This window comes from Balearica regulorum, chromosome 11 (genome assembly GCF_011004875.1).
Source record: "Balearica regulorum gibbericeps isolate bBalReg1 chromosome 11, bBalReg1.pri, whole genome shotgun sequence".
Taxonomy (NCBI): domain Eukaryota; kingdom Metazoa; phylum Chordata; class Aves; order Gruiformes; family Gruidae; genus Balearica; species Balearica regulorum.
The window spans coordinates 14,836,371-14,980,549 of record NC_046194.1 but is presented as its reverse complement, the minus strand read 5'-3'; the positions used below and the strand labels follow the sequence as shown (position 1 = coordinate 14,980,549).

The 144,179-nt window shown below is 38.8% G+C and overlaps 3 protein-coding genes and 2 long non-coding RNA genes across 9 annotated transcripts in view; 1 reads left to right on the top strand and 4 right to left on the bottom strand.

The window, feature by feature from the left end:
- Nucleotides 1–29,177: 29,177 nt before the first annotated feature.
- Nucleotides 29,178–38,881, bottom strand: FMR1NB (FMR1 neighbor). Its single transcript, XM_075763432.1, has 5 exons — nt 38,812–38,881; nt 36,605–36,718; nt 35,286–35,423; nt 32,154–32,250; nt 29,178–29,280 (listed from the first exon to the last, which is right to left on the bottom strand). Exons 1-5 carry the CDS (start codon nt 38,879–38,881, stop codon nt 29,178–29,180), a joined length of 522 nt encoding a protein of 173 aa, XP_075619547.1.
- A 4,485-nt stretch (nt 38,882–43,366) lies between these two features.
- Nucleotides 43,367–76,308, bottom strand: FMR1 (fragile X messenger ribonucleoprotein 1). 4 transcript variants are annotated; one of them, XM_075763439.1, is made up of 15 exons: nt 75,997–76,308; nt 67,255–67,307; nt 66,117–66,210; nt 64,976–65,047; nt 64,552–64,700; nt 63,355–63,448; nt 63,148–63,264; nt 58,434–58,604; nt 58,270–58,348; nt 55,294–55,403; nt 51,795–51,881; nt 49,211–49,406; nt 47,734–47,913; nt 46,435–46,517; nt 43,367–45,327 (listed from the first exon to the last, which is right to left on the bottom strand). In XM_075763439.1, the coding sequence occupies exons 1-15, from the start codon at nt 76,045–76,047 to the stop codon at nt 45,166–45,168; spliced, it is 1,698 nt and encodes a 565-aa protein (XP_075619554.1). In that variant the 5' UTR covers nt 76,048–76,308; the 3' UTR covers nt 43,367–45,165. The 4 variants fall into 4 exon arrangements, with proteins under 4 accessions (XP_075619554.1, XP_075619555.1, XP_075619557.1 ...); XM_075763440.1 differs by having other exon boundaries at nt 43,367–45,276; nt 75,997–76,219; XM_075763441.1 differs by having other exon boundaries at nt 45,220–45,322; nt 75,997–76,219.
- Nucleotides 76,309–76,768: 460 nt separating this feature from the next.
- On the top strand, nt 76,769–84,662 carry LOC142603371 (uncharacterized). 2 transcript variants are annotated; one of them, XR_012837290.1, is made up of 4 exons: nt 76,769–77,600; nt 78,941–79,007; nt 79,102–80,795; nt 82,911–84,662. It is a non-coding gene; the product is annotated as an uncharacterized LOC142603371 (long non-coding RNA). The 2 variants fall into 2 exon arrangements; XR_012837289.1 differs by having other exon boundaries at nt 76,854–77,600; nt 79,102–84,662.
- An 18,789-nt stretch (nt 84,663–103,451) lies between these two features.
- LOC104642711 (uncharacterized) lies at nt 103,452–105,501 on the bottom strand. The gene is made up of 2 exons (XM_075763437.1): nt 104,828–105,501; nt 103,452–104,158 (listed from the first exon to the last, which is right to left on the bottom strand). Exons 1-2 carry the CDS (start codon nt 105,377–105,379, stop codon nt 103,547–103,549), a joined length of 1,164 nt encoding a protein of 387 aa, XP_075619552.1. The 5' UTR covers nt 105,380–105,501; the 3' UTR covers nt 103,452–103,546.
- A 31,805-nt stretch (nt 105,502–137,306) lies between these two features.
- LOC142603291 (uncharacterized) overlaps nt 137,307–144,179 on the bottom strand; it is an 11,825-nt gene continuing 4,952 nt past the window's right edge. The window contains exons 2-3 of the long non-coding RNA XR_012837180.1: nt 143,612–143,690; nt 137,307–137,391 (exon numbers count right to left, since the gene is read on the bottom strand). This is a non-coding gene — a long non-coding RNA (uncharacterized LOC142603291). The remainder of the gene's footprint in view (nt 137,392–143,611; nt 143,691–144,179) is intronic.

Here is a 144,179-nt window from a genome sequence, read left to right as displayed (position 1 = left end):
CAGAGAAGCTGCCTCTGGCATAGGAAATACAACTATTGCCTCTGAACACAGGCCTTATTTATTTTTGATAAATCTTAATGAGATGGACAAAACAGGGGAACTTAATGGTATTTTCAAATGAGGATACCTACATCCATATCTACATTTCAGGAAAGTTAACAGACTACTATATAGAAAAGACTTGATTTAAGTACACTGCATCTGACAAGAAAACATTACCTCTACTAGAATAGTCACTTATAGACTAGAGAGCAAATGTCATTTATTTTATAGTCTAAGCATAGGGAAATTTTACTTCTTCACAACTGTTTGATTGCCAAAGAGGAATTGAACATTACATAACTAATTTCTAAATCCTGTATTTTAATTCAGTGAGGTCTTTAATTTGTTTGACAGACTTCTGTCTTTGCAAAGACGGCCCAGCGTATGTCATAGAAACCTGCCACTCTACATCAAGAATTTCCAGGAGGCCCCAGAAAAGGACAATCAAAAAAAGTTAAAAGCTAAGGACATTTGGAAGGTTAAAAAAAAAAGGGGGTCAATACAGAAGGAAGGCAATCCTGCCCAAATTTGATTAAAGCTTTCAACTAAGACTATTCAGTACATATTCCACCTTCAAGGCAAAAATAAAGTTCCTCACTTCAATCAGTGATACAGTATAAGTTGAAATAAATTTCATTAATTGGATGTATTTGAAAAGGTCATTTAAAAATCACCAGAAAGTAGACTGCATCACTTGGGCCTAATCCTGTCTTCATGTAAAGCAATGGTGTTACTAAGCTGCTTCAAGCCCTCAAAAAGAAAAAATGTTGTGTAAATAAGGAGGGTCACAATATGTACTAACAGGTCAGAACAGATTATAACCAGAGATAAGTTTCAACCCCACTTTCCTACTTTCCTTTTCTATATGGGGTACTAAATTGTATTCACCACAGTGGTAGCTGAGAACTAATAAAACATGAAGTCCCTTTCTGTGAAGAAAATACTTTCAAATCAATAAGAGTAAAAACATAGTCAGTGATGTCCGAATAAGAACTGGTCTGCTTCTCTGTATTACTACAAGAATCTTTTCTCATTTACCTGAACATCTACCTGGGACAAACCTGATGCGCTGGGAGGGAGAGACATCTCTTGTTTTCCAGTAGCTCAAAGGTATGCAAGTGCATACACAGCAAAATTTGGCCTTATCCTCAACATCAACAAAAAATATCATGGTGGAGGTGTTACACTTAACGTTTGGTCCAATGTATACAATACTGAACAAGGAACTAGTAAATCAGTAACTTCCATATAGGCAGGTACCCATACAGTCTGGGTACCTGACTTTTTGTCCATTATTATGGGTCAGCTTGGAAGATGAACTCATGAATTGGGTTTTTTTTTGCCCTATCTTCTCTCCCTGGACACTTGTAAATATAAAGACATCTGCTCTTGTGTTCAGTATTTGCTATTGCAAAATAAATTATCCATTTCTTCAGGAATGGATAGATAGTTTCTTATTTTCCTCTATAAGAAGCCACATGGACTATATTCCATGTTAAATAACAAACTTACTACTAAGAATAGAAACAGTAGTTTTTACTGGCAAGATGACTCCTGATGTGAAGACAGGACTGTGAGCTAAGTCAGAGCTTGTCACCTCTGTGCCACTACCTCCCTTGTAATCTTCACCAAATCCATTAATCTTTCTGGATTCCCAGTTTCCTTTTTTTTGCACAAAGCTTTCTTGCCTCTGGGTAAAATTGAGGAGATGAATTCATTAATCTCTGTAAAATGCTGAGAGATCTGCTCACCACTGGTTTCAGAAAAGTATCACCAGGAGAGTTGATCAGCTAGAATGGTAAGAGCAAAAATTGTTTTGTTTGGATCCCACATAAGGAATCTGAATTAACAGAACTGGTGAAGGACAAACACATCTGGTGGACCTGGGAAAGCTGCAGGAGGGAAATACCTGCTGGACTGACCCAGAAAGGGTTAAGAGTCTAATGGAAAAATCCCTATGGGTTTTAACTTAATGTGCAGCAACAATGAGGAAATCTATCTGGATATTAAGCTGCAAGAAATACAAGGCATCAGGAAAGGAGAATTCATGCTTTTTATGAGCTAGGAGTTATTGCATCCAGCATTTGTCATGATACCTTAGATAACATATAATTGTTCTCCAAAGACCACACAAAATGAAGCGGGTTTCAAAAACACAAGCTTTGGTGGGAAAAGAGTGCCTTGTGACAAACATGAACGTTCCTTCCATTTCACAAGGAGCCAGTTTCAGTAATTCAAATAAACTCTTCACACTGGGTAACAGGTATGTGAAGAGCCCAGATTATATTTAAGATCAGAAAGATTACCAGAGCTCTTGTCCTACATGCTTTTAAATCCATGGTGCTGGTCTGAGACTTGCAGACAGCCATCTCCAGCAAGAGCTTAGCAGGGTCAGCCATAGTTCCTTCACAGAAGAGCTAGGACTTACAACAGGTGAATCAAGAATCCAGAGTAAATGAATAAAACCAATATAGAGTCAGGTCAAGAACAGCAAAGGCAAGGAGAGGGAATTAAAAGTATTTCACTTTACTGGCAAACTTTGTGGGGCCGTTGGTTTTGTATCTCTCTGGTTTTGAGGGCAAAAAAAGACTGTTCCTTCCTTGCTTGCTTCCAGAATGCAGCTGTTTGCACAAAAGGAGATGGGAGCTATCACAGACCCAGCAAAGCACATTATTGTAGAACTGAAAAAAGATAAATGAGCCCAGATCCATGAAATCAGGAAAGTTCAAATGACATTGTAGGAAATGGAAAAGACTATAGTTAATTGGTATTCATGCCAGGGTGATGAACCGATTATGAGGCAAGCTCACAAGATAGTTCTGCCGGACACACCTGAGGACTTTGGCAAGTCATTTAGTCAGCATTGTCCTCACCTGTCTAAGGGAAATAATCTTTCAGTGTCTCAAAGACACAGTGAACTACCTGACTTACATGTTGATACTTGACACACTCTGAAACTGTATAATGTGCTCATTACCATAACCTTTAAACAGGTATTTTATTAAACAGGTTCTTAAATAGTGCTATTTAGAGGGTGGAATTAACAGGCAAATAAAGTAGAAAAGCAAAGTCAAAAATCACAATGAGAAACACACACTGGTTATTCCTTGATGTTGCTCATGTTTTAAACACCCCCTCTTAGAGCTGCTCAGTACTTTCCGCTGAGCACGACAGCGTCCGCTGGTGATTGACACTCAGCCATTACACAGTGCAGTTTTGTCAGCAGGAACTCAACAAAAAAGTGAAGCTGAACACCTTTGGATAAGTGTTCACTCCTGAAAATGGCCATAATTTACTCAAGCCTCTTCCATTGATACTGATAGTAGTAACATTTTAAGATAAGCCTGTAGAAAAAAACTGTAATTTTCTGTTTTTTTAAAAAAAACTTGTTTCTTTCCCTACTGCTTTTGTGGGAAGAGGGAGCCCCAGGCATCTGACTGCAAGCTCTCAGTCACCCAGTGACTCCAACCTACAGAGCACAATACAGAGCAATCACACCTCCATGGGGTAGCTATTCAGAGACATTTGAGCCTATACAGGTGAACTGGGTTCCTTGCTTTTTTTTTTCCCTTTTTTTTTTTCCTTTTTTTTTTTTTTCTTTTCATCTTTGAATTCCTCAGTCTGGACCAGATATTTTTTCTTCTCTTTCTCTTTATTTTACTGCATTTTTATTATTTCACCTTCTCTTTGCCTTTGCCCCCCCCCCCCCCCCAAAAAAAAAAAAAAAAAAGGTACATCAATGACCGCTACCAGTCTGAGCTGGGAAAGGAAGGCTCCTCCAAGGTCACTGTGTAAAAAGCCCTATTGCTTTTCAGTGAAAGGGAAGGGAAAAGAGGCTGTAAGTGGCTTCCTGTTTCTACTCATTGTTTAGGAAAACTCCTTAGGAAGGAAGGAGAAAGTATGCATGGGGGGGGGAAGGCTGTATGGCCAGAGGAAGGGGGAAGGGCCATACACAAAAGGGCAGTCCATAAAGATAATATCCCGCAAACAGAAAAAAAACCAACTTACTGGCATGCTAATAGATTGAGTTGGACAGAGATGAAGGAGACAGACACAATTCCCCAGAGACAAGTAGTTCCCTTGAGGCCAATCGACCATGAAAGGGGCTGGCCATCTTTGACAAGGACAGATGCCACAGAAGGGAAGTTGGGGAACTGCTACAGTAAATCCGGCATGTGTTTCTTCCTGGATTTTCTCCATGCTACCGGAGGAGCAGGCTGTATGTAGCAGCTGCTCTTCAGCTCAGCCCTGATGGGATCTCTTGAGCTAGCCAGTGCTTCTGCTTGCACTATTCAGGTGGGTACACAGGGGAAAGGAGCTTTTGCCACGGAAGCAATTTTGTAACCTGCTTCCCCATCCTCCTCTGCTTTCCTCCAAGCTTGTATGTTAGCCATCTGCAAGTGAGATGCTGACACTGGAGGAGCAAAGACAGTGGAGGAGTTGGTTGTGTTCAGCCACTAGGTGCAATATTCCTCTCCCAGCGTAGGTCTGAGAACTGAATCTGCTACCCCATCTCCAAAACTGTTTCTGTTACCCAGCCCTCTGAACAGCAATTCCTGCCATTAACCTTGGTTTTACTGCACTATTTATATGCCACATTTAAATAAAACTATGTTAAACATGTTTCAATATTGTTTTGCAAGTGAGGAAACATCAAATTGAGCCTTAACTGAAGGCTGGATTAAGATGCGCATACGCAAGGGTAAAGCTAAGTTACTACATACTATTTCTTGTTAACAGAGTGTTTTGTAACACTGGTTTCCCTAGGTTTAGGGGTTTATGTTTTCTTTGACTATGTGGGCATGGGAGAGGCAAGGGAAGTGTCATATTTTTTATTTTTATATTGTTTATGAACTACAGACTTGCAATAGAGCCTTTTATTTATCATCTTTCAAAACATATTTTGAGTATGGTTGCTGTTGAAATATTAGGTTTCAATATTTATTCACCTACAGTCACTTACAATGACACTATTGTTCTAGATACCCTACTAGCACAGAATAAAAGGCAATCTCTATCTCCAAGAATTTATAATCTACAGATTACACATTAAATTTAGGCAAATATTTTCAAACATATACTTATTTTATTACTGGAGAATTTAGATATAAATCTTTTTTTTTTTTTTTCTCAAGTGAGATTCTTTTAGGTGTCTAGAGCACAACAGTGCCATTAAGAGGAAACTGTTAAAATAATACATTGCTTTTTTTAAAAAAAAATGTAAATATTCATGCAGAGCCATAGAAAATACAGATTATTTTTGTCACAGAGAGAAACAATGTGAGTGATTAATAATGCGGACATTCTTGAACTTTCATTTCCTCTTGAGTACTGTAATGTTTGCTTTCTGATTCTAAAGTATTCCTACATTATGCTACAGCAACAAGCCTCTCATCTTTAATTATCAATTCCCCCACAAAACCAGAGAGGTGAAACGTATCCGAGCCAAGATATAGAGTCAAACAATGTCCCCCAACTGCCCTATTGCACTGTATTTCAGGGAGTCTATGGAGAGATTGCAACACAACAAGAGAGCTAAAAAAAGACAACCCTGGAACCTGAGATAAGGAAGCACTGAGAAAAACAGCAACCACGAGTTCTCATGGGATGAGGCTTGGCTGACGCTAGAGCAAGAACTACATGAAAGAAACAAGTGAACCGCACCCATGAAGTGACAGCTTCTGTTCAGTGATAAAGACCCAGATAGGCTCTTGCAAGCTGGGTCTCTGCCTTGGTTATTTATGTCATTCAAATAGGAAAACTGACTAATATATAAACAAGAAGTCTGGAATAAAAAATGGTTGGCGACTATCTATTTAATCCTCTGTATAGATTTAAAAAAATATCGTACCAAGCACATTCTGTAATGGCAAGTTTAAACTGTGATAACACCAGTTTTTGACTAAAGACTAATAAGCATATTAATGCAAGACTAAAACATGTAAAATTCTCAGTCTTGATATCTCTACCCCTTGAATACTTTTGGTGGTAAGGCGAAAAGATCTTGTCATCTCAAGCTTGCGTTTGCATCTGTATCAACTTAAAGCAGACAAAAAAAATCAAGCACAGTACTTCCTTGGTGCAAAAAAGTACAAAATAAAATGATGGTGGGACCAAATGATTAATTTTGATTCAGCCTGAAACCAATATCTTGTTAGTTCCCTTAATGTTCAGGTTTTCTTTTCATTATAACTGTGCTCCTTTAGAATTTCACTTCATTGCCCCTTAAAATTAAGCCACTTCTCAATCGTTTTTCCTCAAAAAAGTAAAATAAAATAATATAATTTAACACATCTCTAATATATGCTATTCCTCTAACTGATGCACTAGGGTTTTATGGACAACCACAGCATGAATCAAATTCTCTTTTTGGCTTGATTTCTCTTACCATTTCAACATCATCAAGTACATAAATTAAACACCCCGATCTCCACTGACTCCACTACAGTCCTGTAAAGACAACTGTGCACTAGTGCTTGGCAGGCCACGCACACCTTCCGTGGCTTTAAGGACTAAATGATTCCATTTAATGAAGTTATTGCTATAAGGTTTTTTAATGCTTAGAAAGATTCCTGTAGACCCACATCTGTCTGTTGATGCCTAGTGAAGTTGAAAGTAAGCTGAACTTTGTTGGAGAGGTCTTAAAAGGTTCTTCAGTGATGAAAGGAACTGACTTGGATTAGACATTTGGAGGGATGGGTCACAAGCTTATTTGCTCCTAGACTAATGAATATATACAGTACACACCTGCTGTTTCATCTCTCCAGAGACAGATGTTTACACTCTTGATTCAGCTCTGTTCCTACATGCTTTCTTCTGCCTGAACCACCTGACCATCCATATATAAGCCTCTCGGCCATGCACTTATTTCTGTTTTGATCCTGTGTTAGGTATATGGGGGTATGTCTTAACTGTGCTTTAGCTTCATTTGATATCTCTGGGTTAAGCAGAGCCCTGCAGTTCCTTGCCATTGTTTCATTGCAGACAGCAGGAGAGTTCTTGCCCAATTGGGAGAGGATGACAGAGCATCCTGGCATAGGGACCTGCATGAATGTCCAGCCATGCGACCACAAGAAAAGTGCACAAGAGGTGAGGTGCAGTCAAAAGAGAGCAAGAAAAAATAAAATTAAAATAGAATTAAATATAAAATTAAATTTAAAAGTCTGTTTAGATCCAGGTCCAGGCACTGAGGCTTACTGTACAGCACAACATATCTTTCTTTGGATATGGCTACGTAAGCTGCTGCTCTTACCTCCAGAAAAACTAAACTTTGGAGTTAAAGATTTTGGAGATTTACCCTTAACAGCCCCATCTCTCTGCTGGACCATGCAGTAAAATAAGAACATCGACTATGTTTGAGAAAAAACAAAACATCATTTGAAAACAAGCCCTTCAAGTACAAAAAGAGTAATGTAATTAGAAGACATGGTATGAAAAATTGTTAAAACTACAAGACGGGTAGAATTGTAATGATGACATGATTCAGCATATAGATTAATGCCTTCTAAACAGGACAGAATTGAAAGTCAATATTTCAGTTTATTGATTTTGGCAATGATTTGTATTTCTTACATCTTTCAAGAGCATGAATAAAACACTGTAGGAAGTTACTGATGAAAAACACGCTTTATATTTTTAATTTGAAAATTAATAAAAATAAGTTAAGCAAACTGAAATGAAGGCAACAACGTAATGGTCTACTCACCGTTCATCAAGGCAAGTCTCAAGCTCAGAAACTAAGGAAACCCATGTACCGTAAATACTATTTACAACAGATCTGGTTTTAAACAAAGTAAGGGAAAGATAGAAACGTGGCCTCTAACAGTCACACCTTTAAAATTTAAACTGTGAAGAACACTGCAATGTGTTCTTTCATTTTAGGCTAAAGTTTCAAAAGTTTCAAATGTTTGCTCTTTAAAGAGCCAACTAGCAAAAATAAGCTACTTTTACAAGTACACATGATGTATGCTTAAAAATTAATCAGTTTAATTCTGCACTGTGTATTGTATGTGCAGCTCAACCATGATATTTTCCTCATGCAATGCCTGATATTAATTCTAATCTCAGACTGCTCTCTACTGGTAATAAATTATGTTAAAACTCATTAAATATCTGCAATACCAGTGACATGTAAAGAACTGCAGCTGGCATATATCCTATCTTTGAATCAGTGCAGAAATGAGATCCTTAAGAAGATGACATGAATTTGAAATGAGTAAAATGCAAATGCTTAAGCCAAAAGATCATTTCACTTCATATTGACCCATCATGGCCCTATTCCTGTTCCCACTGAATTTAATACCAAAACATGCAGCTGTTCTAGTTTATTTGGTAGGGGCTTGGTCTTTTAAACATAAATAATTCTTTCTGCACTCAACCAGGATGGGATGTGCAAGAACTAAACACACTGGCTGCAAGTGGGGAACATGGACAATTTGGTCCTTGCACTACTTCAGCTTTTCTTGACATCCAGAGATGTCTTTGTGAAAAAAACTCTTAAATCTGAGGTGGCTTTTTTCTTTTTTTTTCTTTTTTTTTTTTTTTATTACAACTACAGGGTGCAAAATAATTCATTGATTTCTTCTCACAATTTCATACCTTAACAAATTGTTCCATAATACTGGAAAGCACCAGTCTAAGTCTGTAAATGAGGCCAAGTACCACATACTATAGCATTGGCATTTTTCTTTTTCCTATGGCACATATGTAGTACACTTGATAACAACTGTAAAATACACTCTTCACAGTCTGATCTTGCTTCCACTGAAGGTAGTAGTGAAACTCCTCTAAAGACTACTGGGAGGCGTACATGCTCTGAACCTCAGGGAAAAAAATTAGAAACTGGGTTTTGGTTTGTTTTCTTTCAGGTTACAGAGAGGTTGGACTTCAGGCCTTGCTGAGGTCCTAGCTTTGAACTTCACTAGTTCCTGAGACAAGAGCTCTTGACATAGACCAGGCACAAATGCCAGCCGATCTGGTTCTCATTTATCTCAAACCAGCCTTCAAGAAGGGAAAAAAAAAGCAAACCAAACCAAACCCCAACTACTTTTCTGAGACAAGTTGAAGTCCTTTCCGTTTGTTTCCCCTTCTAACTTCAATGTTTGACCATATCTTGCAGTCACTCTCTGAAATATCTCTTTCTGTCCTGGCACAGATTTGCACAAGGAGGGAAAGAAATTAATGGCAGCGATTATTCACCCTGTCCAAGTGCAGCATGTGAGAGTGTTGGCCTGGATACTTCTGTTCCACTTAATGTCCTATGCCACCTGTTGCTCATTTTGGTTTCCACATGTTCTTCAATAACTGCCCAGACTTCGCTCTCCTTCTTGATGGAGTCATAACTTACCTTCTGTATTGTTCCCCCCACAAAGTTTTTTTTGCTAAGATGTTTAATCAACCAATTTTTAATGCTGGTGCATATACTATATATAGGTTTTTTTCATTGTTAAAGTCTGAATCTATCAGAGTCATTAAACCGAAATCCAGCATTGAATAAAAGAAAAAGCTGAGAAAGCAGGTCACAGAATAGAGTCCCACAAAATCTGGGTTATAATAGAAGTACTGGCTGATTTGTTCCCTCCATCTCTGTCAAATTGTTTGCAAACATATGGATTATATGAAAAAAACTGAAAACTCTTGTAGGTCTGGAGAGTTCAAAAGCATCTCTCATCATGAGATCTTGTTTCCATTGAATTGAATTGGATTCAATTCATTTCATAGTCTAGTAAGAATTTTAATGAAGTAAATCTGAGTTGTTTCATGACTCTAGAATAATTTAGACAGTGTTTGGAACCTTCTTAAGCTGTGAGAGCCTACCCCCAAACACCATAGCATTGCGTGATACAACCCTTTCCAGCAATATCATGAGAAGGATGATCCCAAAGGTGCCCCCCTACAGCTGATGGTCTCAATAGCTGTGCTAGAGGACAACTTTTTGGGTGGACCCTTATGCCACAGTGGTACTCTTAGCCGTGTTCAGGGAATCCAAATCAAGGCAAGATCTTACGACAGAACTGAATTGCACTTCCTAAAAGGGAAATGGCCTTTGTCTTTCCGGCCACTGAATTTCAGAGGACTGATATACATATACACCAGCTATCACCCTGTTGAAGCAGCTTGTCCCAAAACACTTCATTCCTCTAGTGTCATTGTAACAAATTGATGATTATTTCAAATTTCATAGACAATGCAACAGTATACTATATACTGAGCTGTTTGGAAAACACGGCATTGTAGAACACGCAGCTCAGCATTGAGTTACACAGCAACCCATCACAGTACCAATGAAAAAAAGAATGCACTGATGGAAAATTTAATTTTTTCTTTTTTTTTTTTTTTAAAAAAAGCTATCCCCCCCAAACCAGGCATTGTTCCAACCATCAGCCAAACAACTCAGGCTGGAGAATTTAGTGCCCAGTTATTACATGACCAGTTATTGGATAGAGTTGACAAATATTTCCTCTGCTTTCCTTTGCTTCAGAATTGGCACTGCTCTTCTGCCTTTTGGAAGAACTGGAGCTCTTGCCAGACTGCTTGGCACTGCTCTAATTGACAATTTTAGGGCAGTAAATTAGCAGGGTTTTTCATGTTGTTTTACTTCTAATTTTAATCAGACATACAGCCACTTGGCACACCAAGCCACACACTCTTCCGTGCAAGTTCACAGTGCCTCCATAAAAATACCCTCATTGAAATGTAACTTAACTTTAAGAGAGTCACACAAAAGCAATGTGCTGACTAAATGCACTAGTACGGTGCATTGAGAGACTGTGAATTCCAATTTCAGCCATGCCAGTCATTTGGCATTAAAATATGCACCAGCTGTGAGTGTTTGGATCTCGATAAGTCAGAGTGTGCTGGAAAGCTGACAAGATACTGCTGTGAAAATGTTTCCAGCCCCTAATCTCTGCTCTGTCTCCTTTTTTTCATATTTTGCTACCCATGTTGGTGTATAATGCAAGGAGAAATAAATACAAAATCCAAGGAAGATGTGCATGGGGTTACACCAAGTATTTATAGAACTTGTAAGATAGTGCTGCCACTCACACAGATCTGGGCTCTTCTTTGATGAGTTGTCTCTGGTCAACCTTTCTAAATTGCTAATTTATTTTCCTTACACGAGAAAGAGCTCTGTATTAGTAAAACTGGGAGATGTAACATTGCTGGGAAAGGGAGGAATAGTGGGAGTGAAATCCACAGAGAGCCCTTCAAATTGGGACAGTAGCTGCCATCAAAGGAGCTGAAAAATGAGTCTCAACGAGGAAGTATTTTTGGACTGATTTATCAGTAGAGCACATCATTCTGTAAACTCTGTTTTGAGCAAATATTTCTTTCCTTTCTGTCTATTATTTATTCATATCCACATTAAATCTCATACGCGAGCCGCCAGATTCTAACCTGCTGAGGAGGGCAAAGCGGTATGCTTCCCATCTGTTCTGCTCAGCCAACAAGATGTTCTGGATCTTATCCTGCCTTTCTAGAAGGAAAATCTTCCTCCCTTGTCACAACCATCTTCCCAGACACACAACAAGGGTCAGCAAGGGTGGGGAAGACTGTAACTTCACTTCAGACCCTGAACCTTTTGTAGCAGAAAGCTGAAAAAGGGCTGCTTAAAAGCAATAAGCCACTAGTTTGGTTTGCAGCAGTTTCATTTGCTTTGAGGTTGAGCTCAGCGCTGTATAGCAGGTAACCACACCGTTACCCTCCTCACTTCTCTGCCAGTTTCAAGGGATACAAGAAAGGACAACACGCAGAACCCGAGCAGGTTGGCAGAAAGCAGAACCCTTCAGTCTGCACCCCGATTTCCCTGCCCTGCTGCTTTGCGGACATCAGGCATAGACAAAAGGCAAGGGCTGGTGAGCAGAAGGGCTGGAAGAGCAAGCCATGACCCAGGACAGCCCTGCTCTGGCTGCAGGAGAAGGACAACCTGCAGAAGGGCAGGAGGCTGATGAAGGAGCTACAGGACTGCTCCATGCCACACATTTAAATTCTTTACTAGCTAGACGAAATTCTTGAAAGCTGGCAGGATTTTAGCTTTAGCTTAAGGATGTTTTAGTAATGTAAAGACCTCATAAAGCCTCTAGCCTGGGGAGAATTTCATCCATCAAAGTGAGGCAGAGAAGTATCGGAATCATGCAGTTATCCAAAGGTGCAACTACATTCCCCTCTGGAGCCATCCCCTTTATTTCCATGAATGCAGTTTCAGATAGGGAACACCCTCCACACACGCTATTTAATATAAATTAATATTTTATCAAAATTGTGAGTAAGTAGAAGAAGGATACTAATTACAGAACCTGGCATTAAAGAACTGCTACACTAGATCCTTTTTCCCCAAATGAGGTCTGCAGAGGACTAATGTAAATTAAGGTGTATACACAAAATTCTGAGCTAGCCAAAGCAGCGTTTCATAATCAAAATACCATTTCACAAATGCAAAGGTCACCTTACATAAAACTGGGCAAAACTGAAAAGAAGTCATTTGATAAATCAAATACAGAAACAGATTTTTTCTCCTTCTCATAGAAATAAAAAAATAAAATAAATGCCTTACGGCCAATGTCTGAAAGTAAAAATGCAATCAGGTGCAGCAGTTAAATCCAGAGGAGTGTTTCCCATTTCAAGTCAAGTTCACTGCAGTGAAAACAGAGCAAACTAATTATGATGTAAATCCACAATGAATGATGCAGAAATAGTATGCAATGTAAACAATAATTTTGAAATTCCCAGTTTATATCAGCACTGATCTGTTTCATACACTCCAGAAGTAAAACTCAGAAAAGATATTTTCGTACTAATGAGAGACTTCTACTTTTTAATCAAAGAATAAATTAAAGCATTTTCAAAAGCATGCCAGCCTCATTAATTAGTTCCATTAAAATGTAAAAGATGAGTACATACATTTGCCTCACTTTGCGCTTGCATCTCTTTACCTTAAATATCCTATCATGTATTATTACAGGCATGGCTGGAAATAACATCTATTATTAATATTCCTTGACACCTCTCATTAGAAGATCCTGCGTTCAATTGTTTACAATTTATCTTAATTATAACTATTTGGGCTGAAGTTTTCACAGTGGGCATTTTAGAGAATTTCAGCCAAAGTATTTCTGCTTTTTCCAAGGATGACATAAGGGAAAATAAAGTATTTTATCAGTGTCAAGAAATTCTAGCAATTACTTCTTGAACATTAAAAATGCCAAATTAATCCATTCCCCAAGACAAATTTTGGAAAAGGTTTGAAATCTAAAAGAGGACGCTACCTCGCGCTGTCCCTATGAAAATCAATTGGCATTTAGGAAGCTATAATCCATTGTTTTTCACAAACCAATTTATTCATTAAAGGTGGATTAAGTCTTTCGGCTTCATTCCTTGATTGCACCAAGCTAAGAGTGAGAAAGAACCAGGATGGGGATATTGCTGACTGTCCACCCAGGTACAATGACTTCCATTATAGGCTTCCTCTTCCACCAGGTCAGAAGCTCCATTTGCTCGTGACAAAGATCATATTTCCCTACAACGTTTCCCCATGCAGAGGGTGACAGAATACCATCTGAGCAGCTTCTCTTAGCTGAAGTGAGGGAGATCTCTGTGGATTTGGGCATTTCAGCACTTTCAATCAACTGATACCTCCAACAGGTATGAGGACAATGCCTCAGGACAGAATTGTTACATTTTCGGTTCTTTTCAAAAGCTAGAAAATGACCCAAATCAAATGCACACACACACTATTTTCTGAAATGTCTTTGGATGGCCACAGTTAATACTCAAAAGTGAGGAAATGTTAAATTTAAGCTTGTCTCTGCAACCATAAGTCATTCCTCTTTTTGTAAGAATTATCCTAGTCTTTCTATTTTCCCCACAGGGCCAATTTCATCCAGTGCACAGTAGGAACCACATTCACTAAATGAGCAACGATTCAATAATTTCTCCTTCTGTCACCATTCATTACTGGTTTAGAATCTTATTTTTTGCATACTATTTAGACCACGTTCTAAACCAGCATTGTTTCTGTGTTTGCCAGTGCAGTATCAGACCATTTCCAATAGACTAATTGACTTATTTTCACAATTACACGGTGAGACAAGGAGGTTTATTACTCTCATTTAGAAGTGGCAAACTAAGGCATCGGGTCCTATTGCGTGTGTGGCGTAAGCTGAAAGAGGAGTTCTAAAGTAAAAGCCAAGTGAGTACAGGGAAGAAAAGAAAGAGCCCTGTATGTTTAACTACTGACCACACTACAAATTAGAGAATTGGATCCATGTCTAACACTACATTTCTACAACACAACTAACTGAACCTGCAAAGATGTGGGCCCCATTAGCTGCAAACACAAGATGCCAATGACACTTGTGCACCAAGGCTAACAGTCTGGTTTGCAAAGATCCACCAGCTCATGAGGACACATGCTCACTTGTAGCAAGGAAATGTATTGATGCTAGTAAGGGGCAGAATACAGAAAGTTACACAAGATCTACTACAGCTTGATAGACAGTGGTCTGACAGCAAACGTGTGCTGAGCAATTTACAAACCAAGCCCTCAGCTGAGCTTCCAACCAAATGGGCACCAGCATGGTTTGGTCAAAATGCTCAGTAGCTTACTCGAGTTCTAGATGCACATTCTAATGAAGGTCATTTTTGAAGGCAGCCCTGGCTGCTAAGGACAAGTCTTGCTGCAGGTCCAGATCCCCCTCCTGGGCCATGCAGACATGGATGCTGCAGGCAGGGCTGGAGCAGCTGCGCTTTTCATGAGAAAGGCAATTCCATTAAACTAACAGCTGCGAATAGAGCAAGAATTTACTTTACTGTGACTTTATTTTCTGTGATTTTATCTACTTATCTTTACTGAATAAAGCAATTGAATCTGATTTTATTGTCTCATCGGTCAGACTAACAGGTGTCCCAGTTGCAAGAGTTACCAGTAGATGCGCATTTCCTCTGAAACTGAAGGAACGACTTCAGACCTTTTTGGTTCTATATCAAAGGGGTTCTTTAGAGAGGAAGAATCAGCAAACAAATGCTTGTTTTTACCGTATTAGCACTAGACGTTAATTGAGAAGAGTGGCAAACACAAACCATTGTTACTGTAAATGTAGAAAGAATATAAAAATGGAATTTCTCAGAGCGAGCATACAAAACACTCTCCTTGTGATGCTAAGCCCTAGTCTGTGTGGGCTGACAGTACCAGCACATTTACTGCATGCTGACAGCTGAGTTAAGAAGTGTAACACTATGATACAGAGGTGTCAAGATTGCTGAAATTAATACTGGGACGTGTGGTGTTTAGATTGTTGACTCAGCTGACTTAGGTGTGTTAGAGAAGCAGCATCATATGACAGTAGAGGCACTGCAATTTAGCATAAAGTAAAGCTATTTCTTTTTGGAAAGATTTCTGATGCTTTCTTAGAAAATGTCTATTTTATACTAGACTTTTAGCTGAAGATATCAGTTTCCTGCACAGGCATATGTCTGTTATTACAGATGGGGAAAATGTAGCAGAGATGGAGCTACTCAGAAGGAGAGCGGCCAAGTGAATGATTTAGGATTCTGAATTACCATGCTCTATTCCCATTCCCCCACTCTAACCAAGAGACACTAAGCCTTGGAAGACAAAGGCTTTTTACTGTTGCTACGAGTGGTATCCTTTCAGAGCTCAGTCGTTGTCACTGAGCTGAACAAGATGACTCAGAACCAGGCTATAAGGCTGGGGAGGGATTCCAGAACCTCCTTTATCAAGAGAGCATGTGTGTACTGCTCGACCAGGGGAGAGGCTGCTCAGCACAAACAATCGAGGATATGGTTTCAAGTTGAGCAGTTCCAACACCATCCAGCAGAGATAAGAATTGCTGTCTGCCATACATCTTATCAAATCCCTTGCAATGGCTTGCATACTCTGTAAATATTAAGGGTCAAAGGGCTTTGATTCTTGAAGAGAGATTAACAGAATATTTTCTCTTTTTCCTTTTTATAAGTTAACTTAGTCTGATGAGGGAGATTACTAGGATATCTTGAAGTCAGTAAACACACTTGAGTAACAAATCTGGTGCTCTGAACCATGTAGTAAAGACAAAATTGTATTCTACTGAATTGTTCCACTATAGCTGAATCAAAATTTGGATCTAGAATTTCATATTCTTTTTGATGGGGAGGGAGAGTGGAATCTCCTGTTTTACCCAGAGAACTGCTAAATGCTTTGCCTCAGGGACCTCTTGAGACCAGACTAAATCTTGGGAGGTTAACAGAAAGCCTCAGACATCCATGACGATGAGCATACTGAGCTACTGACATGGATACCACGGCTTCCTGCGTAAACACTGTTTTCTTCACATCCAAGAACACTAAATTCTTACTGACTAAACCTTGCAGTAGGCTACATGTTAACAACACTAGCATGAATGCTGACCCTACTGCAATGAATTCCAGTGTTTCCTCATCAAATTGTGATCACAGCTGTGCAGATGATGGATTTCCCAACACCACCCATGTTTCGGAATAGACTGCTGGGGCCTGAATCATCTCAGGCTGAGCAAGAAACTGAATGCAAAACTCTCGTAGTCTAGGTATGTGCTCTGACCAGTGGCTGTTGTGTAAAGCCCTCTCCTCAGAACATCTCCTTCTGGATGTATTTTCAAACAGGGGAAGGGGGAAAACAACCTGATGTCAGACTTCATCACTATCCACTGGCCTCCAAACAGTTCACCCAAAATTTATGGAGTAAATGGCAGTCTTTCCCCGAGTCCCAGCAATATTAATGTAGCCATGTTATGGTTTTGTGTGTCCAGTAGGTGTTGTAAGCTCTGCAGATCATTACTGCTTCAAAACAAGGACCTTGCCACGTGTCTTGTCTGCACTGGAGCTAATGGCAGCACTCCCATTAGCCACTCAAAGACACACTAAGTCATTGTGCAAATTCTGTTTTTAGGGTCTCCATGGAATAGGATTCAACTGGAACAACCAAAAAAATGTTCCACAAGTGCAAGCCATAAGAGATGTGCCTTGCTACTGTCAATCAGGAGACTGTTGTACCACACTTACTAAACAGAAATCGTGAGAACATTTGAAGAACAGGAAGCACAGTTTTTGCAAAATTGCCACTCTTGTTTTTTACTACACAGCAAAAACACATTCCACTGAGAAACTCTTAGAATTGCCTCCAGAAAATGTACTTCTGTCATTCACATTTCTTAGGACAAGCTTGAATCAAGAATCATCTAAAGAAAAGATGAGTAGGGCTTGTTCCTACTAAAATTAGGAGGTTACTTAGCCTGATCAGGTACATCAGAAATGATAACACAGACTAGTTAAAGACAGAACAGTTTTCAATTTAATCTGACATGAATAAGGTAAGTGATTAATTTCTTGTTTTTGCTCTATACAGGTAAAGACATTATACCTTTATATCTATCTATGCCTATATCTACATATCCCTCTCTATCTATATTTAGGTTTAGCTTGATTTTTCTTCTTGATTTAAAAAATGTTTCACCAGGCTACCAGTTACAGCAAAATGAAAATTACCAAAACGTCTCAAACATCCTAGGCAGCCACATGTGTTAGCTCATCATAACATGCATACAGATATTTATGTTCCAGACTCTACAACAGTCACATTATGGTTTTAAGTGCATATCTCCTACTGAAAAAGAAATCTGAGGTTGTCAGTCATCACATTCATGTTACCTGAACATCTTGCTTTTTACTAAAGTTTCCATGCACAAGCAATATTAACATCTGTTTCAAGGATCTCTGCTGGAATTGTAGCTTCACACAGCCAAATTGCCTATGCTTCCTCCGAGGAAACGGCTATTTATTTTATGCAGCCATCTGGGCTCTAAATAGTATGTTTTGTCATTTGTGGTCTTATTTTCCAGGGTTTCTCGTACAAAATTTGATTCCTTCATAACTTATTTCTTCTGTAAATGACTTTTTTTAGTAATCAAACTTGTGAATGACTGTTTCATAAGAGACTTACAACATCAGTATCAATTCATAAATATTTTGGATCTAGAGCCAAACTCTAATTGCAACAGCTTCAATGGTCTACATTTTTTTTTTTTCCCAGTGGAATCATGTGTAAAAATAGTCTTTACAAAACCCTCTCCAAGTAAGATGAATGACATATGTTGTTGCAGAATTTAATATTTCAGGATGATACCGGTCAACTTGTTCGCATGCTCTGAACACAAACCCTTGCAGTCTCAGAGCCCAGGCCCCATCTTTTTAAACAAAGGGACCAATGGTAATGACTGACAGTAGAAATAGATATTCACAAACCTTTACCAACAGTCAACTATTTTTGCTTGGATTATGATAGAAATTGTAAATACTTCTTTTCCTCCTCATATCATACCATCTCAGATGTCCCCTTAATTGATTTTAGTCTCAGAGTTACACATCACAATCCAGAAAATATCAGGTATCTTGGAAGGCCACTTAGGGAAACGGTAACAAATCCTGAATCACAGATGAGAACAGCTGACTTTCCCAATCCCTGTTTGCTGTAGTCACAAACTGGTTTGTATTACACCATAGAGCTCAGTAACTGACAGAAGGGAACCAAGAGCAGGACTCCAAGCACCCTCAAATCTCCTCACTGTTCTCACACAACCAACTTTCCCCTGTTACCCATGACAAAGAGAGCTCTCCTAACACTCCACCTTTCCACACAAGAGAGCCAAGAGATCTACCCCACGCAGGAGCCAATGCCACAAGAGTCCATCCTCTGCATTTCCTGGTACGCCTCTTCCCTGGCCACATCCTCCAGCAAGGTGGGTTCTCTCACTCTTCCCACCAAGGGTTAATTTTTTTCCCACTATTACTTGCTCTGTCAAGGAGGCCAGCAACACAAACTAGCTAATACTAACCAAGCTGCCCTTTCCTCTTAGTGAAATGGTGAGGGGGATAAAGCAAGTAACAAGATACACCGGAAACAAAGAATAAAGAGACTATAAGGAAACACATGGCTAAACTGGGCAGTAAAAGCTCATTCAGCTTACTTTCCTCCTCACTGTCTAATCACCAACAGAAGAAACAGCCCCATCCTCTTCCCTCCTCACCAACTATGCTATATCCATTCCTATAGCTAGTAAACATAGGTTTCAAACTTACACAGAAGAACACATTGCTATCAACTGCCTAGAATAACACCTTTTGTTCCCCTTACCTTGACCATCACTTTATATTACTTGTCTTCCTTACCAGCTCTGGACAATCCATCCTGTTGCTGCTCTCCTGTCTTGTTCTTTACTTTCTTTTCATTCAGGTGCAGTGGCCTAATCATCAGGTCCATCATCTTCACTTGGATCAGCGACAAATGGGCACTGGCAAATGTTTTCCATGCAACAATCTCAATCTCTTTTTCTAAGCTATTTCTTAAAACCTCTTCTTTCAAGAATACTTTCAGATAATCAACATACCTTCAAAGAGAAGGTACCAAAGATTAATACAGAAAACCTAAAGCTTGTTACATTCAAGCAGAATACAAAAAGGAAGAATATTTTCAGTACCCTAAAACTATACATAGTATCCAGAAATTCCACAAAATTACATAAAGCTTTAATTCAATGCTGGCCTTTTCTGAAGCTGTCATGTGGTTTCTTTTCCTCCAAAGCATCACTCAGTTTCAAACTGTACCCTTCCAATCTATCAAACCATGACTGTGATAGGAGGAGATGGCTATCACAAATTCAGAGAAATGGATTAATACTAGGTTTGCCTACACTGCTGTCAACAGGTCCACAGCAGTAAGGAGACAATCAAATCTGAAAGGAGACAAAACCCTTTTCAGCTGGTTGTCTGAATGAATCAAGAAATAATTATTCTTTCCTCTGAGGCTAAACTTGGACAGATTGTCAGAATTCTTCCCTTGCTCAGCAGAAGTAAATATGAGTAAAACAGGTCTGAGCAGCTTTGCCAATTCAGGAGCCTTGGCTGTGGAGGAAGCTCTACCTCTCTTCACTTTAGCCTGTCACATAAACCACTGGTCTCTTAAGTGCCTGAGTACTTTTCTTTAACTGGAGTCATTAAGCTCAGGAAGGTGACAACCAGGAGTCAGCTAACATTTAATCTGTGTAGATGATCTCGTTCACACTAGAAGACAATTAACAGGCGGGTGTGGATGTGAAAGGCCCTCGTTGGAGGGATGTGTGATGCCTGACAGCATGCCACCTGGTTCAGGCAAGTGCTGTTCCCTTTCACTGGGAAGCATGAGAAAATTCTCCTTAAAATAAAGAAGTGAAGGAGCAAAATGATGAGACTCTGCAGCTGACTGCATACGTAACTTCAGGCCAGGACTAGGGAACACCTTCCTCTACCCTATAATGATGAGTAAAACCCCAAATTTTATTACAGATTATAGGGGCTTACTAAAGCAGTCTGACCACATGCTGTACTGAGAATAATTATGATCTACCCATCTCATTCATAGTAGTCATGAAGTTGCTATATCTGTAACAGGCTTAATAACAAGGTCAAGAGCGAATGGGAAAGAAAAAGTCATATACCTGTCTCATTGGTCATTCTTTCCTATATGACTAGGATGTCTGTGCAGGGAGAACTCAGTAACGGAGAGAAAATTAAAGCACAGAAGATTATACTTAAAGAAGGGGGCAGTGAGGTCTGTCCTTGCACTACACTAAAGCAGTGGTCTCTTAAATGGGGTGTGTGCACTCAAGGGGGTACACAAGACAATCCATTGGAAGAAAGAAAGTGTTTTTCATACCATTAATAAAATGAAAAAAAAAAATTAAAACAGGTTTTCTTCCATCTTTATCTCATCCTTGTTTAATTTTTATTTTTGTGTATGTTTTATAAGCTACATACATATTTGGTACACTAGTAGGGGTATGTTCTCAAAAATATTTTACTGATAGGGGCACGTGATCAAAAAGTTTGGAAACCCAAAGGACTGTTCTTGCAAGTAGCACCAGGTCAGCTCTAAAACTGGAAGTAGTGCTGAAACAGCAAAATGGCTGGAGCAGGTAAGTGTTAGAGCAGTTATTCTGCTCACAAAACTAGTGCTAGGACCTGAACGTCCTGCCTGGAACATCAGCCCATGTGGAGATCACAGCAAAGTAAACAATCCTCTGAATAGTAAAGATACACCCACAAAATGAGGAAAATTCAGTTACTTTGTTATGCCTCTTGCTGCTGTTCCAAATAATTGCATAAATATGAGATACATGCTGTAACAACTCTGACCTGTCAAGATGAGCTACAGATGATGTTTTAAAGTTGCCATAGTATTTTGTGCAGACTTTGCAAACTCCAAGCATGTCATGCAGTATTGGCTGTATGCTTCTTATTAATGGTATTAAGCAAATAGAAAAGCAATTGTTCTAAGAAAAAAAGTTTGTTGAAGTATAAAAATATGAAAATTGCTGCAGTAGACAACAATAATTCCTTTGGGTTTATCCATGCATTCTTAACAGTATATATTACTTAATTGATAGAACATAACAGCTCATTAAGAGCTATTAAGTCTATTGCATAAATATGTGGTCAAGAGCTCTTTCTTTAATGCATACCACTGTTACTGTAGACTATAACAGCTGCTTTGGAGCTGTCAGCCTAGTTTGTCACAATCCATTTTAATCTGAAAAAAATCTCAATTACTTTGTAGTTGCCAACGCACAATTTAAGCTGATTGTTTGATGCCATAGCTGAGCATTGTTTGAGCATGGGAGGTGAAGTACTAAAGCAGCTATGAAGAACAGGCATCACTATCATCAGACAAATCACAGGGGACTCAAATTTAAAGTTAATAATGGAGATGCTTGCCATGTGTTTACAGAGGACAAACAATAAGATAGAATGGGAGACAGATTATTTCTCTGTTTAACTCTGTACTCAGCTACTTTAAAAACCTATGAGGAACCATTAATGCTACGTTTATAGTTAAAAAGCAATATCTGCTTGCTACCCCCACTTCCCAGCTCAACTGTTTGCTGCCAGCCAGCTGAGGAAGCTCTCCTGGGAAAGGGGGTGCAGCTCATCATTGTAGCAACAAGTTTGGATCTAACCAGCATAGTGAGAGCTTCCAGTGCAGGAACTCAATGGAAAGAGTTATGCCGCCTTTTCCCGTCTTTCCGCCCTTTGGCACAATACATTCCCTCTCCTCTGCCCCGTAAATACAGACAAGTGGTTGAGAAGGTCAGATATAGGCACGTAACGTTGCGGGTAAGAAATGTATGGAGTTCAGGAAGTAGATTTCAGCTGTTCTTAAGTGCAGGCAAAAGCTAATACAAATGCTCAGAAAACCCAGCTGCCTGTCTCTACTGGTCTTTTTGCTCAGAATGTGATTCTCTATAATCATGTCATTCAAAGAGACTTTTGCTAAGTACTGAGGGAAAAGTGGCTTCCTTGGGTGAGGTGAGGAAAATGCCTGTTGCTGCAAGCTATCCATCATCTTTAAAAAGTCCAAGATGTACTAAAGCTCCCTAAATTTTTATTCCCAACAGAGCCAGATAAGACCAGTGTTTTCTTGACAGGCGCTCCTCCCATGTCAAAATCTACTTCCCAGTACGGTTTGTGCAGACATCCACCTGCCTGCTAGGTTGGATAATAAATACATACCCATCATGTCTTTATTTGAGAAAGATTTTCTTCTTGCTGCTTTTTCTTTTTCCCTGCACATTTGGGGAAAGATACCCTTTCCCCCAGCCAGGAAATAGCCATTTTGAGGTAAGACCTTAAAATTGATGATTTTGAAAGTTTTCCCTATTGCCATGCTGTTTTGCTCCTGCATTCCTGTGGTGCCAACAGATGAAGTTGTAAGCCTGCTCGCCTCCCTGCATCTAATCCTGATACTACTCAGCAGCAGGGAAGGTGGGCAAATGTTCACTAGCAGTTGTTGGCAAAGAAACACAGCAGGACTTAAACTGGATGACGCCACTGCATGTGTAAAACAACCATTTGAGCAAATGCTGCTACAGTAGCGTCTTTAACCAGTAAAACAGAATTTGCTGTTAACCTTTTGCTTCCTATCTAGCTGCACTGATGAGTTATGATTAATTGTAGTTATGCTTTTTTTTTAAAAAAAACCAAAACCAACCAAACAAAAAACAACTTTATTGATAAAAAAAGATAAATGCTTGTAGCAGTTGCTGTGACAGATTTTTATATGTGCCACACTAACACAAATAAATTTCAAAAGCCAAATGGGAATAAGATTCTGTTGCATTCTGGTAAAATGCTCCACATCATTTTTCACAAGGTGATTTTCCCCATGATCTTCCTTTTCTTCCCTTCCAGCCTGCACAGCCTAGTCTTTAGTTGATGTGCCCCAACCTCAGATGTTTCACGGTTTAACCATAGTAATTTTATAGCATTCTAGGACTGTCATGAATGAGGAGGCCCATAATAGTAATTTGCCATAGCTTATCTAGCTCTCGGTCACCTATTGTGTCATCAAAATAACTGGTCAACACCATCTCAATAACTGCTTTTCCCCAGGCTCTCAGGTTTCATTGCTGCTGATAATTGTTCACACAGAGTCACAGAACGGTAGGGGTTGGATGGGACCTCTAGAGGTCATCTAGTCCAACCCTCCCCACTAGAGCAGGATCACCTGCACAGGATTGTGTCCAGGTGGGTCTCCAAAGAAGGAGACTCCACAACTTCTCTGGGCAAACCATAAGAGGTCCTCCTCCTTCTAACTAAGCTCCATCATTCTTTAAAGTTACCAGTTTGGTATCTGAGAAATACAACTCGAAATATAAGCTAACAATGCATTTAATGTTAGGAATGAGAATGAATTTTTTCCTGGCCGTCCTTGAAGATGATGGGAAAAGATGTATCACATAGCCAACCACAATTCTTATATGTGTTGCTACTGCAATTTTATAAGGCCATGTTTAATTGAAGAAATTGCTTTTCATTAATGCTGCTACCTACCTGGTGCATTTAACTGAAGTGGGGCTTTCCTGTTAGGAAATACACGCAAGAGCATTTTATATCTGTGTATTATCTCTCCAGATCTCCTAGCTGTGCAGTAAGTCCTAAGCACAGGATGTTATCTGTCCTGTTAGTTGGCTTGGTTCCTCCATCCCACATTTAGATCATGCGTGTTAGTGCTGCATCAAGTACCTTGAATAAAAATGGTAAAAGCTTGGAGAGTCAGTAAAAACCTTAACAGGAGCCTGGGCAAGAGTGCAGTGCTAAACGGCAAGACAAGCAGATGCATCAGAAAATCCTTTTTCTAAAGGAAAGTTGTTTTAATCATTTCACTTCAACTAAGCTGATGATCTACAGTAGGTGGAATATTGAACAGCTCTAGCCTTACCGACTGAAAAATCACATACTTGAAAATCAGGGAGATAGGATGCAGCAGGTCTGTAACATCCGTAGCCATGCTCCCTTTCAGAAGGCAGCTCTTTGTAGAACTGCCATCGTCTTTCCCACGTTGTCTGAATGTCAGCTGACACCACCAAACCTGCAAAACTACCAGGATAGCGATGGTGGCTGATACTACAGAGAAACAGCTGTTGGAGAGTGAAGCTCTGTTCCACTTCCTTGTACACAGAATAGAACACACACACTCTCAAAGATTTATCCGCTTCGATGGGAAATACATGTAGGATAGTGGATTCTGCGAGGAAGCAGTGCAGTAAGAAACACGTCTTTTGTGAAGGGACTTGGAAGCAGCACAATGAAACTTAGAGGGATAGAATAGTACAGCTATGGGCAGTTTTTCACTTTCATCTGGCAGAAACCATTTTTTAATTTTTCCAATGTTACATGAGAACAGAGTTTTGGACCACAAAGATCAGAAGCAAAACTGAGTTGTACAGAGCCAGTCACTCCACTGGGACCATGCAGGAAAATGTGAAACGCTTTTTCCAGGGAGACCTTCCACTTCATTGTAGCTGTGCGTCCAAGCCTAGGTTGGCAAAGGATCAGAAGAACCATAACATTTCAAAATTGCATCCCTTACAGGGAGACAAACTGGGAAAATACTTGTTGAGCAATGAAGTACATTGTTCTGCTATATCTACACTACCTGACATTGCATGAATCTCAGCTGGGTAAAACAGGCCTCAGAACTGAACCTCAAGCCTTCAAAAATACAAGACGAGTTCTCCAATCACAGGGATTTTGCTTAAATACAAATTTGTATTTGGCTTTGGATTTTTGAACTTTGCAGTTCAAATCTGTTTCTCACTATCACTCTGAGAAGCTTGGGTTTCATTCATTTGTATTTATTTTTTAAGTTCAATTCTCATGACTTTGAAAGCTTTCTAAAGGTCAGATGGAGAGAAGTACCAGATATTGCCACAGTTGCCTGCAGTGTAATGCAGTCATTTCATATTGCTTTAAAGCTTTCCAAAAATCATCTCAACTCTTTCTCTTCATCTTACAGAATGTGGTTAAAGGTGCGGGTTCAATTTCAGAGGGAACAGAAAGTGAGACAAATCCTTTGCCATTAGACATGGTGCAGGCTCTGGGTGATGTCATGAAGAGCTGTACCAGTGTTGAAGCCCTATCATATAGCTCCTGTCTCTGGGGTAGCAGCATCCACTCTTGGACACAGCTATTGTGCATTGGGGCAGGTTGTTTAGCCTTGTATTTATTTAATCGTTGTGAAGATAAAGAGGGATGTTCCACTGAGAGCTCTTTTGTTTCATTCTGTATCAGTTCAATAGGAGAGAGACCAGATCTAAAGCCAGAAGCAATGGTTTGTATATCTTGTAAGTCTTCTAAAGCCTTGTCATCATATGCTGTATTATGTTGTCTTTTTTAGTGAGTGACCATTGCTCTATTGTACACTATCTGCCTTTTCGTGACTTGATGAACCACATTGTAAAAGGTAGAAATCTATAAAGTTCTCCAGAATCCAAAACCGCTGAGGGAAAAATGTTTTCCTGCAGCACCATCTTGTGGTCCCTGATTTTAGTACTGAAGATGTCTCTCCCTGAGCCTGGAAGGTGGCAGGTCTGCTCTGCAGATTTGGGAACCGCACCCAGCCCTGAGCAGCTGCTTTCGCTAGCCACAAAGGCACTGTGAGGAGCCTTGTAAGAATGCTTGTGCCTTCTTCTAGCTGACCTGGGTCACAATCCAGATCTTTGAAGGGATAGAAAGGACAAAGGAAAATTGAGTTTGGCTCAGCAGCGCGCAGCTTAGCATACAAGATACGCAGCAGTTTAGGCAGTGGGGAAAAAGACGCGTTCCAGGTAGGTCTGGGGTAACCCCATGTTGAACTTGTTCTGTAGTATGCTAAGGTCCAGGAGTACAAAAACAAACAAAAAATTATCATCAAAAAGATCCGAATATTTACTAGTGGAAGTAAGCAACTGATCAGCTGATTGAAACATCCACATTTGTGTGACTATGTCCGTTAGCATCACACACAGGCCTGTGAATGAATACCTGTGATCTGACCCTAAGGTGATAATCTTGACCTTCAATAATAACGAAATAGCTATTATGATGTTTTAGGCACAGATAGCAGTTATTTATGCAATATCCATGCTTGACAGCTATTGATTCAACAAACTATAGAAGTTAAAATTTAAAAGAAAAGATTTTGTCTTCTCCAACTGAAAAGCAAAACTTCCAGATTTTTAGAACATCTTTACAATGAAACTGCTATATGGAAAAGGGACAGAGCCCAAGTCCACGCACTATGCTCTTGACTACTGTCCCACTGGGGGGAATAGACCCCTTGCTGTGTCTTTTTCATCTCACCTCCTCCTCTTACAGGGCATATATTTTGCTTATGCTCATCTTGTTCTAGTGCTGCCAGACACGGTTACTGGAGATGCATTGATTACTTACTGTTAAATACAGTTGTTTTATCAGTATGTGTCCCTTTGTCAGAATGTTATGTGACATTGAAAGCAGTTGTGCTGTCAATGACATGGAAACAGAAGAAATTTATTACCCTTCAAATCAAAATCATGAAGCACCATATGAAAGCCTAATTTTCTCCAGAGCACAGCTCTCTCTCCATAATCACCATCAGCCATGAGGATCTATATGGTTTGTCACATGTACGTTTCAGCTGTGCAGTGCCCCCAAATTCATGTAGCAGGAAACTGGTTTTATCTTTGTCAAAATGTCTATATATGTACTTCACCATTCATAAAAATAACATCAAGAAACAGCAAATACACATCAGATTTGGAAGGCAAACAGAGCCCTATTCAGTCGCCGTCATTGCTGCTCCACATCAAAAACATCATAATATTTTGCTTACAAAATTATAACCAAATAATCTGTAATACAATGCTACTGGCAATGGTTGCAACATCAGGCTTTAAAGCTCCTGCATATAGTTACATCTGACCATCCCTTAGTATTCCGACAATTTCATGAGATTGCCCATATGCATATTCCACCCCTATCACACTTGGATTTTAAGTGATGCCTTTTTTAGGACTGATGAAACTAAGAAAAACATATTAAATGGGGAATCCTGAAAGTACACAGAGTTTCTAAGAATCACTCATAATATTTATTCTCTCTCCTGCTTCGGAGCAAAGTTCCATTCCTCTCAGTTGTAGCTCTTGGATATTCTGCTACCTGGGCTTCACAGACCCAGAGTAAAATGACCAGTGATTGCATTATTAGAGGTGATAATGATTTCTACTGACATTCTTTTAGGTGCTCAGTCTTATTTTGCACTCAGCTGCTGAAAACTGTTACATGTTCGTTTCTTTTATGTTTGTTACACCACAGGGAAATGGAAAGAAATTGCATTTTGAAATCACCTCCCTTGGGAGACAGGTCATCCAAAGAGCAAAGAAAGTTCTGTGGTGCAGTGATATACTGCGGAGAGAAACAGTGCCAGAGAAAACACTACCACAGTTTCCTCAAGTACTTTGTATTTTTGCCAAGCATATCTTTAAAGACACTGCATAACAACAGATTTCCCCAATCCTCTGCAGCCTGGTAAGGAATTAACCATTGTCCTCAGTAAGAATAGCGCTATCGTGCTATGGTGCCATCCAATACCGAAACAGAGTAAGCTTGCCACTTGCTACCAGTTTAATGAATGACAACAGTCTCTTCTTAATCCAGACAATATTCTAAGACTGACCTCTAAAGTGAGACAGGCACTTAACTGATATCTTTATATCCCTCGTCAGGGATGCTATATGAATAAGAGAAGACTGGCTTTATTATTCAGGAGTTGCCACAAACAGTTTTGCCTTTCAGTGTTACTAGCTTTTTTTGTACAGGAGATATGGAATGAGCATGAAGAACTAGAAATGAAGACCTTCTGTTGCAAAATCAATAGCATTATCAAGGGTTGACAACATTATATTACTTTGATACTAAAACAAAACATCTCATTTTCTAGGGCATACTCAAGTAATCCTTGTGTCCTTCTGCTTGAGGTCTTCAAGATCAGGTGGATATTCTTCTACACCAAAAGAAAAAAAAAAAAAACACCAAAAAACACAAAAAACAAACAACTGAACATCAGTACAACTAGATTTAGAGACATCTTTACATTTTTACTAAATCAATATTCTCCCTGAAATACTTCCTTATTGTCTCATGACCTTATTGACACTTTTTAATTTAATTTTCACCTTTAATAGGTTATAGTTTGGCTTCCTCATGTGGAGTAAATAGCATTTAACTCTCATATTATGTTTATTTCAGTAGCAACTACTCTTTACCATTGAGGAAGAATGCCAAGACATGGAGCTATGTGAACACGTCAGCTGTGAAACACCCCTATCCATACAAAAGGACAGATTTCTCAATGCCTGTAAATGGATCTACATTTCCCCAAAGCAGCAAAACCCTATTTTGCTTTTCCACTTTCCCATGCAACAATTCGCACGTGGAATAAGGAACATTGAAATGGCAGAGGACTTAAACCTGGGACTGTAATATTGTCCATGGCTTGGCTCTGCTGTTATTTAGCATCCCAGGACAGCAATCAAATTCTTGCAGACTCATTACTTCTCTCACAACAGAAATTGAAGGTGATCTCTGACAAATAGTGCCTTTTGACAAACTCTACTGGACTAGGAAGCAACAGGCATTTTAGTACTGCAAATGTTTAGTATTCTGTACAGAACTGATATAAGACAACAATTCTAAACTGAAAGAATAAAAGAATACTCCAAGGTTGGTTTACCTTTTTGTTTGTTCTTATGGTCCTTAGAGCCTTTCTTAAGTCAATTTGGTAAACGGCCATAAATGTCTTCGCTATGTGCTCTTTTCTTCCACACAATTTGCTTTACTTCGTTGTTTGCCCTTCGCAGAGGATTGACACATTGACTGCAATGTATTAAAACAACAGCTGAAATTGGTTGACTTCAGAAGAAGGAACTTAGAGAAGATGACCTAGACTTTAGCTGTGAAATCCTAGCTCCAGTGAAAAAACCCCACAAAGCTAAGTTGATTTCAGGGGCCATCACAAGATTTCATCACTAGAACGTAGACAGATTAAGGCTATAAAAAGCATTTCAATAAGCTTTCCCTATTTCTTACATTTTTTCATGAATTTCAGGTCACCTTCTGATTCATATAATGCAACCAGGACCAAAAATTTCCTCAGTAACTAGTCAACCAAATTCTACTGCCTGCTTTCCATACCTGTACTAGGAATTCAACAGAAAGAAATGAAGACTTTCCTAATTCTTGCTGTATTTTTAAAATTTACACAGTATTATTTAAATACAGCACTAGTTAAGTGCACCTGTGTTTTCCTAGATTTTAGTGTCTTCATCTACCCATCATTGCATGTGGTTGTTAGTGAAGACTAACAAAACCAAGAGAAATAAGATAGGATAGCACAGTTATGGACAGCAAAAGCATCAGAGCGCACAGCTCAAGAAGAGACATGTTATGTTGATAGCACACAAGAGAAACTATCAACTACCAGGGAACAGGCACATGTAGATTCTGCTTCCTGCATGAAAAATACCATTGGAAGGAGGCAAATACCCAGTTCATCAGTGGGGATGCGGAGTAACAAAGCCCCACTGACTCAGGAAATTACCAGTGCTGATCAAGTGTGACAAGGGGAGAAGTACTTGGCTCCCTCTATCAATTTTACAGGAATTCCATGCTCCTACATGTTCTTAGTCTGGGCACGTTATGGAATTACCCCTGTTGTTGTAGTCCTGGGCATCTCTTGACAAACTGTCACTGCCAGCTACGCAGCACAAGTGCCTGCAAAAGCTTTCCAGGGCCAGTCACCCAGGTTTGGTGTCTGTCTGTCTCTCTTTTTTTTTAATATAAATAGAGACTCCTGTGGGAAACCTTGGAATTTGCTCTAGAAGCAGCACAGTGAAACTAATCGATTATCCCAAATTACATCAGCAAAAGCCCTCTCACTTTTTGATAACTCTAGAGAACAGTTTTTACTTTTGTGCAGGTCCATTGCAGTAGAGTTTTGGCATTGTACGTAGGACCTTCTCAACAATGACCACACAATGTTGAAAACAAAAGAATTTCCATCCAGATAGAAGGTTTTAGGCTCATTAAAGGAATGCTTTTCAAAGCCATATCCTCTATCAAATGTCTCTAAAACTGGTAAAACTCAAAGTTGCAATGTTATAGGATTACTCCTTTCCTAGAACTCAAATATATGATGTTGGAAATTAAAACCATTTAGCATCTGGTTAATCACTGCATTAAAAACCAAAGCAAAACCCAAGTCAGAGCAGAACAGCAATATTCCTAGTTTCACTGGCTATGAAAAAACACAGAAATGATCATTTAAACATTAATGTGAATTCTCTCGAAATGAACACATATTAATTCGTTTTCCAGAAAATTTATGATAATTTCATGTTAATTCTTTGCCTCCTGTTTTCAGAGTCACTGATGACTCAGTGCAGCTATCTGTATGCTGAACATCAGCTGTTGAGCACAGTGTAAGATGTAATGTGGAGATTTTCACAGCAGGTTTTGTCTAAATGTGGAACTCCACAGCAAACGGCCATCTGCTAAGCAGCCGCATTAGTAAAGTCTATGTGTGTGTGTACGTGCATGTGTATGATCCCACACAGACTACTAATATCTTAGTAAAGCAAAAGTTTAACACTTGGGGGAAAAAAAATACCCTTCACAAAAAAGACAATTCTGTCATATTAACCTAGCCACAGCATCAGCCATTCAATATGAACTTCCACCTTAGAAAAATAAAGCACAGTTATGTTAATACATTCCATCTTAGTTTAGTAATTTTGATGTTGTGGCACTTATATTTTTCCATTATAAGAACATATACACATGCCGAAACTCTTCACAATATCAAACACTAAACTGCTTGCATAGCACTCACAGGTTGCAGTGTGCCCTATACATTAAAAAAAATGCACCGCACCCTACAAGCATCAGAGATAATTAATTTGCTTTTCTCCCAAGCATTCCCCAGCCCATCTCTCTTACTCTGTTCAGGTCTACTACTTTGTTCTTTCCTTCTGTGTCTTACTGCATAACTCTAGGTCTATCTACACACACACATTTCTACTTGTTGCTCTTTACAAACTGCTTTTTCTCATTAATTTCTTTTCTATTATCTTTCAGGTAACTCATTCCTCCTTGCACATGTCATTTCCCGCGCAGCAGTCAATTGTTTACCATAGGCAACATCACCCTTTCGTAGAAGCGCCTTTGAAGGCGGCGGTAAAAGAACCATTTTTGTCTCCCTTCTCCCTGTGACTTTTGAGAGCTAGGCAAGTGGCAAAAGTTTTCTCACTTGTTTCTGTTTAAACTTATGTTACAAAGCGAAATTAACTTTTCCTCAAAACTTCCCTTTCGTTTTTTACTGATGTTCTGGGTTTTCTTTGCGCTCAGGACACTGTGTCCTAAGAACCTGTTCTGGGTTGATCAGGATGGACTGTGTGCAGTGTTGAAGGCTGCCTGATAGCTTGGTTTGCTCTTAACTATCATTGGCCATCTCTTTTGCTCACAACTGCCAGTTATTGGCGTTGTCTTCCTGCCAAAGAGGAGAAGAATGGAAACCAAGTTCCTTTAACATATATGGATATACCAGCCTTTGGTGGGGAGCAGGGGCAGAAAGTTGGGGAAGATAACTGGGGAATCAAGGGAGCAAAAGCCTGGTCTTCCATACCTCAGCATCCACCTCCTGCAGAGCTGAACTCACGTTAAATTTGGCCTGGTCATGCTCTAATGCTTACCTTCTCTGCAAACAGGCGCAGCAACAGAACGGTAGACACCCCAAAGTCAAAAATCCTCCTGCCATGAGCACAAGCAGTCGAAATGTCAGTTGCATATCTGTAGAGTCAGCACAAGTTTGCATTAGTTATGAATCATTCTGAGATATATATTGAAGTATAGATGACAGATTAGCCTCTAAGACAGACTTGTATGTATCTCAGCCAGCAACACAATGGAAAAAAGTAGGTGTTAGAAATGAACTCAGATGAGAAAGATTAAGACTCAAATTTGCCTTGAGTTTGAATAGTCCAAGCGTTTGGTCAGTTTCAGAAGCAACTAGAGATTGAGTGAGCCCAGGGCATGGGGGAAATAAATAAAAATTACAAAAAAATTAATTAAAAAAATTCAAAGTCCTTTAGAAGCTTCTTTAAGAATGGAGACAAAATCATGCAAATGAATGCTATTTATCTATTTCAATTCATAACTTTTGCAGCATTTTCTTAAAGCCTCATTTTATTCTTAGTGAAATTCAAGAAAAAACTCCCAGATAAAAACCATTTGAGTATGCAGCCTGTGACCATCTTACAGAAACACAAGTGCCATGAGTCTAATATCTGCTAAGTGCTTCTATTTTGTCAACAGATTGCTACAAGGCAAACAGCATGTGCTCCCAGGGCAGTAACTGTTTGTATTTTCTTTGGACATATGTTGTACATCCAAGAGCATTCAAGTAGCTAATTAATCTAGGAACAAATAATTCTGTAAAATAGTCAGCCCTTGATATTTCTGTCCAAACGATAAAAACTTAACCGGAATGAGGAATCCAACAGTCACAGCTGAATAAGCATATTTAATTTTAACATTTGCTTGAGTATGTCCTAAAAATGAGCAAAAGAGCTATAATTTTCACTGTACAGCTTTCCCTCTTGCTATAGTGAAGTGTCTTTTATACATAACAAAGGCCCAAGTGGGAAATGGGTATTATTAAAACATTTCATTTCTGCAGTATGCCTCTAACTAACAAACAGATTCTGATGGTCTTGCACTGAACGGTACTTTCCTCTATTAAAAGTTATCTAGCTAGTAGTAGTTACAGCTGCCCTAGCACTGGAATGTGGAGCTGCTCAACTACAAGAAAAATTTCAAAGTTTGATCCTGACCTCTGCTTGCTTCTGAACAAGCACAAACAAGCAGGCAGTGAATTCATGTTAGCTTATAAGTATTCCCTTGGGGTTTCATATCTGTATTAAGTCAGCTCTTCCTGAAAATTGGATATAATTTCTGAAATCAATGGAGGTATGCTGAATTCTATCAGGAAGACCTAAACCATTAAGTTCTATATTATGGTTTCTTTTTACTAAATTAACATCCATGCTTGGCATGATTGCTTGTGTCTGAGAATTCTTCCTGCTTAACTGTTGGTGAAAAAATAGATACAATATAAGAGGAAGTGCTGTGTTAGAAAAAACATGGTAATATTTGGCTCTGTTCCTATTTAAGTCTATGATGAATGTTGAACTATCACTCTAATATCTTGACATTGTTCTTGACAGAAAACCATGAGATACATGTCTAGTATGTGGGCATGAGGCAAAGGACACTAAGATGCAAAATTCCACCTGAACATAAGAATATATATATTTTTTTAAATTTTTTACTGTGAGGATTCAAACAATAAACACTGGAACAGGCTGCCCAGAGAGATTGTGAAGTCTCTGTCCTCAGATATATTCAAAACCTGACTGGACACAGCCCTGGGAATGTTATAGCTGACCCTGCTTGAACAGGGAGAATTGGACTGTATGTTCTTCAGTGGTCTCTTCCCAACTCAGTGATTCTGTGTCTAACAAAAAGTCTTTAACTTTTTTGCATTCTTCAGTTTGTGAAGCAACTTCACTGTGAAAAGCAACAACTGTTTCTACAAAGCTGTACAAACAGGAAAAAAGTTATGACAAAAATTTAGATTTGATTCAACCCTTTCACAGGCTGGGCAGGGAATGGATTGAAAGCAGCTCTGAGGAGAAGGACTTGGGGGTATTGATTGATGAGAAGCTCAGCATGAGCTGGCAGTGTGCGCTTGCAGCCCAGAAAGCCAACCATGTCCTGGGCTGCATCAAAAGAGGTGTGACCAGCAGGTTGAGGGAGGTGATCCTACCCCTCTACTCCGCTCTGGTGAGACCCCACCTGGAGTACTGCGTCCAGCTCTGGGGGCCCCAGTACAGGAGAGACATTGAGCTGTTGGAGTGAGTCCAGAGGAGGCCATGAAGCTGATCAGAGGGCTGGAGCACCTCTCCTATGAGGACAGGCTGAGAGAGTTGGGGTTGTTCAGCCTGGAGAAGAGAAGGCTCCGGGGAGATCTAATTGCAGCTTTCCAGTACCTGAAGGAGCCGACAGGAAAGCTGGTGAGGGACTGTTTATCAGGGAGTGTAGTGACAGGACAAGGGGTAATGGGTTTAAGCTGAAGGAGGGTCGATTTAGATTAGATGTTAGAAAGAAATTCTTTACTGTTAGAGTGGTGAGGTACTGGAACAGGTTGCCCAGAGAGGTTGTGGATGCCCCATCCCTGGAAGTGTTCAAGGCCACGTTGGATGGGGCTTTGGGCAACCTGGTCTAGTGGAGGGCTTGGAACTAGATGATCTTTGAGGTCCCTTCCAACCCAAACCATTCTATGATTCACTAAAGCAGAGATTACTGCAGATTTATGTGCAAAGGTAGGATGTACAAAAATAGTTTGCTTCATTCCTTCATATAAGAGAGAAAAAAAAATAAAATCACGCACGCCAAGTGCTCAAGAAAAAACAGTAAAATATTGTGTTAAGGCTAGAATTTGAGAACACAGAATCACAGAAATTTTGGTTGTAAGAGACTTCTGCACATGATGTAGACCAACCTTCTTCCTGAAGCAAGGCTACAACCAACATGAGGTGAAGTGGTGTCTTTGTCTAGCCAAGTCTTGAAAACCTCCAAGGATGGTGACTCCACCACCTTTCTGATTATTTGTTCTAGAGTTGCACTACTTTCCTAATGATTTTTTTCCCCAATGTCCCAGCTAAAAACTAAAAAGGAAGAAACAGAAATGAAAATCACATTGTCTGACCAGAAGCAGCATTTGGCATGTAGCATGAGGCAGTAATCTACACAAGCATACTTACTGTCTTTAAACGGCATGTAACATTTCAGTTCATGGCTGGTTTTGGAGGAACAACATTTATTTTCCAAGCATTCAGTTGTGTTAAGGCTCTCTCCTAGATGGCAAGGAATTAAGGTTTGTTCGTCTTTGTGACGGCATGCTTTAAAAAAAGAAATAACGCATAAGATCTCTATTCCAGGAGCAACGTTCAAGTAGAGGGAAGTTGTCGTTTTGGTGTCCCTAGTATGATTTGATAGGGTAAGTGTGCCAGAGAACAGTATCATTGACCTTCATGTATGTTCTCTCCCAAAACTGAATAAATCTTTATATTAAAATTAACAGAAAAGCTAAAATCACGTCATACAAGACCTTAAATAGTTTACTTTGTTTCAGTAAGAAACATTTTTAAAAAAGTGAATCTCAGCACCATTGTGCCACTTCTTTGTACTTAGGTTTGTCAAGTAAGTGTGAAAGACAAACTAAATTTCTGACTGGACTGTTTCTAATTAAAAAAAGAAAACTGAAATTTAAGACAATTTTTTTTTTTTTAAGGGCCCAGCATAGAATATATTGCAACTAATCATCTCTGGCACTAATTGCATGTTTCTACGTGCAGTTGAAAATCAACCGATAGGAACAAAACCCCAAGATATCCAATCTTGTTTTTGAACAAAATATTTAAGCAAATTTTAAAATTTGCTATTTAATAACAGATTTATTGATAATCATGAGATCCTCAGTGGGAAGGACTTAAGCATATCAGATAGTTATAAATAGCACACATCTCTTAATTCCTGTCAAACTTGGTATCGCATCCCTTATGTGACACTTTCACAGCAGCTGCAAAGCATCATCAACTGGAGCAGTCCAAAAGGTGAGGGGTTCAGTCTAAGCTAAAGGCCCTGGAGTCTTCCTCAGCCAGTAGCAGTGGGAGACACACTACTGTGGGGGAAAATGCTTCTCTCTTAGGATGTGCCAAATTGCCCTTTTCTTCCTATGCATACATGGGAAGACTAGAAAACTAGTTCAGGTCAGATACAACAATGCTAGGCAAGGTGGATCCTACACCAAACTGTCCAGCATTTCTAGCACAATCCCATCACTGATGACAAAGGGGTTTATAGTAGGGTAGTGACACGGTGGAAGCAAATATATGATTGTTCCAAAGGGGCATTTAACAATACCATTTTGAAGAGATCTAGTGAGTTTTACAGTATCAGACTGAGGGTTTTAAATGCACTAAATACTGCCAGGTAGGGATGGGAGGGTGGACTGGAAGTGAGGCAAAAGAAGGGGAAAGGGAAGAGAGAAACCATGCTGCAGTGATGAAGTGACACTTACTCACTGGCCTGAAGAAGCTTAAGAGAAGTTCATATGTATCTTCCAGTTTCATGTTAAATTTGCTGGGTGCAACTTCACTTTTTTCTAAAACATGCTGAGCTGGTGGTGTAAAACCTGAAAGCTCATAACGATTAGCTCATTACCATAAAATATCCATAATTAAACACAATGACATTTTAATACTGATTATCTTTCATTATGAAGGCATTTGTAGTCATTATGAATTGTGACTACTGATGGCTAGCAAGGTTAAGCTTAGATGTCTTTCTGTTGTATTCAATTATATTACTTCAAATTGCTTCATGAACCACAGTGAGTAAAGAACTAAAGCTGTGAAATTTAAATTAAAGAATCCAACCAGGTGGAAATTGTCAAGACAAAAAGCCCTACTCTTCACCTATAAGCTGCAGGTTACATGAAAACTCTGTGTTACATGTATAGATGTATTTCTCTTACGTATGCAAGCAGAACTTTCAGCCTTTGTTTTAGTTAAAGACCAGACCCCAACTGAAACACAGAAAGTGGCGAAAGGAGGCTTTATCAAATACAACCAAACATGCATCTATCCCTGCATCTTGTTTCAGAAAGTGACCTACAGCAGCTGTGTAGAAAAGAGCAAAACATCCCTGAATATAGAGGTACCGGAGCATTTTCCCAAACCCTAGTGATTTATGGCTCTGGGACTTCTCGATCACCTTTCATTTACACTATTCCAAAAAATGTGACATCAGTAAACCTTGTTGCCTCACTATATCTCTTTTTCATTAAAACAAAAGTATGTATCACAGTGGGACTCCGCTGACAATCAACCACTCCACACAGAGTTAAAAAAAAAAAAAAAAAGAAATACTACATTCCTATTTGCTTGCCTTTTTTCTCTCTCCATGAGAAACTTAGACATTCACTTTAATAGCTTTCAGTGATGGAGTTTATTGAAAGCCATTTCATGGTTTTACAGTTCCTTGTGAAGAGAAGGGAGATCACAGCCTAACCGAAAACTAAGGTATTGAGCAACTTCAGTCTTTTGGATGATCCTTCAGCTAGCAGCACCAGGAGCCCCAGGTGTATAAATTCTCTGCTTGACCTGGGGCACAACTCATCTCTTCTATGCCATACAAAACTCCCTTGGGAAAAAGCAGCATCAGAGCAGGGAGAATTGAACGTATGTCAGAACAGAGAATCTGAAACTTACATATAACAGAAATGGAACCAGCAGAGTTCACGCTAACAGTTGTGTCACGGTCCCGCACCAGTAATCAAGACAGAAGAACAGAAAATTTTAAAGATTTTTGTAACGATTTCAACAAGATGTTCATGAAATGAGGTATCCAACAAACAGTTTAGTAAGATCTGAAAATATGACTGTGGCTGTCCTACACATTACTCTCTCACATGAGAGCTTAAGGAGACACAAGCCATAAACAGAGGTTTAATGGGCACCGCTGATCAATATAAGCTGAGCTGCATCACATACTTGTGAATCACATTGATATCTAAGAGCTCACACACACACGCACCCCAGAAAAATGTTTTTTCTGCCCTGCCCTGTTTTTCTGCCCTGCCCCCCCCCCCCTTTTTTTTAAAGATAGAACAACTTCCTCATCTAGATATTGCAGAAGCAATTTACAGTGACACTCGCTGCAACTGAGCCTTTCACCAAGATCTGAAAAGCTAATCTCTGAAGTCTGGTTTCTCAATGCATAAAGGATCAAATGCAAGCTTCATGTGTGGGCTGATCCTTTACACGCCAGATGACCAAATTTAGCTTCTGGTGTGAGTGCAAGTTATCAGCCAAAAAATCTTTGCTAACTATTTTGAGCCACCTGCTGTAGTAAGCAAATACATCAAATCTCAACAGGTTATAAGAACACCTTTAACTGTAAACGGGTGGAAAAAAAGTCAAAGTGGGGAAAAACAGAAGAATCTATAATCTAAGGTAAAATGAAAGCAAGATACACTGCCAGAAATGAAACAAGCAGCATTTGTTTGTCATACAAAGAGGGAAACAGGAACTATGGGGGGAAAAAACCAACATTTTGCTGTATTTAAGTGTCAGGACTGATCAATCTCATCTGGAGTAAATAACTCTTTGCTATTTTTTCAATATATTTTTCAATCATTACCAAGTCAACAACATTCTAAACTTCATGCTAGTAAAAGTACTTGCTGCTTCTATACAAAAATACTTTTCTCCTTACAATACTCACTTGAATTAATGCTACAAAGCAGTATCAGTACCACACAGTTCCACACTAGATGGGTGCCAAGTAGCAGCATTACTGCAATAAAACCAACAGTAATAACAGGTATGTAGTTATGCATACAAATATTATTGATCTTAACTTCATACTTATGGATTAGAACAAACATGACAGCAGATTGCTGCCCAGAGCAGGACTGCCTTTTTTTGCAATAAGGAGGTGGCCAAACCCTGTAAAAACTTTTTTTTCATTCATATGATGAAATTACTCTTGTAAAGAGAGCTTGAAAGGAGACATCTTGTTAACAGCGACTAGCCAAAAAAAAAAAAAAAAGATCTCTCTGAAGTGCCTCAGAGCTGGACACCTGATATATTAAAAAGATCACTTCTTAGCTAAAATTTTAATCCAGGTTTAATAAACAGGATCAGGACTGAAGAAGTAAAAATTGTTGGAAGCCTACAACTGAATTCTAGTTTAGTTCATTGAATTCTTCAGTCTTTCCAAAATCAGAGCGTATGAGATGCTTTGGACAAAAGCATTTTAATAAAGGTGATTCAAAATGATATTATGGATAAAAATACTTTTGGAAATCCCCAAGTCATTCATAGGAGTTTAACAGCAGGTTTAAGCTGGGTTTTTTACCTCCAACCAACCCCTGAAGATTGCTTTGCCAGATGCTGTATTGCACTTTGCCTGCTGCTCCTGCTGTTACCCTAAAAAGCCCTTTTTCAATTATTACCACATATATTTAGTTATTAAGACAGCTTAAACCTAGAGATTATTTTGTTAGTGTTTGTAAGGAAGGTAAAACCCCATTTTCTGAAGTGCTATACAGGGAAAAGAAAGATTGCATTTCACACGGGTTTTAGCTGTTGACGGGTCTGGTCTCTCTGCACTCCTGCTGCTAAGCGAGGAAAGCCTGCCTGCCTTAGGATGTACCTGTTCTGTACAGTAATACACACACACATTCTGTCCCACAGAGAAACTTTGCTTGGGTAGTTAAATGTGAAATTATTTCTTAAGATGTCAGGGATCATGTTTTCCAGGATATCCATTAAAATCTAATGCCATCCAGGACAAATTGGAAAACACTTCCTGGGAGAAGGAAAACAAGGGAGATGAAGACAATTCCAGTTTTCCCCATTACATACTACTTTTGCTGTCTTCTCCGCTACCGTTGGAACTGGAAGACACAGAATACAGCAACTACAGATGTGCTATGCACAACGGTGTGGAATCAAAGCTCCTCACAATGGGTTCCCTGTTACTATGATGCAGCTTGGAATAAACAGTACAGATGTGATACATGCATCAGAGGGGCCAGAAAAAAGCTGCACACACAGTTTGAAAAAAAAAAAAAAGAAATCAGCTCCCCCTCCCAAGACTGTTACAAAGCCCCATAGTCTTCTAATTCATGAAGTTAAAACCAAGTTTACGCTATTACAAATCACAGTTCAGTGTGCAAGACAAACACCACTTAATTGTGCAGACTAGGTAATAGATACCTCCAGACATCAAAATATACTTCTCCCAAAACAGACAGTTTGGTCTGAGTCCTTAAGTTAGAGCTTTGCAATAATCCATTAAACATGTATTCATTAGGTAACAGGATGATTCCATAGGTTCACCAAATATCTGCACACTTGAAGTAAAGCACAGTGACACACATCTTCCTTAGACATTTCCATTCCTTCTATTAAGGAAAGAGGCTCTTTGAGTAGACTAGGAACAGTGTCTTAAAAAAATGTAGAAACCTAAAATAAATGCAGATGCCCTAAAATCAGCAGTTCTCCAACCTGTCAAGCTGCCTAAAGCAGATATGTTTTAGAAAAAAAAGTATGCTACACAGCCATCTGAACGGGATCTTGAAAAAGTTATTTATTCACATGCAAATGTTGCGGGTTTTTATTTCAGTTAATTGAGTAATGAGCTTAAAGGCTGACTTTAACCTAATTTGTATGCAGCATTAGCTTGCTAATATAAGTACCAATATACAATATCCTCAGTTTCATTGTTTCATTTTATACACAGCCTAAACACAGCCAATAGTACCAAGGAGGAGATAGAAATGTTTAATACAGAACAGTCACTCTTCATTTGCTAAAGCATATGATTTCACATGCAATTATGATTTTCCACGTTGATTACTCTCATGGAACACTGCATATAGCGCAATGCATTTCTGATGCACAAATATGGGACTTTTCAGGCTGCTGAGAATCATAGAAAATTGTCCCCACATTTTCTGTTTACCACTTCATTGATCTTTTTATTCTATTTAGGACTACTGAGCGTCCTTGCTGTAACCATGGTATATACCTAAGGCTCAACCTGAGTCCACTAATCAAAAAAGCACATTCAACACTCCAAACAATTCTTTGTTACACCATTTCTGCAACAGTCCAGTTCCTAGTCGTTTATACAGACTATATCAATGGGATTTTTTTTTCTTTAAATTCACTTTTATTGGAAGTCAGTTTCTTCTATTCAGTGCAAAAATGTAAGAAAGTCTTGTCCTATTGAACCCTCAACAGAAACAAAAAAATCATCTGATTCTTGCTCTTTTTTATCCACTTCCATACAGCACTCAAAGCACACAAAAATTACTACTTTGAAGCCAGTTGTAAAGAAATTTTTAAACAATGTAAAAAAGTAATAGTGGCAACTAATTCATATTCATGGCTTAGTAGCAATTATTCATCTCCATCATGAATTGCTCAAGATGAATGATCTTCATAACCATGAAAGTAGGAGTGACAGATGTGGGGTACATCTAAAAAAATTGTTAGTAGAAAGACGACTCATCCCCTGATGCAGGCAAAAGATCTAGAGACAGGCTGCTGTGAGAGACTCACACTGCTGAAGAGTAAAGAGCTGTTGTAGTAAATCTAACCCTTTCAATGGTGAAAGCAGCATAAAAGCGGGATGTGAAAGCTATACCGCACTTCAGTCTAGTGAAACTGAGAAGAACCACCTTGCAGATCAAACTGGTATCCATTCAGAACACTTAACTCAGAAGAACTAACCTCACTTCCCATAACATATATAAAACTGCATTACACTGTGAAGGTACTAGTTCTTCTAGTCACCCTGATTTTCATGGATGTGAATACTGCTGGAAGAGACTCTTTGACTAGCATCTTTTACTGTTAAGTTCAAGTGGACAGAGACAAGCTGATTAGACACTACTGCAGAAACTACATTGAGCTAAGCCTTGTCACTTAAAAAAAATTCTTTAAAGTAGCCACCAGAAGCAGTATCAACATCTCCCCCCATCCCTCAATACAGGTACTCCACAAGTCTTATTGTGTCTGGAAATAGACATAATCTTTAATAATACACAGACTAAGAAGTAAATTGGAGACCCACCTTTCCTCTTGCGGAGTATTACAGAATGCCACTTACCAGAACCATACAGCAGGGTTCCTTAAGTGACTGAGGAACACTCTCATTTGAAGCTAATTAATCTATTCCCTTTTAATATCCAATACTGAAGGGTTTTTGCAGAGAAACTTATTTTCCTGAACTGCAGTATGTTATTTTTCACAGTAAGCGCTATGAAGAACACAGAGTCACACTCAGTATCATACTCGCAGTACTTCATTTCTGGTTTGTTGAAAGAAAGCATGGTACACAAAAATCTGGTATTAGAGACAAAGAGCTGAAAAAGCTCACCTATAATTGAAATAATTTCCATATTCAGGAAACTAAACCTATTTGCTTCTTGAACTCATGAATGCTCATAGATTTTTATCTGTTTCAAAAAAGCTGTATAAAAAGACTTTTTCCTTGATAAGGTTTTATACCAACTCTGAAAATCTTCACTTCTCACCATCAAAAATGCATTTAGTAAAGAAAGGAAACACAAACTTTCTATTTTTCATAAGCATTTGGTAATTCATAGGCTTTGAGCTTAACCCTATTGAATTTAGACTTTGGCATCACTCACAAATACCTCTCACTCTTTTCAAAGAACTTTATTTTAAAAATAATTTTAATTCATTAGACCATACTTTATAAGTTACCAATAGGACGGATCTGAACTCAAGCATCAGACATTTGTTGCACTTTTAAGTTTTGTAACAACATGACTTTTCAAAATAAAATTGTACATTTAGATTCACAGTTTAATTTGTTGAAATTTAATAACATTTAAAAACACTGGAATTTGAATTGAAAGGGATACATGTTAAGCACATAAATACTGAAAAAGGTCATAGCCCCAAAATGCACTGGAAAATGGAATGCAGCTAATTAGTCAGACTGTAGTTTAGTAATTTCACATTTAACCTAGTTAGCACCTCAGTGAACTCAACCACTGCATGTGAGAAACAGAGTGCATGTAGTGTGACAACTCAACAGGTACTGTACCATTTCATAATTAGGTTGCATTTTCTTGAGCATTATGTGCCATATTTTTGAAAACTGGTAATTTTTAGAAGTTTTCTAAAAGGTGTAAATAAACAATGGCTACAGTTAAAGTCTAAACAGAGTAATACTTTCTATTTTTTAAGTTGTGATTTTTAAAAGCAATCATTTATAAGGATTGCATCAACATCAGTTAGCAGAGGAAGATCAAACTTTATTGAAACTGCTTGCATACAAAATATATTGCACTATAACCAAACAAATGTCAACATAAAATCCAATCTGTTGTAGCTAATATGTACAGAGAATATTGCCCAAGAGCAGTTACATTACAAGGTCAGTCTACCTTGGTTAATTATCTACAGTATTTTAAACCAAACAGCTTACAGATGATGTGTGCAAGGTACCAATTTCTGTTTTCAAATACTATACATTCCCAAAATAAATAACTAGAAATCAACATTAATGTTTGGCAATACTTTTTAAGACATTTTTATATTTGTTAAACCATGTGCAGTTCGTTGCCATTGTTAGTATGCTCACCTGTATGCAAGGAAAAAAAAGAATGAAAAAAGCAAAGAAACAAAACTCACAAAATACATCAGAGGCAAGGTCAAGTTTGTAAAGTTCTGTACATGAACAGTGGCTCTCCTTCCGGAGTAATTGGAATAAAAATGGATTAAAATGAAGGTCCTCATACAGTTTTGCCCAGTAAGTTTAATGTGTGATCAGAAATAAAAGAAAGCACAGCTCCTCCTCCTACTTCCCACCCTTCCCTGGTATATGACTGTATTTTGGATCAAATTCTGTGACACCTTCAAATAGGCTGATAATTCAGACCTTGTACCTCAACATATGATGAATTTTTGTTCTCTCTCCAATACATCCAACTACTATATCTGTACTTTCCAGGGCATTACATGTGGTGATTTTTTCCTACCTCTCCTGAGATAGTCCCTGAATTAAAAGAAGCAATTCAAAGAATTTTGGGACGATGAAAAACATCTACGCTTTGAACTGATCATCTGGCCAAATAGCAGGCACACATTACTAGCTTGTGAACACGTTACACTTGTTCCCTCAGTAACAATGAATTTTTTAGTTTTCCACAATGGAAAGGTTTTTTTTAAATTTTTTTTTTTTTTTAAAAAAAAGCTTCTGTACTGCCTACAAAGAAAAAAATTACACCCCTTTTTCAATAACACTATTTGCCAAATCTTCAGTGCAAAATAAATTTCCTATTCTTATAACTGCCTAACTCAATGTTTATGTAAGGAAAAATTATGGAAAGCATGCACTTGTCTATAAAGTACTAACGTCTGACAAGGATTGCTACATATATTTTACATTTAGTGTTACCAACTCATCTTCCCTGATTTCTGCATCCAAATATAATATTCCTACCTGCCAAGATATAAAAAAGGCACAGATCATACAACTTTTTTGCTAATGAAAATGACAATTGTTACATCACACATATTTCAGAGTCCACTAAAATATTGAAAAAGGTGGACCAGAATGTGAACTGACACAGGACATAAAACGACATAGCATTTCATGAAGAACCTGTAAGTTAGATTGAAAACAGAAGCCAATTTGATTACTGCAAACACTATTTATTCTGAAAATTGAAATTGAGCAGTGAATTTGACCCGATGTGTTAAAATGGTACAACTGAACAGAAAGTTTACCAATGCACAGCTCAGTATTTTTAAAACAAACAAAAAAAGAATCTTTCATTGTTTGAACTGCAATATGTACTTGAAAGCGATTTTCGGAAATTCAGATATTTTTATGCAAATATTTGAATAACTTCTTATTCTGAAAACAACTGCATACTGTTGATGTTAAAAAAGGCTAACAGAGAACATATGTTCATTTCATGCCCTGCGCCATCTTGCCTACTATTTGTCTTTGGCCTAACAAGTTTCTCTAACATGGAATAGGAATTACTGAAACAGTATAGGAAATATGACTTCAGAATTATGCAGTTTAGGGTACTCCATTCACCAGCGGCTGTTGACCATCTGCGCTGTCCGCCTTCTCTTTCTTCTGATTACGTTCTTTACCCGTGCGCAGCCGACTACCTTCATTGGAGGTATTCTGTAATGTTTTAGTGTGGACACTCCTTTCATTATTGCAGTCAATTCTGATCTGGAACAAGTCAGAGTTATATAAAGCATTCTCTTCCTTTCATCCACCCCTTATGCATTCGCTACCTTAGCAGCTTGGGAGGAGCACTGTTTATTTATAGTCAGATGACACAAATAGTACCACACCCTTATGGCTTTGTTAAATGTATCCAGCTGAAATGGAGAGTGTGTGAATTCTTTTCTGTTCAGAAATGCCACATACTTGTGACCTAAAAAACCCCCCAAAACCACAAACCCCCCAAAAAACCCATCTCCCTAGTCTTGAAAGCTAAAAAATTTTTTTTCCAGTGTGTTTGTGCAAGACAAAGTTGAAGAACTAATAGCAGATGGAACTTTGAAATATCTTTTCCCTTTCAAAAATTCAACTTTCTACTTGTTGTATACAAACATACGTGTTAAGAGATGGTAGAAGGTTTGCTTGTTATCATTTGAAACAAGAACAGTTTCCATGTGGGGAAACTTAACATATATATAAAAAATATAAGCCTAAATAACTTTATGCAATGAAACATATTTGGAAAAAACATAGAAATATCTTTATAAAAGGCTATAAAATATTTAAGGTTATAAAATATTTCAATATGACTTGAACAGTTTCTTGATGTGCATTTTTAACTTACTTTCTAGATTGCATATGTTTCATTTAGTAGTGAAGGTAGTTTCTGAAGTTTAATCTTTCTTACTCTGAAGATTCTGGCTACAACACACTCTTTATATAAAGCGTTAAGGATTCTCCTCTCTCAGGTATATAGGCGACAGACAACAATACACAACGCAGCAAGAAAGAAAAGCTAAAAACAAAAAGCTAGTAAGAACAAAGACTGAAATCAAGCTGGTTAGTAATTCCTTGGGACTGGTGAGCAGTGTTCTAACCAAAGGGAGGGCAAAGCTAATACTATGAAGCTGCATATTTACACAACTTTATATATTGACATTCCTGCATATACATTACAAAATGACACAGAGCTCTTGTGGATCTGATTAGGGAATTAGGGAACGAGGAACCACAAGGCTACTGTGTCGCGTGCGGCTTTGAAGACACTAGTGTCAGCATATGACACCTAACACAATTTTAAACAGTGCGGAGCTCCAATAAGAGCAAAGTTACCTCAAGAGATCCATCTGCTGTTCGCCCTTTTGCATCTCTTGAGTTACGCTGACGGTTATCTGTTCGTGACTGTTCATCATTTCCTGTAAGAAGAATTAATCAATTAAGTTGTTCAACAAGGACATATGATCATCTTTTACTTAAAATTTATACAAGCGTAATAGGACATTACTTCAAAATTTTAACGCTAAACAACATTAAACAAATATTCGTAATAACACATAACAACAGTTCTTCATCAATGGGCCAAGAATCACTAAAGAAAATGTTCTCATGTGTTAATCAAAGTAAATAAACCACAGTGTTTAAAGCCACCACAGTTTAAAAGAGACTGTCTACTGACTGAAGTAAAAACACCTCTCAAAGTTATTAACCATAGGAGACAGTACAGTCAACTTTAGTAAGACTTAACATGTTCACCTTTTTTCTAAAGGTTTATGAGCTTTCTAAATTCCAAATCACCTTTTTTAAAAAAAATCTTATTAAACAATACTCATACTTTGAAAAAAAAAAAAAGAATTTTCAAAGAATAAGCAGAGTTGTAGACAAAAAATAAACAAATAAATATAATGAAATATCACGTTCTCCCATCTTACTTTTGCCTGGTCTTGATCTCCATGTGCGATAGCACAGCCCACAAACTTGAGTCAAAATGCGTATTAAGAAAGCAAATTATTTAGAATGCTATCCCAATTTACTTAAATAAGGAAGAGAGACTTTACATAATGTATGAAGAGACACTGGGACAGAATGCCTCCTCAGTAATTCTGCAGACGACACCAAACCGTGGGAAGTGGTTTGATATGCTGGAGGTCAGGGCTGCTAACCACAAGGACCTCAACAAGCTGAAGGAATGGGCTGGCAGAAAACTTATTAGCTTTTAACATGAATCCCAAGTCCCATGGCTTCAAGAGAATAACCCCATGCAATAGCACACACTGTGGACTGACGGTGTATGTAGCAGCTCCACACAAAAGGAGCTGTCCTGGTGGTCAACAACTTTATTAAATTAGACATGCCTGTGCTCTTGCAACAATGACAGCTGACTGAATAATGGGCTGAGTTAGTAGGAGTGTGGCCAGCAGGTCAAAAGAAGGGACTATTCCCCTCTGCTCAACATTCAACACATCTGAAATAAAATATTCAATTTAAGAGATTGACAGAGTGGAGATAATTCAGGAGAGGGACACCAGGATGGCTAGGAGGCTGGAGCAGATGACAAAACAAGAGGCTTACAGAAGTCAGTTTGCTTAAGAATTCCAACACTGACTCCTTTTTCAAAATTAAGTCTACATTTACCTTTGAATCCTCCACGACCCCTCCCTCCTTGCCCTCTTGCACCACCTCCACGTCTTCGTCCGTCTCCTCTACGAAGGTAGTTGTCTCGTTCCTCTTCTGCTGGGGCTGCTGACCAATCACTAAGTTCGTCTCTGTGATCAGATTCTGTTTCAGAAGCATTTGATGCTTCAGAATTAGTTCCTATTAAGAGGATAAAAAAAAAAATCCAAACATGCCAGTGTAGCTTAGCATGAAAATACTATAGTAGAATGAAACAATTATGTATTTAAAATGCCTTTTTTTTTAAATACACGGTTCTGGGATTTTTTGCCTGTCAACCTCTATAGCATACCTAACACAGAAACGTGTATAATATACCTTACTTCTTCAAAAAGTCCAGACAGACATAAATAAAAGTTCGAAGTGTGTTTGAATTTAAGTGTGCCATATATTTATAGTTACTTGGTGTTATCAGTCTATCAATATACTGAATTTACTCTGCATATGTAATAAGTCTAGTAAAATATAAGAAGTCTATTAGACTAGACTCAAAATTTCCTATTTCTATGATTGAAAGTTCTGAATATAACCTGTCCTGTCTCCCCTCACCACTGCACCTCTTCTATGAAAAGAAAAATTTCCATCATGAAACAACCTGTAACACACACTACAAAAGTGGAAAACAAAGTTAGAATGCTAGAAATGTATCAAATCCCAAGTAACTGGCCATTACAATTTTTCCAGCTAACAGATAATCTTCACTGATAAAAGCTGGTTCTTTTCCCCCTATAACCCTGTTAGCCAGGTGAGCTCGTATCTTCTAAAAATAGTAAAAGAGCTTAAGCACAAAAACATTTATTTTGTATTATGTAGAATGTAAGCTTAGATTGTCTTATCAAACTCATACTACAGGCCTTTCAGTCAGGACAAACACCAGTTGACCTACATTATGGATTATGAAGTAACAGATTGCTCTGAAGAAGCACAATCCTGAAAACTATTCATTAATGAATTATACAAGGTTTTAAAGAGGAACACTGTATTTTGGTGACTATGCTCTTCCAGTAAAAACATAAAAGTTAAATTTAATATAAGGAAAGTAGCTTTTCTGCAATTGAGCTACACAATATTTTCACTTATAAATATTTATATTAAGATACCCTCTTACAGGTTCAAATGAAAACTGAGGCTTTATTATTAGGAATTGTTCAAAATATAGATAAAATAACAATCCTTGCCCTAAAGAGTTCATAATGTAGAAGACATAAGCATGCTGTAAGAGACAGGAACTGCATGGAAATAAGTTTAGATTACATATAAGCAATACATTTTACTTAAGAGTATTTTCTACAGCATAAAGCTCTCTAATCTTCAAATATTAACACTCAATATTAGCTGAATTTCTGTTTCACAGCTCTGTTTCCAAGTCCAGTTCCTTTTTCAAGAAATCAAGACACCAACAGGCCTCTCTAAAAACTCTAAACTTCTAGTTACCTACCTGAAGCATAGCCTGGACCACGTCTGCTATGCCCTCTGTTTCTGTAAGGTCGACTACCGCGTCCAAGTCCTGGACCATCATCAGTCATGTACCCTTTTTCCTTATCTGTACGATTTGGTGGTGGCCTAGAAGTAGCTCCAATCTGTCGAAGCTGCTCATCAATTTGCAATCTTTCCAAACGCAGCTGGTCCACTTCCTACACAAAGCATAGCAAGTCATATGTCAGCACTATTTAATCATCTGAATGTACAGACATGCGGTACTCAGAGAAAGAACACTTAAGTATTGCAAGGAATAATCTATTTAATACTTAAATAGTAACGCATCTTTGGAATAATTTCTTTACTAATTCCCCCTGTGGCACAGTTGGCATGGTTTTTTTTTTTTAAATAGATATATCAAGAAAAAGCACTCAGATCAACTGTTTTCAGGACAAATCAACTATACTTCAGTATTAAATTTATGAGATCTTTACCTTTAAGGAAAATAAAAAATTTCAGGGGCCTGGTATTCCTTAGGACAAATCTTATCAATAAAAAAACCAAAGTGAAGATGACATTCAGTACCTCATCCTTTTCCTTTGTGAGAAAGTTCCCTACTACATTCAGCAGCAGGCTTGCATTTTCTGTAGTATTCCTTTTGCTGCCAATATACCTGTAGAAGCCCTTCTTGTTACCCTTCACATCCCTTGCCATATTCAACTCCAGATGGACTTCAGCTTTCCCAAACACTATTGTGTCTTGATATTCCTTCTGGGTCAGCTGTCCTTACTTCCACCCCTTGCAGACTTCCTTTTTATATTTGAATTTTGCCAGAAGGATCTTGTTCATCCACACAGGCCTCCTGTTACTTTTGTAACTGCCTACATATCAAGATGGACTATTCTCGAGCTTGGGGAAGGTGATTCTTTAAGTATCAGCCAGCTCTCCTTGACCTGTTTTCTTTCCAGGAATGGATCCCATGGGATTGTTCCAAGCAGATCCCTGAACAGGCCAAAGTCCACTCTCCTGAAGTCTGGGGCTGTGATCCTGGTATTAATATTTATCCTTCCCCTCAGGATCCTGAAACTTCACTACATAACATTTGCTCCAGCCAAATCTGATTTCTTCTTTTATACAGAAATTCACTACTTTGAGTTGATATAGTACATTTGATGTTGATGTCCTGTTGTGTATCTTTTACAAAAAAATTCCTTAATGAGCTTTGCCTGAAGGCATAGAAACACAGAAAATCTTAAAGTCAGTTCCGCTTCTTGTCAGTGAACTGGAGGGACATTATTCTGAAAGTGAACTATAAGGCAACAGGCCACTAAAATGATAACGTTTTATGTATGTATGTTAAATGAGATGAGAAGGCTGAGATCAAAACCTCCAAGGTAAGAATCTATCCTCTAGTTGTTACACAGACCGATGAACACTGTTGTATGTGCCCTTCTGTTCAGAAAGTTTAGGACAGTACTAGGAGAAAGTGACCTAGTTGACAATGAACTGAAGAATCTAAAAAAATTGCTGGGCTATTAAGCCCTTTCCACTCACATGTCACTACTGATTTAAGTACTGAGTCACACGCAAGTATCCATTTGATGCAGTCAAGGAAGTTAAACCAGAAGTATCTTCTGAAGTTACAGTGACCACGCAAGAAAGGAGCTTGATTTTTAGTACTAGTTTTCATGTGGTCCTTCTCTGCCTCTACTACCTGATAGCTGCAGAGCTGCTGTATCTCTGCTCCAAAGCACTGATAAATCCAAGTGCTCCACAAGCAGGATTAAAAGGTACAGTTATTGAGTAGGTAAGTAAAGGAACAAAAGTCATTCCTTCTAACTCCTGTGAGAAGTCTCTTTTAGCTATGTAGAGAAACGTTAACATTCTAGAAGATTCAATGATAGCTACTGCACAGACTGGACACGTATAAAAATTATGAATGGTCTGGAGGTTTCAGAAGAGATGCAAGAATATATTTAATTAAATGAACTCAAAGCAGTCCCAACTGTTAGCATCTGGCCCTGCCATCAAAGATGGAGCATCTGGCCATAACGGCTATAAGCAAAAGTAACCATAAGCAATAATGTGGGATATTTTTTGTTTGCTATATAAAATAAAACAAGCACTGCATACTAATGGAGAAGCTAGGGAACCAAGAGGCAAACAGAACATATAAAGCTGAATTGCCTATGAAGCATCTTCAAGTTTGAAGTGTCAATTAACTACAGAAAAAGAAGTCTATGGCTTTAGAATGAAATACTCACTGTATACAAGTTCTCTGCATGAACGTTGCTTGCTTTGCAGTTGTATGAGTGACTGACTATTCCTTGTATATAAAGTTGTCAGCATTTTTTGAGATAATTTGTTTTCTTATTTCTTTCTAGTTTGCATTCTGAAAAAAATTTTCACCCCATCCTTCAGATAAATTATTCTTTTATTAAAACATTGCTTTTACAAGAGCCTTTTATGACTGAAAACCTGTTATAACACCAATTTTTCAACAGCCTTTGGGGCCCAAACAGATTTTGATAATCATCTTATTGTGACCATCTTGCTGTATTTATAGAAAAATGTCAGTGGTAAAGCAGCATCATTTTCCTCACCTTTAAATAATTAAGATGATAATCCAGAAGAACAGTTGCATTAGTGATGCTATCCTTGGTTCCCACAAACACAAATGGTACCATTCCCTAAAACACAATAACAGTAGTCCTACGGTTACTGATTAGGCATCAAACATTGAACATATTACTGTAAAATTTGAAATAATTTTTACAACATGAATAACCATTAAAAAATAAATGAAACAATAGTATATTTAAATTTCAATGTAGACTAGATCATGTAGATTAATTACCTTTATGCAAATAGGGTTTTTTTTAATAAGAAATCACAATGCCAGCATTTATTTTTCTGAAAAGGTAAAAAAAGTCAAAACACTTCAGGTTCCCTCTCTTTAAAATTAATACTACCTTTGCTGATCATGCCTGGTCTCACACCAGGTTCTTTTAGGCTACGCATCAGTAAAGAAACTTTCATCTTTTTAAAAAAAGTAAATCAAATTAACACATCATAAACCAAAACTTGATCCTTCTTGAGGATCTCTTCATTTGTAACAGGCAAACAAAAGAATATTTAAAAAAGACTTAGTACTTCAGGTAATGATTGCTAACTTGTATTTCTTTTACCTTTCAAGCATTTTGTTAAAGTGATTCAACACATACCTGAAAAATATAAAGCTGGAAATTGTAATGTTTGGAATTATGACCCTTGGAGATAAAATATCTGAAGACTAACACTTAAGCAGCCAAAGCAGGCTAAGAAATCTACCTAAAAAGCCCCCCCAAGAGCTGAAAACAACTTTAGCAGATACAAGGATAATTTCCACACCAAACCTCCTGACACTAAAATAGGTTTATGCAGCATTTTCAGAGGTGTGATTGCAGCCCACGCAGACCCAATGAGCTAGCTTCAAACTACCTGACTCTTGTACCAGCTGCAGTGTCACCATGGCAGTATAAGCTTCACTGTGGACTGCAGAAGACAACCCAAAAGTCTCAAACACTTAGCTGTTAAAACCTACGCCACTGCAGACCCAAAGCTTGGCTACATCTACTCGATAATGTAAATTTTGTTTTGGTATCTCATCGTAATCTCTAAAAACACTTTTAATTTTCACTGTACCCTTTACAGGACTGCATTCCAAAGGAGGTTTTTGGGTTTTTTGGGGTTTTTTGGGGTTGGTTTTTTTTTTCTTTTCAAAAGTGATTTGAGACACAAGTATTTTAAACGAAAAATAACACACACAGAGTATGCTGAGGTTCACTAAGACTGGCAAGTCTGTAATTTGTCTCTGCTTTTTGGGTGTTGTTTTTTCCTTTTTTGCATACAAACAACTTTTGTTGGATCTTTTGAATCCTTTTTCCTTGTTACCCACTGCGAATTCGTACAATCCTCTCACCCTAAGAAACCTCAACACTAACTTTCATGAGCATTGGCAATCCTTTAGCCACAGGCATCGTCGACTGAAACGTTTTATTATCTGGAGTATTTTATGTTTCATAAATATTTAATACAACCTGATAAAGAGCAATGAAATTTCTACTAAATTGGCATTAACTAGCACATAGTATCAATTATTAAAAGATCACAAGACAACTGACTTAAAAATGCATTTAAGGAAACAGCTTGTTATTGCTTTTAGCAGTGGATTCTAGGTACAGCAATGCCAGCTTTTAAGAATGTGAGCCGGCAACAATGTCAAGCAATTTTAACCATACAAAAGCATCAAAGTGCTTATTTGTTGAACCTTATTTCTGTCTTCAAAGCAAAATTTCAATCTTCAACTTAGTTTCAGTAGTGAATACTGAGCAGACCTTATGTGCATAAGAAATGTAGAGATAAAAATAATATATACTACTACAACAAACAGTACCTATCTCATTTTAAAAAGATGAAAAGCCTGAAGATCCTGTTATAAAATTATGGGAGTTATGAAATTGCACCTGAAATTTATGGGCAGTATTCTAACATCTCAGTCATAAGAGAAAGAACTCAATCCTGTACCAAAATTTAAAACTGAACTACTATACTTTACAAAAAGGGCTGAAATATCCAAGTTCACACGTGGGAAGATTAATGCACATTTACTTCAAATATGAAATACAAACAAGCTTACAAGAACTAACTCTTACCTGCCAAAATTTGATCTCAGGTTTCTGTGTTGCTCCTGGCATGACAACTAACACATGAAGCCGTGTAAGCAATGCCAGTGTTAGCAATGTCATTAACAGGTAAAACAGAAAAGTATGAATGCAGACCATGGCAGGTAAAAAAAGCTTTCAAGTTAATCTTTAAAAGCTGCATTTTGAATTGAAGAATATCAACAAATAAGCTTTTTCAAGCCAGAAGAAAAAACCCAACAAAACCAAACACAAAAACCTGACATACTAACTGCAGCCACAACTACTTGCTCTTTTACCCTTCTATTATTCTGTATGCTGACATGTTGAAAATGTTGAAAGTTTTAGCCTGCAGCAAAAATAGCACCCTCTTGCTTATTAAGCTACTTCAAGAATTTTATGCTGCAAGAATTTATCATTAGAAATGAAACATGACATAGCAGTGAATCCTTTAAACATTGACTATTTTACCTTTTCAGACAGACGCAAACTAGTAAAGTAGAAAATAAAAAACTTACAACAGAAATCGGATTGTGGGTCTTCAGCCATAGTTTTACAGCAACTATACAGAAGATGATGTAACTATTCAAGCAAGAACGTAAGGGTTCCAGAAATGTATTTGTCTTATTCAAAGTAGCAAAGGTTCCTTAGCTGGTACATATTTACATTTCCAGGTAAATTAAAGACAGCCCAGTTTTCTTTAAGTGTATTTCACATTTGAAATTGTGGGGAATATTTTTTGCATTGAGATGTTAAAAGCTTCATGCCTGAAGCTTTCCTTGCAAACCTGCAACCTTTCCCCTCAACACAACCCCACATAAAAGCACCTCAAATTACAAAGCTCAAGACTTCATTAAGGCCCTTTATAAGGCTCATAGCTTTCCTGTGCAAACCTGGAGTATCACATTGTTCATGCCTGGTTTTTCTTTAGGTTACAACTTCCAGGCTATAGTGAATTTAGGCAATATTTAAAAAGAGAGAGGTTTATACATAAAGCACAGGGTTTTCATTACAATATAAGAAATAACTAAGAAAAATTTATGCTAGATAAAACCCAAAAAAAAAGGCAAACTCAAAGCAAATTAGTAAATGAAAACACTAAGTTTCCTATATACTGATTTACAGCTTAGCAAGTGCTGGGAAACAGTGTCACTGCTTCTAACAGAAATAAAATGAAGTCTCTAAGAAGGTATATCACTAAACTTTCACAAAGCATTTTTCAAACACAGATTAACAAATTTACATAAAAACGTCCCTTGGCATTAATAGGGAAATATAGAGTCTATCAGAAAAAACCCCACATTAAATCAAAACTTTATCTTACCACAACAAAGACACAAGGAAGAATTTATTTTATCACTATTTTATCAATATAACCACTAATTAACACATATAGATATGACATGAACTGAAAACATACCTCCTCTTGTGGAATATTTTTATCATTTTCAGCCTCAATTCTCACTCTTACAACACCAGATTTGTCCACTATCTCCTGAATCAGTTTTCCATTTTTTCCTATTACTTTTCCTACAGAAAGAACACACAGAAACATTCCACCTTTAGGGTTTTCTCCCAAACCTAAGAGTATTACTACTCTCTAATTAAACAAGAGTATTTGGTATCAGTGCAAGAACGTGTCAAAAATTACTTAATGCTCCACAACAAAGATTTAGTTCATGAGTCATGAACTAAAATGTCTAAGTAAGCTTGGGGCATTAACTTTGGTAATGTTCCAAAGCAACCACTGCAGCATACAGGAAGAAAGGTACTTTCTTAAGAAAAAGTTTGTTACTGAGTATCATTTACTTCTTTTTCAAAGCTCCTATAAGAGAACAAAGGAAATTCAATCACAAAATGTCTTACCTTTGTATAAAATTATTTGAAATTACACATCTCAATTACAGAAATATTCATTATGTTGCATGCTGCTTTTGGCTTTGCTTTGGTAGGTTTAAAATAATTCCAGTGATTCACAAATAAGCATTGCTGGTTACATTTAAAAAACAATAAAACCCCCTTTTACAATGCCTTAACGTTTGCTGTAACTACCTTTTGGGTAGCGAACAAAGCAAAACTCTTAGTTCATTCACAAAAATTTTAGTTGATGAAGTTTTCTGATATTACTGAAGATACTGTTTGAGCCAGATGTAAAATTAATTCTCTTCTCTGAAACTAAGCTTTTTGTACAAGATATTTGAAAATAGTTCATAATTCATTGAAAAGCCAAAGATAAAAATGTAAATAAGTTATACTCTAATGCCAGTAATGCATACATTTATCTTAGGAACCAGACATTCTGATTTGAGACAATGAAAATGAAAAATTTAGTTTTCTCCAATCTAAGCAAAATAACTTGCTGTCTGAAAATTGACAGAAAAACTAAACTGCTTGTGAGGTAATAAGGAAACACCGTATCCTTCAATCATAGCATTAAGGAAAAGCTTAAGAGCGATGTAAAAAGATTTCTGCATGTTTCTGTGTGTAACAGAAGATTTTATTATTTTCTAAGAAAACTTATGGTAAACTTTTTCACAGGCATATCACTGAAATCAAGACAAAAAAACACTGTGACAGCTATTATTTTGCTGATACAATTAATCCATGAAGAGCAAATTAAAACCCAGTTTTAATCACATGGGACTTTGTTCCTATTGTTCAAAGCTAAATAAATTTTCATTTTTGTGTTTCAATTTTTCTACTGTGAATTTTTAAATCCTACATATTTGTACAAAACATGACAAGAGATGGCAAATAAGTTCTTCCTTGATGACAAGGGCTGCTCTGAGCGTCAAAAGCTTCTTCTGAATACTTTATTCCATTACACATCACTGGCAAATCTAACAGCAGCTTACTAATAAATATAAAAAAAGCCTTGGTAGTGATTTAAAACTAAACCAATCAACCAAACGAAATAAGAAAAGAAAGAATCTAACACTGGTTGTCCCAATGAAAGAAATATACTTTTAAATATTTGGTTTTAGTTACAATCCAGCAACATACATAAAAATCTTTTAAAATAATTATGGACTGTATGCATATATATTTTAACCTATATTTTAAGTTATAAATTTCCATATAGCCCTTAAAAAAAGCAACATCTTGGGTGGTGTTTTGTTGTTCTGATTTTGTTCAGTTTGAATTTTAAAGGATAATTAAGTAGAAAGAGCCAGAGGTTTGCATTTTCTCTAGATAAAAAAGAAAATAAATATCAGCTTATCAATAATGTAGTAAAAGGAAAAAAACCTTCTACCTTTTTAAAGCAAATTATTTGGTTTTCTGGCAAATTATTAGAAATCTAAAAAAGTAAATTATCAAACATAGCTTATTTTGGATATAATATATGGTTCAGCCAATTTTATATTCTAAAGGATCCAAGGCCAAGAAACAGTGTAGAAATGAAAAACTGCCAAGCCAGAAATAATTGCAAAGTTCTAAACAGAAACAAAAAGATTAAAACCTCAAGTTAAAATAATGATGGCAGCTTATTGTTTTTACTTATCACCAGTAGAATCAGGAGGGAGTGGGGAAGGGAAAACTACTGTTTTTAAATTAATACCAGAGCTGAGGTGCCACATTTATAAGTACTTGCCCCATTGCAGAATTTCACACTGCTTCAACTCCAGCTTTCATACACTGCTTGACAACCTATTAAAGTATTTGCTTTTTGTATTATACTGTACAGTATTTTCCCTGTTCTTTTCTTACCTACTGAATTAAGCCATATATTTTTATGTTGCTTTGTAGCCTCAAAAGCTCACTACAAGATTTGCCCCCCCCCCCCCCCCCCCCCCCCCATAGGGCTACATGCATTCTTGAGGACCTTTATCAGGGTGTTTGATAATGGAAATCTACTAGATTATCTTTGAGGTATTTTCTTGATCATTGGGTACCTTAACTAGGCATTCAGTTTATTCCACAGTCCTGCCTCTAAACAAATTATATTTCAGATGTAAAAGGACAGGAAAAAAGACAAATCAAAGAAATGATTCAAAATATACTGGGAAAATATGAAGCTGCAGATTCATCTGTTGTATAGCTGAACTAATCTCTGGACATCCTTGGAGGAAGTAATCTAATTCTTTGTCTCAATCCAGAATCTATTCTACTTTGTATTTAAACTTCGGTACATTGCTTCTAGGTTAAGATATCCCTGAACTGCAAATCAGGAGGTAATTTCTTACAACGTACTGAAGGCAAATGTGTCCATAAAAGTTCTGCATGGAGCCGGAAAACAAAAAAATCTGAAACCCCAAAACTTTTTAACACCTAGAACCCTTTCACAAAGCAAACTTCCTCAAAAAGTTTTACTCTGCCATCCTTTTAAATGTGAAAAACAGTTCTCACAAGGCATTTCTCCTTACTGTCATACCATTAGCCTCCAGAACTGACATACCTACTAAATTTCTTGGGACTTGTATGACATCTTCAGCAAATTCAAGGTAACTTCTTGCCTTTTTCACTGCATCTTGATCCTAAAATAGACAGATGTATGAGAGAAACAAGACCTGTTCTCGCAAGGTTTTTTGTGTGGTTTTAAGGCTAAAGAAGGGAACTTACCTCTCCATAAATATGGAATGTGCAAGTATCTTCATCAAGATCAATAGCAGTCACTCCAGGGACTTTCCTGGCTTGCTGAATATTAGCACCATGAGTGCCAATGGCCAAACCCATTAGGTCTTCACGTACAACAAACTGTTCATGAAATCGTGACGCAAGTTGTCTAGAACTCTGAAGAAAAATATAAGTTTAGTTTACTTTGATTTTTAGTATACTGGAGAGAGAAATCAACATAAATTTAGAGCAGATTCTTTAATCAGGTACTTAGCCTACTTTTTATTTTAATACTTTTAACGCAATTATTTTCACTTCGAAAACACTGAAGAGTCTTCTTCAGAAGTCCTAATATTGCCTTTTAAATATTAACATAAAGCTAGCCTCTAGTTGTGTTGACAGGTCTATATTATGAATTACCACAGGACATCTACAGCTATCAAATGTTACTAGGTAAGACAGCATTCATGTAGGTTAGTAAAATAGGAGCTGTGTTGATTATTAAAGCAAACCATATGATCACTGAGAAAGACAACTGCACCCATCTCAACAGGGGGAAACAGAAATAAATCACTGGACACAAAAATTATATAGAAAACAGTAACTATGGATATCTACTGCACTTAAAAAAAATAAAATGAAGGATCTGTGCCTATGCAAGACAACACAAAATTAAGGTTAACAGCAGTACATTGCTTGAATTCAGAGAACAAGTATGTTAAGAATTATCACCCAGGAATCACATTTACACCAAGACAGAAGGGTCAGTCTGAGAACTTGAGATTGTCACACACTATCAAGACAAAATTCCTTGCTTCAGCAGGGCAGAAACAATGACTAAAGACTACACTATTAAAACAACTTTCAATCACATGTTTGAGGCTCAGTTACTCTCAAATTAAACACCTGGTTACTGTTTTGCAACTCTCATCACCCTTGCATGCAACTGCTATGGTCTAACCAAACAATACAAAGTGGCTTACAGAATCTTAATGAGGATGTCCCAGATGAAATAGTAAGAAAAAACAAACAACGAAAAACTAACTAACTTCTGCATCTGGAAGACGATTTTCAAAATAACTGAAAAAGTATCACTAGAAAGCTGGATAAAACTTGCAAAAAAAATATACAAAGCAGGGAAAAAACCCAAACAAACTATAACTCTAATGACCATGGTAAACACTTTCCTAAAGCAGTCCTAAGCTTCCAAGAGAACTATGTTAGCGAGCTCTAATTTGATGCACAAGTGTGCATATACATGCCCACATATAAAATAGTTTCAATGTCTTGTTAATTTTATAAAGCTTCTACCACATAGCAAGCATGTAGAAGAGAGCTGGGAACAGAGGGAAGCTTTTGAGAAATATCTTGCAGCACACTGTGAAGTTGGAAGGTGCTGAAAATACTCAAATACACAGGAAACAGTTTTTCAAAACCCATATAATCCTGCATTGATACGAACAGCCTCTGTCAATCCCAGGTAGCTCAGATTATTATCATGAACAGATCTCATGAGTGCAAGGAAAAACACTTGGGAAATGCTGAATTGCATGCAGTTCAGAACCTGCCAAGCAAGTGGAGAAACTGTTAAAGGACACATTTTCTTTCAAAAACAAAAACACATGTGTAAAGAGACTAAAACAATGACTGCTAAGTTTCTCCTACGCAGCCTCTTCATCCTTTCAAAAAAACAGAGAGTTTTCTTATAGGATACTTGTGCTATATGAAGCAGGAAAATCACTAAGATTGGTCACCCTGAGAACTAAAAGAAACACATGCAGAGAAATCAGTAAGACATAAACATACAGAAAAAAATACACATTGGTTATGATAAAGAAGTTATCATACATTTGAAGGAATTTATAGTACTTAAATCTACAGAGAAGAGCAACTATAAAACATGTAAAAAAGTAATTATTTACCATAGTGAATAAAATCCCTACATAAAAAGGTGGACACTATCCACAAGCATCTGAGCATAACAGAACACAGGAAAGTAACAATAGTTTAATGCATTGGGAAAGATAAAAAAAGATAAAGCTGCATGTTTTCAGAGCCAAGATATATAATCCTATCCATGTTTCTGCATTGCAAAGCTGTAACTGCTGTGAAGACATATACAAAGACACTTTAAATTAGCAGTTTAACCTCAGCAACATGAGACCCTACAGAGATTGAGAAAGCCTTACTCTGTCCCAGCTAAACTGCTACCGTTATCTGACCTGCTTAAAGCTGTTGACAAATATCCTGTGCTAAATCATTGTCACAGAGAATTGGCTACAGTAGGCAGTGGAATAAGTATCCATGTGTCATGAAATACTTCATATGCTTAGGGCTCTATCAAGCACTTTATTAACTAGATTACAGACACCTCAGAAAGCAAACTTTATTCTAAATGCTCACAGATCTACATTCTAACAGATAATCCAAATGCCGATTTACTAGCTGACATCTGTTATAGACTGCTGCACGAGAGTAGAGAACAGGATGATCAAATCAATAATTAGCTGTTAACACAGCTATCTGTTACGTAGAAAAGACAAAGCTACATCATCACTGGGAACCTTGGCTATGACAAACTGTAGTTACATTGCTTGTACTAAAATATCATTAGCTTCTCTGTAAATTATACGTGACAAGATGTATTTTATTTAAACACAAGAAATTCTGTATTCTACTTCCCCCCCAATAAATTAGTAAGAACCAACTATGCAAATAATTTATTAATACCCACTGAGAGGCTATGACTGAATTGCATTTAGATAGAATAAAATACAAATCAGAATGCAAAAGTACACTTGTAAGTTCAGGCTTTTTAGTATGCCAAAACAACAACTAAGCCACACCTACTGGGAAAGAACACAAAGTAATTGGTTATTTTACCTGATGCTCTAAAAGCCATGTTTGAGAAGTAGAATCATGCAAGTCAAGAAGCTAATATGGAAGAAGAAAGAAGGTACAAGATACAACAAATGGAAAGAAAAAAACAAAGCTGGTCTAGTGATTATGGCTCAGAAAGCATAAAAGGTAAAACTGCAAGAATAATAAAGTGGTAAGACATTTAAAGTTCAGCGAGTATAAGACACAAAAAAAGTGTTTATTTGATGGAAATAATGAACTATTAACAATGCAGTAAAGCCCAAAGCATTCACTAAGTATTTCTTCTGCAGATCGACATGTCCAGTCTGTTTATATGTCAATGCCTCTACAGAAATCATGAGTATGATTTTTTTTAACTATCTGAAGCTTTTCTTTTCAGGTGTGGTTTAAATTAATTTTATATTTAAGAAATACAAATTCCAACATGAAAAATACCAGCCAACTCTTGTCAGGCAAATTATAACCACATATATTTATCTCACAACCTTCACTTAAGTACTGCTTAAGTAGAAACTAAAGTCCAATAATGGTTTTCTGCTGAGAAACAAATCAAGTTCGAGTCCTTCACAGCAGCAAAAAGGTTCAGTCGTACAATGACAGCAAGAATCCAAGATTGGGAAAGGAATCAATGAGAACAGCTGTTGTTGCATGCATTTGTGGGGGCATGTACAGAGAATTAGCTCTGAAGAGACTGTTGTTCTTCCCACCTCCAAAATAATACTTTGCACTTCAAGAGGTAAACTGCCCACACAATTGTCAGTTCTGGAGGAAGACAGAGTGCTTACTGAAGAGCTACAGTGGGGTGCTCAAGAAGGAACACCAATGAGAAGAAACCAGTCCTTTCTTGGTCTTGAGAAAAATCAAGACCCAAACAGACTTGGACTACAGCTCTGAAATACAGACATCAAGAGACTTTTTAAAAAGAGAACTTCTTGTAATGGTGAGTACACCTACTGAATACAAGAGACCTGAATTACTACACTACATCTCACTTCAAGCTAAAACCAAACAGATGTAACCTTAGGGATAGGGGGGAATGAAACCTGGCTCTAAAGTAACAGATCCATTATACACCCAGATAAAACTGATTTGCAATAGTTAAAGAGTGGTACTTCTAGTTCTTGACAGTGAATCTAAAAAGAAGTTTTCAGAAATGTTGCTATTTTTTCTGATTTGTAGATAGAAGAAAAACCACGAAGAAATGTTAATTCTACTGTATAAAGATCCCCTTATTTCCTAGCCCACTCTTTTTTTTTTCCCTCCCATGGACAAATATGAGTCAAGCTTCTTGCCAGTCAACACCCACTCTCTAGTCACAGGAATATCAGAATATCTTCTGTAAGATGAATTCCTAACATTTTATCTATAGACAAACCCATCCCTTCGTACATCCTACCAACATCAGTCTCACCTCTTCCATCTCTTATTTTCACTGTGTAGTTTTGCAAGATCCAGTCCTAGTTCATTTCAGTATCATGCCATATTCATTCCCATCTATTTTTAAAAACAGTAATCCAAAGCAACAATGGCTAATGATTTTATGCTTCATGCTGTAAACAGAATTGTATGTGTATGTATGTATTTAATCCCCCACAAAATCCTGCCAAATAAAATAGGATTGGATAAAAATGAGTCTTTGCAAGAGCAGGCCTTTTAACCATAAACTACTTTGTTGGGTTATATCTCCATCCGCCTCTTTTTAAGACCAAGAATAGTATCAGTACATAACAATTACTTTCACCCCAATGCTTTCACCCTACCAGCTAAGAAACACGCAAGTTTGTGGGTTTGTTTTTTTTTTTTTATTAAACTCAAATTACTTCAGGGAAAACAAACATACCTCCAACTGTTTGCTAGCTTCTTCATTTCTCAGTATCAGGGATAACTTGGTACGAAGACTTCGAAAGTGCATATCAATCAGCATGTTTGCCCGCTTTGTTGTTACATCATTGATTGACTAAATTATTAATAAAGAAAACATAGTGGTTTACACATGAACTTTTGAAACAAACCACTGCCAATGGTATGGTTATACATTTGTACATACCAAAATAATAAGCTGGTGGTTTTCAGAATCATATGTTACAGAAAAAGCTCCAACTGCCTTTTTGAAGTCCTTATGTGCAGATTCTTTGGCACACCTAGGAATAAAAACGCTAGAAAGTTATTATTTTTAACTGCTGCATTTATGGTTCACAGCCAGAAAGATTAATTTCTTAATACAAAGAATCTAAACATATCCAAGTTTTCCCTTTTAATACAGGTGCTATTTTATTGTTATCATTTATTTTACTCATTTTTCTTTCATTTGTTTTCACATAGTAGGATTAGAAATATTTCAGAAATTTTCTGTATGTACATCCTTGAAATGACAAACCAGTTAAGCAAAACCACATTAAAAAGCCTTAATAGCTACAATCAGCAAGTCCAAAATTTCAAACACACCACGAACCAGGATGATGCGTGACTTCACTGTAACCACTGCAGCATTCTAATGACTTTATGCTCATCTCATGCTGTATTTTGCTTCTCCAGGTTTCTTCTGTCCACTCACTTGAGTAAACTTGTGTACTGTAACATTAACTTCAGAACTGCTTATTTTAACCTGAATCTATAGCTTATTCCACACTGAGGCAATAACATGTATCTCAAACAAGCAGAAAGTGATCTGATGCTAAAAAGGGGGAGTCAGTATTAATCTGAGGTTTAGAGCTATATTTACATGACAACAACATGTCTATGTTCTATGAGAAAACTAGCTGTTTCTGTATCATACTATGGAATGTTTGATTATTGCACACCTATTCCCACAGCCATCATCAAAACGCCTTACGCTTTACAATATAAGACAGCGTTTTGTCATTAAATACTAACTTGCATAGAAAGATACTCCATCGATGAAAGACTGACCACTTGAAAATTATCAATAAAGTTGACAAAGAATGCATTCAGACTAATTTGTGCACATCACTGAATAGCTGTAAGAATAAAAATCTTAATCTATACTGCACACAAACCTTAAAACGTTGAAGAAACTGTGTCCTCCTCCAGGACTAAATTGCATTTCAAAATACTCCTTTGTTTCTGAAGTAGGAGCATGTCCACATTTGTATTTTCTACATTCTTACATTAAAATTTTAAAAGTTAATTTAGAGCAGTAAAAAGCATTTTTATTCCTTCTTGTCTCAGACTCAAGAAGTTACCCACATTTTGAAACAAGTTATAAAGAAATGCTTGTACTTACATTTGCCTTAAATCTTCTGGAACTGCCAGTTTGATTTTATGGAAAGTATCTTTTGTTGCAGGTTTATTGGGGTTCACAGATCTCAAACGTTCAATTGTGACAATTTCGTTGTATGTAGCATCACAGGCTGCATATTCTATTACGTAGAACTGATATAAAAAAAATAAAATCATCCAAGCCACACATTTTATGACAAGAGTGAACATTACACTATTAGGAGAAAGGCACTTTTGTTAACTGTACAGTCAAATTTGAACTTTTCAGGTTGAGGTTGATACTTGCAATGGTCCTAATCAAGAAACTCTTTGAAAATGAAGAGGGACAAGATAAAAGCACTGTGCAGATCAGTATTAAAAAAAAATAAGAAAAATAAAATATAAATAAATACATTAAAAAATATATATGTATATATGCATATTCCTACCTCACCCTTTATCATTCTCACTTTAGCCAACCACCAACAGCAGGGTTCTTTTTCATTTGCCCTGGAATAAACCTAAACAAAATGCATACATTACATGTCTGTAGCATTCTTAAAAGACATCACAAAAGCTGACACCAACTAACATGATCAGGAACTCTTGCTACAGGAACAAAATCCAGCATAACAGATTGGTACATAGAGTCTCTAATCTAAGCACTACTTAGCAAGCATGTAACAGCTGAAATGTCTATTGCAAATACAGGCAGGATATAAAATTATGTATATGAGATTGTACAGATGATTAATATTGTGCCCAATCTACTGGCATTAGTTGCTTCAGTCTTAAATACAGTTAGAAGAGAGATAATTCAGCCTTTTACACCTGTTAATATTTAACCAACTATATTTCTAATTGTGTGTATTCTGATGAGTGTATTCCTGATGTGCATTCCTACCAGTGGGTGGAAGGGAGAGGACACATATCTACATCTCTTTAGCACACACATGATATCAGTCACGTCCACATCAAAGAAATTTTGCCATTCTCTTATCTTTCAAATCAAAATAAGCTTACACAGCATGCAAGAAAAATGTAAATCTTGAAAGTTCTCTTTTTTAAAAGTAATTATAAAATCAATTTTATAAAATATTTATAAAATATATATTTATTTAACAATGTGCTATATTAAAGCCCGTCCTCTCTCTACATATACGTAGGTATTTACATATACACATACATCTTTATACTTTATGTACACATACACACAATGCAAATCATCTCACTCAGCTTGAAGTTTTGGTAATATAGACATTATTACCTTACAGCTGAAGAACTACAGTTCAGCATTTATTTCTAGATTAATTCAGTTCTGATAAAGAACTGATCTGTAATCAAAGCAACACTGATCATGTTTGTAAATCAGCATGGAGGTCACAGTACATGGAATTCCAACATAGCCATGTGCTTTACAACTGTCAAAATATCTTTCTGACATGCTTGACATTGTGTTTTATGTAGTACTTGGAATCGAAAAAGATGACAAGCACATAACATAGAAGCAAACCTTCCACTGGCTTGGCTGACACTGTTGACCCTTAGTTCTCTCACTTCTCAAAACAAGTGTTAATGGAGCATACATACCTCTACTTCATCGCTTTCATTTATATCTTTATTATAGCCTGCAGGTGGCGGAAACCTCACATCATGGAATGGTATTTGTCTCTCTGGTTGCCAGCTACAAATAAAAATACAGAGAATGGCCTAAACACTCTCACCTTTTTTGTAAAAGAAAGTCAGAAGCATTTTCAATCCAGTAATTTTAAATTTTTAAATTTTGTGGAGCTTTTCTGCCTATATGTATTAGAGGTAACGCGATCCAATGTATTCATATAAGTCACTTAAGTGACCATTAAGCATCTTAAATGAATCCCTGATGCTACCTGCACTGTTCTGAAATCTTCCAGCAGCAGTTTTTACTCTATTTACAGTTATAGATTTTAACCCCAACCTTAGAAACACAGTTTAAAAAACATTTCATAACACGTTTGGACACTTCCTTCAAACTAAGCCTGTTTCTTCTTTTTCTTTGGTTCTACTACAGATGAGGAAAACTTGATCAGGATTCAGTCTGAATATAGTTTTAGTTTTCAGGGTCTTTAACAGACTGGATAAAATGAGCACGACAAGAAAAGATTATTTTCAAAGAAACTAGAAACAATTTCCAAAATACAACAGATGATGCCATAACAAAGATTCACAGGAAAAAGTATACAGCAGTGTGTTAAATTTCTTTTTTGAACGAAAAGAAATAAATCTGAACTAAATGGTATAATGGAAGGTTAACTTTTTATGCCCTTAAATGATGAAAAAGCAACATCATTTCATTTCTATCTTAGAAAACCGGTATTTATCATCTATCTTTAAAACAAATTTTGTAATAATCTACTAAATCTAAAATAAGACATTCATATGAGAAAGAGGCAGTCATGGTACCACTGCTGCTTATTCAAACATGGCTTTTCATATGTAAATTCAATTACAACAAGGTTATCTTCCCAACAAACCCGTGTTACTATAGTTTTGCACTTAAAAATACTTAAACAATTAAAAGCATTCATATAGAAGTGTCACAGCATAGTAAGTATCAAACATAATTCTAAAACATGCTAGCAGCAAGCTTAGAGTATCTAAAAGATACATTTTAAAGTTATATGTAGGTTATTCAAATGCAAGGTTGATACTCTATCATTTATAGGTATAACATCAGCAATACACTTACTTGTTTTCAAATGCAACTGTTATAGAATCTTCATGCACATCCTTTACAAATGCCTGCGTAGGAAAAAAAAGGGTGTAATTATGGTCTGCTTATGGATATTTTAAAAAATAATTTTAAACCTGTATAATGCATTCCTTTCACATACATGGATGAAACTCAAAATTTAAGTATGCTTTCAAGTCAGCCTTTTTAATTTTGCAACAGACTTATACAAAACACATACTGAAAGCTGATAACCTCCTTGGGTTCATGACCGCCAGTGTACTGATACATGGACAGAATGCCCAAGCTACACATGCATTCTTCCTACTTTTTAGATTTAATGGGAAAGGCTACTAACAAATGACAAGATCATTCCAAATAGTTTTATAAATGAAGTTTAAAATGTTTGATTTTATAATCACATTTTGTGTATTTTGACAGGTATAGAAATTAAACCATGTTAGTACTCCTTAAAAAAGGAAAAAAACCAAATCCAAACCCTGTCTCTTTTACCTCAAGGTACCTTTGAATAACGCACCAGCAACACTCATCTATACCCACTTCTGCACAGTTTTCCCCTCATTTACTTCATCACACTTAACTTCCATAGCGCACAAACTTAAGATAAATGCCCTGAAGCCCTCCTTCAGTTTTCTTCTGGGGGATGGAGAGCAATTGTGCTAAGTCTCCCATGCAACCACAAAGCAAGAGTACGGAACTAAGATTCAGCACCAAGAGGACTCTTCCTGCCTCCTGCTACTCAACTGACTAACCTTTGATCAATTTTCAGCTTTAAGTCCAAATGTGCCCCTCCCGACCATCAACAGAACAGCAAGATCAATACTCAAGGAAATTCAGGATTTACCGATGAAAATATTTTTAGTAGCTTGAAATGATGGAGATCACTGGGCAACCAGGGATGAAAAGATTTGGGTGGGTTTTTTTTGTTTCTCTCTTTATAAAATACCTCTTAATAACTTCTGAAACAGATAAACATTGGTGAAGTAATGAGTATTCCACTAATATTTGTCCATATATAGTATATCCTTGCAAGGTACATAGATAAAAGTCCATGAGCAAGACCGTAAAACTTTGTTCTACCAATGGAGATCTGTCTTAGTAGATCAAAAAATTCTCAGTAAATTGGAAATAATTTAACAGTAACTACCACTTCTGAAGAAGAATTAGTTAATGACCTGTGGAACATTTTATTCTCCCTGCATTTCAAGTTTCCAAGACAGGAACAACTCTTATCTCTTACACAAAGCTAAGAGTTTCTTTCTCATATGGAATCTAAATGGTGTTAAAAATTTATTCTGATAGTTTTCCTTTATAAAAGTATTCCGAAGTATTTCAGCAGTACTGAGTTGTATCAGTATCTCAAAGCAAAGCAGTACGTGATGACCGATACTGAGCTCCAAGAACTGGTTATACTAAAATTAAGCAGTATGTGCACACAAGTGTCATTATTCAGAGACATTCAGTATAAGAAAAGTGCAATGCCAGTTAATAATCTGAAAATAATTAATGCCATCTTGAATAGAAGTCAAAGCAAAGCCACAATGACAATGGCAAAAAATGGTTTTATACCTTGCTCACCTCTCAATACTGTAAGATTAAGGTTACCAGAAAGTTTATTATTATTGCTAGCATCCAAAGGAGATTTAAGAGTCTCTAATAGTATTTACATAATTGCAAATCTCAAAATTCCAAGATATTCCTTCCAAGGGGATTACAAGCATAGTTGATATTTAGTGACGTGATACAAAACAGTTTTAAGACATCTCAGGATCATGTTGATAGTAGTACGGAAGCGCTATTTACATAAAGAGGCTACAGAACTCCCAGTTGATCATTACGGATACTGAACCTTTATCTAATGTTTCATATTCCTGTATCTTCTGTAGGAAAATTCCAGCACTGGAAATGTATTTGAAAAATACTATGTTAGTCCTGACTCATTTCACAACATTACACACATCACCTTCAAAGGCTCCACCCACATTTCTTCCAATGTTTGTCATGTGCGGCTCTGACGCACCTATTCTTACAGATGTAGCAGAAATGGATGCCTTTAACACCTGAAAAATACTGTAATCACTATCAAGTATTTGGTATGACTCCTCCACACCACAGACAGGAAAAGGATAGGACTTAGTATTATTAGTAACACTTGAGTATGCAAAACCAGAGATTATTTTATAAAGCCAATCCAACAGAAATGACACTGAGAGCGCTTAACAGCCTTGCAGAAAACAGGTAAGAGTAACACAAGACAATGCCCCAAGAAAGAATTTGTTGATATTTGTTGATAATTTTCTCATATTCATAAAATAACAAAGAATCACTTCTCCTACTATGAAAGGCACTTTCAGAGAAGTAGCCATCCCCTCTATGGTGATAAAAACACCAAAAGATGATCTAAATAGCACTGTGAAAATTACAGGAAATGACAGAAAAATACACAAGCACAGCAGTGAAGAGCAAGACTACATCTCATGTTTGGATTTGATAGCTCATAAATCCAAGTCATCTTGAGTAGAATCTTAGTGACTACAGCAATATATTTAACTTGTGGTAATAATGCTAAAACCTACCATTAATAAGTAAACCAGATGGTGAAACAAATAAATGTAAGTTACCAAGTTGAAGACTAGTCTAAGGCCTTTAAACAGTCTCATACTTATGCCACCTGGAAAAAGTCAAACTTGGGACACATAGCTAGTTGAGAAGAGTATTGAACTATGGGCAATTCGATTTACATCACGTCCTAACTTAAAGACTGAAGATCTAGTACAAGGGATGAAGTGCTGTTGTCAATGCTACTGTGTCTGTCACCATAAAAAGACCAACGAACTTCATTAGGCTGCAGATGATTCCAACAACATGCAAAGGTTTTACTCTTACTGCTTTCCAGTTACTGCAAAAGCTCTCCTTAAACAGGTCTTCCACATTGCTTTGGTCACAACCCAGAAATCTGAAGGTACCTGAACCAGGAATATCAAAGGTAAGTGCTGACCGTACACAGGTAGCATCAAGACAGAAGTTGCTAGTGAGAATTACAAAAATGAAATTTCTTTAGTTTATACCAAGTTTAGAAGACTCAACCACAGAAACAGATGGAATATCTGGTTTTCACTCCAGCCTGGCCAAAAAAGTTGATGTCATAACACTGTTGTTTGCCTTTTAATTTCCAGCCTTGCAAAATTACAAATATTCATTGTAATGAATTTTTAATTAATTATAAAGTGAATGATGCCTTGCCAAATACCTACTTACAAATATGCAATACATACAACACTTCTGCCTACCTCCATGTGAGATTTATGCTTAAAAACCAATTAACCAGACAAAATATATTAATAGCCTAAATACTTGGTTGTCTAATCCCATCTACCCATAGAAAGGTGGTTTTCCTTGTTCTTCAGTTTCTTGTGACACAGAAAAATGTCAGAGATACAGACAATGAAAAACTGATATGGCAAGTATCATAACATTATGTCAATTTTCCTCTGGTACATAAATATTTAAACAGATTTGTAGTAAGTAAAATGTATTTGGACTCTACAGCACTATATATTTGTATACTTCTAAGTACAAATGTTTCAAAACATTTCTAAGTTTTCATTAAAAAAATTAATACTCAACCATTAATGCCTTTGGAAAACCAAAATTAAAGCTTATCAGAACTGCTTGGTTTTCTTTATCCTGTGATATATGTAAGAATTATATACAATGCTAAAAAGAAACAAGACCTTTAACACCAATAAGCCAAATTCACAGATGCAGGACAAGCCAGCCTCAGATGTCAGTAACGGCAGAGAAGAGGTACTGACTTCACATGAAGTATTATGAAAAGTACAATAAGCATTTATAAATCTTTTTTTAAATAAAGAGTATAAGTTGGGCATGGAAATTCAAACATAAAGGTGCGTATTTGTGAGTTTGAAATGCACACCCAAGAAGGGACAGAACACTGGCTATGATCAAGTGAGCACATAGATGAAAAGCATTAAAAACCTAGTGAAACTAAGTGGAAGTAGAATGAGGGAACAGGACAGTGAAAGAGTACAGCAGCTGGGATATCACTGCCACTAATAGCAGTGATACCCAATAAGAGCGCACAAAAAGAAATCAGAATCAGTGAAAAAGGTTTGCTTTCACTTCTGTGAACAGAAGCACATTTTACAACGGCTAAGGCTGATTCTTCTTCTCTAATGTGGGGAAAAAAAAATAATCAAATGTGGTAAATTTTTTTACACCAAATTTGACTTTCAGTCACATAAACCATTAATGTTTCTCTCTATGCTTCAGACCTAATTAAGTAAAAAAGTTTACAATCCAGCATTGACATGTTATGGCATTTCTCAAACACATTAGCATTCATATTCTAGGAAGGGTTATATGCTGAAAAGATGGTCTAAATTTTACAAGTTGTTTGATAACAAAACAAGAATTACTGGAAACACCTGTATATTTGTTATTTTTATATTAAATGGAATGACAGATACTTCAAAGGCTCCAGCTGCCATGAAGTTTTGTTGCTTTTTTTAAAAGTCTGCTCACATCTGATGATGTGAGCATTATCCTCCTTTATTAAAATGGTTGACAACTAACAGTAAGGAGTGAAAGTAGGGAGAATATGCTTTTTAAGATAAAATAAACCTATGTTGATACAAATGTGCATCTACTGTTTTCACAACAGTTCTGTAACATTTCATACCTGTCAGAAGGAGAATGTCAAAAGGGAACTCACATGACTAATCAAATCTGAGAAAGGCAGGCCATACAAAGAAACAGAATAAGGAAAGAAGAGTAGTCACATAAATGGTACCCAAATGAGGGAAAAGGGTACAGATGATCATCCTCAGAAGGACTGAGGAGACAGGCTTGTGAACGTACACAGAGACTGGAGATATTCGCTGAGGGTATGTCCGTATGGAACAGTGAAAGAAAAGAAGAAGTTGCTACAGAATGCAACAGGAGGCCAAAGGAACAGTTGTTAATAGTGAGACCTGAAGTAACAAAGAACTTGGAAAGATGAATGATATTGTCAATTGTAGCTTTTAAAAAAAAAAAAGTAAAGTATCTATAAAACCAAGGAAACAATGGCAAAGTGCTGAAACTACTGGGAGAAGAAGTAGAAGATTTTTAACAAGGTTATAGTGCAAGAAATGGCAAAAATTGGTTACAGACAACATATAGATGTTAACAGCAAACATCATTCCAAAACTATCGGCCTCAAACAGGATGCTTTCCACCTTTAGCAGAAGATACAGGAGAGAATCACTCCCAAACTGGAAAAGAAAAAATCACTCCCCTGCTGGAAAGGCATCCAGCATGTCCCCTTTTAGAGGAAAATAATATCTAAAGCTAGTCCTGGAAAGATTAGACAAAGGACTACCTATTAGTCCTCTGAGAATGAGATGAAAACTTTAAAACCAAATTTAATACACCTATACAAGAAAAGACATGAAGAGATATGCGCTAATAGCACACATCTGCAAGATTTAGTTACTTAGCTGTGAGCTGCAAAAAGGCAGTTCCCTCCCCTTAGGATTCACAGTCCTGGTGGTTTGTTGGACCAGTCTTCTTAAAATAAATAAGGGAATCTAATCTTTTCTTTCCAAGGATTCTGGGCCCAGCAACACACCAAGTCATGACTAAGCATCTCTAGGTACCAGACTGTCAATTATCCCTGAATCATGCTCATTGATTGCACTGCACTTTCCATGGAATAATTCATCTTAGTCAAGGAGAAAAAAAATCATGAAAGTATGAGGCATTTACCAAGCAATATTTTAATTCCATTCAGAAAGAATTAGTCTCCACTACAGTGATCACACCAACACACTCTAGTACTCTGTGAAATGCAGTGCACCTGACCAGTATGAAATTTTAATTCAAATCTTCCAGTTGAGTATGAACACATCCCCAAACCATCTCCTATGTTTTATGTGGAATATGATCCCTCTAGATGTATCTCAGAGCACACTCTGGATCAAGTCTCACAGATAACACAAGCAGAGAAAAGACTGGTTTATTAGCCTCCCTAGGGCTTAGATGACAATTCGGCACCAGTTTTGTACTGTCAAGATCAAGATGCTGCTGGATACACTAAAGAATGAAACTAAGTGCTTCAGGACTTGAATTTATAAGGTGCTCAGAGAGAGCTACAAGGAGGGTATGAAAATCTGAAGTGGATATTAGGTGCCTACTTGCACCACTTAGTCCCTTCATGACTCTACCAGCCTCATATTCCTTCCCTCTATATCTTAATATCGAGATAGAGGCATATTTTTCCAAAACATCTACATATTCTGATGAAGATCTTCAAAACGATTCAAAGCCAAAGAAATTATCACAAGTTATCAGTAAACCATGAGATTGAATAAAAGAACTCTTTTGCTTTTGATGTGTTTGCAGCGTTACTGTTGTAAAACATTTCTCAGGAGGCTGCTTAAAGAAACTTTCTACATGAAAAAAATAAAATAATCTTGGAATTAAATCTGCACTTGACATCATCACACAGTTCTTGTTATGCTGGGTCAAGCAATTCATTTCATAATCAAATTCCCCATCTGCAAGATGGGCATAAAACTCGCAATAACATTTAGATAAATTACTTAATAACACAGTGATACTGAGACATTGTGATGAAAGAAAAAATTGTACCTAAATTCCAAGTAATTCAGGCTAGAGGAAAACTGCTGATTTAAATTGAACATTATTGCATAGGGTTTTTTTTTAAAAGAGGAAACTGAGCTTTTTTAGTTAAAAAAAAGTTGCTGCATTTATCTTAAGTGTGATGCTCCACCTAGTCAGGTAATACAGGTGAAGACTGATAAATCTGTGTGCCCCATTTGTCCCCTTAGATAGTTTTACCAAGTCCTCCTGGTTAGAGATTAAGACAACACAAAAAATTTCCTATGTTTATATTTCTAAAAGTTAAGAGGCAAACATAATATGCAACTTGGAGGCAATGACTATGTTATAACTTGGATACATTAAGTCATGATTAATGAACAAGCTCCCATGAACATACACTCAAATGAAATTCTCACCTAAACTACAAACACCACTGTCGGGATGTTATGGACAAAAGGGGTACAAGACTCCATGTCATCAAAATTGACTGTAACCAAAAAAAGTTACAGAAGCTTTTAATTCTCCCAGGTTTCTTTGATTAACATTGTCACTAAAGAATGCAGAATGTCATTTTTATCATCATCTATTTCAGAAGACTGTGTAAATACTCTCTCATAATTTGATAAAAATCTCATTTAAAAAAGTTCTCTTATGCATATTTATGCCTTCTGTTTCCTTCTGAGCAAATATTACATCTTTAAAAATGCAAAATTGATTTCTGAAAGTGTTAATTTAATTCCAGGAAGCAATATACAGATCTAGGACTTTGGCTACAACACTGCAAACCCACAGGATGCTTATTTACCATATTTACAGACTTGCTTCATACATACTTTGTTTTATAAAAAAATTTCTGAATAAGAGATTATCACCTATATTTTAAAAATAAGCTTTTAAGAGGTCTTTTTTTCTTAGAAACACTCAGAGCTGTTGGGACTGTATCATTTGGATATCGACCTGCCCTACCACACTAACATCAGAGTGTGAAATTCTACCTGTTCCTTCATTGCTAACATAAATATTGGATGTTGCACAATAACTAGGCCCGATTTTTAAAGTACTAGGAACATTTAAACAATGGTAGACTTGCAGAAACCAATCCGTGACTGTTTCTGGTATGTTGATAACATGTCAATGATAGTAGGCCCAAATCCACCATATCCAAATTTTATGTTTCTGTGAACAGGATAAACCCACAAATTATACCCTATTAATATGCTGATTAACACAACCCAACTCATGCAAAGCCACAGCAATACTGCACAGCATTAATCAAAACATTAAGCACTCAGCATATATGTTCAAGGCTCAGTGATGGCTTTATTCAGCCCCAGCACAAGGGCTTGGAAACAAACATGGTATGCCATTAAGTAGCTTCAGTAAGAAGTACGTTTGGTAATTAAATGTATTCAGCAACTCAGCACCTGTCTATTCGGTCAAGCAATGCTCTCTTTGATATCAGTAAGCAGTGTCCCCTGCCATGGCATTAAGAGCAGGAATCCACGACAGCATTCTACCACGAACGTGTATTTAACAAGGGCCCTCCCCTCCTCCCCCGCCTTAAACACCGTGCACCAGCAGTACAGCTCTCTCAGAAACCTAGACAGCGAGAAAGACTTTCCTTAAGTAGCGACAAAAGCTGAGGATTTAGCAATTAACGCCCCATCCCCAGCGCTGATCCTCGCTTCGGCGCCAAGGAGAAGGCGGCCCCGGGCTCTCCTCGCCTCCCCTCGCACACCGGCAGCGCGAGGGCCTCCCCTTCCCACAATAGGGGGAAGGCCCAAGGCCTCCTCGGACGCCGGGGCCCTCTCTCGTCTTCCCTCTCTTCCTCCTCGTCAGGCCTCGAGTTCCCTCAGCCCTGGGGCGGCGGCGGCCCCCGGCTCTTCTTACCCGAGGCCCGGCTCCCTCTCCCCATACACCGAGAGGGACCCGCCGAGGCCTCCACCCCTGCCCCACTCTTCCTCCTCCTCTCCTTCCTGCCCCGGGGCCTCCGCTTTCCCTCAGAGCGGGGAGGAGGAGCCGCCACCGCTGCCGCCGCCTCCTCCTCCTCCCGTCCCAGGCCCCACTCCCTCCCCTGAGGCCCAGCCCGACCCAGCCGCGAGCTCCCGGTACCTTGTAGAAGGCCCCGTTGGAGCCCCGCACCTCCACCACCAGCTCCTCCATGTTGTGCCGCGGCGGCTCGGTGCGGGAGACCCAGGCCCAGCGCCTCCTCCCTTCCCTTTCTCTCTCTCGGCGAAGGAGGGGGAAGAGGAGGAGGAGGGGTGTGTGTGCCGGGGCGGGGGAGGGGAAGGGGAATCTCGGTTCACTCCGAGCCCGAGGGGGTGGGGCCGGGGGGGACGGAAGGCGGGCCGCGGGGGGGGGGCACGGCGGGGGGGAGCACTGCGGGGACGCTCCGCGCCTCCGCTCCTCGCCCTCGGCCGCCCGGAAATGAAAGCGAAACGGTCACCGCCGGGCGGCGCGCGCGGGTGGGGGGGGGCGCGCGGGGGCGCCCGTTTCGAATGTAAACGCTAAATACCCGTCACGTGACCGGCCGCGGCGGGGGGGGGGGGGGGGGGGGGCGGGGAGCTGGCCGCAGCCAGCACGCGCCGCTCGCCCACCGCGTAACGGCCGGGCCCCGTGCCCCTCCCGCGCGCGCGCGCAGCCGCAGCGGCAAGGGGCGATCGAACCCGGCAGTTGTGACGGACGTCCCGCCTCCCCTCCTGGCGCGCGCCTGAGTGACTGCCCCCGCTGGCCAATCAGACTGCGTGCCGCTGCACCGCGCGTCCTGACCAGAAAGGGGGGCGGGGCGCGCGGCCTGCTCCGGGCGCGTGTGACGGGGGCGGGCGTGTGCGTGTCTCTACGGCGGGCTGAGGCAGGGCGCGGGCGCTGTGCAGGGGCCCCTGGTCGCGGCGCTTGGGAGCCGTGGTAGTGCAGGGGCCCAGGGAGAAGTGATGGGGGTGGTGGAGCCGGCAGAGCGCGGGGGTGCTGGGGTGGGTAGGGGAAGGCGCAGGCCTGGGCCCGGGGGACTCGGCTCAAGGCCCTCGGGACGCTGCGGGAGATGGCTGCGGCGGCAGGGGGCAGCGGGCTCGACCATGCAGTGGTCGCTACCTCCCTGGTTACGGTCAAGAGTGAAGAACACAGCGTGAATTGTGGCAGTTTTTAACGAGTTCTGCACTAACAAATGGTCTGGCTGTGGTTATGCTGAAGACCTAAACGCCTCTAAGGGGTGTAATACAAGATGAACAGAGCTGTCGGCCTGGAAGGCTGGTGTGCTAGTCTCTCTGCCTCTCCGTGTCAGTTAAGCGTTCAGCAAACTAATGAGTTCACCATGTAACACATACTATTCCTTTAGCTGCATTTAAACACTCAGACATTTCAACAACTCTGCTGACAGCAAAGTGTAACACTGCGTACGGTTCACCATAGAACCTGGTGCTGAATATTTTAAAAAGCTGCTGTATCCATGATGGAGCATTTACAATTGAAAGTATTCTGGCACAAAAGCTGCTTGTTCAGCCTTTCATTAGACCTGCACAAACATTAACATGATCTTCCCATGTGTGTGGTTTTTTTCCTACTAACTACAAAGAAGAGAAGAAAAAAACCCAGATCTACTGTTACCTGCAAAAGTCACGAACACAAAGTATTACCATGGCTGTGATTTCTCTGAATAAGTGTGTGATACTCTCCTTATATATGGGGTGAATACTGATGAATTTTCAAAACTCTTGAAATCAGTAAGCGTATGATTTCATCTTTCCTCTTGTTTTTTACATTGTGTTTCACACCTTGCAAATTAGTGTTTCTCTGTGTGCTGCATTTTACATTTAACCATGGAAGAGTGTACAGTATTTCTTGTTAGCCGCTCAAACTTTTCCTTTCTATTTTTTTAATGTGTGAGAGATTGAGAGTTGCCTGTAGCAATCCCTGTGTACTATGTGTTCACCTGCTTATTGTGATGTTTATTGTATGCATTCACAGTACTGAAGTAAATTTAATAGTATGATTGCTATGCAATGTACCCTGAAGGGGAGGTGTCTGATACTTTTTTAAAAACTAGAAACCGTATAAATGGTTCAACTCAAAATTTCAACAGCCTGCTGGGAGAGATGATGCCCAGCTCTAAAACAAAGTTAGCTGAAGGTTGTTTTTTTAGGATTGATTGTTTGTCATAATTATTCTCTTTTTAATAGAATAGGTTGCTGTCATGCAGGTGGATTACCTCTCAGCAGACAGAATGTAAAGGTGTCTAATCGAGCTCTAACTTCCAGTGATGATTTCACCACTTTCCCTAAGCTAAAAGCTGCTGTACTGCATAATCTTCCCCAATGCTTAAGTTTTCCTTGCCATTGCTTAAATTCAACATTTTTTATTTTGTCCTGACTAGTGAATGTTTTAAGCCTTGTCTACTTAATGAGAGAATTTAGATATTTCCAGAGCCCACTGTCTAGTTTTTCTGCTTATTGACTCTTAACCTTTCCTCTTATTTTCCAAATTACTAGTTGTTTTTGCTATTTTACTGTGAAATATCTTCAGACTGAACTGTCCATCCTTTCTGAAATGTGTTCACAAATGGACTAGTTCTTATGTAGACTTAGAGTCAACTAGATTCTTTTAAATATGTCTATATTTCAAAGGCAGTGACACTATAAAAATACATCTCAGTAATTCCATTAAAGTCTTTTAATATTAAAGGTAAAATGTTATTTCATTGAAATGTTAGACTTCACTTCTTATATAAAATCCTAGCGTTCAGTTACACTATGCTGTGGCTATGGGATTATAATTCAACCAAAATTCTCCACCCCTCTAAGCCCCGAATTCCTTCATATTCCCCAACAATCTCAACTCACCTGTTCCAAGTCTTGGGTTTCGTCCTACAGAAGCTCAGGGCTTCTGTTTCTTACTCAGATCTACACTACTTGGTGTTTGCAAGCTGATCTGCTAACTGGAAGGTATTTCCGACACTCCGCATTTGGGACACCTCTTTTCACCGTCAAATTAGTTTTAAAAAAAACCTAACTTTGAATTTCATTCACTAATGGATTTACTCAAATGCTTTCTTAAATATTTGTAGACAATATAAGAGAAAGGTGTCCTCCCATCCTGTCCTCCCTTGGAAACCTGAAGGACATGAAGCGAAGGTGAGTGGAACTCCTCAGGACATATCAGAGTTCTGTATCCTTGGTCATCAATACCAGTTTAGCTAATACTATTTTCCTGGTATTTGTATCTTAGGTGTTCCAGTTCTTTGTCTGTTGATCTTCACTAGGAAATGCTGTACCTTGAAGGAAATAAGCATTTAAAATGTAGCCATCAACACCAGCCTCTCAGAGCAACAGCAGCACTCGGAGCCTTTCTCAGCATCATGAATTGCTCATGAATCAATTTGTGAAAGACCCTTCATAGAGACATTGAGGTAAGAGTCACAGGAGCTACTGAATATTTGTCCCACCTTGTGCTATTATTTACGTTATGGCTCAGTCAGGGACTACAAATAAGAGTTACTCATGAAACATTCTTTTTAAAAGGTGGTAATCTGATTAACTATTAAAGTCTCTTAATGGAATTTTATACAATTCCCTTATTTACACACTCATTTTGGGCTTCAGCTTAGTCTTGCTGAGGTTCTTAGAGGATTTTAATTCAACCTTGCAAATTTTTGTCTGCTGGTTTTCCTTGTGCATCAGTTCAAAGACGAGCCTCTCCTGGATGACTTCTTTTCCCCTACATTATGGTTTTCAGCATGCCATACAGGTGATATTTAGACTTCTGTATTTCCATCTAAGCCTGGTAGCCACAATATTTGTATCTTATTTCTGACACTGTATTTGATACTGAGAAAAAAAGGCTTTGCATTCATCTGAAATACGTAGGATTTTGAGTTATTGCAATTAGATGGAACAGCTCAGGTTGTTGTCCTGTCAGTTTATAGCTGTAGTTAAAGTTTCAGAGGGCAGGAGACTATCACACTAGTTTAAAGGTGGTCAGATGCTCTTTTTTTGTTGGTAAGTCTCAATGAAGTGCCTTTCAGTAATCTAACTGAAATGGTGATGTTATAATAACCAGGTCAGCGGTTAAAAAAAACAGTTACAATCAATAGAGATATAAAAATGAAAAACTTCTTAGACAAGGTTGCTTTATGATTAATCAATAATAGCTGAAGGTTGAATATAACCAAAGTATTGCAGTTTTATTAGCTTGTCCTTGAGTAAAGTGATACCCAGAAATGACATATATCAAAATCAGGGTGTAGAACAGCTGGTATTCCCAGAATTTGTGAGGAGAAGCTGAACTAAACCAGGGAAGATTTGTATGTGTACAAGAAATCAGATTATGCTATGCTTCTTTATTCAGTTCTCTGAATAGTTAATGTGAACTTTATCTGGGAGTCCCAGTAAAACACTCTAAAAGGTAGTGTTCACGTGGAGAGGCAATGAAAGTATAACCATTACAAAAACACAAAAACAAATATTGTAAAATTATTAAACCCAAAAATCCTTCATTACACATGTTAGACTGGTGGGTAATCTTCTTGGATCTTGTAAAAACTTATTAGTGAGAAGAGCCAACTAATCTCTATTGATTTCCTATCATAATTATTTAAGCTGACCTTTGATTAAACTTGACTATTTCTTTGTTTCTTTCAGAAGTCATTACTCCACCTTCTCCTCCTCCAAATATATAGTATTCTGTATAGCAAGTTTGGAATAGATAGGCACCCAAGGTTCATTTTGTCACAGATTCTACTTTAGTGTAGATATATGTTTCCACTAGTGGTTTTCAGTTTCTACAGTATACTGTATCTTCCTGACCTGAATATGGAAGGAAGCCTGAGGGATTCAAGTCTACTTTGCACCTGCAGTACAGAAGCTTCCCAGTTTCACAGAGAGGAGTCAAAGAAGTGAACACTGGAATCCAAACTTCAGAAGGTTATTAAACTTTGTAACTTATGAAAGCATGTATTTTTAAAATACAAAGCAAAGTATTTTTAAAATACTACCTACTAACTGTCAAGGTCTAGCTCAGTTTGGTCATCCAAAAAACAACTGTCATTGTCATTCAACTCACCTGTAAAATAATTGTCTTGGTGGGTAATCTCTTTCTTATTTGCTCCATGTTATGTTATTTGTTGGAATAATGGGTGTCATTTAAAATTAATAGTAATTTTTTCTGCATTCTTCCAGAACAATACCCGTATATCCTGTTGTTGGTCTACAACCCTCAGTAACACATTTCCTTTTTTCTTTTTGAGTATCAGTAATGAATTTGAAAATGTACCATGTAGCGTTTTGCTGCTTAACTATTCAGTTTCATCTCCATTTCTCTTGTTTTTGGGTTGTGGGGTTTGTTTTTTTTTTTTCATGCACAAATGCATTTATTAGTATATTAAGACTGCATGTTATTTCATCTGCAGAAGTATATTGGTATTGTAAACAGTCCATGTTTAGACAACACTCGCATTCATGTGTAAAACTGCATGTTAGTTTATTCAGCTAATTTTGTTTTTATTAATCATTAACCAAATCACATTTGAGATAAATGTGAAAAGATGCCCTGAATTATGTACGTCTTGACAATGAATGAATTAAACCAGAAAAAAATTACTGAAAACTTGGAGTACAACTGGTTAGAAAGCAATACAAGAGAAATGTTCTATTCTTTTCATGTGGTCAGACAGCATTTGTAACTGTAAACATACAGAATCTCCCCTACAATATGCATGCTGGATGGCTATGTATGAATATTGTATGGTAATCCATACAGTAGTCCTCATTTCAGTTAAGTGAGTTTTAGTATGAACATGTAACACTTAAATAATAGTTTTTATCTCTGGAAGCTACAAACCTTAATATTCTGTGATCTTCATGAGTATTGGCATTAATGTTGCCATTTAGAAAAGAAAAGATTGGTGCATTAGGAGTTGACTCACCAGGGATGGCTTTGGTTCATAGAATTAAGAATCATATACAAAAGTTACTGGCATCAAAATGGCTGTGATTCACTTGGCCATCCTGAGAGCGAGGCAAGTACAGCCCTACATTTCAGTGGCTATATGCAGAACCTTAGATAACAATTCAGACGAAGACAGCTGTGCTGTAGACATCTACACTAAGATGAATTCCACATTCCACTCCTTTATGGAGTTTCCAACCAGCTCCTGTATATTTGTTAAAGGGCAGTATTCATCAGCATCAATGTCAAAGATGGAACTTGCGAGCTTATAGGTTCAACCTAGAACATAAAGTTATTTGTACAATAGATAGAAATTTCTAGGCTATTTCACATCTACTTCTATAACAGAGTACAAGCCTGTTTTTCTAGTACCCATGGAAAATCAATTGAGCAATCATCAGGTAGTGATTTTAACAGTGCATTCAATTTGTTGTGCCTATGAGCAGGATGCTTCAATACTGAAGCTAGTACAGATTTATGAAGATTGATTACTGCCTCTTTTGAACATACTGCAGTTTTCACTGAGATTAACCTGAAAAGATCACATGACTCTTCCCAATCCATAGCAGAATTCCCAGTGATGTTGGGCAGCAGTAGGTCTATATGTCAAAGGCTATATATGCTAGTACATTTTTATGGCCTTAGCATTATTTGTATTGACCCTGATGGGGAGTGCTATGGAAGTGCTATATAAAATGTCATAATCCTGGCAGACCGTGATATTTAACTTCCTATTACAAGCATACATCACTTAAAAGATTTGTATTTTTCCACTAAATTGTTATAGAAAACGAGACCGTAATCTTACAATGTGGCAACAGGTGAATAGTGTGACAAAAATAAAAAGCAAAGGAAGCAATCAGCTTGTAATAATAGTCTTTTAGTCCTGCTTTCTGGGTTTTTTTTTTTTTTTTCAGATAACATAGATGACATTTTTGTCTCAATAGCTAACATTTTATCCTTTACTAGTTTGAAAAACAGTCTTTGACATAACATTTATACGTTTATATCCTGGACATATTTGGCATAGCTATATTTTTTTTCCCCTGTGGGTTTCAAAATTTGCTTATATTAACTTGCATTTTCTGTAGCTTCACAAACTGCAGAAAATAATATTTGAAGACAGATCAGTCTGAAGATTACCTGAACACCACGAAGATTTTAAGTGCAATAATTAAGTCCTACCACTAGAGGACCCCCAAAGACAATTTGTCTTGTGTGGAAAACGAGATTATACAAATTTGTCTTCAGAATACAGATGTGTGCCATACATTTAATTATGCTTTTAGATAGCTTATACATTTCACTGTAATTTTTAAAGAAGACATGGTATTAGCTCCTTAAATACTGACTACAGACTATGTTAGGACTAATAGTATTTCACATAAACCCAGGAACCATATTTGAACCAGGTTACACACTAAGAACATATAATTACTTTTGTTATTATTTTTTTAGTAGTAAATTTAAACACTTAGAAAGGATTTTTTATTATTGCTAAATGCATTTTAATTTTGAGAACTGTCTTGTATACCATGATCTAGATTGTTCTTCCATTACTTTTCATCTACTCAGAAGACTATGAAACACTCATGCAGTACCTGTGCTGAATCCTGAAGTTCCCTTACAGACCCTTTAACTAGACCATACTTATTCTACTTTAATGATCCTGTCCCTTTCAGCTTACATTTTCACAGACGACTTTGACATTTTCACAGACTTTCAAAGAAAATCATATGCACTAAGAGTGGAGAGTGAGGTTGAGCTCTCTTGGATTATAATGAAAAGTCAACTAAATGTTCTCATTCTACAGGAAGGACTTCGGTGCTGTACTCTTTACTCTTTAAAAAGCTCCACTTCAATAATGTATTGCTAAACCAAATCAAATGAGATTTTCAGCAAAACCATGGTGATATTAAATGGAAGGCTGCTAAAGGAACAGCCCTTCTAATTGAATCTCAAAAAAAAGAGGGAGTATCAAACAAGGAATGGAAACTTATTCAAAACTTTTAAACTACTTTTTAATAACAAGTTAGAGAAGTCTATCTTTACAAAACAACAGAAAAAATAAGGTTATCACTTTAGAAAGAGTCTACTTACCGTTCAGAAAATTTTAAATCAGGACACTTAGGTGAGTATGCATAAAATTTAGCTTCAGTAACCCATTAGAATGGTCTAATTTTGATAACAGAAGAGGTCAGTCTTGGTTGTAAAAGTATATGGTCTAAAGCCAAAGCCCTGACTTTGTAGATAGACAAAACCACGACGTTTTCCCATTACTTTTTAGAAAAAACAAGAAATACAAACAGTTTATGGTAGTTCATCCAAATATAGCTTTACAGAAAATAAGAGACATTTTGATACTATAAAAGAAGGCAATTTTCTACTGACAATGATAATCAAGCTAAATGACAATTAATTATCATGGATATTCCTACCATTCATTATACAATCACTTCAGCTCATGTAACAGTCAAAGGCCCTAGGCCTGTGTTCAACACAAGCAAACACTTAGGTATTCTTAAAACCAGTATGAGCTAGTTTTATTAAAGTGTCATAGAGAACAGTTTCCTCAGATCTCTTAATCTGAGTATGAAAATATTGATGACATGTCTTTGAGCTTAGACTTGAATAAGCCTGAGTTTAGATAAATCATTACTACAAGAATCAGTCTGCTTTTATTCACAAAGATACATCTAGATAGATTATCCAGTGTTAATGAGTGCTTCCTCAATAGCAAAGCACCTGAAAGACTAACATAAATCTCATGCAGATGTATTATCATGTTAGTAGGAAGCCAGGTTCTTGTATGTGTAAATATCAATAAAGTATTTGACTCCATTGACTGGTCTTTTCTCTGCCACTATGGAAAATACCAGACAGCAAGCAGAAGCACTGCTGGACCTAATTTAATATAATTAAAATTATTTCCTTTATAACTGATGGTATTGTACCTGAAGGGAATTCAGCCCCAAATTTATATGGTATATTCACAATAACAAAATATAAATTAACTTCACTCCTAAATCATTCCTATATTTACATATTCTACAGTAGGCAAAAGCTTGAGATTGTATGTTCTAGTTTTGAAAATACAGTTTGAAAGGCTCCTGCACCACAACTTGTGTTAGAGGGATTCAACACCATGGACACAACAGTGTCTATTCCCTCCCATACCCTTCACCCAAAAAAACCCCCAAAAACAAAAACATGAGACTAAATAGATGATTTTGTGGTCTTTTAGCTTGTGATTACCATATGTTTTAGCAAAACTAATTTGTCTCCCTGCTTTATACATCTTCTGCTTTTGTTAACATTATTGTCAAAACATCTAGTCCTGTACTAAGTTAGATTAGCAATTCACACCTTTATAAAAGATTTGGCAGCACTCCAGTGTTTTGATGTCAGACATGATTATTGATTTGCATTTTAAAGAGGTGCCATTCACTCAATGCATCATTTTTCCTTTTGTACATGTAACATTTTTCAGAAGAGATGGAAAAAAGAAGTGTAAATTTATTTTACAAGTGCTGTCTGAATGTCTTGGAACAACAGACATTGCTGAATCTGGCAGCTGGTGGAAGAAATGTTTCAACTGTGGAAGGAAAGTTACAGATTTCAGTGAGTGAAAGACATGGTTATTCTTGCAAAGATGTTGTGCCTCTGCACCAGTTGCAGGTGGCTGTTTTTCTGTTGGCTGCCTGAGCGTAGGCTACTTGTCATCACCTAGTCTGCATGCAAAATGGCAGCTTAGGCTGGTGGCATGCAAAAAGTCATCACTAGGAATCACAAGTTATTTTCTCACTCTGTATCATGAACTAAACCACACCACAAATACTGAGGTCCTGTGATAAGATTCGTTTTGGTGAACCGCTCTGCCGAACAGAAGTACCCAGGAGCTTTGCTACTGGTTTCATTGAGGTCAAGATTCGTCCTGTCATCTACCACTTCAGTCTTCAGGATCTAATTTGCCCAGCTATGAAGGGGGTTGCACTCCATGTCCTTCAGACATGCCTTCCAACCTAAATTATTCTATGATTCAGTAATGATGCCGTAATTTGCATTTCAAGCATGTTCAGATATTCATGCTATTTGATGGAACGAGAAGTGATGTCCACGTGGCCAGTTTTCATTAAATATTAAAATGCCACATCTGTGGTTAAATATAAAGTTTAGGAGACAATCTTTTTCTTCTTTATTGACTCTTTCAGTGCCTTGTTAAAGCTCACCTGCTACAGAGCGCATTGCAGCAGATCTCTGAGTTGGAAACTATACCACAGAAAGGTTGTAACGTGGACAGAGGTTCTGCCATGCAGGCTTTATAGGGGTGTCAGGTATTGCCAAAAGGTAGCTGATGGACATGGAGGGATAAAATAAGTTACAACAGAAGACACAGCTAACCAACAGCTGAGAAAAAGCATCTCTGAATAGAAGGAAAATGTCTCTGAAATGACTGTCTAACATTTCCCAGGAAGAGACAAGCATTATCAGTCAGAATCACAAGAGACCAATTGTTCTGATATGACATTATGATTATAGGCATCATAAACCCTAAAGGAATTTGTCTTAATGAAGTAGCGTGGCAGTTTCATGTAAAGCAGCTTCCAAATGGTATAAACACAAATTGTTGTACCAATTCATATGAATGGAAATTAAAGGCTACCAATGGCTTTAGTTGTGTCAGTCCTGAAAAAGAAGAAAATAAAGCTAGTCAAAGCTTTTGGCCCATTGGAAACCTGTTATGCTTTTTACAACAGCCCAAGGAAGAACAGCAGGACTGTGGTTACTTGAGGAGAGGATATGAAACAATACTGCTCATCAGGTAATTTCTCAATTATTTGTTATTGATTGGACAAAGAAGAAATAAATCTCAACCTCTAGGCTAAAGCGTTAGGTAAGATGACTGTATTATCAAAATGATAATAAGAATTTTCTAGAGAAGACAGGAAGAAAAATTAAGAACTCCTGCTGTAGATGGTACAATTGAGAGGAGGATGAAAGACCACGGAGATGTCACTGAAGCAGATGCAAATGTGATTCTGGATATGAAGAGAATTACTTACTGGTAAGCAAGTGGCTTTATGAGCCAAAATGATGGTGAAGCTGTATCAGCTGAAAAAGCCAAGATACACACTGAAAAGAGCAATGGCATAAAGGCTGTTTCCACCTTCTCCCTGCCCTCTGTCCTTCAAGAACCTGGGGGAGGACAGGAGGAAAAGCCACCCAGTGTGATCCTGATGGAAGACAGGAAGGGCGTGGGCAGGCCATGTGGCACAGCATCTTTCTCCTTTATCCCTGAGGTCTATCATAATAGGCCAGCAATCTTAATTAAGCATTCCAATAAGACAAATACCAAGTAAGACTGATTCCTATTAAAGTCAAGAACAGTTTTGTTTGTTACCTGAATAGGAGCAGAGTAGCCCCAGCAATGCTCTGTGCATGAAACAGGGCTATCAAATCTCAGCAATGCTTGGATATATAGTAATTAGCTATTGCTGGTGTGTTCACTTGATTTGATTTATGCTTTGACAGCTTCCCAGCATGAAAAACAGTGATTAAAATAAGTCATTCAGAGATATTATTTAATGAGAAAAAGGTGATTGAAAGGCTGTATGTGCTGACGCGGGTAACAAAATTGTACATCAGAACAGAGCAAGAATTCTCTGAGGAGAAAAGTGAGGATCTGTGTTCAAATAAAAATTATTTAGGGCATTGGGAAGACAAATAAGGAACTACAACCCAGATATCTCTTTCCAAGTCTATTTTCAGACTAAATTAAGTAAACAGTGAGGGGAGTAGCATCCTTCTTGGTCTGTCCACCAGTAAGAGACATTTCCCAGCTCTCTTAGAGCCTGAAGCACATGCTGTGCAAGCCATTCAAGGGTGTCAGCAATTAAAGATCTTATTTGGTTTCCACAGACATGAAGGCAAATTTCCCAATGATTCTGATGGAAACTAGAAAGACTTGAGAAAGCAGGTAGAAAAATACTCATAAAAACCTCAGAACTTATTTTGGGGTTTTTAAATTTTATTTTTTTTTTTAGGATCTGTATCTATAAAGATAGAAGAAAATTAGTATGATGTTCTTCAATAGCTATTGTTAGTGAGATATATGTTAATAAAAATCTGAGCTCCCTGAAAACTTTATTCTACTTGATCTATGTCAAATTAATCACCGTTAAGATTTTATCCAAGCTGAGTAAATATAGCAGTGTGTCTGTCAAAACATGAAGCCTTGGTTCCTAACTAGTTTTCTTGGTCCCTTGAAAAATGAGTGTTTATCAGATGACTGTCTTAATGAAAGAATAATAGGTACTCTTTTTTTTTAACTCCCCAGTTACTATGCAGAAGGCTATCAAATGATTTTCTGGGAAATTTGTATTTTATTACAGTAGTTCGCTGTCTCTAGAACTGCTTGATTGACCAGCTATTCTCGTGCAAAGCTAAAAAGAAAAGCTTTTCCAGCTAGGAAACAGGATTAAGTTTTCTTTTTTATCAGTACCGTAAAGCAGAACAGCTTACATTTGTTCCCTTTTTCCCTTATCGCATCATAGTTTCTGATGCACCATAGTGCAAAAACATTGGTTTTCCTATCTTGGTGTGAAAGCCTGTCACTAACAAGTGATTATTCAACTTATTTTTCCTTTTTTCCCTCAAATATGGCATGAGCCTTCTAATGTTTCCCTCAGATGAAACAGAATAATTATAACTTTAGAAGCATTGCTGACGGTATTTTGTCCCCTTTGATAGACTAGGGGTGATTGATGCTTGGAGGTTTGGGCATTTTTTTTAGGAGTTGGATTAATTTATGGATTTTTGGTCACTTTCCACTGTGAGCTGTGATAATAGAGGCTAAATACAGGAAGGTTTTATCCCTGTTAGGACTAAGAAATGTAAAACAAAATTTCTCTTTTTATTAGAGTTTGGCTCCTGAACCAGAGGCTATAGTAATAACAATAAGTGAGATAATTTTATAAGCATTATCTGTAAGAAATGTAATAAAATAGCTACAGGAGGAAAAGCGTTTGGAATTATCTTATTAAAAATATTATTCAGTATGTTAGAGATTAGAAACAATAACATCTTGTTTCCTGTGGTAATAATGTGCTAATAAGAATGGTTGTATTAATAGCATTGTTGCAGTCAGCCAGTATTGTTGGAGTTTAACATAGACTGAAAAAGCCCAACTTTTTCAGACTACTTGTGTTTACATTTTTCCATTAAAAAAATAAAAATCAAGATTCCTTCCTTTTTATCATAAGTTTGCATTGTGGGTACTTAGGAGTGCCATGAGGTTTGGGATTTCACCTCGCAGACTGCACCCATATCTGAGACTTGTTTGTTTTAAGGGCAGTATTGGTTGATCTATTTGATCCTACCCAAAGGCTTGAGTCTGCTATCATTGCTGTGAAGTACATAGGAGACTGGGTTGGAAAAGAATTATATGGTATGGGTGGTGGTCCTTTGCTGTGCTGGTAACACCAAAATCTGTTTTATTGCACCAGGTACCAACTTGGTTTTCTGAGCGCATGGCTGAGGTAGGCGCTTAGATAAGAGAAAGATGACCATATGATAAAACAACAAGCCCTGCTTGGTAGGAAGAACGTAAGAGCCAAAGAAATAAAATAATCAGAAGAATCAAAGAAATAGAAATAATCAGTACTGGACCAAGTCTAGACTATCTGCAAGTGTATGAAATTTTCAGCAAATACATCAAGTTTAAAATACTGACTTCCCTTGATCTCTTTGTCAGGTTCTTGATTTCTGCTGCTTTCTTTGGTCAACTATTCCATTTTTATTTTTCTATGAAAGGAATCTATTTCAGATTTCTTTGAACTTTACCTGCCTATGTCTTGCCTTTATTTTCTCTTTTGTTCTTTCAGTTGTCTAGCAACCAGCTTCTCAGTGACTTTCACTGCAGTTTCCTCTTATTACATTTGCTGCATTACTGCATTGGATAGAGCCTAGAGCGAGAGCTCACTTGGTTGGCACAACACAGTTAGAGTCGTAGGCTTGTCCTTGCACCAAACCATTGACAATATGAGCAGGCAAAATGGTTTTAGAGAAAGGGTATAAGGCATAAGCAATTTAAGCTACAGAATTTTGACATTTATCAAATTTATGTCATAACTTGAAAAGAAGAAATTCTGAGTCTGAGTATGACTGTTAAATTATATAGAAAATTTTTATCATATAAAAAGAGCTGCTAAAGGAGGCAGATAAAAGAAAACCTATTTATCACTTTTCACAGTTGTAGAACATAAAGCCTTTTGCAGAGCAAGGCATGCGTGAAGCCACCTTGAGGCTGCGTATGGTACTTCTCGAAATCATTGAGTAGAAGCAGGATATTTCATCAGAAAAAGACAAATGGAAAAAAAAAACACCAAAAAACAAACAAACAAAAAAAACCCACCCCAAAACTACAAACCACCTTATTGCTTTCCACAGAGTTGTCAGTATTCACTGAAATGGTATTCAGTGTTTTCTGAATAGAAAGACATAAATAGACAGAGACATCGGTAGGGTAATGTCCATGTCTTCAAATTTGTAACCAATACTGAAGCCAAGTTTGAGGCACGTGGAACCACAGTTTTAAAGTCCTCTCAATTCCTCAGGCTCCAACTTCAGATAATTATTGGCAGTGTGTCAGAGATTACAGGACAGACACATTAGTTTGAGCAGTCCAAGATTGAAGTAGCCCCTTTTGAGCATAATAGAGAATTTCTCACAGGTAACCCAAGAAATACACTGAAAGTGAGGGTTAGAACTCATCTACTGTTACTGTTACCATTTCTCCACGTAGCTGTAAGACCTTTCCCCCCATATTAGAGACGTAGAAATTCGTGTTTGTGTGGAATCAAATCAGTGATATAAAAGCTAAGAACTCCTCAGATCATATGTGGTAGGTAGCAAAACGCGTGGACTGTAAGCGTGCTAATCCACTATACCAAAATAACCTGAGTTTGCTTAAACTATAATTGAGGCTGCTTCTAGTTAAACCACACGGGCTGTCATCAAGTACTACAGGTTGCAGGTAGCAGAGTAGCACAACATAGCAGGTAGTAAGAGTGACAGCAAAACTGGTCTTGTCGCTAAATGGTGCTATAGATTTGAAGCCAATGAGCGGCATAACAAATTAAGAAGCCTGTTAGATATTCTGTTTGTGAAGACCCACATTTAAAAATAACTAGTCAGAGCATCAGCTTCTTTCTTGGGCTGAGTGACATGTTTTGAAATTTTTTCTACACACAGAGAAGGGAAAAAGCTGACTTAAAGAATTCCTATTGACCTATAATGCAGAGACATTTCAGGCACTAAACGGCTTGCTTATCTGCAAATTCAAAATATCTTCTACTGCATGAAATGTTGAGCATGTTCTAGAAGGCAGATAGTAGCAGTGAATTCAGAAGTATAAAGTTAAATAGGTCTTACTGATTGACTGCCACACCGTGTGCAACAAATGTGCAGCTGTTTTCCAAGGCAGTAGGGGCACTGTGGACTTCAAGGTGATCCAAGCTAAGGATATTTATCCAGCCTTTATGTCCATGGTTTTATGCATACAAATTGCATATCATCCTGAACTTCCTGCTGGGTTTTAGTCTTCTCCAAGGAAAGAGAGCTCAAGCTATTAAAGTCTGTGTATTGCTTCTTACTGATTATTCACTGAAGGGCTAGGTGATCATTGAAAAGAACTTCTTCCTAATTCCCTTCCTAATACTAGCAGGCGTTGGTATTCAGACATCCCTAGAATTCAGAAAGACTCTTAGTTTAATAGCATTAATCCTTATATTCATTACAACAGTTATTTACGTGAATTGTAATCTCCTAACGTGACTAGCACATAGATGTGTGAAGAGAGCACCCAAAATCACGGCACTGCTCAGTCTTTTATCGCACACTTCTCTCTACTCTGCTCCCAAAGTCACTATTATTCACAGCAAATTTATTTTAATATAAACACGTGCCCGAAGCAAGCAGCAGTTCCCTGCTATGCTCTTTATGCCCCCCCCCCCCCCAATTCTGATATCTCAGTTCAAAATTGCGCCTCATGGGGGTGCTATCCCACCTAAAATAAATTGTATTGTATTACACTGCGAAAGGCCTCCCTAGATCCGAGTAATATAGTGACACATATTTGAAGACATTTCCTTTCCTTCCCCCCCCCCCCCTTTCAGCATACTCTGTTCCTTTATTTCCCACAGGATCCTAAGAGCAACTCTACAACTGAGTTTCTCTTCTGCCAAAGAAATCTTCAAATAAAAAATAGATTTTTGTCTTTCCAGAATAAAGTAGCACCTTTCTACGTGTAGGTGAAAAGCTTCCTCTGGTGAAAGAAAGAAAGAAAGAAACAAAGAAAAATCCATACCTGAAGAAACAGTCTTTTCTAAATCATAGCAGGATAAATAGTTTTAGCAGATTTCAGAGATTTACACCTCCTTGTGTGATTAGCATCCAGCTTCACAAAACAGAAACTCAAAAGCTAGCTTTGATGGTACCTATTTAGGACATTATTCGAAGTATTTCCCATCTTTTTCCAAGTAACCTACAGTCTTCTTCTGTTCTTGCGATAATTCATAAGCAGTAAGAGAAAATAACAATTTATATGACACTTTGCATCCTCAAAGCACCAAAAAGAATCTGAGAATTTCTGTATAACTTATAGTTTTTCCTCTCATTATTAAGGAAAAGATGCAAGTATTCTATGGGCCTTAAACCTGGGAGTAGATAGATCCATGGCAATATTTATCCTTTTTTATGTATGTGCCAGTCATGAGTGTACTCATGCTCAAAGCTGAAGAGCTCTGTTGAATTGGGAACTCTATTTTTTGCTTCAAGAAATCTGCAGTAAAGTCTTGGTCTACTCTGTTTGTCTAAAATCCTTCTAGTTTTCTCAAAATCTTACCATCTGAGGCTGAACTTTCAATGTCCAGGGTGAACTCATTAGAAGTCTCAAAAAAGTAGTTTAGATGCAACAGAAAAAAAACAGAAAGCAAGTTTTGTTTTTAGAGGGAAATGAGGCTTTGTACAACTGTCACTCATTTTTTTGTTTGCTGCTAACCTCAAATTAACCGAGGCAAAAAAGTTCCAGGATTGATATGTAGTTAAGAATTGCTTTTTGAAGTTAGAAAGAGAAATCTATGCTTCATTCAAAGCATGATCAGTAACATTTCCTAAGATTTTAAACAGAAAATTATACCTTACTGCTTCTATGTCACAAGGGCTTCCTTTTTGTTCTCCCTCAGCAGTCTGAGAAAGAAAAGCTGCTGGTTTCAGGCTGCTCCTGTGACAAGTAACTATCTTTCTTACTCAAAGCAACGGAGTGCATTCCTGAAGAAATTCCTCAACTTCACTGAGAAAAACATGCAAAGACAGAAAAAAAGAAAAAAATATAGCTCTGAGAGTGCACCAAGATGCACGTTGGCAATGGAAAAGCATTATTAAATCAAATAAGTTAAAATAAAAAGAGTCAGATCTGATCAGTAGGCAGATGAAGTTGGATTCACAAGGAAAGCCAGTGGGACCTGAGAACCTTTGAAGGTAGGACAGAGATCCTAAACTGAACCCGTTAGTCCATGCAGTGCAGCATACCGCTGGCTAGGTATAATGTCTCAGCTTGGAAGCAGAAAAGCCGCATGTGAGCAGACTGTCCACCTCCAAGTCAGGTTCGTGTGGTGCGTTATCTTTCTCAGCAGCTGCTTCAGAGGTCCGCACACATAAAACCAATATCAAGGTGTCTTAAAACACACTCAGGAATCTAACTTGGATGAAACACAAATATTTTTTGAAAGTCTCATCCCTGGCCATAAATTTCTCTCTTTCTCTAGCAGAGACACGGCTTTCATTACCAAACTGCTGAAGCTCTTTCTGCAGCAATTTGCAAACCTGGCTCCAGCAGCGAGAGTCCAGTGCCCCGCCGCAGCGAAGCACCTATTCCCCAGGGGACATTGCTGATAGCTCCCACGGCACAGCCAGGCCAAAAGTACACAGATACGGGTCTGGGAGGAGCCCTGAGTGCGTTGGCAGCAAAGCTTACAGGAACGGTAATTGTGGCAAAGGCCTTTGCTTATGGGTCACTATTTATGACTTGCAATAAGTCGTCCGCCTTGCTAGCAGTTAAAATTTATTATATATATATGGTTACAGAATTCAAACTAAGAAAAAGGACAAATGTGGCAAAATTAGTCTGAACATTCAAATATTCTTGGGAATTCATTATATATATATATATTTGATTCTGTCCAATGCCCTTCAGGGCTTGTAAAGTTCTAGATTCTTCCCCTAGTATCTTCCTCTAATTTAGGTTCAGTTTTAAGCAAACCCCCATGTTTTGTAATGAAAAAATTAATTTAGAAAATATAAGAGTCAAGCAATTTAAGTTTTTCCAATAAATATTTTTGAAAATGTGATATTAACATAAATTGGAAAATGCTTTTGTCTATTTTCCAGACAGAATTATTTACTGAGTTTAATTGGAATTCATAAATAATTTCGATCCCTCAAAACTCAATATCAGAGGATCACAAGGTATTTTGGGTTGGAAGTGATTTCTGGAACTCAGCTAGTCCAACCTCTTGCTGAAAGCAGGGTCAGTTGTAAGGTCAGACCATGCTGCTCAGGGCAAACTGAAACCAGGCAAACCTGAGATCAGGTTGCTCAATTTCAATATATTTACTGTTTGTCAAGAAAAAACTAACTGAATCTGAATCTACCTGATAGCATTCAATTTTGTATCTAAATTCTCAACACAGACAAGCTAAAGAGCATCTGAAGGTGGGGAGCTGTGTCAAAGAGTAATTGTGTGGCAACAAGCAGAATTTATCCAGTGTTGTGCCTAACCTTTCAAACTGCCTTTTCTCTGTGCTGGGTTGTAGGTTCCTCACTACAGACCAGGCTAGTCCATGGGCAGCGTTCGCTCAGTGCTTTTATCATTTCTAGTGCATGATGTGTAGCTATCAGTACATACTGAAAAGTCTTGTTACTTTCATAACCACCAACATATTACTGAGAAATTTTATACATGTAAGTACGCTTTCATTTCATGTTTACTGAAAACAGATATTCAGACTAAAAATAGTCATCTTTCTCAGCAGAGACAGGTTCAATGACTGTATGCCCAGTGAGTAAGAGTACAATGAAAAACAACACTGATGGTTTTATTTCCACTGATGGTGGGAATAAAATGATCACGTTAGCTCACTTGGAGTTTGGAGAGACCTTTCTGTCAGAGAGAGGATGACCTCATCCACAGCTACGGCTGCCCAGCCTAGCCTAGTTGAAGCTTAAAAGCTGGCAATCAGGTGACATTTTTATGATCATTTTTGAAGGCTGGTAAGAAGCTAAGAGAAGCTATGGGAAAAAGGCCTTGATCAAGCTAGAAGATAAGAACAGGACTAAACAAGACTCATACGGAAGAGCCTTGGTTAAGGCAAGGACTTGAAGTGGTTGATGTATATGTGGAACAAACATCTAGCAGCTCCATGCTGGAAAAAAAAATTGGGTTTGTGATCCGTCTAGGGGCTTGGGTTATCCAGTCCCTTCTGTCTGAAAACGCTAGGGCTTGACATGGTCTCTGGCTTGCCGTTAGCCTTTACACTGCAGTAGGGTGGTGCAGGACATTGCACCAGGAGCCACGGAAGCAGGATGTAGCTTGAGGTATCAAAGAGCAAGCCTTAGTTTCTGTAATGCTTTACCTGCGAACTGGTAAGTGGCAACAAAGCAAATCCAACCCCACTAAAAGCCTTCCAATTATTTCTGCTATGTGCAGGCTTGATCTGTAAACAGAAGCCCAGGTAGCCAGCACAATACAAATTAGGCTTGCTCTTCTCCCTGCAAATCAGAGGCAAACTGAGCAGTCAAATAAAGTTTCAACATTTAGGCTGAAAAGCAGATTTTGTTTAGGGAGGTATTACCTGTAACCTCTCAAATCCATGTCTCCTTCTTAGGCTTTAAACTTCCTGGATTTTGAGTGCCTGTTGTAACTCTCTGCAATGTAAACAGCGGGAGAAAATAATTTCCCTGCTTTCTTAAATGCTCCAGGAGTTAAATGTCCTGCAAGACCTGCCTTTTTTTTTTTTTTTTTAACAATGTGTGTTACTTTTACTACATAAGAGCAGACTTATTAAAAAAGGTATTATTAAGAGAAACACCTTAACATTCCACAAACTGGAATGGCAAAACAGCTTGTAAAAGCAACAAAATGCATCTTTCCTGTAAGACATATTGACTTTAAGGAATCAATTGTCTTTTTCTGTGGCCTATCTTCATTTGAGCCTGGGTCCCCGTGGAGGCATCACACTATATATCTCATTTTACCCCAGATCCTTGTCCTTGTTTTCTCCAATTAATTCTGTTGGCCACTGCTTCTAGTGTGACATTTCCTTTATGGTTTCAAGTGCATACTGGTTTGAACTGTAACTTTGTGCATTAGGAAGTGCTGCAACAGCAATTATTAGTTTCTAGCTTGAAATTCAGTTTCTCAGTCTACTACAGCATTTTGCTATGCCTGAACTTCACATTACCTGGAACCCTACTACTTGCATAGCTACAGATGGCAACACCTCCGCAACCGCCTTTCATACAGGCATTTTACTTTGAGAAGAGCTAATGATCATCACCATATGATCCTTCCTCTTCTTCTTTGTAATGTGACAGAGCTGGTAATGGGCATGTTCAGAAAAATCACTGCATGGAATTAGCCCTCATAAATGAAGCAATCTAGATTCAGGCTCCTAGCACGGGTGAGATGCACTGCTTGTTTGCTATTCCCTTCCCCAATCCCAAACAGAGCTAATTCAGCTTGTATAAATTAATGGAGTGCATGATTCAGTGGTGCAACAGGAGCTCAGTTCAGGGATCAGCCCTCATGTACTTTGAAATTAGTTCTATAGAAAGTTTGAATACCACAGAGAAGCAATTAAATAGCACAAGAAACAAGATTGTTAGAACAGGAATGAAAGATAAGGGAATCCATATCACCTGATGCTCTGATTTTTCATTTTGGGCCTTGATCCTCCTACCAAAGTAAAAAAAAAAATTGTTGCATAGCAGAATTCAAACAGGGTGGTTGTGGAAGTAGGAAGAAAATACCCTGAAAACAGAATGAATGCAAATGAGTATTAATAAGTCTAGATCAGTTATTACTGGTCTCTCAAAAAAGCAGAAGACTGAGCATAATTATAAACAGTCACACACAAAACCACAGAAGCACTGAAGAATTTGCATGGAAGATCATGGATTTTGCCCTGGGAAAAATCTGTGACCTTTTTAAGAAACACTGCTCTAAATTAAATATATTTTTTTCCTAGAAATGAAAAATCTCACTTTCCTCTATTGCAAGTTCATCACTTCTGCAATGAATCTGATAAAGTCTGGGGAAAATGTATCAGTGTTTCTTTATATCTCTAACAACAATGTTCACAAGCCTCTCAGATTCAGTTATTTTCTGATCATGATTCATCATAAAACAATACTTTTTGCTTCTTCCAAACATTGGTATAAACACAAAAGACTCTGCATTCAGTGTTTTTAAAACAGCCCATGGAAAATGCATATCACTGAAAACCCTTATATGCTTATCACTTTCTGCAAAAGATCAACATTGGAATTTTGGTTTTTACTCCTTTCATTCCTTATCTTCTTTTCTTAATCCACTATCTCTTCTCTCACTGAAAAATAGTATGTTTTTTGTGGTGTACCTGCACCGAATGAGAAATATTTTGCACTTTAGTATTTAATGTTCCAACCATTCTCTTCAGAGACAGGTTTCATTAATAGAAACCACACAACTTCTTTCAGCTGCTCTACACGGTCATCAGCAGCTCCTCCTTCACCTGTGGAAAAGCTTGGTTTGGGGGGGCTGTAGCAGATAGGATGAGCTGTTCAGTATTTTATTCCTTTCTACATGCTTGTTAGGAACAGAATGTTAATCATCCTAAGATGCATACTGCACTCAGGAAGTCCCTTGCCATTCCTTCAGCAAGGATAGATGCAGACGTCTACCCCATAAGCCATCTAGCTATCACATGGGAGGGAGAGGAAGGATGTTTCTTGCTTCTGGCTCCCAGTGTGACCGGCCTGTTTCCGGAGCACCAGGAAGAGACTTTGTGTAGAATGAAAATCTATTCTCATCCCAAACATTTACTAGTCAGACTGGATTTTGCTAGCAGGATTCTCCAGGTTTCTAAAGGACTGCAGCACCACTACAAAAAGTTTCAGCGACAAGGCTAGCTCAGTTTCCCAGTTTGAGTTTCCCCTAAGGGCAAGGCACTGTGCTCCACACCCTTGGTGAGGTAGGACAGTGCAAAATCAGACATCAGATCAGCAGAGGTGCAATATTGCTTATGGCTTCTACTTCTTACCACTTCTACTTCTTACCAGACTAACTCAAGCCAAATAATTGTACCATGAATTCTGCTTTTAAGGGTATTGAAAACCAACAACTTGATGTAGCCTATTATGGCAGCAAACCTTCGGAAGTTTCCAAAAGCAGGTAAGCAAATGTTAAATCAGAAACAGCAGACAGGCATTCACACACTAACCATTCCTTAGGGCTTCCTAAAAGAGGGACTAATAAATTTTATTAACTTTCCCCATGATGACTGTCTCATATGCCTGGTATATGTGGATATATCAAAGCTGGAATACTCTCAGATCAAGAGATTTGAGTTGTCTACCTCTGTTGTAAGTCACCACTTCAGAAAAAGGTCAAAATAGCAAAAGGGGGAGAGATTCTGTAAGTAGCAGCTATGCATATGGCAAGTCTCTCAGACTGAGAAGTTATTTTCCTCCAGAGAAATAGAGTTCAATACAGCACTTGCATTTTAAGTACCACATATTCCGCCAAGCATACATGATTTCTGAGTGGTTTCATAGGTAAAAAGATCAGGCTTCATTTCTTCCTCTCCTGCCAATCAATGCAGCTTCTGCATTGTTGAGCTTCAGTTCTGCAAACACATCCTTGACTTTACAACCCTGAGTAATCCCAAAACAAGCAAGACAATTAGCCATAGGAATAGAGTTCAGCAATTGTAGAAGTGTTGCTAGACTGAGGCCCAAAGTCCAAGTTTTCATGTAACTGACTAAATAAGTCTCATATTTGCTCTTGGGCACTGAGCAAACGCAAGATTCTTGAGACCCAGGTGAGGTGTGTAGCATGATGGGTCACTTTTGAAACCATTCGCTTTTGCTCAGCGTGCATCAGCTGCGCTTTGTCAGGTTTTAGGCTCTCGAAAGTATTACAAGGCTGTTGTGCAACTGTCAGTGAAGGCCACGTAAGACAACACTTGCCTTCCTCCAAATACTGTGTGTCCATGTCAGCTACCCTTCTGCTTGGGACTAAATCACATCTTCCCTGCCCTACTCTTTCTGCACTGACACCTGGTTCACATGCATATTACAGTGCAAGTCCTCAGCCTTTTTGGTGAGAGTGAGAGGTGCTGGGCTCACAAAATTCCACCTCTCATTCCTGCAGCAAATGGTTTTCCAGTAAATAAGTTAGGTGCCAGAGCAAATAAATGGTTTTTAAGGAGGAAGAAAAAGAAAATTAAAATTCAGATCAACTTGAAAGAGTTTTGGATGAAAATATTGACAGATCAAGAAAGTTTTCAGTTTTGTATTTTGTTTAAAAATGTTGATTCATACATGAAAGTTTAAGGAAGTGTTAAAACCCTCCAAACCAAGATCTGTCAGGTCAAATAATTCACTTAATTTAACCAGAAACTCCTTTCATCATGCCGGAAGTCAGTTATTTGCATAGATCTGATTTCTTTATTTACGTAGATTGGTATTCTTACAGCTCCTTCAGATTCTGTATTATCTTAATTATATACATTATATAAATAAAAATCAGTCTGTCTGTATCTTGTCTGGCTTTATTTAACCAGCAATTTAGGGATTGTTCAACATTAAGATACAATCAAGCTAACAGTCCCTGCTCACGCAAATAGTTCCTAATCTCTGGAGATGAACTTGCTGACATAAAATCTGCATTTTTGTGTTTATATATTTAGTCTTCATAAAGGGGAAAATCTTTTGCAGTGAAGCAGATGGTAGGAGATACTGTGAAATTTACCGTTGAAGAAAGTGCATGAACATTTTATCATCAAAACTTTGAAGATAAATTAGCTTTTAATAGTGTGGAAAGTTTTATGAAAAAAACCCCAACAGAACAGTATCTGGGGTAAGAGGCTGACAAACAAGGGAGGGCAATTTTTCCCCTTGTCTTTAGCAATAATTATTTTTTGGCATGTTTTGACTGCTGAAGGCACAGGAAAATTTGTTTTCTAGTAACTTGATAAAAACCTCCAAAAATGCAAGGAAGAGTTTTAAGTAACTGGAAAAAATAAGTGGCAAACCTAATTTGTTTTCAGAAGGAAAAGAACAACCAGGTTTTCCTAAACCAGCACAAGCTCATATATTAGGCTTTCCTTGTTTAGGAGAGAAGCTGTCTCAGAACTTGGGAAAGCTGCATTGTTGCTAGACTCAGGACGGCTCTTGGGGCTGTAGCATGCAGGACACTCACATCTTTTCCTGGCGTTTTCTGTAAGGAGATGATTTTTAAATGTCCCACACATTTACCCTGCTAAGAACAGCATCAAACCCCTCTTGTGGAGCTGACTGTAAGTAATCAGAAGAAACTGATTACTGACATAACAGGCTCCCCTTGGCTTGTCCTACCTCATAACTGTCTGCCATCTCTCATCCCCATCAAAGCTGATATGACTGAGCTTCTTACTCTGGCACAAATAAAGAAAAATAATCCAGGCGAGAGCTGTCATAGGCCTGGGTGGCTATAGCCAGCTCGCTGCAGGACAGGGAAGGGCAGCTGTACCAGTCACAGATAAACTAATGTCTTTTTTCTTACTATTGGTTCACCACCTCAAAGAGGGAGATAAGAAGCAGATGACTTTGGGTGTCCTTTTTATCCCCAAACTAGTACTTCAGCTGCACCCCCAACTTGCACTTTGAGCTGAAAAAAGCTGGGATTTGTACCAAATCTAGTAGAGGAGATACCATTTCCATCCCTCCAAAGTGGAGGTGGTAAACTTGGCCATCTGTGATTTAACATAGGGAAAAAGGCTAAACATCAGTTTTTTACTGACATGAAGCCAAACCAAGCCATGCAAGGGTATAAATACCTTCTAAGAAGGTGTCAGGGCAAAGCAAGGGCTGGCTGCTCATGCAGGATGGTGAGCTGGGGGAGAACAGGGCTGGCAAGGCAGGGACCTCACGAGCACCCACCCCACAGTACCCGAGAGCACGGCCAGGGTCAGACCAGAGTCCAGGTCATCAGACAAGTCCCTGATGGTCAAGCAGGTCTGAGGTCACACTACAAAGTCAGCCTGCAGGTCAGGAGTAGGTCTGAAGCTGGGGGAGCTAGACCCAGCTATGCTGGAGACCAGCCCTCTTCCAGCAGAGCTCCAGCTGGGACTGCAGGCCCAGAACTGAGCTTAAACAGGGTTCCTGGGCCATGGGCAGGGTGTGGTTGGAAGCCACAGGTGAGGCTGGGCACAGCCATTAAGGTATTTTAGTGCCCCCATGGCTGTGGCACAGGCACTACCACACTGTGGTTGGAGTCTGCATCACTGTGGACTTAATGAACAATTCTGCATTTACCCTCTGGTCTTTAAATTGTCTGTAAAACTGAGACATATGTCACACTTCTTGATTCAAGGTCATGTCACAGAATCATAGAATATCTCGAGTTGGAAGGAATCTGTAAGAATCATTGAGTCCAACTCCCTGCTCCTTGCAGGACTACCTAAAAGTAAACCATATGACTGAAAGCATTGTCTAGATGCTCCTTGAACTCTGGCAGGCTTGGTGCTGTGACCACTTCCTTGGGGAGCCTGTTCCAGTGACTGACCACCCTCTCAGTGAAGAACCTTTTCCTGATGCCCAGTCTGAACTTCCCCTTCCATTTCCTCATGTCCTATCGCTGGTCACCAAAGAGAGATCAGCAGTTCCACCTCCACTGCCCCCCTGAGGAAGCTGTAAACTGGGATGAGGTCACACCTCAGCCTTCTCTTCTCCAAGCTGAACAAACAAAGTGACCTCAGCTGCTCCTCAAAAGTCTGGCCCTTGAGACCTTTTACCATCTTTGTCACCCTCCTCTGGGCACACTCTAATAGTTTGATGTCCTTTGTTACTGAGGCACCCAAAACTGCACACAGTGCAGTGTAGAGTGGGATAATCACCTCCCTTGACCAGGTAGCTATGCTGTCCTTGATGCACCACAGGGCACTCTTGACCCTTTTGGCTGCCAGGCTATACTGTTGACTCATATTCAACTTGCCATCAACCCAGACCCCCAGATATCTTTCTGCAGGGTTGCTCTCAAACCTTTTGTCCCCCAATTTGTGTGTAAACCAGGATTACTCCATCCCAGGTGCAGAATCCGGCACTTGCTCTTGTTAAATTTCATACAGTTAGTGATTGCCCAGATCTCTCTGTAAGGCCTTTCTACCTTCAAGGAACTCCACAGCTCCTCCTAGTTTAGTATCATTGGCAAACTTACTTAATGTACCCCTGTCTCCTGCATCCAGATTATTGATAAAAACATTAAAGAGCACTGGCCCTAAAACTGAGCCTGGGGAACCCCACTGGTGACTGGCCACCAGCCTGATGTAACCTCATTTACTCCAACTCTTTGAGCCTGACCCGTAATCAGGCAATCACGTAATTTCATACCAAAGGTTCAGATTGAAGTTGTCTGGAGTAGTCTCCTGTCTACCTACACCTGCAAAGCATGCAGCTGGATACCGACACACTGTTCATGGCACAAAATTTAATCCCACTCTCCTCCAATTTTCAAAACACTTCTGGATTTAAGACTTTTTATTTTATTGCATTTTACTATGAATCAAAAGCATGGCTCTTTATCACACAACAAGGGAGCAGTGCTGCACACCTGATGCCTGGCTCTCCTGGAGGTCAGCAAGATTTCTGTCTGAAAGAGGACTGAATAAATTTTGGTCCTCAGCTTACATTAATGAGGTGTTTCTAGGAAGAAGCTAGATGCAAGCGTGAGGTCAGGCCATCCTAAAGCCAACAGATGCAAAAAGATATTTTGGGGAAGTGATGTCTTCAAATTTGGCATTACAGACCACCGCTGTGAAGCACAATTGATGAGCGATCACAGCGTATACAACTCACACAATCATCTTGAACCCATTTCCCACATGAAACAGAGCAATAATGCTATTTATTTCTCAGCGAAACTCTGTGTCACCTCCTACTTCCAAAAGGGTATCTTTTCCCAATATGTCCAAAGAACAAAACCTAAGAGTTTGATTCCTCTCTCAGATCAATTGGAACCTAATCCCATTACTAACCTCAGTAGTTTCACTCCTGAATTCATTAGGAAAATGAAGGAAATTGTTTCAGTGCTCAATATTTTATTTCAAGGACTGCTTGTCAGCAAAGGACTCTGGAACTGCACTGACTTTTTCCAGACACTTGACACGATACAGTAAATTCTAAATCCTTTTACATTTCTGTTTGCCAGTCAGCAAGCCCACACCTTCTCTTCAAGGAAAAGGAATTAGTCTCCCTTGATTTTGGCCTGTTGCTGTGTTCTCATGTTAACGCCTGCAGTAGGATTCCACTGTAAAAACAGGACAGCACAACTGGCAGAGGCTTCGTATGCAGATAGTTTATTGGAACACTTAGGAGACCCTGTTCCCTTGGACTCTGCTAGGACATAGACTAAAAGGGCTGCGGAAGGTACCTAGGACGCCCCGGGCTGGGGTCCAAGGCCATTACCTGCAGGGTCGCCATCCGGGCCTGTGCAAGTCGGGCACTGTTGGTATGGTGGGGATTGGCCCTGAGGCGGCCTTAGCACAGACAGAGCAGCAGCTGCTGCCAGCCCTGGTAGGAAGGGGCTGCTGGGCACGGCCGGACCTGGGGCAGCGGCAGCAGAAGCAGCACCCTGGGCGCCAGCCGGGCCGGGGCTGCTGTGCTGTGGCAAAAGGGAGGGGGGCAGAGGATGGAGCTTCTCCCTGTCTACTGCTGCCGCAGGGCCTGAATTTGTCAAAGGGGTGGTGCGCACAGATGTACGGGCGCGTCTGACTCGGGCAGCTGCCTTGCCACGCGCAGTCTTCCTGGGTGCAGAGGTGCGCCTGTTCTCCCTTGGACCTGCTGGGAATGGACCGCTCTTCTCCTCGGGAGTGTCTTCCCACACAAGCTCAGCATCTGCTTTTCTTTTCTGTAGGCGTGCGTACAAAGCCATGTCCCGCGCAAATCTTGCTGGTATTTGATTTTTTAGATTAAAGCTTTGCTTGTACTTCATTAGCTGATAGGGAAAATGTCTTCTAAAGTTCGGGTTGTAGTAGAAGTGAAACTAAAAAATGCAAAGGAAAAGAGTTAGTTGCCACCACCTTGTGACTAGAAACCACAAAGACACGATAACTAAGAACTTTAATTGCAAAAGAGAAATGTGGATGCTAAAAAAGGACTGTCAGGGGCATTCTAAACCTGAAGTGTCAGCTGAATAAAAAGGTGCCATCAGTCCTGTTAAGCAGTCACCAGCCTCGTGTGTTTGCTGCTGGTAGCAGAGAAGCAAAGGATTTTCAAAAGCATACAAACTTACTTAGAAACCCAAATACCATTACTTTTCAGCAACTTTGGCATGGAATGAACATGCAGGTAATGATATGATGCTGACATGTACCTTCTCAGCCTTCAGCAAATGCCACAAGAAAACTGCACATTTGGTACAGCAAGACACACAGCAAAAAACAACAACAAAAAAATCCCGATACAATGAGAGTATCTTTTCATTTTATGCATTCAAAGTAATTGGAAGTAACCAACATATAATTTTTATCAGCATTTCTACTACTCAGAAATGCTACCTCAAAAACTCCCAAACATGAGCCAAGGAGACATATGACAATCAGGACATTTATTACCATCCTCATCTCCTACGTGGTAAAGGCTTGTTTCGTTGGAACAGAAATCTGTCCCACTAGAATATTCTGAGAGTTTGCACATAGAGGATCCAACATACCTCCCTAAGTCTTTCTTCTACTAGCAAGTCCTTGCGCGAACCCGATTTCGGAAAATCACACAGCTTTCGGGTGAATCCGTGCAGATGGAGTTCATGAGCGAAGCTTCTCATGCTCTCACTTTCAAAAATTTTCAGACGTCCTTTCCTTGCCAGTACTTCCTCTTCAAACAATTCTTCATGAATCACTATAGACTTTCCGTTGTCACCCCACCAAATGGACTCAAACAGGTCGTTGTCAACAACGTCCCAGAGCTTCTTCAGAAAACTAAGGCATATAGAGGCATGGCCTTTGCAAGAGCCCTCCTCAGATGAATTCAGATGCTCTCTTTTTGACGAGGGTTGCTTAGTTGAAGACTGTGAAGACCCTTCTTCTATTGGAGGTCCAAAGGCAGCATCACTAGCTGCAATTTTGTCACATGGTGGACAGAGAGAAGTCAAGCCTGATGGCTCAACTCCATTGGCCAGAACAGAATCACATGAAGTTTCCGATGAGGAAAGCTCCATTTTAAATTCTTTTTTCTCAGTTTGAGTAATTTTTTCAGTTGAATCCATCTACCTTAGCAGCCAGGCTGTCCTGACAGCCAGCCAGCTGAAAGGAAGTGACTGAGTGACTGAGAATCCCAAGGGAAGATTCTCAAGCATCACTATGACACTCATGCTGCGCTTCCATGACATCACAGAGCAGTGTCTGTTTCCTAGCAACATGAAGCAGCAGCAGCAAGCCATTTCTTTTCATTTACGTATTTTATGTCTCAAGAGCCTAAAAGTAAATAAAACCGCAATGAAATTTTAAGTGTAGTGGTAGGACAGTGCTGTGTTGGGTTTCAGCCAGTACCCTGTCCACAGGAAGGGACAAGGAGATTCAATCAAGCTTTAAAAAACTAGTTTAAGATAATACTTGCTGTGTTGGGTTTGTGCAGCAAGGTTTTGGTAGCGGGTGGGGGCATGGGCTATAGGGATGGCCCCTGTGAGAAGCTTCTAGAAGCTTCCACAGTGTCTGACAGAGCCAATGCCAGCCAGCTCCAAGATGGGCCCGCCCCTGGCCGAGGCCAAGCCAATCAGCGCCTCTGTGATAACATATTTAAGAAGGGGGGAAGTTTTTTTTTTTTTTTTTTTGCTGCTGGAGGGGGAAGTGCGGAGGTGTAACAACAAGGTTAGTGCGGGAGGAGGGAGGTGGAGCTCCGGACACCGGAGCAGAGATCCCCCTGCAGCCCGTGGTGAAGACCATGGTGAAGCAGGCTGTCCCCCTGCAGCCCATGGAGGGAGGATGAGGGGGTGTAGAGATTCCACCTGCAGCCCGTGGAGGACCCCACGCCGGAGCAGGTAGAGACACCTGAAGGAGGCTGTGGCCTGTGGGAAGCCCGGGCTGAAGCAAGTCCCTGTCCAGACCGGTAGACCCTTGGAGAGGGGAGCCCACGCCAGGGCAGTTCGGGAAGGACTGTAGCCCGTGGGAGAGACTCCATTTTGGAGCAGGGGAGCGATGAGAGGAGTCCTCCCCCCGAGGACAATGAAGCGGCAGAAACAACGTGCGCCGCACTGACCGCAACCCCCATCCCCCTCCCCCCCCCCCTCGCCGCTGAGGGGGGAGGAGGTTGAAGCCGGGAGTGAAGTTGAGCCCGGGAAGGTGGGAGGAATGGGGGCAGGTGTTTTAAGGCTTGATTTTTTTTTTTCATTGCTCTATTCTGTTTAGTAATAAATCAGACGAATCCCTTTTTCTAAGTTCGGTTTGTTTTGCTCGTGATGATAATTAGTGAGCTCTCTCTGTCCTTATCTCGACCCAAGCCTTTTGTTAACTTCTCCTCCCCATCATGTTGGGGAAGGAGTGAGCGAGCAGCCGCATGGCGCTCAGCTGCTGGCTGGGCCTAAACCATGTCACTTACACTGCATAGGGCAAGACTTTTAAACACTGCTAAAAAGTTCATATAAGTACAACTGTGCAACCAAACCATTAGGAAGGTTCACACATGAGACCACCACGTATCTTTGAGGACAAGAAGTGGCACAATACGGACAGAAATTCAACCGGGAACTATCTGAGTGTCCTCTGCTGGAGATCCTCTTACAAACACGGAAGTCTTCAACACCTGGTCCAGTACAAATGCATTCCCACTTCTGGATTAGCATTTTAAGAATTGTTGATTTTATCCAACACATTTTTGTAGGAAGTTTATTTCCACCTGTGAACCTTACTGAAACACTGGCCAATGCCCAGGGACCTTCAGCTTTACTGAAAGTGGGAAGGTTTGCAAGTTTGATAGTTCAGGTTAAAAACTGAACCTATGTAGACAAAGTTTTCATATCCAAAGGTCTGGGGCTCAGGCTTTTGAGATGAACAGGCAAAGGCACAAATGGATGCTGAATTTGTGACATTTAAGCTGGTTTATAATATGATTTTTTATTCGGTTTGTGTTGCACTTTTTTTGCATTACATCAGCCTTAACCAGAGCTGGATATAAGGAAGCCCAAGGAGACAGTTGCCTTAGTGTTCTTTGGTGCATAGTTTAGCGCCAGGGAAGTGAGAAGGCAGACATACCTCTATCAATGAAGTGGGATGTAGAAAAAGAAGTGGCTATAAATGCATCTTAGTCATCATTTCTGTAGTTCTTTAGGTGCTTCACAAATACTGTTTAAGTAAGCCTTCTAGCACATCATTGAAGTACTTACAAGAACTGTGTGAATACTTCATTTTGGTTTGGTGATTTAACTGAAAAATTAGAAGTAATTTTCCGATCAGTGAACTGGCCCAAAATGAAATGCGTTCCTTTTGTCTAATCAAAATAATTTTTTTGATTCACATGAAAAAAATCTTGGTGTTCAGTACTCATAATACAAGAAAACAGAGCCAGAGGTTTAAAAAACGAGGCAGAAAAGATAAAGGTTCTGCTGTCTAACCAGATGTGGTGATGACAGCCCTCTAAGTGGACATGGATGTGTTACTGCTTAACATGATAACCTGTAACCCACACTGAGAGAGTTCACACACACGTGCACCAAATCAGAAAACATCTCCTGCACTCTAGTGATTTTGACAGTGGTTGAGAATGGGTGAAAAGACATGTTATGTCTTTCTGTAATTTCACTAAAAAACCTACATTTTATGAGCCTTTTAAAGGAAACTCGGAATAGAAGTTTCACTAATTCCCTTTTTGTGGTGGTTCCAGCAGCAATACTATTTAATTTGCACAGAAGATATTGTGCAGCTGGATTCCTAGTGCAGGAAGAGGATGGCAAGCTCCTGTCTCTTGGAAATGTCAGGACCAGCCAATGCAAGACTGCTCAGCAGGATGAAACCACGGAATGGTGTCACCATTCTGCTGGTGACAATGCCTGCAGGATCTGAGCAGCATCTCCAAGTCTCCTCCTATCTGGGACTAAATCCTTTCTCCTGTGCAGCAGCCCCTGATGTGCTGAGAAATGCAAATTGTATTGTGCTGCACCCCAGCTTGTAGATATGGCCCAGAACAACAGCTTTGAAAAACACAGTTTATATTCCTTCGGTGTTAGTGTTAAAAGCTTATTACCCCACTTAAAGTGAGAGGATGTGCCAAAAAGTTGCAACAGAACAAAATACATGGGTAGCAAAACTCCTGAACATTAATGTAAAACGTTCTGACACACCAGAACAATTAGATCAGCTTAGCTCTTAACAGGTGGCGTGGCGGAACAAACTCATCTCGGACAGCGGTAATGCTGTTAGGCAAAAGCACTACTTTATGAAGAGATGACATGAGATATTAAGTTCAGCTTTATATTTGTCACTGTATTTTAAAATTATTAAAGCACCAATGAGAAGTAATCTTTTATAAAAAGTACTTATAATGTTCAAGCTTAATAATTCACAGTGAATCCATTAAATTTACAAAGGTGCTTTAACAGTATCAAGGAACCATTCCTAAAATACAATAGATTAAGAATTACATGTAAAAAAACACTGTTATGATATCACAGTAAATGATGAGGATCCAAGGGTTTTTTAGTTATTTTCGGCCCTGTTACAACTATAGTAAAACTTGCATGATAATATCACATTGTTAAGCACAATGTGAAGGAGGTGCTGGGGAAGTGGGGAAACAGAAAGCTTTAGTTGATGCTGATCTGAATATCCCATTTAGCTTTCTGACTTTTGATAGCACTTTTAGTAATAAGCAGCTTTTATTATTGGTTGAAATACTCTTTGTGTGTGCATATGTGTGTGCATAGTCATAAATTCCCAGTGTATGATGCAGAATTTCTTTATTTGAAAGCACTAAAGCAAAATGCTTCAATGGATACGAGAGCGCTCCATTCTAAACCAGACAGAACACAAGATTTTTACATTGTTATTTTATCCATGTAACCTAGCTTCAAGTTTAAACCAACCTTCAGATTCCCCTAGATCTACATACAGAGCTTTATTCACATTGCTCACCTCAGCCAAGAAATAAATCTAAACCAGAATGTGCAAGACTGCTGGGTTCACTGAACACGTATAAACAGGTATCATCAGGTTTAAGAGAGAGGAAGAGTCTGAAGAGGGAAAGACCAGAGTGACACAGACTATTAGCATTTTCTTTTGTAAGACCCATGTCCTCACATTCCTATTAAGCAGAGAAGGAGCTTACTGCTCTACGATTTTCCCCTCAATAGATATTTTTTGCATAGTTACACCATTGTACAGGGTGTTTGCTATGCATGCTAAGTCTGCCCTGATAAGCCCTGCAGACGTGCCTGTGGCAGAGGTGCTGAGGGTCGGGAATGAGATGTGCTGCCAGAGCTGCACTCACTACTCTCCGTATTCAGGGCACGTGCTTGTGTTATGCCTCCCTCCTGCCAGGGCACTCTGGTTTTCTTAAGTAAAGCAGTACATTCAGCTATCAAAGGGAAAGGGTGAAGGCAAAGAAAAGGCCAGGAAGTTCCAATGTTTAATGAACCTTTCATTCAGTATATACAGCTTCTCACGTAAACTGAGTATGTGGAGAAATCCCATGGAATTCAGACCAGACAGTGCGTGGGCTAAATCATTGAGCAGGAAAGTAAGCAGAGTGGAAAAGGCTTATTCAGTTACCAAATCCAGTCCCTTGTTATTGTGGGCAATTCTATCCTATAATTCATCAATTCATAAATTGATGTATGATCCCATCGTATACTGATGTATGATTCACAACAACAATTTTGTTGTGTAAAAGAGGATGGGGGGGAGGATTAACCTGTGCTAATTTTCTGTATGACTTTAGCACTTGGCATGAAGGATGCAAGAGAGAGTGATGACCACCACTATTGCTTCCTCCACAATAAGCGTGCATGAAGTAAGAGGCTATTGGTCAGCAGTGTAGACTCTAAGAACCTGAAGAATAATGATAGGTCCCTATGAAATAGTGTATTAATTACCCTGGTTCTCCCATTTCTCCCCTATACTGGGTAGAAGAATACAAGATGTACTTCTTCTGGAGCAAATCACCAGGCTTTGAGCTGCATGAGGATCTTCAGTTGCATGAGACTGAAATGCCAGCATTCTGCATTTTTCCTTACATCCAAGGATGCTGAACAAGCAGAACAAGCAGAACACTTGGCCCTTTGCGTTATAAGAGCTAGTGAGAACTCAGAGTGACTATATTCTTTGTATATTCTTTGTACGTTCTTTGTCTTCTCTGAGAATACAGCTGCAAGAGGGTATCTAGGTTACAAAAATTGTTTAATATTATGCAGACTATGTTGGACCATGTGACAGAAGCTCCCCTCATGAGTAGGTGATCTGATTCAAGAGTGAGGGGGATACAGGCCAGTGCCTCAGTTCTTGCTTTCTTGTCATGGCACTGAAAAGGAGCTGATTCCCCTGCCTGTGGCTGGGTAGAGCCATAGAATATCCCATGTCCAGGACAAAGGCATGGCATGTCACCCAAACTTATACTGCAACCAAAGAGGTGATTGCCTCCCATGTATGTATCAATCCAGCTAGTCTGGTGAGAACCAAGCAGCCAAGACGCAGCAGCACAGCTTTTTTCATGTGATATAGCTGCCAGAATAAGTAGACAGTGCCCATCTGCCTCATCTAGCTGGCACTGAAGCCACTGTTTCCATGACTTCATTGTCATAGGTACGCATCGAGGGAGATGACATGATGCTCAAGTATGCCTGCACAGGCTGCAACAAATGCTCTCAGTGTTGCACAGACATCCCTACAGCTACACTCACCCTTCACAGAGGCTCAATATACCACCCACTCCTCCTAATTCTTAATTCCTGAAACTAGGTTTTACACAGGCTTTCAGCAGCCCACACAAGGTTTTGTTGGTCCTCTTCTTAGGAGAGTGTTTTTCTTATACTGAATATACATAGAAATGTTATTGACCCTATTATTACTAATGTAAAAAACTTTAGAAAGCCAAATTGGTCTCTATAAATACTCATCAGGAGACCTGCCCATGATTGATAGTTTTACATGTAACATATGTAGGTGTTTTTGCTTTATATTTCATAACAGCATAAACACAGTACTGCATGTACTACATGTTCTGTATTAGTATGTAACTAGTACAGCAACCTCTGTGCAAGGGCCAAATGCCATCCAGAGACTAGACATGACATACATTTGTCAAAACCAGGAAAGGGAAAGCAAATTTCAGCATGTTGGACAAACTGTACTTGCCTAAAACGTGAGCTTTTCTATCCCATGCTTTCATACCTCCACTGTAATAAAAGCTAATAATGAGGGACATTAAGATTAAATTAACTCAGCTGAATGAATGAAAATGCAGAATTGCTATGAATCCCAAAGAGTAAATCCAAGTGGGGGTATTTACAGTTGACACCCCACCCCCTAACCTGTGAACAGGCACTTGATCTTCAGATCTGGAAAGCAGGTTGGCCTTGTCTTACTGCTTAGAACTGCAATGGCTGGGCACCAGTGTGGTTAAAACAAGCCCATCACAGAACCACAGCAAATTAGTTTGCCAGGCTGTTTCATTCTATAGCCTGAAGGCTTAGATTAACAACCTGTATCTAAGCGACAAACTTTGGATCTTCAAAGGCTGTGGAATCCTCCCCACAGAAGGCTCCAGAGCTCTGTTGTTTTTTTCAGTCTGAGAAAATCACTCTGCTTAGACTGTGAGTTAGATTGAATTTTTAACTAGAAATGAACTGATTCAGACTCTAATATTTAAAATGAATAATGAAAATACCTTCTTATTTAAAAAGAAAAGCAGTAGGTTTTGTTTCTCATAAATGCATACTATGCTGATCATTAGCTTCATCCTTCTCTGAGGTATGCCAGTTTTGTGATGAGAGATCCACGAGAATACCTGATAACTGGCGGATGATTTGTGGCTGCTGTTACAGGCTTATGTCAACGTAATACAAGGTCTGTTTTGTAATACCAAGGCACTAATCCTATTTGCTTTATTAATTAAATGGAATTACACAAGTCAAAAAGTAAGCAAGATTTGGCTGTTGCAGGAAGTTATTCTTGTTGCCTACACAAGAACTTCCTCTGGGAGGCATATTATGCTTTCATTATACTTATGGTATCAGACTGACTTCTATTACAGAAGTATGCCTGTAGCTAAAGTACTTTCCCATGCTGGAGGCAAGTCTCATCTCTGATTACTGATCCTATGTCTTGGACCTCATACATGAAGTAAAACCACAGTAAACTGATGTCATGGAAGTGTATGACTGACAAAATATTTTCTAAAAAATGTTTAACGGGGTCGGGTCAGGAAATAGGTGGAATGGTCAAACTGAACAGGGAAATTATCTTACAAACACTTTGGCAGACACAGTGTATTTACAGGTTCAGGATATCAATTGGGAACTGATACTACACAGTGTGTGAGTTAATCTAAGCTTAGAACGATGACACAAAATGTGCGTTCCACTCACCTATAAGGTGAGGACACCCAGTCCCAGGAAATTACTTTGGAAGGCGTCCCAATGCAAAGGGAGGGCTGCCAGCCAGAGACGCGCTGCTCCGAGGAGAACCACTTGAAGGGGGTGTCCATTTACACCCTGGGTTGGATCTGAACTGTGGTCATCTATTGGTCGTGGTCGCATATAGCTCCCTTTGGTTGAGGGGTGTCCTGGGTGGACTTACTGGCTGAGGTGGTCTCTGGTGGGCTCCAGTACCTGGGGACGTTGCTGGGGGCTCTCTGTGTACGTGCCTGGCAGCGCACATGCGTCCTGCCAAAGTAGCCACCATGGCCCCCCATGCTGTTAAACCTGTGGGGGTGTGTGTGTGCACGTGTGTGTGTGTGTGTGAGTGCGCTGCTGCCACGGCTTAACATGTTAACCCTCGACAAGCTTTGTCCTTGCTGCTGTGCATAGCTGTTAAAGAATTCGTCAAGAAGGTAGTGATTCGTTGTGGCAGCGTGTGCCGTCATCACGGGGGTCAATGATGGCTCTGTTACAGATTGATGGGGCAGAGAATAGAGTCCAAGCCTTGATCTGAACCTTTGCAAAAAATAGTGCTAGAGGAACCGGGTCCGAATTGGTGGATAGTCCCCACAGGTAATCTGGTGTGATGAGAATCACCCATGCTGAAAGGGAAGTGAAGGTTTCCCTTTTCCCAGTATCTGACTTGCCAAATTAAAGTACTTGTTAAGCACCAGCTTCTGTTTGTTTACACAAACACTTACATAATATGATGCCCAACATTACTTATCTGAACAGTCCCCCTGCAGCGAGTGCTTTCAGGGCTGTGATCAAGCTGGGAACAGGTAACTGTCACCAACGAGTGCAGCACAAGTGTTCATGGCGTCCAGATGTTCCTTCCCTAGGCTCAGGCATTAGGGACTGGGTGAGCTATCCATAAGTTATAATAAGATTTCTCAATTTTAGATTTGGCAGCTTTCACTGTTTGTTTCTCTCCTACATTTGCTTGTAGCATTTAAACTAAGCAGTGTTTTCAGGTAATTGAGACACTTGGGAAAACTGGTATTAACAAAACCTATTTTTCTGTGTAAAGTGTTTGGCAGAAAATGACAAGCTTTCAAGTGCTTTTTTCTCTTTTAAATGCTTTTGGCTGTTATTAGTGAGGGTTAAAAAACCCTCTAGTGTGAACAATTGGCCGTTCACCCAGCATAAAATGACCACGGCTGTATTAGCTCCTGCCCTTAGGGAGCACTGTAAAGTCTTGGTAACAATATCACAGGCATTTTGGCAAGTACAAATAAAAAGAGAAGGCAAAAATTATAAAGAAGGCTTCTGTCCAAAGATAAGCTTGAAACTATTATAACTACTATAAGAGGAGCTGCTCTTGAGTGATTCCCCAGACTGCTGACAGGAGGGATACTGAATCACTGAGGACTTTATGCTATCTCTCTGCTGTGAGTCTGGGGACAATCCAGCGAAGTTTTACTTCCAGCTTCTTTTTTTTTTTTTTTTCCCCCCCATCTAAGTGCAATCTGAACATTTTCTATCTTATTTAGGAAGTATTTGTGATTGGATGAAAAATGGAAAACCCAAATGATAAATGGCTATGAAATAAACACATACAGTGAAGGTGGTTGCCTGGAGTACTTGAAAAGGATCTGGAAGGAAGTCTAAGAGGACCAACCAGATTCCAGCCTGGCTTCTGCCACATTTAACTACTGGGCCTGTGGTATTTCCCTGTGTACTGGATCTTCAAACTTCGGTATTTATGCCTTTTAGCACTGCCCTTCCCGCGTTCGATGCTGTGCTCCACCAGGGAGTTCACAGTGCTAATTTAGCTAAATAGAGACCTGGGCGTGGGGGTTGTTCTCCACAGGGTTTCACAGCAGATGGAGCAGATCTCAGGCGATTGAAGTGTCAGAGGGAGAGATGTATGGAAAAGCCTGTATTTAGCTTCCATGTCTATTTAGAGCTGCAGCGGAGCTCAAAGGCTGAACTTTATGTATAGACAATGATTTTGTCCTCCTTTCATTTGAATACATATTCATTCAGTGGGAGGCCTCTATATCAGGTATTCCTCGGGTTAAGGGTTTATGCAGTGGTAGCTCCCACATCCAGGAGAGCATCTCTGCCACAGGGTGATATTTTGAGTGAAAGCCTCCATTCTTATTGAAATGAGGCCAAGAAAGAAAGAATTACAGCTCAGAAAACCCTAGAAGGAGCCAGGTTGCCTGCTGTTCAGGAAAGGTCTCCAGGACTGTTTCTTAGAAGACCTAATATGCAGATGTTCCACTGATGAGGGAGCAAAGCCCAAGCCTTTCTGCTCAAGTTCCTGAGACCATTTCTTCTCCCAAATCCATGACTCTCTTGTTCCCTGAGTTGCCTCCAATTCTGCTACTCAGCCTGCAAGTAGCAGCAGATGCACAGAGCAGCTGTGGGACTCACCAGCCAAACACTCGTCCACTTCCACAGCCTAAAGGGTTGCAGTCATGTCCAGTGCAGATTTAATAAAGCAGGTCACATTATAAAAAAGAAATTCAAAAGACAATTCATGTCCTCACTTTTGTTTGATGTCTAGAACATTCAGTAGGATTTGGGAACCCAGCATGACATGAGCCCTTGTCTGTTTAATGTGATTTTCATCAAGTCTGTCTCTGATCTTTTTCATCAGAGCATGTATATTGCTTTCTTAATATACTATACTGCACCTCTTCCCCTAATGAGCAGTACTTACTGCTGGGCAATCAAACACAGGCAAAGTAACCTTTTCACTCATCTGTCTTGAAGACATCTCTTTGTGTATTCTATTAACTGGATGCATTTATTAACATTGTGGGGTATTTCATTAGTATGAGCAAAATAGAAACAAAATCACCCACCAGCTACTGAAGGCATCATGAAGCACGGTTTATGAATCTTCCATGGATCTGACTTAACATGTAGCAGGAATTCAGTGAAACAGCCCAGCTTCTTTCAAGGACTACTTCATGGCATACCTTGATTACATATTCCAGCTCTTTCATTTATTTGTTCAATATAATCAAACCTTTCTAAGACAGCTGAAAACAGACAGCTGTTGGGTCAATTCAGCAAGATGAATGGACTAAAACCTGCTTGTGCGTTAACCCACCTGGCACGCAGCTCAGCCCCACGCAGCTGCTCGCTCACTCCCCTGCACTGGGATGGGGGAGAGGATTGGAAGGAAAAAAGTGAGAAAACTTGTGGGTCAAGAATAAAACAGTTTAATAGGTAAAGGAAAAGCTGCACACACAAGCAAAGCAAAACAAGGAATTCATTTGCCGCTTCCCACCAGCAGGTAGTTTAGCCTTTTCCAGAAAAGCAGGGCTACATCACATGTAAACTGGGAAGACAAACACTGTAACTCTAAATGTTCCCCCTTCCTTCTTCCTCCATCTTTTATTGCTGAGCACGACATCATATGGTATGGAATACCCTTCTGGTCAGCTGGGGTCAGCTGTCCTGGCTGTGTGCCCTCCCATCTTCTTGCACACGCCCAGCTTACTTGCACAGGGCAACATGAGAAACAGAAAAGGCTTTGATGGTCTTCAGCGATAGCCAAAACATTGGTGTGTTATCAACGCTGTTTTGGTCACAAATACAAAATATAGCACCCTACAAGCTGCTATGAAGAAAATGAACTCCATCCCAGCCAAAACCAGTGCTCTGTTACATTGCTGAGAAGTTTTTGTTAACATTTCATTGCCAATTCAGAAAGATAAAATAATTTCTCAACTTGCAGAATTATTTCTGTGCATGGGTGATTTCTAATCTGTTGCTTATAGGATGTTTTAATAACTATATGACAGCTGTTCAAAGCCAATTTTATCAGGGGAGGGAAATCATTATACATTACCTCAAGACTGCTTTGTAGTTTAATATGTTCTATAAATGGTGACAGATGTAAATAGCTGCTGTATTTCACTGCAGGAAGCAGTGACCCAGGCAGACTGGCATAGGCTGATGCTCCCTTTGTGCTATTTCCAGTTGGCAAATGGTTCCTGTTCTGTACTTCTTACTGTATTTACCCTTCATTTTTCTAGACTATCTCTTTTTAAAAGCTACAGTTGAATTTCAAGGGGCACATGTTCTTAACATATTTCACAGACTACTTTCCTATTTGGGAAAGTGCTCTGGAACATTGACTCCACTTGTAAGACTTTAGAGGAATACATTATCGTGCTTCAAGCACTTAGACCCATTCCCATGGCATATTGGTCGACATTAGTCTGGTATATCAGCAGTTCTAAAACTTATCTTTGGGAGGAAAGACGACTTAAGCAATTGGGCCATCTGTGTATCTGTTTGTGTTTCCTCTCCCTCTCTGTAATTTTTTTAACCTATGAGCAAATTGCAGCTAAATTTGGCAGAGGGATAAAGGTCCATAGAATCATATTGCCACAGGTTTTGTCAAAATAGAGAACTAAATAGAGAAGATGGGCCACAGAACTGATGAAACACAGACAAAATCTGCAGTATGATTATTATTATTAGACACCAGAGAATCAACACAAACAGCTGTTAATGACCCCATTGCATAAAAATGTTTCAAAACAAATGTTGATGTTGGTGTCTAAGAAGCTGCGATCGAGTGTATGATGAAGTGTATGCTCATAGGACACCACATCTCATTATTTCAAGTATTTATTTTGTAAGTAAATAACAGGCAGAAAGCAAAGGAGAGTTGACTGAGTTGTCTGCATGGTCATGATACATTTATTTCTGAATGATATAGAGGCAATAACATGACTATTCACAAGTCCAAATCCTTTAACTGGCGAGCAAGTTAAAACTGGAGAGCTGTCTGATGGGTTTGATTTCTGACTCATTGGGTATTTAATTTTTTTAGGATTAGATTTGGTTTCAGATTGCAATGTTGATGTTTTCAGTTCCCCGTGAATCAGAAAACCTTCAAAGATTTTTTTTCTGAAACACACCTGGTGATTTGAAAATGTTATACTGTTTCTGGGATCTTGCACTTTCTGACTGAAAATTCTGTTGTTTCCAGTTTCCCTGATATTTTTTGCTGTGGCCACAAAAGCCATATGATTTGGGAATCATCAGTAGCAGAGATCCTAGCAACCAACACTAGGGTTGGCCCATGCAACTGGGTCATCTGTCCTGGAGCCATGTATCTCTTCTCAGATGGAGCTTGCAATGGGAGCATGGTTAGAGCAGCTGTGGAGCTTTGGGAACACTTGCCCATGGAGAGGTGCAACAGCTGGGGCTGGGTGTAAACTACAGAAAAGCAGAACATTGAAACTCAGGAGTTAGTGCAAGCTCTGAATGTGTTGGCAGAGCTATAAGGTCTCTTCAGAGTCAACACTTACGTTTACTGCAGTCAATACCTGTCAATACCCATCAACATCCATCACTTTCCGATACCTGAACTAAAACCCTGAATCCTGGCAGCTGGATCAGGACTTGCAAACTTGAATATCAGAAATAAAACCTTGATGAACATTAGAGCATGACTAATTCAACAAAAAAACTCACCCAATTTTTGGTACCCATTGGCTTTCTGCCTACATGCATACTGCCAAATGTTGCCACTAATAAAATTCCTGTTAGCATTGTAAATCTGCTTTGCTCTCTACTGCATATGCTTTGGGAATATCTGATAATTCAAGGCATCAAGGAAAAAATGTTAATTATTGAGTACAAACTATTTGAGGTGCTACACTGCCATGAGACCTCCTTTCCCAGATTTCTCTGTTTATTACAGGTCTTTTATATCCATAAGTGAGCAACAAGGAGGTGGGTGGGTATTTTACAACTTACTCTTGGCCAAGATGTTCATCCTTACCAAATGAAATCATTCTGTTCTCTCCTAACCTCTAATTTGAGAAGCTAGGAGGAAGTGCACCTTTTTAAGAGCTTTTTTTATTCACATAAAGTCTAGCAAAGCTCACAAAGCTTTGTGTAAACTACAGAAGTTTACTGAGCCCATCTGTGGGCTCCTAATTCTTTGAATTTCAGCACATGATTAAGTATGATGAGTGTCTGTATTTCAGATCCAGGGCTGTTCTGGGTAGAGGTTCTGGGGCAATTCCTCTTTCTTTACTGTCTCTAGTGATCTTAATAGGATGAAGAAATCTATCCAAGGTCACTAGGATTAAATTATTTGTGTGAGGTTAGAACATTGCCTACAATTTGAAGAAAATAATATTTGTTTTCACCTGGAATTGTTCACAAGTGAATCTCTTCCAAAACATCTAACACTAAGCTAGATGCTGTCTGCAAGGAGCTGTATACAGTCCTGTTACTTTCTAGTGCACTGAGCTCCTCATCTTGCTGTCCTGGTTTCAGCTGGGATAGTTAATTTTAGAATCATAGAATCATAGAATGGTTTGGGTTGGAAGGGACTTTAAAGATCGTCTAGTTCCAACCCCCCTGCTGCGGGCAGGGACACCCTCCGCTAGACCAGGTTTCTTCCTAGCAGCAGGTATGGTCCTGTGTTTTGGATTTAGGATGAGAATAATGTTGATAACACACTGATGTTTTTAGTTGCTGCCAAGCAGTCAAGGACTTTTCAGCTTCTCATACTGCCCTGCCAGTGAGGAGGCTGGGGGTGCTCAAGAAGCTGGGAGGGGACACAGCCAGGACAGCTGACCCAAAGTGGCCAAAGGGATATTCCATACCATCCCAGAGCTGGCTGGGAGATGGCATGGCTCAGGAACTAGCTGAGCATCGGTTCTGCGTGGTAAGCAATTGTGCTGTGCATCACTTGTTTTGTATATTCTGTTATTATTATTACTTATATTTTTTTCCTTTTCTGTCCTACTAAACTATCTTTATCTCAACCATGAGTTTTATCTTTTCCTCTTTGATTCTCTTCCCCATCCCACTGGGGAGAGGAGTGAGCAAACAGCTGTGTGGTTGTTGTAGCTGCCTGATGGGTTAAACCATGACACTTGCTCAGTGGTTATCAGCCTGTTTCACAGTGCTGTGCACATCTTATCAAAGGATATTATAGACTCACAGGTTAGGAGTGAAAGGATGGACCCATCTATACCTATGCATGATTACATGGGGAATCTATTCTCATTCACATCATTATAACTTTGCCAACTTCCTCTCAGTTTTGGAGTCCTGAGTTTGGAACAGAAAGCCATCACTGTAACGAGCAAGCACCGTTGTTCAGAAGCATCTGACCAAGGACCAGCGAAGACTTCCAAATCTTGTGTTGTCACAGCCATATACATGCACAATTCACTGTCTCTCCTCACTTCTTACACAGTTTCTCATTATCTCTTACACACTCATGAATGTAGAACAATGCTTGCAGTCCAGTCAGTTAGAAACAGTGCTGTTGGAAGCAAACCGATGGTTTGTAAGAAAGAACTAAACATTGGCAATTACCCCTCTTGAATATTATTGTTGATGCTTGTGGATAGTATTTATAAGAAATGTTAGTCCAACATAGCGTAATAAAACCAAAAATAATCTAAAATCCTGATAAGGGATTCCAATAATACATTTAAGTGCAGAAATCCTGTTTTCCTGCTGCACAGTCACTGTGCCTCTCATTATACTTGGTGTATATATATAGATAAGCAGACTTTCACCACCCCAGAAATCACATGTATGTCCTGTCAAATAGCATTTGATGTTTCAGATGAAAAGTGGGGCCAGAAGTGGCATATTACTCATTGAAATGAAGGACATGTCACACACAATTTCCTCTTCATGTCAGGTTGAGTCACTTTGCCCCACCATCTGGCATGTGAGATGTGTCAATGGCAGTGGTTCCTATTTCACGCACAACATCTGTTTGTAGCTCAGTGGTTAGATGAGCAAGTGCCAATATCATCCTTGCCAGCTGTCTTATGTACTATTTCAAACTGCTATGAAACATGAGGATAACTATAATATGGGATGTGTCGTGGGCTATGTTCATTTGGCTTTGCTCATCTGAACCTTTGACATTGTGTGGGGTTCCTCATCATGGCTCACTCTGGTTCTGCTGTGGATTAGGCTGTGTCTCAAGTAGGTTATTTTCAGAACAAGGGAAGGATGAGTTAATAGTCCTGCTGTCTTAACATGAACAGATGTGAAAATTGGCATGATGCTGAGATGGGGCATATAAAAAACAGAAATAGAAATTTGCATCAAACTTTGGCTCAGCAATAATTCTGGGAGTGTAATTTTAATCTAGTCTAATTAGCCTAATTTCTATGACTGCTGATTTTTCAGCACATGTCTCTAAAGAACCATGTTTAGGAAAATAGTAGCAAAACCTGCAGTTGTCACAGCAGATGCAGCGCCAGTCCATCTCAACAGGGAAATTGGTAGCTTCAGGATTTGATACCACTTTTTGAGAAAAAAGATTATGGGATAAACAGCAAATATACTGACATAGACTCTTGCATTATTTTTGTCCTTTATGAGATGAAGCCAAGGATTATTCTTAGATGTAAGCACGATATAAGCCAGGTCTCTGGCTGAGACCTAGCACTTTTTCAGCATCATTGTGGATGTGGATCAATTCCCCGTGTTTTTATTAGCCTGTTAGGCCCAAGATGATATAAAGTTCCAGCTAGACTAGGTACTTCCCCATTCTCCTTTTCTCCACTGCTAGATAGACCTTTCGGGAAATGTAATTCAAGAGTTGGTAGTTTTTTGAGTCCTAGGTGAGAGCTTGATGAAAAGCTCTCACGTGTGAAATTTGCTTTCCCTGCTCCCGGACAGGGTCTGAATGTGGTGACTGCAAAGGGGCACTACGTGGCGGGTGTATTAGTGGGACAGATTGGGAGAGAAGATTTGGTAGTGAGATACATCAGTTCAGCTTAAGTTCCTTGTGATGTCAGTTTTGTAGACTCACCCAGAAAGGATGATGGGCATATTTAATAAATCCTCAAACACATAAATAAATTAAAATGATCATCTGAACTGCCTGAAATATTAAAGAACATTGATAAATAAATTACAACATTTTCAAGTTGGGTCCCTTTATGAAACTCGTTATTAAAATGGCTGTAAATATATTCTGACTCAAGAACTGGTTTGTGGGTTAAATCTGTAATTTAATTTGCCTCAGAAAAAGGCAGCAATGAAAAAGGATTGGTCATTGTCATATGATATTGTATGAATTCTACCGATCAATCCAATTATTTACTGTCACATATATCACTGTAAAACTGGTGAATTCCTTAGCTTCATTTATATTGCCCCTGATTTACACAATCACAAGCAAAAACAATATTAGACCTTCTAATTTCTCTTCCTGTCCTTGCTCAGAACACCCGCACATTTCATTCAAGGTTTTGTTGAGCAAGGATTGAAAAGAAACCCCCAGGGTTTGGCCAAGGGAATAAATAACTCTGTCATCTGGGAACAGAAATGAGAAGACAGGATGAAATATCAGCTGGGAATTATTATGCAGAACAGAAGGAATGCAGAAGGCAAAACAATGTTAAAATTTAATTTGTGTGTTTTAATATTATTGTCTTTTTATATTTTAAAGGCACAATATAAAAATAAATATGACAAAGGGATAAATGCGTCTAGGATAATTAGCATGAAAATTACACCTCATTTGTTTTCTGGATATTGCTTTGTCTGGATTATAAATGGCATGTAGATACAGTAGAAAGTGAAATATCTCAGAATATTAAATTCTTTTAAGATGGTGCCATGGGGGCCTTAATGTCATCTTTTATTCCTGACTCTAATTTATTGTTCTTGTGTTGTCAGCAATAACCCTTCCACAAAAATGCACTCTCTCTCCCTGATCTGTGCTTTGCCAATTTCTAGCACGCTGTCTACAGCGATAGCTAGTGCGGGGTGACAGCTTTATACTGAGTGGAAATAAGAACATATTCCCTCACCATAATGTTCCCAGATAGAAACTGAGATAGTGCCCATTCTTTTACTTTATGAAGTGTCCAGCAGAGATTCATACAGTGCAAATTGTAACAATTTAACTTTTTTTAATGAGATGTGTTGGAGTTCATGATGACGTGAGTTTTGATACAAGCCTTAAAAGAAGATTTGGTGTTCTGAATGATATTTGAGTATTATCCAGTGGCCCAAAGCTGGGTAGCGGCACGTTATTCAAGACAGTGTTTCCGTGTCCAAGGCAGTGTGTAGAGGCATGTTTTCAGAAACATCCATTTAACACCAGAAATTATTAGTCACTAGCAACTGTCTGATAAAGATCAAAATATGGACTGTAAAATCTAAGGGTCTGTTTTTATTTCAGAAATACTCTGCCCAAACCTATCTGTTAGAGGAGCCTGCATGTGGCACTTTGCTTGCAGACTTTGGGTCTCATTCACTTCATTCCAGCCAAGGAAAGAATCTCTTTGATGGTAGTGGATTTTATATCACCTGCCTGACAGCCACAAATTCTGTCATCTTCCAATATGAAATAATTTATTTTTGAGAACTGATTTCCTCAAGTTCCATTTAGAGGTGTTTCAAGAGCTTTTTTTCCTTTGTCCAAAGCTGGTGGGTGGTGGGTGGGGAAAACTCTGGAGCTGTCAGATGCACAGATCTACTGTGGCCCACGGGCTTTTAGTCAACCTGATGAGGTTTTTTGATTGATTCCCCAAATTGTAACAGACACATTCAAGAGGTGATATTTTCCCTCCCCCAAACACCAGCGTAAGTGTGTGTACTTCTTTTAAGAAAAGAGGAAGCATGTATTACCGAAAATGACTACTGAAAATGCTGTCAGAATAAATGAAACCAGTAGAAGAGGGAAACAGTACTTTACAAAAAAAGTTCAAAAGTGATTTTCCTGAAAATTCTAATGACGTGATTTTTTTAAAAGCCAGCTGGTGCTATTACTTTCCTAACTATCAAAAGAAGAAAAAGAGAAATGTGTGAGGAAATAATTTTTCTCCATCTAAATGCAAAGAGAAAATAAATATTTGAAATATTTACTGCAAAAAGGAATGTTCTAAATGCTATTCTTTCAAAAGTTGTTTTATTTGGAAAAGATTCAGTAAGTGAAAATTCAAAATAGGCCTGGACTAGAAATGCACTAGAAATTTTGAAATTAGAGATGTTGCAGGTTCTGAAAAATGACTAAGTCTTGATAGTACAGTGTCTGAAATAGAAAGGATTAAATTATATGCACTTAAACTCCTTGTTTAAAAGCTTTTGATTTAACCACAGTATCTCTTGAAATTGTTTTTACTTGGGAACTTTTATAGCTGATTATACCCTATAAATTGTAGTCCAGGAACTAAAATAAAATTGCCAGGCAGTTAAGAGAAAAAGAAAATGTACATATAGGACCTTTTTATTTTTCCATAGTGATTTAACAGTTGAAAGGTTAAATGCATTATTCTTAAACTGAAATAAACTCATTCAGCAGGAATCGACTCTCAGCTTGAAAGATGCGGGGCTGAAAACTAATCAGATGTTTGCAAGAATGTCTCATTATCGAATATCTTGGTCTCATACCATATATTCCTTCAGGACCAGACAATTTTCAGAGCATTTGCTACCCTGTCCAAAATCATGTGTGCTTTGTAGCGGAATGGAATGCATGTAATGGAGTTCTCTCTGTTCCTTTCCTCATATTTCACATAATTATTTATGCTCTCAATACAACAAAAGTGAAATTTCTGCAAGAACTTTCTGGTTCTAGTTGCTGTATATAGCTGATAAAACCTTTCCCCCCAAAACCTTACATACTGGTCTCTTTTCTGATGAACACTTTCAAATATAGACATTTTCCAAATTTGAAAGAAACTCCAGAGATCTGCAGCTGTGATATAAGATCATACCAAATAACTCTAGAAGGGACCTTGAGAAGTCATTGAGTCCATCTCTTCTCCTTTAGGCAGAATGAACTATACCTAAAGAATTGTCAAGAATAATTTGTCATTCTAAGCTGTTCTTAAAAAGCTGACATGATGCTAAGACTACAACCTTAAAGTCTAATCTCATTCTTAATAGTCTTACCATTACAACATTTTCCTTATCTTCAACTTAAATCTTCTCTATAACAGTTTAAGTAAGTCCATTATTTTTTGTCCTATGCACAGTGGGCAAGAAGAAAATGGAGGGTTTTCCTTTTTGCAGCCATCTTTTCTGTCTGAGGGTCTTCTAGCTCTCAGCAGTCTTCTGTGAACTCTGAAGCAATTTTATTCAAGATACGCTGATCTCATAGTGTTAGATTTGCAACATGATATCTAGACACTCTAGATAATTAACATTTTTACTTGTTAATAGGAATCAAGGAGCCACGTGGAGATGAGAAGACATTTTATTTTTTAAAGCCTAGAATAGAATAAATAGGTTGTCTGTTAATCCAGATGATTAGCTATATTGTGTATTTCTGTGTTTCCTACATTATGGCAGTAATCTTGCTGCAGAGACATCTTGTGAACTCTTGGGGACTTGCAGCACAGACTCCTTTGAAGCAGCTGAAAATTTTGGCTTGTTCTTCTCTAGTTCTACATCCATGACTAGCATCTGCTGGATGAACAGCTGTGCGAGCCAGGGGCCATCTTTTCAGGCTTTACACTTAATGTCATCAGTTGTCATCTACTCTGTGAAGCAGGAACTAAATCATGTGGTGGAAATGGCTTTTGAAATATCAGGAGTACTATCTGGATGTAGCTTTAGCTGAACACACTGTCCCTTGTTCAGTTTTATTAATGGTTTCCTTTTTGTTAAATCTGACTAACATACCTACTCAGCATAAGGATACTCAATGTGAGACCTCAGAGAACTCACTTGTTAGAAAAATTTGAAATAATTATTTTTGAGAAATTAAGCTGGATAATGAAATGATAATGTCAGTGTTATTATCCTCCAACACCGTAATTTTAAAATTGAACATAAAGTCTACTCCAATTAAAATTGTTGCATGGAACATAAAACCAAAATGCTATGATACTGGAAACATTTAGACATGCACATAAGCTTTTAAAAAAGTTCCCAGACACAAGAACAAAGCTTTTATTCATTCAAAGCGTAAGTCAGCCGAAGTGATCTTTATACATTAAAACTGCTGGTTGCACATTGTGCTAAAGAGGACAGACCCATCACAGGAGGCTGAGCACAATAAACCAGAGAATGATCAGGCTTGAAAGAAAATGTAGTAGCATTTTAACAAGTAACATAGATTCTTTATGAGGCCAAAATGCTAAATGAGTTAACAGTGGGCTTTCATATGAATGTTAAACCGGGAACAAAGACTGAGATAAGAAGCATTTATATACCAATATTACATACAAATTTCACTCTGCCCTCTGAAGTCTTACTTCTTGTGGCATAGTGAAGACCTACATCATCTCCAAATTACAAATGTTATGAAAGACAGGATTTCCCAATGGAACTTGTGCTCACCAACAAGAATAAAGTTTTATAGCAGAGTACTGGTTCTAATCTTGTTCTTTTTAAGGAAAACAGTGAGTAATCCTTGCCCAAATAATAAGGCCTCTAATTTCCTTGGGAAGAGCATTTTACAGGCCAGTAGTATTTTCTTGTCACAAATTTGCATGCCACTTTCAAATCAGATGTTCAGTCTTGTACACAAATACTCCTTTTACACACTTGCCTGGGTTTATAACTTTCCCAGGTCATCATTTATCTCAACTGCCTTTATGTAACCTTTGCCTGTCCCTCCCTATCCCCTCAATTTGTATTAGATAGATAAGACTTCCAAGATGCAGGAACTGGAGTTAATAAAACGGTCCCCACTTGCAGAGCCTCTTGCTGTTACAATAAGGTAGAGGCAGAACCTATGTAGCAAGTACCCGGCTGCCATGTGTTTGGACGTCTATCCATGAACTGTTGTCCAAATAAACAGCTATGAATATCAGTCTTTATAACAGCTGGGAGTCCGAAGACTTCAAAAGAAGAGTAAGCAATCTTGTACATACTTGCAGATCTGGCAGCTGTGCTTGCAGATAGCTACAGAGGCACTGCAGGCTCCACCACAGAAACAGCATTCTAGTTCTAGTAGTGACAAGCAATTAGATGGAAAAGAACATGCGTGTTTTCCCCCCCTTTCAAATAAATCCTTCATTTACATCCCATACACTTGAAAACCAATCCGCAGGGTGACACCATAGAATCATAGAATGGTTTGGGTTGGAAGGAACCTCATACATCATCTAGTTCCAACCCCCTGCCATGGGCAGGGACACCCTCCACTAGACCAGGCTGCCCAAAGCCTCATCCAACCTGGTCTTAAACACTTCTGGAAAGGGGGCATCCACAGCTTCTGTGGCAACCTGTTCCAGTGCCTCACCACCCTCACAGTGAAGAAATTTTTTTCCCTGTATATCTACCCTCTTTTAGTTTAAAGCTCTTACCGCTTGTCCTATCACTCCATGTCCTTGTAAACAGTCCCTCTCCAGCTTTCCTGTAGGCCCTTTCAGGTACTGGAAGCCTGCTGTAAGGTCTCCCCGGACCCTTCTCTTCTCCAGGCTGAACAATGCCAACTGTCTCAGTCTGTCCTCATAGGAGAGGTGCTCCAGCCCTCTAATCATCTTCATGGCCTCCTCTGGACTCACTCCAACAGCACCATATACTTCTTATGTTGGAGGCCCCAGAGCTGGATGCAGTACTCCGGATGGGGTCTCATGAGAGAGGAGTAGAGGGGGAGAATCCCCTCCCTCAGCCCACTGGTCACGCTTCTTTTGATGCAGCCCAGGATATGGTTGGCTTTCTGGGCTGCAAGTGTACTTTGCCAGCTCATGTTGAGCTTCTCGTCCACCAACACCTCCAAGTCGTTCTCCTCAGGGCTGCTCTCAATCTATTAGTTTACTAACACTCTTACTTGAAGTGGGGATGAGAACATCAGTCACCTGCAGGTGAGAGAGAAAGTGTGGGAGAGAAAAATAAGATGAATGAACATCCCTTCGGTGGGTCCAAGGACAGAATCTGGCTGGCCATACTCCTCATTCCCTTTCTGATTGGCACCTAGCAGGATCAAATCCTCTTAGTGCCTCTGCCAAGTGGGAGCGCTCTGGGCGCAGCTTGAGGGAACATAGTTATCAGCATGGAAACCTCTGCTTCATTTGACAGTTCTGCTTTTTAACTGCAGACTGCTCTCCCAGCTCCTTCCTGTGTTAAAAGTAAGCAGCTCAGATCATAATGGGCAACTTAATTTTATATTAAATGAACAGTGAATTTGTCTCATGTAGATGTAGTCACCAAATTTCTTCTTGGTTTTCAGAGTCAATGGTAACACTTAGGTGCTTCTGAAGAGTAGCTTCAAGGTCCTCAGAAAGGAACAGGGAGAGGCCAGCACCAGCCACAGGAAAGCACCAGATCTCCAGGCAAATATTCCCCTTGGGAATGCCTGAGCACCCCAACAGGGAGCATGTGAGAAGTGTCAGGGTGCAGTCTGGGACCACCGTGCAGGACATTGCAGCACACTTCAGCTCTAATCCTTGCTCCACTTACCCAGGGAGGCCGAGCCTCCTCGCTCCGCTCTCAAAAAGCTCTCACCATGCCTTGTGTGTGTCAGAGAAGGCATCAGAGCAGAGGTGCTACTGAAACGCAATTTTCCTCCCTAACTGCATGCTGATTTTTTTCCCAAACACGAGCCCTGAGTGCAATTTGAGATGCCTTCTTGCAGAGCCACCATCATAATGGTTGAAGTACTATTTGGCAAATTGTCTAAGGATTTTTGTTTTATAAGGAAGTATTTCCTCCTGCTTTTGAGCTCTTGTTTGCAAACCTAATGCTAGCTTTCTTTCCGTCAGTTAAGATTACTGGTATAGTCCATCTTTGAGCAAGAAAAGTATGCCAGGGAGCACATATATAAAGCAGGTTTTAGCTGCGTTTCAAGTTGAACAGGTTTGTGGAGCTGATTACAGTACATAAACAAGAGATAGAACAGGATGTTTTGACTTCAGTCACTGTGACAGCAGTCAGATACAAAATCTAACTTCAGATGTTGTAGCCCAGAGTAAACAATGAGATTCACTAAGAATCTGACATCCATTTTTTTAAGAACCCTTTTCAAAGAGACAATTACTCAGATATGTGAAGGTCTATTTCACCTGATGTTTTTATTTCAAATAAATTGGCAGCGGATGCTGATGGTTTTGACAATTGTTTGTCATAGAGGTGTGCAATGCATAAGTATCTGTAATAATTAAGCTTTATGTTTCAAAATGTCTCAGCAACTATAAAGGAAATACCATTACAAGGAAGGAGGGATGTGTTCCTGACTGGATCGTCAGTGCAAATAGCCCTTCCTCCCAGTCCCCCATACCTGATTACTTTTTGTTGCCAGAAAATCTGTTGTCATTTTGCAGAATTCTAGAGTTCTTTCATGTGTGAGGGGGTTGACATAATTGATGCTGATCTGTTTGGCAAATGTAACTATTGGGAAATATGGCTGAAAAATATAATAGTATCCTAAAAGCAAAACAGACTCAGACAAGAAATGGTCTGCTTTTTTTGCTTGGAGAAAATAATGATTGACAGAATGCACAGTAGTTAGTGGAAGGTACTACTGCTGATTTGCTGTCTAACATTTGCTTCTTTAAAGAAGTTTTAGCCACATGCTCTCCCTTATTGTTTTTTCATAGTGAAGTTTCTGTACATCGCATGAAATCCATGCCAGAGCTTCCCATGACCACAGGAGCAGGACCAAGCTGATTAATTCTGCTTATGCAAAATAGTCTCTCAGACTGAAGCTCTTATTCAGGAAAATGTGAGTGGCTGAGTGAGACATGGCTGTTCCCCTAAACACACACTTCCCAGAAAGGTAATTATTCAAAGAAGAGGTGTTAGGGTACCAGTCACACTATTGTTGCGTCTGAAGCCAGAGCTACGGAAGGGGATAAGGAAAGAACACACAAATGCAGTGAGAAAATATTTTTGGCTATGATCAATAGCATAGCAGACTGAAAAGCCTGTGGGACAATAGGGGCTATTGCGAGTTTGCCAGCTGCCATCCTCTGTGCCTCAGGTGCTGTCTGAACCACAGGACGAAGCGCCTGCCTTTGCACCAGAGATTACTCCCCAGGCGTAAGGGAGACAGCGGCTGCCATGGACAGCCAGGGCTCAGAGGAGCAGCAAAGATAAGCAGGGGCTTCAGCTTTGCCGCCCAGCTGAGGATTCTCTCTGATGTGGTATTAATTGAAAATTCATATGTGGAGTAGAGCAGCAGAAGCTCTTCTGGCTACAGTTCTGCCTGCGCGGGATAGAGGAATTTGGGATGTCTGCAGGTACAGTGGTGAGGAGTCCTCCCTAGTTCAGGGCAGAGATTGTTTCCTGTCTTCCCCTTGCAAACCTTGGGGGTTTGGGTCGATGGCAAATTGAATGAGTCAACAGTGTGCACTGGCAGCCGAAAGAGTCTATGATTCTATGATTCTACACAGTTTCCCTGCAGCAAGACAGGATTTCTTACTTCCATAGACTTTTATGAGATACCCTATAGCCCCATGATCTTTTGTGCCTGTCTCTTCTTTTACGACTCTCTGCTCATGCATCACTCTTCCTTTGTGGACATTATAAAAAAATCATTAGCCTCTCATGCCATAGAAACCCAGTCCTGCCGAACCACTGGGAAAGGCACCCAAGCAACAAACAGATAAACCCACAAGCAAATCAGCTGTATAATCTTAAAGTTACCTCTTCCTCCAAAAGCAATCTAGAGAAGAAAAATGCAAACATTAAAAATGCATAGAGGGATAGAGGGATGAAAGCAGCTTGTACCCACCTGAAATAATTTCATATTTATATGAAGGAAACCATATATTTTTAGATTTCTGCAGGTCACCTTTTCATTTGATTTGATAGAACAAACCAGGATCTGCTGCATGGAGATGTTACACAAACATCTTGGAAGTCTGGAGAATAAAGAATTTCTGCAATAGCAATAGCAAAAGAAAACACTTAACTGAATCTTTTTTAAATGTAGCTCCCCTCCTTTTCTTTGGGTTGTTGCAAGTTGTAAGAAAGGAGTTTTCTGATGTGTGCTGCTATCAGTTTATTGAGGAATACATACATAAATGCACCTAGCAAAAGCATAAAAGGAGAAAATGGCCCAGTTACAATACAATTTGAATTTAGTTTTCATATGGTTACCAAGCCTTCAGTTGTATTTATTTTAATAGGAATCAGAAGAGACTCACTCATGATGAGTGCTATTTTCTTTAAAAGTGAGCTGGACACATTTAGGGACCAAAGCTGAAGTAGGATTATTTCTTCCCTGTGGAAATGATTTATTGCATATTTTTTCTCTTCTTCAAGCAACAAAATGAAATTTCATTCTCCTCTGGGAGTGGTAGAGACAAAACATTTAAAAATGATTGAAATGACCAAAGTGTCTTCAGATGTTACTTTACAGTAGCAAACTTTGCTGGAAATTGCAGCTGCTGCCTCGAGGTGAGTTTCTGATAGTCACACAATGAAAACTGCAGCTGGGTCATAGAGCCTTTAATTGCCTGTTTCCTCAAGCTCATCCTGGAGGGCTCGAATATGAGAGAGAAGTTGTGCATTGACAGTTCATGGACCTCTCGGGAATGGCACTAATTGCAGACCCTTGCTGTGTTGTCTGTGTAGATTTTTCTTAATTTCTGCATATGAAAAAGGTGCAGGCAGCAAGCAATTGCTTTACACAACCAGACTGAATCACAGTGAGAAATTTCCGTTTCAGCAGAGAGGTGGTTTCCACTTAGCAGCATTAAGGCACCAGCTAGAGAAAGCATTAACTTAACTCCCTTTAGTAGCCCTCTAGACACCTCTGGGAATAGTTCAAAGGAGTGAGAGTTCAATGGCACGAGAAGGAATTACATGATCATGCCCATGGAAAAGCCAGTTTGGTAGAGCCGACATGGGAAGTAATATGCCATATATAAGAACCCTTATATAGGTTTCCCACCTGTAGACTTGTCTGGGGCTAGCCTGTGAGTCTGAGTGGGAAGAACTCAGATTCCTCCTACCCATCCCCTTTCCAAAACCTACATTCTTCATACTGAGAAAGAGCAGGACCAGAGTTTTCTTTACAAACCCCTGACAGATTGGCCCTGCTTATCTTGAGCACGTTTGCAGATCTCAAATGTAATCTAAAATGAAGGTATCTAAGAGAGACCTAGGAACTGCTAGAGGTTGACTCTGATACAGTCCTGGAATAGTTAAAACAGCCTAAAATAGGAATTAATTTGGTAAAAAGACAGAGGATAAGTTTCTCCAAAAAGCCGTAAGAGCTACTTTGGGTTGCTGACCCCCGGCTCACACCTGAGCAGTGACCAAAGGCAGACCAGCGGTGGTCACTGTGTCCCTCCAACCTTCGGTGCTTCTCTGGTGCAGTCTCACTCCTATGAACGGAGATGTTTCTGAGAGGGCAAGACTCTGTGTCTAGACCCGTCAACAACGGGAGCTATAGCACACTGAAATGGAGCTTTGTGACGTGTTCTCCTTCTTCCAACAGAAACTTAAAATTGGGTTGAAAAGAGGAAAGGGAAAAGGCAATATTTTAAGGTTGATGGAAGTAATTAAACCTCATGTCTAGTGGAATCCTGTCTACTGATGGTACCCCTGGGTCTCCCTTTCTGTCTGACTTCTCTGTGCTTAACTCAGCTTGAACAGAAATTTGGGAATGGGCTATGGGCTATCATCTCCCCTGCACTTTCCAAAGAGGCAGACATAAGACCTCCAAAATGGGGAAAACCACAGGAATATATTACATAAATTCAGTGTTGTGTAGCAATTTTCCCCCCAGGAAATCTTAGCCATATTTCCTAAGAAAAATCAGCACAAATTTAACACAAGTCACTGCATTTCCTCAAGAGGTAGAGGACTGAAAAAAACACAGAGCCTGAAGTACATGCTGCCCCCTCTGCAGTATTTCACAGTGTGGCAGAAAAACATTATGTCTGCTCACAGTACATTACTTCCCTGGCCTCCTATTCTTCATCTAAACTGGACATTAAATTCACACTGGTTTCATCAGCAAAAGAAGGAACAAAACAAGAAAAAAAGTCAGAAATGTTACAACATGCTTAATTTAATTGGATTTTCTGTTCTGAATCAGGAGAATGAACAAAACATTAAATAGAACATCCAAATGTTAAGGCAGCATGAGCGGCACCATCTGTCACAATATTTCTCTAGTTATTTTTAATCTCTTACATAGTTAAAATTATGTTTTCTTAGTGAGAGGCATTATTGTAGAACATTTATCTATTATAAACAGGAGCTAAAGTATTCATTTTCCCCAGGATCCATTAGTAAGAATAAATGACCAAAAGAGAGGTAACTTTACAGATTTCATGCTCTGCACCACTCAATATTTGATAGAACTGTCAGAATTGTCATATTAGATCATACTTGCAGGTCTAGTGAGTTTGTTATCCTTCCTTCAGAGGTGGCCACCACTGTGTATGTCAGGGAAACATGATAAAATATGATATAGAACAAACTGTTTTGGAGGAAAAGGTTCTTCTTAAACCCCAAGTGGTTACCAATGACCTGAACTCAGAGAGCACACAACACTATTTTACCCCTCTTCTATGTCAGTAAGTGCTTAAACCAGTTAAAATCCCACTGAATTCTTGCCTTGAACACTGTAATAGTCTGACCATTGTTGTACTAATGAAAGGGTTAACAGAAGGGGCTTGAGCAGATGCACAGAGGTACCTCAATGGCTCCTGCACTGGGAGGCCATCAGCAGGCAACTGTAGGCATTTGTGGTCAAATAGTGAAAAGCAGCCTCCTCACATGAATGTATTAGAACAGCCATTTAGCTCTATCAGCAGAGCTCCACTGGTATCAGGGATTTGTACCAACTGAGCATCTGATCTGCTATATGCACGTGCACACACAGTTTCAAATCTTACATTTCTCTGTTGTGAAAATTACCAAAGAATAAAAAGCAAATAAAAAGGCTTCTTGAGATAGGCACTTGCAGCTTTTTAAACACACATAAAGAACAGTTTCTGTTACTAAAACTTGTTTTTTTTAATTCAGTCTCCTTATATCTCGAAATTTCTCTGGATTTTCCATCAAATTCCTCATTTCCATAGATTCTGGTTTGGCTTTTAGATTATCTAATGAAGATGCCTTTTGACAAACACATGAGCTAGGAAGCCAAATGTTAACAGCAATTTGATTTGAGCTGCAATTTAGTGACTCTATACCCATAAACAGCCATTCTAGTAATCCTAGGCTGTTAATCCTTGTAAAATAGATGATGTGCTGAATGCAGAGCAGCTGGCCTTGTGGCTCAGTGACCAATATTGTCTTGATTTGACATATGCTGGCTAGTCCATGCAGTGGCAGCGCTGGCACAGCCTCTGTCCAAGCTAGTTAATTTAACCTCCTTCCTCAGCATTACCATGCTCATGTAAGGTGATGGGTGCTATCATGCCTGGGCAGAGTCCCTTTCATGTCTGTGGGATGCCACTGGGGTTTAAGTGTTCAGCGCCTAGGGGTGGGACGTTTAAGAATGCCAGATGCCTGATTATAAAATGCTACAATTTAACAGGCAGCCACAATACCAGTGTTGCCAAGTCTTGCATTTTTATCATGAAGCTCATAATATTTGATGTTGTACTCCAAGCTTCAGCATCTGAAAATATGGGGTTATGGTCAAACTGTTAACATTTATGCACTTATTTTGGAAGGTTATTTTGTAGCTCCCTAGCTGCGAGGAAAAGCTCATGTTTGTGACCCTAAAGATTCTGTTATAATCTCCAGTTTTGTGAATACTTGATACAGCCTGTATATAATTCCTGCATAAATGCATTGCTGATGCTGTGAGGGATAAAACGTCTCCTACTGGTAGTGTTTGCTTTTATCTCTAAGGACAGCAATGGTAGCTAGGGATGTGAGTTGTCTTGTGCTATGCTGAGTCATGCACCAGGGCTGCCAGAAAAAATTTAGAGTACCTCAATCCTTTATAAAGCTGCTCAATAGAAATTGGGCACAACCCTAAACTCCTGCTGTCGTAAATGGACAATGCCAGAGAGATGGGAATAAAAATATTGGGAATTTGACGAAACATCTAGGAAAAGGCTACTGTTTATTGTAAAAGCATGAGGGAGTGTATCAAAATGCTTGAGCTGTTATGGAAGACAGGCAAATCTCTCTTCCTTTCCATGCCTGTTACTCAGTTTTCATGTTTATCCTGGTGGGAAGGAGAGAGAGCAGCCGAGGCAGCCGGCCTGTCCCAGCCTGCCTGGTAGGAACGCTCTGCTCAAACCAGCCAGCCTGTCCCCAGCTGTCCCAGGAAAGGCAAAAGGTCACCTAAGACCAGATTTATTCAGTCCTTTGTGATTTGGGCTGCAGGTGCTGCTTGCTGTAAACCTGTGTGTAAAGAAATGCTAGATCCATTTTTTTGATAAAATTATCTTACATCTCTTCAAACTGCTGCTGCTCAAAGATGGGCAAACACAAATTTGTTTTAAGTCCTGTAGGCACATGTGCCGTAGCATTCACAGAGCTGGGAAATAGCTAAACTGGTGTGAAGCACAAAAGTCCAATGACTGAACCAGAGGGCTAACACTTTGGGAAAGGGCACAAAAATCTGTTATTTAAGGTGTTTACTTCATCTTGTTTATTCTGTTACCAGAGCTGATGGACTTCATCTGGGAAACCTTTCTTATAATAAAACCTTCAGTGAAAAGTTTTATGACTTTAATACATAAAATAAACAATCCTTTTTTTCTCATAGCTTTAAACATAAAAATATGTTAAGTTCTTTAATATGTAGCTATGTGGAAAGACACTTTTGGTAACATGCTATCCCTGTCAGAAGTAGAAAAAGGAAGAACAGACACTGGGAAAAATGTCCTACCTGCTGGCAGAAATGGAGAAGCAGAAATCAGATGCAAAATAGCTGCTTTAAAAGAATCTCTTCTCTGGACATTATGGAATTTAAAGGACCAGTCAAAAAAGGTGAGCCAGGAAAATGTCCTATAAGAAGGCCTGTATGCATTGGTGGCAGTCCCTAAATATAAATAATCAGCAAAGAAAAATCATCTGATGGGAAGAGATTTTCCTGAATTGTGTACTTAGCTCCTTTTTCACAAACAGGTTATTTTTTTATTGACATCGTGTCTCTTTTCTAAGAATTAATATGGATTGCAAACTGTGGCTAATGCTTATACAATGTAGATGCTTATCCAATTACTGACTGCAAAACAGTTATGTCACGAGTAATCCGGAGCTCCAGCCTGAAACCCTGGCCATGCTGGAGTCAATATAATTTTTCCATGTGTTCAGTGAGGTCAGGATTTTTCTTGGAAGTACTTTACAGTAGCAAAAATGACTAAGGTCAGGAAATGAACAATAAAAGGGATGGGCTAGTGTTTTCAGGTAAGAGAAATCCACGAAATATTCTTGGCCAACAAGTGGCCTTAAAATACAGAATAACATTCCTTCATATAAGCACTCTTTTAAAGTATACAATCAGCATTAAAGACATCACCTACACTTTTACATTAATAACCTACTCAGGGATTTATTTGTGAAACATACAGCATTGGGGAAAATGTCAGTCAACAGAACAGATGTTGAAAGCTGTAAGAGGCTTATATGGAGATTATATTCACAGTGTATTTCAGGAATCCATGTATATTCTGTCTTCAAATTCTATTAGCTGATGAGTGTCCATCAGCTTATGGGCACCGAGACTCATCTTTGGGGCTCAAGCCACAGAGCTTGGAGAGAAACAGAGCTGGGAAACGAGGAGGCTCCTATACATCCCATACCATTGGTGCCTGTGGACAAAATGCTTCATCTAAAACCATTTAAAGTAGAAAACCAGATCACCTCCCTGCCTGTTACTGTCACATCACAAGAATCTATAAGCAGTGCTAGCTAAAGACATGCGCAAAACTTAAAGCAGCAAATGGACCAATTTAATACAGGCTCTTAACTACTGTGAAAATTAACCATGGGAGATGCGAATTTTTCCCCCACAACCCCAGAGCAGCATGTAATTTAAAAGGGCAGCAGTGACGTGGCTCAGCAGCCAATATTGAAGTCCCACTGCAAGACAGAAGAGCAGATCAGCTACTCTGAATATTAACAGCCTTGAAAAGGAAGCGGGACCAGAAATAAGAAAAGGGGAAGAAGCCAGTTGGTGATCTAGATGAAGAAATTCAAAAGCAGAAAAATGAGGGAAGAAGAATTAATTGGTGTCCATTGCTGCACAATAAATGGAGAGTTACTGCTTGGCACCTCACTTGTGCTGTGTTGTTCCTCTGCAACGACTTGTTTACGTGTCAAAACCCTCAGTTTGAAAAGCAGACCAAAGGAGGATTTGTGTTAATTTGTTATGATTTACATTTCTCAAAGAATACCATTCTTTCCCTGCAGAAAGAAAATAATTTGTCAAATCATACCCGCTCTCCTTTATCATGGTTTGGCTCTCGTTTCCCCATTTGATCTGATGCTGGAGTTTCATCAGGATGTAGCCCCGTGACAAATGTGTGACGGGCAGTACAGCACACAGTGGGCAGGGGGGTATCTGTGAAGGTTTAGGAAAGGCCCTGCCTGCACCTCCATGTTGTGAATCATTCAGCGCAGAGCTGGCTAAAGAAATTCTTGCTTATTTCCTACCACCTCCTCAACCGGACTGACTCACCTGGCCATGTGGCTGTGCACTAAAGAGAATCTGTGGAACGCTTTTTTGACACTTTCTCCAAGTATCTGGTTTGTTTTCAATGAGATCATTTCACTTATGAAGCACCCAGTGCACATTCAGCCACACAGAACGATGAAGGGGTACCAGCGAGAGGACGGTCCTGGCTGCTGCAGAGGGGCTGTGGGGGAAGAGGCAGTGAAGGTTGTTAACCTGGCTTGGGGACTCCAGGTAACATGGAAGTGCTTCATGTATGAACTTTGCTAAGATGGACCCTATTGTGCACCAAAAAAAAGATATTTTCTTCCTTTAGAAGACTGGACATGGTTTATTTAGATGTATTCGCCTATGTATTGATATAATGCATTATCATTATATAAGCATTATCCTTCAATTCCTCTGCTCCTATGTAGCCAAAATGGGCAAGGTCTATAGAGGGACTTTATAATGGCTATTAATTCTAATAAAATAATATTCAGTAACTTGTGATAGGTACTATTTAATCAAAACTCTTGACTTTAGTTTTTGCAATTGATTTTATTATTCATGCTGGTAAATTGGAGACAGCTGCTGAAATAACAAATAGATCTGATTCATGTGATTCTCCTTTTTTAATCTCTTCCCCCCCCCCCACTCCTATGTACTACTCAGCTTCTTATTCAGTTTTGGCTGATTTCTGTCTTTTGTTATCTTGTACTACTAAAAATATATTTTATTCTTTGATCCCATCAACACAATAGATGTACACCTGTGTTCATTAGCAGCAAAAATATCTTGGAACAAAAGCTAAATGAAAACCTTTGTTGATGTATTGAATACATACAGGAAGAGCGCTCAGACCAAGGAGGTGCTAAACCATGGGGTTATGTCGGAATACTTGGCCCCACTGGGGGTTTGGTCAGGCTGTTTACATACTGACTACCCAAAACAGCCTCAGCTTGCAGCAAGCACTGAAAAACAGGAACAAACCAGAATATTGGTCAGATATAGCTAACTGGACATAATGAACAGAGAAAGGAAATATTTTAATTGTAGAAAATCAGTTACAGACAGTTAATGATTAAATTAAATGTTGTTGTATATATTTATTTACGTAATTTTAGGCAAAGTCCTATAGTGTTTTTCAAGGATAAACCAAAAAATTCCAGTGCTGAGTGAAAGACAGCGCAGAGCATTTTTATGAGTAACTAGTAGATAGACAGGACTCTAAGCAACAATCAGAGTTGTAAAAGCAAGATAGAATTCTGTGAGAGAATTGACATAATCTGTTGAGGAACATGAAAAGGAGGAGGACAGAGTTACTGAGTTAGATATAATAGTGAGTCGATGCATTCAGTGTGTCCTTAAAACACAGATCCTCTACATGATTTGTGTCCAAATGCTGTTCAGAGAAGTACTGGAAGGAGCTCATAGATTACTTTGCAACAGGGCAGTCATTGCTGCATTTTACAAAGTGATATTTAGGGAGTCCTTATTACAGGTACCTGATCATTTTCTGAGTGAAAGATTTCTTCTCTTTCTTTATGAAATTTAAAAACCTTCTTGCTCAGGAAATGTCTGCAGAACAGATGCTATTTTTTCTTTGTGGAAGACAGAAGTGTTGCTTGTTGCACGCACAGTTCTATTAACCTGTTCTTAGACTGTCCAGTCACTCAGTTTCCACAGCTGAAGCAGAATGGTAACATCCTTTTAGGGCTTATGTTTAATGCGCTTTCTGAATTTCATGTTGATGCAATGCTTCAGCTGAGCCTTTTTCAGACTATACTAAATTCGTGAGGCAGAATGACAGTGCTTAAGGTTGCTCTGATAACTGCTGAAGTCCATGGAAAAACATCCATTAACTTGAATTGCTGCTGGTCTAAGCCTTTAATGAGAATGGAAGCCCACATTAGGAATGGAGAAGGCACTGCTATTTTGGTGTGTTTCCAAGCTTTCTGCGCAGTAGTGCTGTGTGTCTTACTGCTCTGTACAACAAAGGAATCTGCTGCTGCATTTAAAAACTACTGACCTCATTACACTTTGTACATAGCACCTTTCTTTCTGTAAGATCCCACAGTGCTTAGTGAGATATTGATAAAATGAATTATCTCCAAGGAAGCCTTATTGTGGGCTCAGGTACCATAACCCTTCCTTCAGCAGCGTGCCCTGCCACGGTACAGACGCTGGGTCAGCTGGCAGGGAATGGTTTGCCACCATGCAGACACCATGCACGGCAGCTGTCTCTGGCCCCAGGTTACCTCTTCCACTCCAGCAACTCTTCAGCTACTCACAGCAATTGCACAGCAATAAAATAGTTCAGCGTAGCAAGTGGGTGGACATTAGTTCCATGCGAAACTGCAAAGGGAACATAATTACTGTAGGCAGAATATAATTACTCAGAGTGGAATCTGGCTTGAGCTTTATGGGCTAAAGCTTTCCTTTAGAGACAAGTACTATCGCGATTAAAGAGCATAACCAGTCTGTGCTTTTGTTTTAGCTTTCAGATGAAAGATGGGGAGTTCATGAGCTCTGAGCACCACGATGGGGCATTAGTTCATTCATCTGTCACCTGCATGAGTGCTATTTCATGTTGTACCTTCTTGAATGTGTGCAGCATTAGAGCCTCACCAGATTCAACATCAGTATTCACTGTAAAGCTTTTAAACCAACCCCTGCACTCTGTCCTAATCTTCTGCTTTCTGTTGCCCACCTCCCTGAAAGCAGAAGAGTCTTCAGAGGGACTTATTAGCCCAGGGTCTTCTGTCAGTTTTAAAATTTGCAGATTATTTTGTATTACCTTGCTGAATTGGTAAGATGAAAGATGTTTTATGTATTATTTATGCTGGTCATTCACTAAGCTATATTAATCTCAAAATGAAAATGAAAAAAATCTTTTATTTTAGATACATTATAAGGTTCTGTAGCTCCAGTTCTAAGGTCTAGTACACTGGTTATGTGGCATATTTTTCTTCTGATTGCACTGCACCGGGAGTTGTGTTGGTCAGAAATACAGAGCCAATTTCTATGTGAAATTTGGTACACCTACTACGCACACTCTCAGGATGACAAATGAAGAAGGATTTCAGGAAGAGACCACATTTTCTGGTCTTTATTAAAGTACAGACACAGGATCCAGGAAAGCTGGACTTGGTTTAAAAATATGAGTATGCAAAGGACATATGAGGTCTTTATGTTGGCATTTCGTAATGTTGAGTGACTGATTTCACAATCTTGACATTTCTCTGATGTAGAACTTTTTATGAAACTGTATATATAGATATATATTTCTGAAAATGTAGTAAATGTTTTGAAGATTAAAAGGTAATCTCCTTGCTCCAAAAGGTTCTTACTAATTTGAGGCGTGATGAAATACAGGTAACTGATAAGAAAGAGATGTTTGGAAACCCAAAAGATATGGCATTGGCTCTGGGAATTTGATGATGGGTTGTGTGGATTAATGATTGCCAATTGTAGATGGGGAAACTGATGCACAGAGAGGGAAGGAGCACACAAAGGCTGAGGTTAACTACAAAACTGCATTGGTGCCTCCTTAATCCCCATGCAGTGCTCTATTCCCTTTTCCTCTTTTCTTGCTCAAAACATTTCCTTTTCATTAGACTATCTACTATAGGAAAGGGATTTTTCTGAGCATGAAGTGAGATAGATAATATTCCTTACAATGAAGCAGTCTTTACAAGAAATATATTAATTTTCAGTGCAGTTGTCTATTAAACAATAGTTTCCTTGTCAGTAAAGGTGGGTTTGGGTTTTTTTTTTTTTCATTGTAGGAGAATTGGTGACTTTAGACCTGGAAAGCTGTGTTGGATAGGAGGAAAGAGGGAAAGAGAGAGAGTGTTAAATCATAGTTGATATGGCAGTGTTCTTTCACATCATCATTATTTAACTGCTGTGACATTCAGTCCATGAAAAATAATTGTGTGGTTTTTAACACCTGAAGGCATGAACAGAAATGTGGTTTTTGGTTGTTTTTTCTTTTTTTTGTTTGGTTTGGTTTCTTTTAAATATTACTTTAGAGCAAGAGAAAGGACCAAGATTGACAGCACCTGGAAAGAACAATGCTTTTCTTACCCACACAATATATATAACAGAGGAAGCAGTTGTAGAAACATCCTTGAAAAAGGCCAAAAGCACGATGCAGGGGACTTTGTCATGGGATTAAAGAGAAATTCACTCCTGTGCCTTCCATGTTCCTGATCTCTCTATTCAGATTGCTAACAAGGGTGCTGAATGACTAAGGCCTGCACATTTCTGCCCATCTGTCTCCTAAAATATATTAACACATGTAGCACAAGCCACCACGCACTCAACAGATGGTAACAGCTCCCAATCACTCCTAATTTAACTCAGCTTTGGACTGATAACCCAGAGCTCCCATGAAACTCAAAGGGAATCTTTTGTTTGTTGAGCCAATAAAAATACAAAGCCCTTTAATGTTACCAGTCTTCTGAAATGTTAATTGCGTCATAGACTGTTTCTACCAAACTTTCCTTTTGTTGTTTGGGAAAAGAAACACGCTGAACCAAATTACACTGCACTGCTGGAGATTTATGTGTCAATAAAATTTTCTGGTAGATTCATTTTGGTACCTGGAGCAGTATACCCAAGTCTCTGGGCATCAGAAGCCTGCTCTGGGCTATTTTCCACTTCCACCACCAATGCTTCCTATTCACCTTTATAGCCAGATGCGAGTGTTAGTATGTCCTGACTGGCTTTCTGTGTAAAATATGTACCCGTCTCCTCAACGTGGCTGAGAGTAGAGAAGCTCATGAAGTGAAAGACAAACTTCAGTTGCCGCAGATGTTGTGCCAGATCTAATTTTGGCATCCACACTAGCAGAGTACAGCCAATCACTGGCAAATATCTGGTTTATGCATTAACTCTAGTTCTTGGGAAGGGTTCATACAGACCATGTTTCTCACAAAAGGGTATGCATGAAGAACTTTGTGGCAGCCCAAACTGGCAAATTTATATAGAATAGCACAGTTTTGTATCGACATATCAGCTCTGGTCCCAGGACTGGTGAACATGGTTATTGTTTTGGACCCAGTCTCACGTGTTGCAAGATATTGGGGACCTACAATAATGATAACTGGAAATGAATTTGATACCCCTGGAGGAAATCCAAGTATTTAAGTGAAATTACCTATGGTTCATCTTGTGGTAAACAAGATAAGAATTAAGTCTCTAAGAATAATATTCGTAATGCCTATGATGTGTTACAAACTTAAGGAAGAGAAAATGGTCATTCCTCTTTAAAAAACAAACAAAAAGGAAAAGCCTTAATTGCTTAAATTTCAGCCTATATCATCTCTTTCTTAAAAAAAAAAGTACTGTATTGCAGTGAACAATATCAACCTCATGTTAATTCAAGAATCCTTTAGTGAAATTTTGTGGTATGTTTTATATAGAATATGAGAAAAGATTCCTCTAGACCTATCAGGCAGACTTGTATTTTATGAAAATAGCACCCCACTTCAAAACATTTTTATCCCTCCAAGAGCTTTTACATTAATAAAATGCCAAGTAGAAAGATCATTCAAATGTCTCAAGTAGCCCTAGATATTAAAAAGCTGTATTAGCAGGCTATTTTTTTTAAAAAAAACATGATCTTTACAGAACTTATGGGCAATCTTATGCATTTCTGTTTTTCTTTAATAATGAGTTTCAAGGCAGCTACTTGCAGTTTCTGGGGTACCCTGATTTCAGATGTAGTGTTATTTTGTTTAATGGTCATTTTGTTCTATATGAAGGAATTCAATGCATTTCTTTTACATGAATTTTAATGACGCAGAACCCAATAGATCTGCGTTCATCACTGGATGGAAGATAATAGTTTCCATTGCTCAAAAGGGGTAACATTAATTTTACTAATTTTTTTCATTATCTTTATATTAAAGTAAAACAGAGTTTGATGTACATATGACTTTTTTTCCTTTCTATAACTGTTAGAAGTGTAAGGATAATAATACTTGCCATCTGCTGTAACATTTGCATGTCAAAAGTAACTTGTTCATAGATATCTTACTAAAAGAAAGGAAGAAAACAGCATTTGTTTGTTATTTTATAAATAGCAAATAAATGTATATACAAAGAGTATTCATGAATAAGTACAATTAATTAAAATGCAAAAATTTAACTACAAGTTTTATCCTATACATATAGAAGTTTAGTTATGATACTGATGCTCTCTGTTCTCTCACTACCATTTCCAGATATTTACCATGGGGATAAGAGATCTTCTGAATACCTCAATCCACTATCTTATGCATGCCTGCAAAGTGATGTAAAGCAGGTGAGAAATTGTAGGATCAGACCTTAATGTGATTTGGACAATTTGGTTGAAGTAATTACTGTAATCTCTTTTGAGTCTGTTTTTTTCACTTGACTTTTTTCATAATCACCTTGTCTCTGCAGGGATCCTTGCCTCATCAAGCTTTGTTCGTCTTTTTTTTCTGTTCAAATGGGCTGAGATGAGTCAGTCTAAAAAAGAAGGAAAAAAGAATGAAATATATATTTTAAAGCATCCTCTCTTCTGTTTTCCATTTGGTAAAGTACATTAATACACATGCTTAAGATCTCAGATGTTTGTATTATCTATGTCTTGGAAAATAACATCATAGGCTTCTTGACTAGTTTTCTCTCCTACCCTGATATGCTGAGGTCAGTCATTCACTGGAAAAATATTATTGTTTAACTTAAGATCTGAAGTTATGGGTAGATGCCATTGATGTGGGAATGAGTAGCAGATATTTTTTGTTCTGGAAGTCAGACCACATGATCACAGTGGTTTCCAATTTCAAGACTCTGTAAAAGGAGAAACACTGCCTATCTCCCTGATCTGGATCTCAGCTGGAGCTATATGTGAAACGTGATTGTAAGAGATGATTTTATGAAATCATTATTATCTTTCATCTCTGATTGTAAGAGATGGTTCTATGAAATAATTAAAAACTCGTGGTTTTTTTAAAA

Bases quoted from the DNA above. Each gene is read 5' to 3' on its own strand.
- FMR1NB (XM_075763432.1), bottom strand. From the start codon at position 38,881: ATGCTGCTACTTGGCACCCATCTAGTGTGGAACTGTGTGGTACTGATA. The intron at 36,719-38,811 runs GTGAGTATTGTA...ATGAGCTTTCAG, and splicing joins GCTTTGTAGCATTAATTCAA to GTTTTACACCACCAGCTCAG. The intron at 29,281-32,153 runs GTAAGCATTAGA...AATACATTGCAG, and splicing joins TGCGCCTGTTTGCAGAGAAG to TCAATGTGTCAATCCTCTGC.
- FMR1 (XM_075763439.1), bottom strand. From the start codon at position 76,047: ATGGAGGAGCTGGTGGTGGAGGTGCGGGGCTCCAACGGGGCCTTCTAC. The intron at 49,407-51,794 runs GTGAGGAAAATG...TGCTTTGTGTAG, and splicing joins ATCATCTTAATTATTTAAAG to GAAGTGGACCAGCTGCGTTT. The intron at 45,328-46,434 runs GTAACTTTGCTC...GACTTGTTCCAG, and splicing joins CAGCAGATGGATCTCTTGAG to ATCAGAATTGACTGCAATAA.
- LOC104642711 (XM_075763437.1), bottom strand. From the start codon at position 105,379: ATGGATTCAACTGAAAAAATTACTCAAACTGAGAAAAAAGAATTTAAA. The intron at 104,159-104,827 runs GTATGTTGGATC...TGCATTTTTTAG, and splicing joins TAGAAGAAAGACTTAGGGAG to TTTCACTTCTACTACAACCC.